This window comes from Heptranchias perlo, chromosome 2 (genome assembly GCF_035084215.1).
Source record: "Heptranchias perlo isolate sHepPer1 chromosome 2, sHepPer1.hap1, whole genome shotgun sequence".
Lineage (NCBI taxonomy): Eukaryota > Metazoa > Chordata > Chondrichthyes > Hexanchiformes > Hexanchidae > Heptranchias > Heptranchias perlo.
The window spans coordinates 151,013,540-151,157,718 of NC_090326.1; the positions used below are offsets into that span (position 1 = coordinate 151,013,540).

The 144,179-nt window shown below is 43.5% G+C and overlaps 1 protein-coding gene across 1 annotated transcript; it reads left to right on the forward strand.

Moving 5' to 3' along the window:
• Positions 1 to 1,457: 1,457 nt before the first annotated feature.
• On the forward strand, positions 1,458 to 109,935 carry paxip1 (PAX interacting (with transcription-activation domain) protein 1). Its single transcript, XM_068008282.1, has 21 exons — positions 1,458 to 1,664; positions 13,999 to 14,133; positions 18,677 to 18,720; positions 19,681 to 19,744; positions 21,104 to 21,217; positions 24,627 to 25,277; positions 33,349 to 33,886; positions 37,265 to 37,359; positions 42,777 to 42,872; positions 59,352 to 59,489; positions 70,383 to 70,504; positions 75,816 to 76,000; positions 76,889 to 76,932; positions 84,728 to 84,795; positions 86,324 to 86,426; positions 88,631 to 88,799; positions 97,328 to 97,428; positions 98,659 to 98,793; positions 104,296 to 104,371; positions 104,479 to 104,538; positions 109,368 to 109,935. Exons 1-21 carry the CDS (start codon positions 1,572 to 1,574, stop codon positions 109,382 to 109,384), a joined length of 3,048 nt encoding a protein of 1,015 aa, XP_067864383.1. The 5' UTR covers positions 1,458 to 1,571; the 3' UTR covers positions 109,385 to 109,935.
• Positions 109,936 to 144,179: the final 34,244 nt, after the last annotated feature.

Here is a 144,179-nt window from a genome sequence, read left to right on the forward strand (position 1 = left end):
GGATGGAAGCTTCGGATTGCCCTGGTCTGCATGGCCCAGTACCACTCCAGGCAGGGCAACTAGTCTCTCAACTGCCATTTTAATAACAACGGAATGATCTGGTTCCGTACCTATTATGGTGGGATGGGTTGAGGTGATCTCCAGTAGGAAGATGCTGTTCTTGGCTCTGAAACCAAAGATGTCTCACTGGCTACTGCCGCAGCACCAGGTTCAATACCAGTTGGGTGGAGGGAGTTAGCATTTTCCCTGGCATCTTGCAACAGCTGCTGGTGATGGCGGGTTATTCCTTCCTGGTCTTCCTTGAGCTGAGCCAAGCTGATGTCCCTCACTTGGGACTGTTAGTGCCTCCCAGTCCAAGGCACTGTGTGTGTGTTAGAGGCCTCCCTGCTCAAGCTCCATGTCTCTTTATTTCAGTCTGGGTATCCCTCCAGTTCTTGTGTTGCTCTTGGATCCTTGTCCTTTTCTGTCTGGACTTCGATATCCCTGATGCCAATTCCACTCTGCCCCATCCTAGTCTCTCTCCCCCTCTGTTGTGATCTCGTTCTTTACATCAGGCTTCACACTGCCCTTTCCATGAACTCTCTCTGTCCCTCTGCCTATCTCTAGCACTCTCCAATCCTCGTAAAAAGAAAAAATACTGCAGATGTTGGAATTCTGAAACAAAAGCACCTAGAAAAAAAACAGCTCATTCAGCTCTATAGAGTGGACAAGTCAATGTTTTGGTTGTGGATCTTAAAAAAAAATCTAGCAATAATAAAGTGACAAAAATGTTTTGACATTAACACAATTTTAATGAAACATTAAACATTTTCCAGAGGAGCATGCAACCAGATACTCCCACCTCTAAGGAATTTGCATATAGGTGGGCACAAGAGACTTGGCAACAGCATTGGGAAAGTAATGTATCTAATCCTAAATGTGTTGCCTCGGATTTGAATGTATTTGAATTCAGTCTTTTAAAACAATACACGATGTTTTGTGATCTGATGCCAGATAATTTATTGTGTCATTAGGTCTTAAGCATCTCTTAAACTTAAAATATAGAAAATAAAATGCACACTTTTTGACTTTTAAAAAAATAAATAAAAGTGATGCAGAGCCCGCACTACAGCCGCTTTCCCGCGTAATTTGTAACGAGCCCGTCATCGAACTTCCAGCACCGCCGTGGCCCCGCCCTTTGGAACGCGGGCCCGACCATCTCCTGAGGTCGGAGAGGAGGGGGGGGGGGAGAGATAGGAAGCAGAAGTGAAAACTACCTCTCCCAGCAAACACAGGCAATATTATAAGGAACCAAATTATAAAACAAAACGGAGAAAGAGTTTTTGAAAAAAAGCGGATTTTTTTTGTTTTGTTGTTGAGCTGAGTGTTTTATGATTTCTCCACTCCCCCCCTCCCCCCCGACACACACTGATCGCTCAGCTCCATTATTCCCCCGGGGGTGGTGAGCGGGAGTGGGTTCACGGAGGGAGAATGTATCGGGAGTGAGGGAGTGAGGGAGTGGGAGTGAGGAGTGAGTGAGGGACATATATTCATATCTTTCCCCCGTCCCCGCCTTCCTCTCAGCCGCGGCGATGTCGGATGCGGCGCGCAGCGAGGATCTGGCGGTGCCCGAGGACCTGTTTAAGGAGGTGAAATTCTTCGCGGTGGGAGACATTGAGCAGCAGGTAAATGGAGAGAGGAGGAGAGGGAGGGAGGGAAGAGAGGAGGAGAGGGAGGGAGGGAAGAGAGGAGGAGAGGGAGGGAGGGAAGAGAGGAGGAGAGGGAGGGAGGGAAGAGAGGAGGAGGAGAGGGAGGGAGGGAGGAGAGGGAGGGAGGGAGGGACGGTGAGGAGGAGGAGGAGAGGGAGGAGGGGGGGTGTGAGGGGTGAAGATTAGGAGGGGGAGAGGAGAGGGTGAGGGAGAATGAGAGAGGGGGAGAGGGGTGAAGATTGGAGGGGGAGAGGAGAGGGTGAGGGAGAATGAGAGAGGGGGAGAGGGGTGAAGATTGGAGGGGGAGAGGAGAGGGTGAGGGAGAATGAGAGAGGGGTGAAGATTGGAGGGGGAGAGGAGAGGGTGAGGGAGAATGAGAGAGGGGGAGAGGGGTGAAGATTGGAGGGGGAGAGGAGAGGGTGAGGGAGAATGAGAGAGGGGGAGAGGGGTGAAGATTGGAGGGGGAGAGGAGAGGGTGAGGGAGAATGAGAGAGGGGTGAAGATTGGAGGGGGAGAGGAGAGGGTGAGGGAGAATGAGAGAGGGGGAGAGGGGTGAAGATTGGAGGGGGAGAGGAGAGGGTGAGGGAGAATGAGAGAGGGGGAGAGGGGTGAAGATTGGAGGGGGAGAGGAGAGGGTGAGGGAGAATGAGAGAGGGGGAGAGGGGTGAAGATTGGAGGGGGAGAGGAGAGGGTGAGGGAGAATGAGAGAGGGGGAGAGGGGTGAAGATTGGAGGGGGAGGGGTGAGGGAGAATGAGAGAGGGGGAGAGGGGTGAAGATTGGAGGGGGAGAGGAGAGGGTGAGGGAGAATGAGAGAGGGGGAGAGGGGTGAAGATTGGAGGGGGAGAGGAGAGGGTGAGGGAGAATGAGAGAGGGGGAGAGGGGTGAAGATTGGAGGGGGAGAGGAGAGGGGTGAAGATTGGAGGGGGAGAGGGGTGAAGATTGGAGGGGGAGAGGGGTGAAGATTGGAGGGGGAGAGGAGAGGGGGGAGAGGGGTGAAGATTGGAGGGGGGTGTGTGTGTTTTTTGGAGCTGGCGTCAGTCGGCTGCACGTCCATCACAGGCGGGCGGGCGGAGGGAGGGGGGAGGGAGGCTCCATGTGTTTTATTTGTGTGTTTTTCTGTTCAGGGGTAAATAACATCTCCGCCTCAGCCTGGGCCTGCGAGCGGTGCAAACCAAGAGTCCGCCTCGGCTGCTGGAACTTCAGTCCGGATTAGAAGCCCGCTGGGTTGTGTGTTTGTTACTCGGGACCTGTCGAGGTCCCTGGGCGGGCGGGCGGGCGGGCAATGTGTACAAAAAAAAAAAATTTTTTGCTATCACTTCCTTTCCTTTCCCTCCTCTCTCTCTCTCTCACCCCCTCCCCCCCGGCCTCCTTGTTGCTAAAAAGTGAGCTCTGTGCTTTGAGAGTGTACGGAGGATGTTCTGGGTTTGCACTTCCTGCGATATAGTGAGACCCCCCTCTCGATTGGAGTCCTGGGTAGACACCAGGCTCTGTTGTGGCCAGTACTTGTGTGAGGAGGGGGAGGGGGAAATAAAAGAAACAAGATTGGAGTGCAATAATGCAAATAGACTGTCTGTAGAATTTTGCCTTTTTAAGTGAACTCATTTTGTTCCTTGCACTTTTTGTGTTCAGAGTAGTGGAAACAGTACTTTGACACATGCTTTTTGGGTGTGATTTTTTTCCTCACATTTATGCTTTAATCGGTTGTGAAAACACTGTGTCTTCTGATTAGTTTGTTCCCATGTTATAGGTAAAGACTGAAGCAGTTAGCAGCCTCTTTGTTATGAGGGAATGAGACATGGTCTGTGGCAGTGTGATTAGGAATCAGGCTAGTAATAATACCTGACATGCATTGATTTGTGTGAGAGCACAACACTTTGTTGATAGCCCTATTAAATAGGTCTCTCCGTATCTATCCCTGCACTATTATAGAGGTCTCTTCTATGTAAGTAAAGGCTTTAATCAGTTATGAAAACACTGCATAAATGTAAACTTGTATTTAAACTGTCTATTTAAATCTGATTTTATTTTTGTCATGTGCATATAGCAACCCAAAACCTGACCTGCCCTTGAGAGTATGATTAGTTGATGTAACTACTGCAGGTGCAGAGTCGTCTCCGGTGATATTTTTGGTACCAGCAATTTCATTTCTGCACTCTTTAGTTTGATCTTTCTAATTTTAGATTTAATTACCTTCACAGGTAGTGCATGAAATGAATCAGCTGGATTGACATGGTAGTTTTCTAGACTTTTTTTGCTAGCTTTTAAATAGAATTAGTAAACTCCACATGACTTTGTGTGATCACCTAGCTGTGGCTGGCCATAATATATTTTTAACAGAACAAATTCATTTGTTGATCAACCCACTTTACCCTCAGCACAGTCCCCAGTCTTGCTTGGTAGCTTGTATACATTACAGTTTAAAAAAAAATTGCCAAATCCGGGGATTCTGCAAAGTTTATCCCCCACTAAGGTGCTAACACCATAGTAGATTACAAACATCAATCATTGCATCAGTTGCTGTGGATTTATGTGAGTGTGCAACGTTGTGTGAAAGTTGGCATTATTATGCTTCACCAATGATTTTGTGCTTTGCTAGTAAAATACAAAAGCTAATAAATTAGGGAAGGAGGAAGTTTGGTGTTTTTGTATAAAATCAGAATAAAACACTTTGTAGGTTTGTAGTTTGGTGAGAAAAATGTGTGCTAGTTTGAAGAGTTTTGGTAATCCTAGGTTTTTCTTCAAAAGCACTGATTTGACAGCATGAAATGATGTTTTCAGCTGAGAGTCAGAGCTAGGTGTTTGGCAGTGTTGGAAAGATGAAGAATCCTGTCACCCAGTTGCCATAAACCTGCTGTGTTCAAGGTAGAATTTTACTACTGTGCTGATTGAAATGATAAATATTTGACCTGTGGGCACAGGTACTTACCATCATAAAGTATCCACATTTCCTTTGCACAAAACGTGGAACTTGGTTTAATGGCCCTTTTATTTAACTTGTTTGATGCTGTTGGTGTGAAGTCACATCTTTGTTGCAGTTTTGACAGGTTACTGTTAAATTAGTGTAATTGAATATGCTTTTTAAGTGTTACCAACTTTTTAAGTTATATACAGTCTACAAAGTATATCTCTTGCAATGTTTCCTTGTTCTATTTATTTCTTTTGCCATTGCTTTGCCTTTTTTTTTACTTTGGGGTCAGGTATTAAAACCTGTTCCTATAATGACAGCAAACGGTACTACTTGTGACTGGGGAACGCCGAGTTAAGTAACCCAGACACCTCCATTAAGTGCCAATAGCTTTGGGCAGTTAAGTGCCTGGAGGAGGGTAGCCTGACCCTTGATGGAGGAAATGCTGTCAAGAGGCAGATGAGCTACCCCTTGAATTAGCCAATGCCATCTGCAACCTGCAAGTCGTGACAGCCACAGTACGTAACAAGTGAATGAAAACAACCGTGGACAGACCGAAATGCACCTGATGCGGACGATAGTGGCAGGAGCTCCGACAATAGTCGACTGATGATGATCTGTGGCTTGCTTTTAATTAAATTTTTGTTTTCTGATTTTGTTTTCCATTGCTTGAGATATTAAGGCTGTACGATGCATGGCTGATTAGTCACTGGTCTTCCGGCTTAATATAATTGTACGTCACAGACATGCACGCAAGCATGCACATACAACAACAGCTTGTATTTATATAGTGCCTCAAAGCACTTCAGGGGCATGATCAAAAACATGGGCATGCACATTAGATGTAGTTTGCTTATAGCCTGTACAAATTGCTCCCAAAATGGAAGCACTGTATAATTTGTATTTAGAGTAATCAAACTGTAACACTGCAGAATGTGCAGAGTTTGGCTGAATGGACCACTGTTTTTCATGAATTTATAGTTTCTTGCTTTGTACTGTGCTGTATGTAATGCTGTCCATAACCTCTCTGCCTCTCCATCAATCTTCTGCCTTTAAACACTTTCTCAAAGCCCATCTCTTCAGACATACTTTTGGTCACCCCTCCGAATGTGTCCCGGCTTGGCTTGTTGTCTTTATTTCCCCTCACCCATCTGAAATGCCTTGTGACATTCTTTATATTAAAGGCTTTAATATCATCATCGTAGTAGATAGAGTACAGGAGGCTGCCATTGGGCCCATTGTGTCTGTGCTGGCTCTTTGAAAGAGCTTTCCAAATTAGTCCCATTCCCCTGCTCTTTCCCCATAGCCCTGTAAATTATTTGCCATCAGTTCCCTTTTGAAAGTTACTATTGAATCTGCTTCCACCACCCTTTCAGGGAATCCGTTCCAGATCATTACAAGTCGCTGTGTTTTTTTTTTAAAAAAGTGTTTCCTCATGTCACCTCCTGACTCCTTCGCTGATCACCTTAAATCTGTATCCTCTGGTTACCGACCCATCTGCCACTGGAAACAGTTTCTCCTTTTTTTACTCCTTATCAAAACTGTTCATGATTTTGAACACCCCCATCAAATCTCCCCATAACTTTCTTTGTTCTAAGGAGAACAACCCCAGCTTCTCCAATCTCTCCACATAACTGAAGTCCCTCATCCCTGATACCATTCTAGTAAATCTCTTCTGCACCCTTTCTAAGGCCTTCACATTCTTCCTAAAATGTGGTGCCCAGAACTGAACACAATACTCCAGCTGAGGCCTAATCAGTGTTTTATAAAGATTTAGTATAACTTCCTTTCTTTTGTTCTCTATGCTTCTATTAATAAAGCCCAGGATCCCTTATACTTTTTTAAACAACCTTCAAAGATTTGTGCATGTGCAACCCAGTTCTCCCTGTTCCTTCACCCCCTTTAAAATTGTGCCATTTAGTGCTGAAGACCTATGCTCCAGAACTAGCCAAACATGGACACGAGCTGATTTCCAAAGGTGAGGTGAGAGTGACTGCCCTTGATGTCAAGGCAGCAATTGACAGAATGTGGCACCAAGGAGTCCTCGTAAAACTGAAGTTAATGGAGCTTGGAGAAAACTCTCCAGTGGCTGAAGTCATACCTAGCACAAAGGAAGATGGTAGAGGTATTGGGGGCCAATCATCTCAGCCCCAGGACTTTGCTGCAGGTGTTTCTCAGGGCAGTGTCCTAGGCCACACCATCTTCAGCTGCTTCATCAATGACCTTCCCTCCATCATAAGGTCAGAAATGGGGATGTTCGCTGATGATTGCACAGTGTTCAGTTCCATTTGCAATTCCTCAGATAATGAAGCAGTCCGTGCCCGCAAGCAGCAAGACGTGGACAACATCCAGGCTTGGGCTAATAAGTGGCAAGTAACATTTGCTCTGGACATGTGCCAGGCAATGACCATCTCCACCAGAGAGAGTCCAACCACTAACCCATGACATTCAATGGCATTGCCATTGCCAAATCCCCCACCATCAACATCCTGGTAGTTACCATTGACCAGAAACTTAACTGGCCCAACCACGTCAATGCTGTGGCAACTAGAGCAGGTCAGAGGCTGGGTATTCTGCGGCGAGTGACTCACCTCCTGACTCCCCAAAGCCTCCCCATCATCTACAAGGCACAAGTCAGGAGTGTGATGAAATATTCTCCACTTGCCTGGATGAGTGCAGCTCCAACAACACTCAAGAAGCTCGCTTGATTGACAGCTCATCCACCACCTTAAACATTCACTCCCTCCACCACTGGCACTGCAATGTACTATCTACGAGATGCACTGCAATAACTCGCCAACGCTTCTTCAACAGCACCTCCCAAACCAATGATCACCACCTAGAAGGACATGGGCAGCAGGTGCGTGGGAACACCATCCTTTCCAAGTTCCCCTCCAAGTCAACACCTTCCCGACCTGGACGTATATCACCATTCCTTCATTGTCCCTGGGTCTAAATTCTGGAAGTCTGTACCTAACAGCATTGTGGGAGTACCTTCACCACATGGACTTCCATTGGTTCATGTTGAAGGCTCACTATCACCTTCTCAAGGGCAAGTAGGGATGGGCAATAAATGCTGGCTTTGCCAACGACTCCCACATCCTGAGAATGACTATCATAGAATGGATACAGCACTGAAGGAGGTCATTTAGCCCATCGAACCTGTGCCGGCTCTTTGTAAGAGCAATCCAATTAGTCCCATTCCCCTGCTCTTTCCCTGTAGCCCTGCAAATTTTTCCCTTCAAGTATTTATCCAATTCCTTTCTGAAAGCCACGATTGAATCTACTTCCACCTCCCTTTCAGGCAGTGCATTCCGAATCATAACTACTCGCTGCTTTTCCTCTTGTTGCCTTTGGTTCTGTTGCCAGTCACCATAAATCTGTGTCCTCTGGTTCTTGACCCTTCCACCAATGGGAACAGTTTCTCTTTATTTACTTTCTCTAAACCCGTCATGATTTTGAACACTTCTATCAAATCTCCCCTCAAACTTCTCTGCTCTCAGGAGAACAAAAACATTAAGAAAAATCTTGACTTTTTCCATGTGAGGTGCATATATGAATTTTTATCTGATCTTTTTACAAAATATACACTGGTGCAGAAGCTTAACAAACATATTGTAATGCCATTAGCCAGTTTGTGCCTTGTGTATCTGTTACTAAGCATTGTTATAGCTATTCCAGTTGTACAGGAGCCTGATTACGGGGTAGCTCTTGTATCTTGACTTGGGCTTTGCTGCTTTTGTGGCTGTGCAATTCCCAAGTAATCTGGCATTTTCACCCATTCAGCTGAGAAATTACTGACCGTGCTGCCATGGTATTCGGGCACATTTTGGGGATTCTAACTTTCACTTGCATGTCTAACAATTAGTCACTATCCTGAGCAGACTCTCTTAATGTCAATGCGTATGTAAAGGCTTAGTGTTGAGGTGTGCTGACTGACTTCATAACGGGACTGCATTGTTTTTAATGTAAAGCCTGCCTCTCTGACCAAATTCAACACACTCATTTAGCTCGTTAGTGATTGCAAATTTGTGATTAGCGAGGCAGAAAATACTTTTGTTTACTGTGTCTAATGGTGATGGACATATTCTATAGGTTGAGTTTGCCACACGCACATGCCCTTGAATGGCCAGCTCTTTATCACTTCCCCCAAGTCTTGTGCAGGTCATGTGGCCGAGCCTCAACGCCAAACTGATTCTGCCCATTTGTTGTAGCTTATCAATGACTGAAGCCGTAATATTTTCAACTGCATAAATATAGTGAAGTGTCTGACCATTGTGGTGCTTGTTGAATTTCTCACCACTCACCCGCGTCTCTAACCAAAACAATGGCCCAGAGTTTGCTGCCAAAATAACGGTGAGTTTCATGGCACTCGCCGTTATTAATGTGTAAATTGTCCAGCAACCTGTGGTGAGGAAGAGAGACCTTGTGAATCGCAACAAGTTGCTGGACGATTTACGCCGCTCCGCAGTTAGCCTCACGATAACGACGGCTCGCCTTCAACCTCCCCGTTTTTGTTTTAAAGAACTTGCTGGATTTGCACATTAAACTCTCTGCAGAAAGTTAGAGCTGGTACTTAACGGTGTGATCATTGTTAATGCAATGCCAATCAACCTCTCCGGCCCAGAAAGGGAACTATTTAAAATGTTCAGCCTCATTCTTGCAGGTAGTAAATTCTTCTTAGAGATGTTATATTTTAAATATATTTTTCTCGCTTTTCCTTTGTTTTTTTTTCCTCTCTTGCCTAATCCAACCTTACTTTCCTTTTCTTTCTTTATTTCTCTTTCTGTACCTGATTTGACTCTAATTCACTCACTCCCCTCCTTCTCCGTCATTCCTCTGTTTCTTTCTCAATCTTTAAACCTCATTGGTTAAGGAGATAGACTGTTGGTCCCAGATGCCCTGTTGCCCTCACCATCCCGTTAACCAGCTCGTGCTTCCAGCAAGTTACAGGGCAAAAATTTTCAAGCTGAAGGGTGCATGAAAAAGTCTTAACTAACTGGGCACATTGCGAGATCCCCTGCTCAATCATATTCTGGGCCAATATTTCTTTCTGTGGTGTATTGTAGACAAAACCTGAATACTTGTGTGTACACAGAGTAGATTTGTAATCAGTTCCTTTTTCTTTAATGGGGGAAGCTTTGGGTGCCTTTGTGTTGGAACTCGTCAACTACGGAGTGCATTGTGGAACAATAATCTCCGTTAACAAAATGAGAATTAGAGCTGGTCAGAGATCTTCAAACCTCACATCCAGACATCAGATCTACATTCAGCAATAGAAGCTTTATTACTGTGCCTACTTTTCCTGGTCCTGGCTATTTACAGCATTCATAATCAATATTACAAAACTTATTAATAACCCCATGCTATGTGGCCAGGTGACTAATGTATGGCAGATGGGCTTTAATGTGAACCAATATGAAATGACGCACATTGTCCAGGAAAGCTGAACCATACGAATACATTGAAGAGTCTGTTAGCAAAAGTAGTCAAGCAAAAGTTTGTGTGTGACAATTGACCCTTCACTGAAGGCATCTAGTCGTCATAAAGCCAATGTCAGTAAGTCTAATAAACTAACATTTATTTTTAATTGAGTTATCTTTGCATAACTCATTGTTAAAGCCACACTTTGAATACAGTGCAATTTTGGGCACCATTTCTTCAATAGAACAGTGATGGATTAAAGAAAGTTCAGTGAAGACGTTATAACTTATTATTTATTATAATAATGAGTCTTAATATTTTCTTGGCAATTTTTCACTGCCAATTCTCTCCCCCCCCCCCCCCCCCCCCCCGCCCCCCCCCCGGAATTGATTCCTTGCTGCAGTCTGGTTTCACGGGCACTGTGGGCGCTCTGGTACTTTACCATTATTCATGTGAGCTTCGACTGTGGGGCATTACAGCTGAGCCTGGACCTTTCTCTATCCCGTGTCTGCATGCCCTCATTTCCAGCAGGGAATGACTGAGCATTATCAGGGGTGCAAAGTTTAGCCAATTTCCTATTCCCTAAATGAAGGGCATAGAGGGCAAGTATAGCTTTGGTACTGCTGCTCCGATAAGATTAGCCAACTCATCACAAACTGGGGATGGAGCCTAGGACCTTCTTGGCCTATAGAAACATAGAAAATAGGAACAGGTGTAGGCCATTCGGCCCTTTGAGCCTGCTCCACCATTCAGTATGATCATGGCTGATCCTCTATCTCAATACCATATACCCGCTCTCTCCCCATACTCCTTGATGTCTTTTTGTGTCTAGAAATCTATCTAACTCCTTAAATATATTCAGTGACTTGGCCTCCACAGCCTTCTGTGGTAGAGAATTCCACAGGTTCACCACCCTCTGAGTGAAGAAATTTCTCCTCATCTCAGTCCTAAATGTCCTACTCCATATTCTGAGACTGTGACCCCTCGGTCCGGACCCCCTAGCCAGGGGAAACATCCTCCCTGCATCCAGTCTGTCTAGTCCTGTCAGAATTTTATGTTTCAATGAGATCCCCTCTCATTCTTCTAAACTCGAGTGAATACAGGCCGAGTCGACCCAATCTCTCCTCATACGACAGTCCTGCCATCCCAGGAACCATCTGGTGAACCTTCGCTGCACTCCCTCTATGGCAAGTATATCCTTCCTTAGGTAAGGAGACCAAAACTGCACACACTACTCCAGGTGTGGTCTCACCAAGGCCCTGTATAACTGCAGTAAGACATCCTTGCTCCTGTACTCAAATCCTCTTGCAGTGAATGGCACTGTACACCATATGGTAGAGTTACTGGTTAAATTTGCTAAATCACTGGGGGAATGTTGGACTCCAAGATATGAAGAGACAGCATTTATTTTCATTAAAGAAAAGGTTGAGGGGGGACTGAGCCAGGTCTTTGACAATCTTTTGCATAAATTCTGTTTGAGGCCACTGTTTTTATGCAGTTGTTGCTGTGGTTTGGTACTAGAGCCTGGTTGTGTTTCTGGGACATATTTTGAAAAATGATGATACTGGCCTGTTCATAGTGTTGGTTATAGTTAGTGAAAACTAGCATGGCTAGAATATAGCCCAAATAACAAGTTTTCTAACCAGGGTGTAGTGCAACTTCTAGCTTTGAGCTAAAATAACTCATCAGCTTGCCCACTGTTGTCACAAGGATGTCAGTGAATTATAAGGGTGGATATGTGGACGTTTCATCTGTCTGCTTGAATTATGAAAAATGCCCAGCAGTAGAATTCTAGATTCTTGTCTTTCCAAAAGTGGGTTGTGTTGACTCACCCAGATGCATTTTGAACACATCTCGTGTCATTGACTCTAGTAGCTTGCCTGGTAGATTGGTTCAAATGGTTATTGTCCTTTCTTTGAGGAATTTTTAAAAAATGTTTCAAGTTACAATTTTCACTATACTGTACCTACTCGTGTGTAAGCAGATTCCCAAAATCGAAACGTTCCACGATCATGGTATAAGACGAGACTTCATAAAAACTTTCTTCATAACTGAGCTTTCTGTCCACAAATTCTCCCCCCATCATGTTTGAGCGTGTCCACAAATACACTTGCTCTCTGTTCCTTTAAAATTCAGCTAATACATTCCTATCAGCTGTCGCTCTGCTTCTCCAGTGCCATGATATTTAAATGTTAATTCTCTGTCCTGATTTCAGTCCAGACTCCTGGACTGCAGTTGGGAGGAAAAAAACTATTGTAGAGCTGATAGGAATACTTTTTGTACGATGCTTCTTCAGAGAAAATGCTCCACAAGGAAGGAAATCTGAGTGATATGATCCACATTTCAGATGCTCCGTTTTCTTTTTAGCCCCAGGCTGAATATATTTTCTAGCTTTATACATGAGTATATACGATGGATTTTAAATTTATGCCCACTGGTCCCACTAGCCTGACTTAGTTTGAAGTGATTATTGGGTTCACCTTATCTATACCATTTAATACTTCATATACCTTGATGAAGTCCCACTTTAATCGTGCCTCTAATCTTAAACTTCTGTAGTCTTTGGTCACAGTTCGTCCCATTTACACTGGGATCATTCTTGGTCTGCCCAATTGTGCAACCTCGTTCACTGTTTCCTCTTTTTGGACCTTTGCTTCTCTTTGGCTTCATTTTTAAAAATTATTTCTTCCATTTACTGGGCCAAATCTTCCTGGAAAAATAATGGGGTGTTAACGACGCACCCCTTCTTAATGTGCCAATCGGCCAGCAAGTTCAGGTGATTAAGAGATACGCCGTGAGGTACTAATCTCCAGAACTTGCTGGTCGATTTACCCCGCTCCGCCCTTTGCTTCGCAGAAACGGCATCTCTCTCTTAGCCTCCCTGTTATATATAACAACTTGCTGGATTTGCACATTAATTGCCCATTAAACTAGCCGCAGAAAGTTAGGGCTCATAATTAAGAGTAAGTACCTTTTTCGCAATGTGATAATTGTTAATGCAGTTGAGTCTCATTTCTGCATGTAGTAAATTGTTAGTGATTTAAAAAATGTGACACTTAAAGGATAAGTAATTTTTTTTATGTCTTTCTTTTCTCTCTTTATTTCTCTTTCTGTACCTGATTTGACTCTAATTCACCCTCCTCCTTTGTCGTTCCTCTGTTTCTTTTTCAATCCTTAAATCTCATTGGTTAAGGAGATGGACTATTGGTCCTGTCATTCCCTAAGGTCCCAGATGTTAATTGTATCCATATGATTTATATCAATTAGTGTTAATTGCATTCAGGTGGTGTGTATCAGTTGGGGACTCTCTTGTATCCATTTATATGAGAGCTTATCTAGGGGGTGCACAGTGGGCAATGTTGATCTCTGTGAATAAAGGCTTGGAAGCAACTGAAGACCAGGCTCTAGTAATTCTGTCCTTCACTGCCTGGCTATCCAATTTATTACATCAGATGCCCTGTTGCCCTTGCCCTAGCAAATCGCACTTCCAGTAAGTTATAGTGCAAAGATTTTTCAAGCCAAAGGTTGCAGGAAAAAGTCTAATTGACAGCGCAGGCTCCAGCAAGATTTGGTCCACTGCCTTTAGATGCGTATAGTCTACGTTTTTAAAGACAAGAGTCAGTTTGAATTGGGGTGTACCCTTTTTCCCTGAATGGAGGGCTCAAGTTTGGGATGTGGCTTATATGTATATTAATATGGTAAAGTACCAGTTTGGGCAAGTGATTCATTATGTGTGAGTTGAAATCTTTTTCCATTGTAGATGTGTCCTAAGTCCTCTGGTGAGCATTGATGTCTTAATGTTCATTATCACATTAAATAATACACTCTCTGCCTAACAGAAAACATAGAGTTGCCTCACTTTGTCTGTATAATTTAAAGTTTCACTCTGGGCACATGCAGCTCTGAACTTGGTTGGAATTCTTTAGCAGTTCATCCTATATCTAGTGTATGTTTCACCGCTCCTGTTTTTTTAAAATTAGGTGATCCAGCTTCTGAAGGCTGGAAAGGCAAAAGAAGTTTCCTATAATGCATTGGCAACGCACATCATTGCAGAAGATGGGGACAACCCAGAAGTTGGAGAAGCCCGGGAAGTGTTTGATCTGCCAGTAGTTAAGGTGAACTTTATATTGTCCCTCTGTATCGCACAGTAAAATTGCCTTCTCAATAAGAAGGGCTTCTTGCTAAAATGGCTTAAAGCACCAATATAAATGTGTCTTGTTTGTTTTTTTTCTGAATGAGTGTTAACTAGTTGGAGTGCTACCCTTCCCTGCAGCAAAATCAAAAGAAATGCTAATTCTGGATTTAATTGTAAAGCATTGCAAATGAGGATATATGCGACATGGCTCGATATTGATCATGACCCCAATTTATTTTCCATGAGCCTCTGAAACATGTTATGTTAAAAAAAATCCTAACGTGTATCATCGACAAGCATTTAATTAGGCAGAGGGGGATGGGTTTATTCAAAATTGGGTTGATTCTTTTTCAAATACAAGTACAAGAGAGACATCAGAATGGACTCTAGATTGTTTGAAAAAGGAGAATTGTAAAAGTAATAAGATAAAAGATACTCTTTTGGGACTTGTTCCTCTTCAAATATTCAGTCAACAGTAGTGTTAATAGTTTTCGATGTCTCGAACAGTAAAAAAACCCCACTAGGAAGCTTTTTTATGGACGATGCTTAAAATGATGTTTTAACTTGCTATGTTTTATTCAAACTATTGGAAGGTTTTGAAGTTTTCAAATGAATTATTCATGCAGCAATTAGACATTGTTGGGGTCTCGGGAGGAAGGCTGTTATATCCTGGGAAAGGATGAGTGAGATGGACTACCTCATCTGCACTTGTCTTTGTGCATGGTAAATCCTACTTATGTGGTGATGATGCCATCAATTACAGGCACGTGGTGCATATATATCCTACTTGTACAGCTTATTATGTGCATTTTTGCTATCTGTTGTAATGCATTTAGAAGTGCAGTACAAAATAAAATCTCTAATATCTATTTGTTTGCTGTGAAGTGGTAATGCTTCACCTTGCTAGCATACAGCAGGTGGCAAACCATTGGCTCCCTACTTCAGTGGATTCTGTGCTCATCCAGGTGAAGGATGTTGGTGCTGGTGAATGGGGCACTTCATTTCGGGAACCCAGTTTCAGCATCAAGCGCTCTTTGGTCAGGCATTGCACAGCTAGACGCAGAGTCAATCTCTTTTATAATGGTTATGTACTCGAAGTCATTAATAAATATAGTGAATAGTTGTGGTCTCAGCACAGACCCTTTTGGGACATCACTAGCCATTTCCTTCCAATTCGAGTACATGTATGTAATCTTAGCTGTGCAGCAGTACCTACTTCACGGTAAATGCTCTTCACGGATAGAAAGTAGCTTTAGAGCACAACGCCGTACTGATTTATTTTTTTCTTTCAATTGCATTTTGTTTTTTTTCATTATTTTTCATTTGCATTCTACATATCTTTATTGCTTCTCTTTTTTTCATTTTCTTTTATTTTGCTTTTCTGTCTTTCATCTGGAGATATTTTACTGTATGTCCTGTCATTTTCATACAGCTTGAATGTTTCTTTCATTTTTTTAATGTCTCGTGTCTCTCTGATTCTTCACGCTCTGCCTTTAAAACTGTTCCCATCTAAAGACTATGGGCTAACTTTTGGTGTGGGACTAAATGTGTAGCTCTTTCAAAGAGCCAGCACAGGCACAATGGGCGGAATGGCCTGTGTGTACCATTCTATGAACTGAATCTGTTGCTGCACAGTGTTTCCCAAACAAATGGACCGGGGCTGCTTTTGAGCCATTTGGTGATAGAAGGCAAGATTAATCGGCCAGTATCATAACAATTAACTTGGTTGCATTTGCAACTATTTTAGTTGCAGTTACTTGTGGGACTGTTAGCTTCATTGATCGACCAATTTATTGGACTCCAACAGTGTTTGTTTAGATTCAGTCCCCTGCTTCCCTCATCAATCAATGGAACAAGATTGTGGTTAGGAGTGAAAGAAAGGGCCGGGAATGCCAAGCTTATATTTAACGCTCCCAATAAAAGCAATTTCACAATTAACACATTCCTGCATACCACTGGAACTTAACCCTGAAATGTACTTCTCTGAAGGCTAGTGGAAAGATTTTTTAAAAAAAAACACTCCTGACTAACTAACATTGTTGTCACTTGGATTTCGGTAGAGTGTAGTGGTTGGTATGTTTAAATTTCTTACTGTGTCCACCTAAACTGTGAAAAGCATCCAGCCGTCCAATCCTGGAATTGTCCATCGAGATTTGCCTTGTGTCTTGAGGAGCTGCGTAATAGGAGGGTGAAGTACTGGTGGTTGCAGGGCAGGTCTGTCACTGTTGGTGGAGAAATTTGAGGTGGTGAATTAAGAATATTACATACACAATAAGATTATTACGCAAATAACAGACTTTGCTTGGTTGGTAGCACTGTGACTTCTGAGTCAGAAGGACATGGGTTCAATTCCCACTCCAGAGACTGGAGCACGTAATCTAGGGTAAGCAGCTTCAGTGCAGCGCTGAAGGAGTCCTGCATTCTCCGGCGTCTTACAAATGGAATGTTAGACGGAGACCCCGTCTGTCCTTGGGTGGATGCAAAAGATCCCATGGCACTGTATCAGAAGAAGAGCAGAGGAGTTCTCCCGATCGGGAAAGGGCAGGGAATTGGGTTTGGCGTGGATGGCTCCAGGTGAGGAGCTGTCACCAGCACAGTGGCTCTCCCCGCTGTCATTTCTGTGTTTTGTATTATTGAATTGTGCAACCAAATAAATCTCTCCCAGAGCACATTTAGGAGTCGAGTTTAATTAGAATCATAGAAAGTTTACGGCACAGGAGGAGGCCATTCGGCCCATCGTGTCCGCGCCCCACGAACGTGAGCCACCCAGCCTTATTCCACTTTCTAGCACTTGGTCTGTAGCTCTGTAGGTTGCGGCACTTCAGTTGCATATCCAAGTACTTTTTAAACGTGATGAGGGTTTCTGCCTCTACCGCCCTTTCAGGCAGTGAGTTCCAGACTTCTGCCACCCTCTGGGTGAAAAAATATTTCCTCAGCTTCCCTCTAATCCTTCTACCAATCACTTCAAATCTATGCCCCCTGGTTATTGACCCCTTTGTAAAGGGAAATAGGTCCTTCCTATCCACTCTATCGAGGCCCCTCATAATTTTGTACATCCCAATTAAATCTCCCCTCAGCCTCCTCTGTTCCAAGGAAAACAACCCCAGCCTATCCAATCTTTCCTTATAGCTAAAATTCTCCAGTCCTGGCAATATCCTCGTAAATCTCCTCTGGACTCTCTCTAGCGCAATTACATCCTTCCTGTAATGTGGTGACCAGAACTGTACACAGTACTCGAGCTGTGGCCTAACTAGTGTTTTATACAGTTCTAGCATAACCTTTTTTTTTATTCGTTCACGGGATGTGGCCGTCGCTGGCAAGGCCGGCATTTATTGCCCATCCCTAATTGCCCTCGAGAAGGTGGTGGTGAGCTGCCTTCTTGAACCGCTGCAGTCCGTGTGGTGGCAGTTCTCCCACAGTGCTTTTAGGAAGGGAGTTCCAGGATTTTGACCCAGCGACAATGAAGGAACGGCGATATATTTCCAAGTCGGGATGGTGTGTGACTTGGAGGGGAACGTGCAGGTGGTGTTGTTCCCATGCGCCTGCTGCCCTTGTCCTTCGAGGTGGTAGAGGTCGCGGGTTTGGGAGGTGCTGTCGAAGAAGCCTTGGCGAGTTGCTGCAGTGCATCCTGTGGATGGTACACACTGCAGCCACAGTGCGCCGGTGGTGAAGGGAGTGTATGTTTAGGGTGGTGGATGGGGTGCCAATCAAGCGGGCTGCTTTATCTTGGATGATGTCGAGCTTCTTGAGTGTTGTTGGAGCTGCACTCATCCAGGCAAGTGGAGAGTATTCCATCACACTCCTGACTTGTGCCTTGTAGATGGTGGAAAGGCTTTGGGGAGTCAGGAGGTGACTCACTCGCCGCAGAATACCTCCCTGCTCTTATATTCTATGCCCCTGCTAATAAAGGAAAGTATCCTGTATGCCTTCTTAACCACCTTATCTACCTGTCCTGCTACCTTCAGGGCTCTGTGGACATGCACTGCAAGGTCCCTCACTTCCTCTACACCTCTCAGTGTCCTCCCATTTATTGTGTACTCCCCTGCCTTGTTTGCCCTCCACCATTGCATTACCTCACACTTCTCCGGATTGAATTCCATTTGCCACTTTTCTGTCCACCTGACCAGTCCATTGATATCTTCCTGCAGTCTACAGCTTTCCTCCTCACTATCAACCAAACGGCCAATTTTTGTATCATCTGCAAACTTCTTAATCATCCCCCTACGTTTGAGTCCAAATCATTAATATATACCACAAATTCTGAGCAAAAAAAAACTATCTCTGGGTTATCATAGTAAGAAAGTGTAACTTATTCTTAATGTGGTAAATGTATAGTTGAAGTAAACTCCAGAGATGATGTCTTCACTATGGCGTAAGGTTATATGTAAATTTAAATAATTTAATCCTCTGCCAAACTAGGCTGATGCTTACCCTGTGAGAAGTGGAAAACTTACAATCTCAAGTAATTGTGACTTTTAAGAATGCTGAACTGATATTTATTTACTGTTTATTCTCTTTTACAGCCTTCCTGGGTATTTTTATCAGTCCGATGTGGCCAGCTCCTTCCGTATCCTTTCTGTATTCAGTGGGACGTTTCAGCTGTGCGGGAGATGCGTTGAATTTTTTGGTGCTTGATGAAAATGAGGCATTTCTAGAGAGAAAGTACAATTCAGGGAGAAAGTATTGTACAGAATCATAGAATGATTACAGCATGGAAGGAGGCCATTTGGCCCATCGAGTCCATGCCAGCTCTCTGCAAGAGCAATCCAACTAGTTCTACTCCCCCCACCCTATTTCCTGTAGCCCTGCAAAATTTTCCCTTCAAGTATTTATCCAATTCCCTTTTGAAAGCCACGATTAAATTTGCCTCCAACACCCCCTTGGGCAGTGCATTCCAGATCAGCCACTCGCTGTGTTTTTTTAAAAAAAGTTTTTCCTCGTGTCACCTTTGGCTCTTTTGCCAATCACCTTAAATCTATGTCCTCTGGTTCTTGACCCTTCTGCCAATGGGAACAGTTTCTCTCTATCAACTCTGTCTAGACCCTTCATGATTTTGAATACCTCTATCAAATCTCCTCTCCACCTTCTCTGCTCTAAGAAGAACAACCCCAGCTTCTCCAATCTATCCACGTAACTGAAGTCCCTCATCCCTGGAATCATTCTAGTAAATCTCTTCTGCACTCTACAGCTGGTGGAATTGTAGTCTTTTGCTAGAAAAATTGTTGCAATGCAATCAGCCAAGTATATACTTAGTGCCTGAAAATGCACTGCCCTAGAAATCTCCAATGGCTCAGTCGCCCTGTTCCTCTCCTGCATACTAATGTGTGCTCACACAGGTGGATTTAAATCCTGCAACTTCTAAAGCCCCCCAGTAATTCCTCACTGCTGTATGCCAACGACATCATGTGTTGGCATTCTCTGCTACAAACCTGCGTCTCATCACAGTGAGTTGGTCCACCAATGTCCTGTTGTCAATTTTTAACCATTAATGACTCTGCAGCTCATTTTCTTAACTTAAAGCACACAGAGTAACTGGCTTCTCTCCAGAAGGAGGACAAGTATTTTCGGGTGTCGCAGCTTGCCTTTCACGGGTATGTCTTGGTTTACTCCAATCTGCACTTATTCCTTAAGGCTAAGAGAATAATTTTAATTGTAGCTGCTTGTTAAACGATTCACATATTTTACCTTTCCATTGCATGTTGCAAAACCTGAATTATTTTAAACCTGTTGATGTGCGACAGGCAAATTATATTGAAACCGTTGACATAGGGAAAGGCCAAATACATTTCCAAGTGTGCAAAAGAAGCTTACTAGTACTTGAGTCAAATTGTTTGCAAACAATTCACTTAAATCAACTTTTGCTGTTTAATTCATTTTTTCAGATACAGTTCTTCATATGGCTTTTTCTGACCGAGTTATCGTGATTTTGCAGCTGAATGTAGTTTTTTTTTGTTACATGAACATATGAAAATAAAGTGTTTCCCTTTCCCCCATCCCCCGCTGGGCCTTCGGATCTACTTTCCTTGTGCATTCCCTCCACATCTTGGGGGTGATTGAAAGACTCCGGGGCTGATATTTCAGTGAGCGTGCGCAGTTCTTCCAACCCCTCCCCCACCATCACCGAACGAGATGCTGGTACTTTGGGAGAGCACTTTGGATAATAAAACAAAGGCATGGGAAACATGTTCATCATTAAGTTTTTTTATTCCTTTTTTTAAAAAAAATCAGTAGGAATTTCTTGCATGAGAAAACAATATTGGAAGGGATTTTTTTTTAAATTCCCATTTTGTTTTAAAAAACCTAATTTACCCACATTTAAGAATCGTAGAATGTATTGCTCAGAACTTATAAGCCAGATGGGTTGCACTCTAGAGGAGTGAATCATTTTTTTTTTCTTCAACCACATAAGCTCTGTACAAAATATCACAAACTTTACAGATTCAAGTGCCAAAGTAGGGATTTCATCAAAATTCAACTGTGGGTAAGTATTTGTATGAAATCCCTACTTTGGTTTAGAATCATTAAAAATTCAACTGTGGGTAATTATGTGTGGTTTTATTAGCTATGTATTTTTTTCTTAAATTGTTGTGAGCCTAAGTTGAAATGTGTTTAAATGAGTGGATACTCTGCGCATGGAGTGCGTTAGCTTGGAATTGGGCCAAAAATGTGCCTAAAATCTGTCAGAGTTGAAGCATTGAAGAGTTTGCTACTTGCTGAATTGTTCAGAATACACTGGGTTCTTCAGTGGCATAGAATTTCAATATACCACAGTTACTCAGTCACATTCTAGGTAAACACGTCTCATTTAATTAGGGTGCAGGGTTGTGGTGAGACTTCACGGTTTTTTTTGAGCCGGACGGGAATAGCGTAATAAGTGAATTAGTTAAAAACAGGATCGATGAGCACAAAACTGAAGTGTGTGTGTGTATATTTACATTTCTCTGTTTCAGGTTTCTGCTGAAGACCGCAGTACGTTATGGGCCTTAATTACTTTCTATGGAGGGGGCTGCCAGCTCAAACTCAATAAGACTTGCACCCATTTAATAGTACCTGAACCTCAGGGGGTAAGCACATTTACTGTTGGCACTGTAGCCTGGAATTGCATTCTGTTAACATCCGGACATTGTGTTTTTGCTGTGCAATTGATGGGTCTATGCATTTACCATGCTGACCTTCACTGAGTTGAAATAGTCTATACTCCAAAACAATAGTGGTTTTTAATCACAAGTTTTACTGTAACAGTCTGCTCACTTGCAGAATGTCCTGGACACGCAAGCACCTTTTGGCAGCTTTGTGGTGGGCTCCGGCTGGCCAACTTCAAAGCGTTGAGTGTGACTCAAAGGGATGTAAAATTAGGCGAAGGGGTGAGTGTTTCCTTTCAGTTTAAATATGGTGGTGGGGGGGGGGGGGGCACCAGTCTGCTGGAGATCCTGCATGTTGGGGGTCTCCCTGGAGAGGGGCTGCTCCCCTGACTTACGTAGATGGCCTTTCAGTGGGCACTGATGTTGACCTTTTGCAACCCTGATATTTCCTCTTGTGTCGATGGACGTTCAGACTTGGGAAGGGTTCTAATCCCATCTCAGCATGCTCTCGGCTGCAGGCTGACTTGCTTCTTGCATATCATTGCGGTGGCTGTCTTGCGGCTAGGCAATACTTCGAGTTTTCAATTTACATGGTGGATGTTTGAAATTTTGCGAGTTAATAGTGCCTAACTTTCAGTGCACATCACCCCTGTATATTGGCTTTACTGTTGAGTTCTATTTCCTGCTAGCCAAAAGAAATAGAACGAGATTGATTTGGCTAAAGTTAATCGAATACTAAACTAATAGGCTTCAGCGGAGAAACGGTGACCTAACCAGGGACGAACCGCAGACCCTGCTCAGACCTCCGTTCCTGCTTTTTTTTTGGTTCGCCATCAGTAGTGCCTAATTATTAATGTGCGTACTTGCTGAGCCTTTTACACTCTAGTTCTATTTTATACCTGTTGGATCTCGCAGTTCAAAACAAAATTGAGCAAGCGTGCTTAAAGTAAGGTTTTTGGAAAAATTGAGTTAAGTTTGAATCTTTTAAAACATTTTATTGTGCATGTTTTAGTTCATGCAGGAAAGTGTCATTTCACGTGAGGTAGATGGATAATTTTTTTTTAGTGCTGTGTATTGAGGGCTCCCGGGCGTGTTGTGTCAGCGTTCTCAACGCTTGAGTTTTCCAGTTTTCAAAATGTGCACCATTTATAATCTCCGTATCTGTAGATTTTGTTTGTAAATTTTTAATATAAATTGGAATTTGAGATGTATGCCAGATTTTTTTTTTGAAAAGTAAGCTTAACTGCATAGTCATAGAATCATACAACACAGAATGAGGCCATTTGGCCCATCGTGCCTATGCCGGCTCTTTGAAAGAACTGTCCAATTAGTCCCGCTCCCCTGCTCTTGCATAGAATTACCTACAATGTACAGCACAGAAACAGGCCATTCGGCCCAACTGGTCCATGCCGGTGTTTATGCTCCCACCCATCTTCATCTTACCCCTCTTTCCCCATAGCCCTGCAAATTCCTCCTTTTCAAGTATTTATCCAATTCCTTTTTGAAAGTTCCTATTGAATCTGCTTCCACCATCTTTTCAGGTAGCGCATTCCAGATCGTAACAACTGGCTGCATTAAAAAAATCTCTTAACCCCCCCCCCCCCCAGATTTCTTGCCAGTTATCTTAAATCCGTGTCCTCTGGTTACCAACCCTCCTGCCACTGGAAATAGTTTCTCCCTATTTACTGTATCAAAATCTCTCATAATTTTGAAATATTTACTCTCGAATGTTGGTGCTGAAGTTATCTGGAGAAAAACAGTACTTTTTATTTAGCCTGAGTAGTTTGTGTGGTGGAGAGAAAAAAGGATATTGCCAGTTAAAGGGATATCGCTTTTATTGATCTTTGCTGTAACATAAAAGAATGGATTGCTGTTATTGAAGTCTAGATCTTTTAATGGCTTGTTCTTCAGATCCATCGAACTTGCCTTTCAGGCAGACTTCAATGGCCTGTCTGTGTCAGACCATAAAATCTTTTCTTTTACAGCCAGTTGTTAAAAGCAAATGTGCAAGGGGCAGTCTACGCTGTTCTGCTGTGTCGTAGTCGTAAACATCTATTTAATGACTGTTTGCCGCAGAGGGGGGTGTCTGACTCCACTGCGGAACAATGCCAACATCTGGGATTGATGCTTGTGACCTGCGTCCAGTGATGATGATCCTGTGGAGCGTCTGCAGTTTAAAAAGTTTTATTAGCTATAGCTGATGGTTTGTTCATTCCAGCAGGAAGTAGCTTAATGTTTATTATGGTGCCATCGTTAATTCTAGGTAGGGTCTGACTAACAGTAAAGCTTTACAGTTGACTGTCTGACAGTCTTTTGGTTCCTCCCTCCCCTGAGTAGTTTAGATCCACAAGGTATGTGTTGCCATATCTCAACTTATGAAGTTTGTTTTAAGCTGCAACTGTATCTAAATCTAAAATAACTGCTGAAAGTACAGTACGCTGGGGTTCACTTTACCTCACTAGTTAAACCTAAAGCGTCAGAGTCTGAAGATGTCGAAGATTAGTTGAACAAGCTGGGGGGAAAAAAAATTGGAAATCTTTTTTGAAATCTTTCACGCCACGGAGATTGACAGGACCTATCAGGAAAGACTGAACCGGCTGGGGACTCTTTTCTCTAGAAAAAAAGAGTGAGGGGTGAACCTGATCGAGGCCTTTTTAAGATTATGAAAGGGTTTGATGGGGTAGCTGTAGAGAAAATGTTTCCACTTGTGGAGGAGTCCGAAACTAGTGGCCATAAATATAAGATGCTGTAAAATTCTATGTAAATCTAAGTAAATGTTCACTGTTTTATGTACTACTGCAACATATTTTACTCATTTTAATACATTCGTAACTTAATGGCATTGGTCAAGGAGCTAAACCAGTTCTGATGAAGGTTCTGCACCAGAAACATTAGCCTGTCCTTTCGCATTGCAGATGCTGACAGACCTGCCGTGCATGTCCATCATTTTATGCCTCTTTTTATGTACGATTTTCACAATTTTTTTAAAAAGAGCGCACTGTATTTTTTGCTCTTTTAAAATGCTGCAGACTGGTAAGATGGGTATAGAGGGATATGGGCCAAGTGCGGGCAATTGGGACTAGCTTAGTGGTATAAACTGGGCGACATGGACATGTTGGGCCGAAGGGCCTGTTTCCATGTTGTAAACTTCTATGATTCTATGACTTGATCCGTTCAAAGAAAGAAGAAATCAAAAGATTTCTAATTTTTCCCAGAAAGTTCCATATCCCACCCAACATCTCCAGATAAGGAGTAACTTTTAGTATTGGGAAGGGAGACCCAAGAGTTTATTTTTTTTAAAAAAGAAAAAGAAAATCAAAGGAGGCACTGAATTTTCTACAAATCTCATTTCTTTTGTCACCGATTTTATCTTTTCATTCTGTTCCGACAGGAAAAATACAACTGTGCTCTGAAGCGAAGCGCCATTAAAATAGTGACGCCAGACTGGGTGGAGGACAGCGTCGCAGAAAAATCAAGGAAAGACGAGTCCACGTATCATCCGCGCCTTATTATTCAGGAGGAGGAGGAGGAGGAGGATGAAGAGGAAGAGCCGGCTGAAAATGAAGACGAGGCTGAGCTGGACGACAGCGTGGACGAGAAGCGCTCGGCCAAGAGCAGTCCCATGTCGTCGCGGGAGTGCTCTCCGCTGAGCTTGCAGGGGTTCTCGCCGAAGCGGGAGAGCAAGTCCGAGAAAACCACGGGCGAAATAATGTTCGACGACTCCTCGGACTCTTCCCCCGAGAAGCAAGAAAGGAACTTGAACTGGACCCCGGCGGAGATCCCGCCGTCGGCCGCTGCAAAGCGCAGGCTTGCCCACGGGAAGGACTCTGCTCTGATTAACTTGTGTACCAATGTCCCGCCGGTCCCCGGAACCGTCGTCGCCCCCGAGGTGAGGAGCAGCTTGATGACCCCAGGGCAAGGGGCGCCAGGCCCCGAGAGGCAAGAGATGGTCACTGCCTGGAGCCCTGCAGTCAGGACGCTGCGGAACATAACGAATAATGCTGATATTCAGCAGATCTCCAGGCCCTCAAACGTAGCGCAAGTAAGTCGTTTGTTACATTTGGTTCAAACTGTAAAACATGCTAACTGGATCAGAAGAGGTTTATCTGGAGCACTGCTTTTTAAGCCATGACTTTAGGGCAAGGGGGGAAAGTAGAATCGTAGAACGTTACAGCGTAGAAGTGGGCCAGTCAACCCATCAAGTCTGCATTGGTGTTTTCCTCCACACGAGCCATCTAGTTTAACCCCACTCCTCACTCCCCATACCCTTTAATGTTCCTCTTTTTGTTTAAGTGATGCTCTTTTTTTAAAAAAAAGTTTGTGGACTCTGCTTCAGTTTGTGGCAGAAAATTCTGCATTCTCGTTCTCCTCTGCTAAAGATTTTTTTTTTCGAACCGCCCCGTTAATTTTCTCTGTGATTATCTTAAATGTTTGCTCCTTCTCGTTACCATCCCACCCACCAGTGGAAATAACCTGTCACTGTTTACCTCATCATAACCCTTCATGATCTCAGAAGACCTCGATTAGGTCACTCCTTAATCATAGCTGCAGTGAAAAAAGTTCTAATTTCTCAAGTCTGTCTTAATAACTGTAACCCATTAACCCTGGTAACATCCTAGTCAGTCTACACTGCATCTTTTCCATTGCTCTTATACCCTTCTTGATAGCTTCAGTCTAGTTAAAGGCAAGCTGAACATTGAAATTGGGATCTCCTTTTCACACAGAGTGATGAGAGCTGGAATGGTCTTCCGGGTGGTGTAGTGGAGGGGGGAAATTGTTCAGGAGGCAGCAGGATGCTGTGATTGTGGGGGGGGGGGCTATAGATTTGCATGGAAGGGTAAGTTGGATGGCCTGAATGGCCTCTCTTGTCTGTATTTATTACTGTGATCTTTGTCAAACAGTGTCTGATTAATCAGAACTGCATGTTTAAAATGAATACTGTTTCTGATTGGGGTAAGCAGGTGCTTAGCTCGGTAATAATGTTTAGTAGTGCATTTACCGTTCTTGCTGTTGCTTAAGTGTAGTGGGAGGTGACTGAAGTAAGACACCCAAAGAGTCTTTCTGTGCTTCAGCTTGCATACAATGATAGTTGTATCACAGGATGAGTCAACTCAATCAAACATACAAAAACCTGATGTGAAACAGCAATAATTCTGATATATGTACGTAATTGTGTTTATTCAGTATTAGGTGAATCGCTTTGCTTCTCAGATTTTCCACTATGACTATATAATCAAATTTTTTTGTTCTATGTTACAAGCGTCAATCCAAATGGTGCCATGGACAATGGGGGGGCAGGGAGGAAAGAGAGAGAAATCAGTGGCATAGTGAGACCGCACCTGGAATACTGCATACAGTTTTGGTCTCCATACTTAAGAAAAGACATACTTGCTCTCGAGGCAGTACAAAGAAGGTTCACTCGGTTAATCCCGGGGATGAGGGGGCGGACATATGAGGAGAGGTTCAGTAGATTGGGACTCTACTCATTGGAGTTCAGAAGAATGAGAGGTGATCTTATTGAAACATATAAGATTGTGAAGGGGCTTGATCGGGTGGATGTGGTGAGGATGTTCCCAAGGATGGGTGAAACTAGAACGAGGGGCCATAATCTTAGAATAAGAGGCTGCTCTTTCAAAACTGAGATGAGGAGAAACTTCTTCAGTCAGAGGGTGGTAGGTCTGTGGAATTTGCTGCCCCAGGAAGCTGTGGAAGCTACATCATTAAATAAATTTAAAACAGAAATAGACAGTTTCCTAGAAGTAAAGGGAATTAGGGGTTACGGGGGAGCGGGCAGGAAATTGGACATGAATTTAGATTTGAGGTTAGGATCAGATCAGCTATGATCTTATTGAATGGCGGAGCAGGCTCGAGGGGCCGATTGGCCTACTCCTGCTCCTATTTCTTATGTTCTTATAGGGTGTCACAGTTGAGGGAAGCAGGCACGTACCTGTGCAGATATGCTAAGCATTTGTGTTTTCTTTTTTTTCCCCCCATAGAATTACATAGAGATTACAACACAGAAACAAGCTGTTCGACCCAACCAGTCCATGTTGGTGTTCATTCTCCACATGAAGAGTAGTTCTAATCCCATGAATTCATTCTGTATCCCTTTACACCCCTTTCCTTCAATCATCTATCGAACCCATTGTTCAATGTTAACGTGGTCCCTGTTTCAATCATTAACTCCAGTGGTACATTCCACAGCCTAACAACCCTCTATTTTTAAAAAAAAAGTTTCTCCTGCTCACTCTCCTAAATCTCTTAAATTTAGTCTTGTATCTATGTCCCTTCATTTTAGATCCCTCAATCACTGGAAACAGTCATTCTATTTACTCTGTCCCACCCTTTTTGTAATTTTAAACATCTCTAGCAAATCACCCTGTGATCTCCTCTGTTCTAATGAAAACAGCCCCAATTTTTCAAGTCTTTCATTGTATTTCTATTTCCTCATAATCAGCAGCATCCTAGCGAACCTGCTGTGTCCCCACTCTATTGCGTCAACGTCCTTCCTATTGTGTGTAGCCCAAAGTTACACACAGTACTCCAACTGTGGTATTACTAAGGTTTATATAGATTAACCAACTTTTATATTCTATACCTCTTGCTATGAAACACAGTATTCCATTAGCTTTTTTTAATGCACTTATCCACTTGAGGTGCTACTTTTAATGTCTTGTAAACATCAACCCTCAAATCCCTCTGCTCTTGCACATCACCTAGCTTTCCCCCATTCAAAGTATAATTATTACTATTATTTTTGTCACCAAAATGCACCACCTCGCATTTACTGACATTGAATTCCACTTGTAAATTTTTGCCCATTCCACCATCTTTTCAATATCCCCTTGCGGCTTCTTTTGATCCTCAATTATTTACTACGCTTCCTTCTTGAGTATCGTCTACAGATTTGGACACCACTCCCTCCATCCAAATCATTTCCTGTTCCAAAACGCAGTGGCTTTGAAACCGGGTACTAAAATGGTTTGGTTAGTGTTTTAAAATACATTAAGGGAAATGGTAATTCATACGGTAAATATTAAGAATGGAAAAACAGCCCAAAAAACCATAACTTTGGCATTTTCTCATTGCACCGTAACCAGATGAGCCATAACCTGAGTCATAGAGAGCAAGAAGGTTCCAGGTTCCACCTCTGGCCTGTACTGCGTTAGCTGACTTCAGTTTTAGGCAGGGCAAAATCCAGGGTTTCTCCTCCAGATCGTTATCTGGTGATCCCTGCTGGAAAGTGCTTGTGTGTCGACATTTGGTAAGGAACAGAATCTGACGTGCCTGTGGTATTCTCGCAGTTCAGTACACTGCTAAATTAATTATCAGTAGAGAAAAAGTACTTGAGAAACTAATGGGATTAAAAGTCGATAAATCCTTGGACCTGATGGCCTACATCCTAGGGTTCTAAAAGAGGGGGATGCATTGGTTGTGATCTTCCAAAATTCCCAAGATTTCTAGAACGGCCCCAGCGGATTGGAAGGTAGCAAATGTAACCCTGCTATTCAAGAAAGGAGGGAGAGAGAAAACGGGGAACTTACAGGCCAGTTAGCCTGACATCAGTCGTCGGGGAAAATGCTGGAATCCATTATTAAGGAAGTGGTAACAGGGCATTTAGAAAATCATAATATGATTAGGCAGAGTCAACATGGTTTTATCAAAGGGAAATCGTGTTTGACAAATCTGAGTTTTTTTGAGGCTGTAACGCAGGGTAGATAAAGGGGAACCAATGGATGTAGTATATTTCTGTTTTCAAAAGGCATTCGATAAGTTGACATATAAAAGGTTGTTACACAAGGTAAGGGTTCATGGGGTTGGGGGTAACAGATTAGCATGGATGGAAGATTGGTTAACAGACAGAAAACAGAGAACAGGGATAAATGGGTCATTTTCAGGTTGGCAGGCTGTAACTAGTGGGGTGCCGCAAGGATCGGTGCTTGGGACTCAGCTATTTACAATCTATATTAATGACTTGGATGAAGGGACCGAATGTAATGTATCCAAGTTTGCTGATGATACAAAGCTAAGTGGGAAAGTAAGCTGTGAGGAGGACACAAAGAGTCTGCAAAGGGATATAGACAGATTAAGTGAGTGGGCAAGAAGGTGGCAGATGGAATATAATGTGGGGAAATGTGAGGTTATTCACTTTGGTAGGAAGAATAAAAAAAAAAGAATATTTTTTAAATGGTGAGAAATGATTAAATGTTGGTGTTCAGAGAGATTTGGGTGTCCTCGTACAAGAAATACAAAAAGTTAGTATGCAGGTACAGCAAGCAATTAGGAAGGTAAACGACATGTTGGCTTTTATTGCAAGGGGTTGGAGTATAAGAGTAAGGATGTCTTAACTACAACTGTACCAGGTTTAGTGAGTCCTCACCTGGAATACTGCATACAGTTTTGGTCTCCTTATCTAAGGAAGGATATACTTGCCTTAGAAGGGGGTACATCGAAGGTTCACTAGATTAATTCCTGGGATGAGAGGGTTGTCCTATGAGAAGAGATTGAGTAGAGTATAGAGAATATAATTTCAAAGTTTGCAGATGACACAAAACTCAGATGTAGTAAACAATGTGGAGGATAGTAACAGACTTCAGGGGGACATAGACAGACTGGTGAAATGGGCAGATACGTGGCAGATGAAATTTAATGCAGAGAAGTGTGAAGTGATACATTTTGGTAGGAAGAATGAGGAGAGACAATATAAACTAAATGGTACAATTTTAAAGGGGGTACAGGAACAGAGAGACCTGGGGTGCACATATACACACATATTTTGAAGGTGGTAGGATAAATTGGGACGGCTTTTTTTTTGGGACCCTGGGCCTTATTAACAGAGGCATAGAGTACAAAAGCAACACTGGTTAGGCCTCAGCTGGAGTACTGTGTTCAATTCCGGGCACCACACTTTAGGAAGGATGTGAAGGCCTTAGAGAGGGTGCAGAAGAGATTTACTAGAATGGTGCCAGGGATGAGGGACTTCAGTTATAGAGTCATAGAGTTATACAGCACGGATAGAGGCCCTTCGGCCCATCGTGTCCGCGCCGGCCATCAAGCCCTGTCTACTCTAATCCCATATTCCAGCATTTGGTCCGTAGCCTTGTATGCTATGGCATTTCAAGTGCTCATCCAAATGCTTCTTGAATGTTGTGAGGGTTCCTGCCTCCTCAACCCTTTCAGGCAGTGAGTTCCAGACTCCAACCACCCTCTGGGTGAAAAAGTTCTTTCTCAAATCCCCTCTCAACCTCCCGCCTTTTACCTTGAATCTATGTCCCCTTGTTATAGAACCCTCAACGAAGGGAAAAAGCTCCTTAGTATCCATCCTATCTGTGCCCCTCATAATTTTGTACACCTCAATCATGTCCCCTCTCAGCCTCCTCTGCTCCAAGGAAAACAAACCCAATCTTCCCAGTCTCTCTTCATAGCTGAAGCGCTCCAGCCCTGGTAACATCCTGGTGAATCTCCTCTGCACCCTCTCCAAAGCGATCACATCCTTCCTGTAGTGTGGTGACCAGAACTGCACACAGTACTCCAGCTGTGGCCTAACCAGTGTTTTATACAGCTCCATCATAACCTCCTTGCTCTTATATTCTATGCCTCGGCTAATAAAGGCAAGTATCCCATATGCCTTCTTTACCACCTTATCTACCTGTTCCGCTGCCTTCAAGGATCTGTGAACTTGCACACCAAGATCCCTCTGACCCTCTGTCTTGCCTAGGGTCCTCCCATTCATTGTGTATTCCCTTGCCTTGTTAGTCCCTCCAAAGTGCATCACCTCGCACTTTTCCGGGTTAATTCCATTTTCCACTGTTCCGCCCATCTGACCAACCCATCTATATCGTCCTGCAGACTGAGGCTATCCTCCTCGCTATTTACCACACTACCAATTTTTGTATCATCAGCGAACTTACTGATCATACCTTTTACATTCATGTGAAGAGATTGGAAAAGCTGGGGTTGTTCTCCTTAGAACAGAGAAGGTTAAGGGGAGATTTGATGGAGGTGTTCAAAATCATCAACAGTTATGATAGATTAAATAAGGAGAAACTTTTTCCAGTAGCAGAAGGGTCAGTAACCAGAGGATACAGATTTAAGGATCTGCAAAAGAGCCAGAGGCGACATGAGAGAAAAATCATTGTGTAGCGAGTTGTAATGATCTGGACACTGCCTGAAAGGGTGGTGGAAACGGATTCAGTAGTAACTTTCAAAAGGGATTTGGCTAAGTACTTGAAGGAAAAAAATTTTACAGGGCTATGGGGAAAGAGCAAGGGAATGGGACTAATTGGATAGCTCTTTCAGAAGCCGGCACAGGCGCAATGGGCTGAATGGTCTCCTCCTGTGCTGTACCTACTATGATGCTATGAAGTCAAATGTGTGAGTGGCCCTATAGGCCAGTAAATTCATTCCAGTGGGAATAAAGAAGCAGCAAAAGGCTTGTATTTAAATGGCACCCTATCTAGTTTTTCAAAGCACTTTTTAAAACAATGAATTGCTTTGAAGTACAGTCACTGTTACGTAAGCAAATACCTGTGTGATGGCAAATGTCTGTTCCAATCACCATGTGAAAAGCATGCTGTAATAAGAACATAAGAAATAGGAGCAGGAGTAGGCCAATCGGCCCCTCGAGCCTGCTCTGCCATTCAATAAGATCATGGCTGATCGTTCATATAAAAACAGGGGGAGGGCTGTACAGGGACTCCCTCTCTGTGTTTGATATAACAAAGTTCTTTGCACATGAGTTAATGATTTTACTGCACTTTGTGCAGAGAGGAAACCTTCCCCTGTGTAATTTGCGATACACTTTCTGTCACCGCAAGGCATCTTGTTTTCGACTCTTTCAGAACCCTCCTCCTGCATGCCTACCTGCCTGCCTGCCCGCCCCCCTCCCTCGCCCTGGCAAGTGAAACCAGACATTTATACTGCCAGGTGTTGGCACCAGCAGGAAGGGGAAGCCAATGCCCTGCGGCAGTGCCTGCTTATTGCATTTTTAAGCTGTTTATGGGCGGCTTCCTGTGCTGGTTTTATTGCACACTGGCTCTGCTTATGTGTTCAATGCAGAAAGTACATGTTTTACTCTCTTTTTGTCAGTGGATTGCCGACTTGTCAGATATCTTGTCCGATGTTTCTGTGGTTGTGTGAAGAGGTCTTACACATGTAATAATAGAACTGCCCTCTCGGATTTTTTTTAAGCAGGCTGATGTTTATACAAATACACAAAAGTCACAGGGCTAATAAGTCTCCTGAAGTGCTTTGGTTGTGGTGGAGGAAGAGGGACAGCAGCCCCAATTCTTGACTGGGGTGGTATCTTTTTCTCCCTCCTGTTGGTGAAATTGCGCAGCACCGTTTAATGGCGTGGCGTCACTGGCGGGAAGAGAAATCTCTCAATCCATTGTAAACCAGATACACGAAGAAAAGCCCATCTTATTAACTGTAGTGCTTAAAACTGACCAATTACAGGTTTTTAAAAAGTGCTGTGACTGGTGCAGACATTTTCCATTCAATCATAGAATCATATGGCGGACGAGACCGTTCGGCCCATCGTGAAAGAGCTATCCAATTAGTCCCACTCCCCTGCTTTTTCCCCATAGCCCTGCAAATGTTTCCTCTTCGTGTATTTATCCAATTCTCTTTTGAAAGTTACTATTGAATCTGCTTCCACCGCAGGCAATGCATTTCAGATCAATGATGTTAATTAGCCACTTGGGCTCCTGACATTTAAAACCTAGCACACCTAATATTTTGGTAGCATGAGGCTCTTTAGAGTATTGCTCCTACTGTTGTATTTATCATGACTACCTTCAATTGATGGAATCTGAAAGGAGCATCTAAACTGAAAGGTCTGTTGGATTGCTGAGTGTTGGATCTCTGGGGGAGCCCGTCCGAATTTCTGTCCATTTAAATGAACGACACAGAAAATCAGCCAGGAGTGTGAGCGCTCCCTTTTGCTCGATTTTCCTGTAGTCACTGTGCCTACATGATCCAATAGCCCCAGGACTGGAAAAATCTACCCCCCCCGATGGTTTTTAAACTGCATTTCGTCGCCTTCATTTGGTGAGCACCGCACTTTGTAAACCCACCGTTATCATTTTGTTGCTCCGACTTTTTTTTTTCAGATCTTGCAGTCCCTTTCAGCTCCGACCAAAAACCTGGAAGCGGCCAATCAGAATCAGCAAGGACCGGAACCCCGGCATCCCAGCGCCATTCTCTTCACACAGGTCAAGCAGTTAACCCCCGAAGCGCAGCAGCTGTTGCAGCAGCAATCGCAGCAGCAACAGCACCAGCTGCTGCAGCTCCAACAACAGCATCTAATGCAACTGCAGCAGCAGCAGCAGCAGCAGCAGCACCATCAGCAACTTCACCAGCATCCGTTCCAACAGCAGCAACAGCAGCAGCAGCAACATACATTTTCTCAACAGCAACAGCAGCACCTCCAGCAGCACCATCAGCTGCACCATCAGTTGCAACAGCAGCAGTTGCAACAGCAGCAGCATCTTCAGCGTTTGCAGCAGCAGCACCTCCAACAGCAGCAGCAGCATCACCTCCAGCAGCTGCAACAGCAGCACCAGCAACATCACCATCACCAACAGCAGCAGCAGCATGCAGTTCCGCAACAGCAGCTGCAAATCTTCGGACATGATCCGGGACTAGAAAGTAAGTGGTTGGAGAAGAAACGCTTCATTGACGCTTAGTGTTATAAGGTGAATACGCTTTTCCCCGTACGTATTTAATAATACATCTATGCACATTATTAAAATGTTATATGGAGCACGCACTTCCTGTCCGTGAACGTTACTTCCTGTTGCCACAAATTTTTGGTTTTGTTTTTCTCTCTCAGCTTTTACCATTGTAAATTGCTATGTCAACATTTCCTATTTGGTTTTGCTATGTCAGCGGTCACAATGAAGTTGCAGGCTCTAGCCACGAGGTAGCAATGTGGGATGAGTTTCTGAAGTCTCCCAACTCCATTACCATCTTGCCTATTTTAAAAAAAATAACTTGTATTCATTAACCCTCTGGGCAGATGAAGGTTACTAGTAAGAAATGATTTTTTTTTGTAAATGAAGCCTCACTTATTCCTCCACCCCCAGGTCCTTGAAGATCCCCCAACACATTGATTTTTAAATCCTCCATGGCTTTGCTCCATACTGCCTTTCCCTCCAGCCTAAATTCCAGCTCTCGCACACTCTGCTTTTCTGACCGTGTGCCTCTTAGTTCTCAATCCCCACCCCCCCCCCTACTTTATCTCTACTATCTACAGCCAAAATCTTACATCTCTGGAATTATTTTCCTAAACCCCTCAGTCTTGCTACATCTCTCCTGACCTTCAAAAGTCTCCTCAAAACTTGTCTCTTAAAACTCACCTTTGGTCACCTCCCCTGATGAAGTTGTTGAAGTTGTACAAGACATTAGTTAGGCCACACTTGGAATACTGTGTACAGTTCTGGTCACCCTATTATAGAAAGGATATTATTAAACTAGAAAGAGTGCAGAAAAGATTTACTAGGATGCTGCCGGGACTTGATGGTTTGACTTATAGGGAGAGGTTAGATAGACTGGGACTTTTTTCCCTGGAGAGTAGGAGGTTAAGGGGTGATCTTATAGAAGTCTATAAAATAATGAGGGGCATAGATAAGGTAGATAGTCAAAATCTTTTCCCAAAGGTAGGGGAGTCTATAACGAGGGGACATAGATTTAAGGTGAGAGGGGAGAGATACAAAAGGGTCCAGAGGGGCAATTTTTTCACTCAAAGGGTGGTGAGTGTCTGGAACGAGCTGCCAGAGGCAGTAGTAGAGGCGGGTACAATTTTGTCTTTCAAAAAGCATTTGGACAGTTACATGGGTAAGATGGGTATAGAGGGATATGGGCCAAGTGCAGGCAATTTGGACTAGCTTAGTGGTATAAACTGGGCGACATGGACATGTTGGGCCGAAGGGCCTGTTTCCATGTTGTAAACTTCTATGATGTTTCTCTTCATTCCTAATCAGTGTCTCAATATCGTCCCTTTTTATTCCACTGCTCCGGTGAAGTGCTTTGGAACACTTGGCTATATTAAAGATGTTGTGCAAGTGTAATACGTTCAGAACTCACCTGATACAAGTCTGTTGTGAAGATGTCCTATGTGGATAAAGTACATCACATACTTGGCATCAGAAAATTTGGTTGATTTATGTAGCTCCTGATTTAGCAATAAAGCATTTATTGCATTTTCCAATAAAATATTGGTAGTTGACTTGTGCAAATGTACTTAATCATTACTTGTGTGGTGGCTAAGTGATGATGCACTTGTTTATTTTTTTACTTCAATAAATTATTTTTTTTTTCTGCTGGCAAGTTGAATATTTCTTTGAGTTCAGTATTTGTAGCTGGGGTGATCTTGAATAAAATGAGTGTAAAGTTAATAATCTACTACAGTAGCTCTAGTCACTGCATGTCATGACTTCTAAACATACTGAGCATTACTTACAGCTCCCTGGTTAATTGAGAAATCTAATTAAGCACTTAGTATAGCGCACCTTGTACAACTCTTCAATTAATTTACAGACTTATATTAATCTGAGTGGAAGAAAGGTGCTTCCCGCTGAAGGTCTTCAAGGGGCACGTCAGGTGGAAACTTATTTTAACATGTGGACAAATGCAAATTAATCTGCTGCCCACTTTTTCCTGCTAAACTCTAGCTTCCTATATTCATCCTTTGGAAAATTTAAACTTCATTATTGTTCTTTTTGTGATTTGTGAGAAATGTGCAAGGCTGAATCCTTTCTTTCCCATTATTAGTTTACAGAGTGCTGACAGGTATGATATTTAAAATTGCAGTAACAGATGGGACAATATGGGGAGTGATTGAATCTGGTTTCATGAGGTGCTCCACGCAATGATTTCTTCATCCCGATATGTAGTATTTTTTACAAATATATATTGAACATGTTCTTAATTAAAATAACTTTTTTAAAAAAAAACTTTTGAGATATTAAGAGGCTAAATTTTTATCTTTGTTCTGTAATTTGGAAATCTGTTGCTGTTTTCAGAAACAAGGTAATGTTAGGTCCTGGGCAGCTTTTGCAAGGATATTGGTGGTGTTCTTATGTTGAGCAGTAAGCTCATTACAGCAACCAGTACAAACTGACCAATTTGCATTCATTGTGACGTTGCGGGTCGGTGGGACATGTTAATGCATTAGAAGGTCACTCACGCACACACCACTTTACTGTAATGTAAATAGCAATGTTTAATTGTTGATTTTGTTCTATTAATTTGTTTCAAGTGAGCAGGGTTCTTGTGAATGAACAATAGACTCCTGTAAGAGCTGAGTGAAGAAGGCAGGAATTTGTAAGCAGTGGGAATGATGGCGCCATTGTGGAGTCAGGCATACACCGAGGCAGTAACAATTTAAACATTTGTTTACAAAATGGACTCTATGGTTTATTCATGCAACATTGTGGGTTTTAGCTCAGTGAGGACTACTGTGGTCATCGCCTTAGGCCAAATGTGTGAAAATCTGGCTAAGGAAGTTTCCTGGTCTATTACTGGCATTAGATTGCAAGTATATTATGGGATATTTGATCAATAAAAAATTCAGTTGTTTTGTGACACCAGCAGTATGGAACAGATTAAAGACAACTGTCTTTTGAGTGAGTTTACACTAGTTCTCTACCTATGCTCTAACTTTTATGTACCTAACATGACCCAAAGACCTGATAACGCAGTGCTGAGTGATTCGGGTCTTGCTTGCATTGTAACAGTGAATTTGATTTATTATTGCTTTGTCCTGAAGCCCCATCCAGTGTATATTTAAAAAATTGTATAACTTCTGCAAAAGGGTGTTGCAGAACTTTTTGATTGAGATAATTATAAATCAGATTAAGAGAATAAATTAGCAAAAGCTTATTCATGGGTGAATAAACTGTAAAATTCTACTAGAATATTTTTAGGAACTCTATTCAATAATTATTTCAATGCATCTGTATAATTGAGAATTGTGCTATAATTGAAATTTTCACTTGGTCCATTTCCCTTATGTTTTTCTTTCAGTCCCGGAAGAATCATTCTTATTGGGCTGTGTTTTTGCAATTGCTGACTACCCTGAACAAATGTCTGACAAACAGCTGCTGGCAACCTGGAAAAAGGTAATCTTGAATATGTTGCAAGGTTGCAGAATTTATTGACCATTAGCCACTCCACATCCTAATCTGGACAACTTGGACAAGGAAATTAGTTTTATGTTTCTACTTGTGGGGGAGTCCAAAACCAGGGGCCATAAATATAAGATTATGATTTTATATGCTAGAGGAGCTCAAGCTCCGGATTTCAGAGCTTGAGCAGCAGCTGGTGTCGCTGCAGTGTATCCGCGAGGCTGAGAGTTTCGTGGATGGCACGTTTCAGGAGGTGGTCACCCCGCAGCTTAAGAGAGTGCAGGCAGAGAGAGACTGGGTGACCGCCGGACAGACAAGGAGGACCAGGCAGGTAGCGCAGGAGCCCCCTGAGGGCATCTCTCTCTCTAACCAGTATTTAGTTCTGAATATTGGTGAGGGAGAGGATTCCTCTGCGGAGTGCAGCCAGAGCCAAGTCCACAGCACCGTGGATAGCTCAGCTGTACAGGAGGGGAGGAGAAAGGTCAGGAGAGCAATAGTGATAGGGGATTCAATAGTTAGGGGAGCAGACAGGCGTTTCTGCTCCCCTCTGTCCCCTGTTCCCTCCCTGATGTCACTGAGCGGCTGCAGAACATTCTGGGGGAGGAGGGCAAACAACCAGTGGTCTATATTGGTACCAACGACATGGGTAGAAAGAGAGATGAGGCCCTGCAGGCAGATTTTAAGGAGTTAGGAAAGAGATTAAGAAGCAGAACCCCAAAGGCAGTAATCTCCAGATTACTCCCGGTGCCACGTGCTAGCGAGTATAGAAATAGGAGGATAGAGCAGATGAATGCGTGGCTGGAGAGAGTGTGCAGGGGGAGGGCTTTAGATTCCTGGGGCATTGGGACCAGTTCTGGGGAAGGTGGGACCTGTACAGGCCGGGCGGATTGCGCCTCAATGGAGTTGGGACCAATGTCCTCGTGGGGAGGTTCACTAGTGCTGAGGGGGAGGGTTTAAACTAATTTGGTTGGGGGATGAGCACCAGGATGTTACATTGGAAAGGAGAAAAAAGAGACACAAAGAATCGGGAGAGAAAGATAGCACTAGACCAAGTAATAGTACAGTATTGGGTGGGATCAGACCAAGAGAGAGTACAAGAAAGTCTGAGACTGGTTTGCAGTGCATGTGTGTAAACGCACAAAGTGTTGGAAACAAGGTTGGCGAGCTGCAGGCCCAAATAGCCACATGGGAATATGATGTTGTGGCGATAATGGAGACCTGGCTCAAAACCAGTCCGTTTCTGGCCCAACGGGGAAGATAGGCATTGCTGGACTTGGTTCTAGGGAATGAGGCGGGCCAAGCGGACCAAGTGTCAGAGGGGGACCATGTAGGGAGCAGCGAGCATAGTATCATAAGATTTAGAATAGCTATGGAAAAGTACGGACCACTCTAAAGTAAAATACTCAATTGGAGGAGGGCCAATTTCAATGGGATGAGAACAGATCTGGCCCGGGTAAATTAGAATCAAAGATTGGCAGGCAAAACTGTAATTGAACAGTGGGCGGCCTTTAAGGAGGAGATGGTTCGGGTACAGTCTGGATACATAGGGAGAAAGGTAGGACAACTAAAGCCAGAGCTCCCTGTATGACAAAAGAGATAGTGAGTAAGATGAAACGGGAAAAAGGGGCGTTATGACAGATGTCAGGTTGATAACACAAGTGAGAATCAGGCAGAATCTAGAAAGTTCAGAGGGGAAGTGAAAAAGGAAATGAGAGGCAAAGAGAGAATATGAGAACAATGTAAAAGGGAATCCAAAAGTCTTTTATTGGCATGTAAATAGTAAATGGATAGTAAGAGGAGGTGTGGAGCCGATTAGGGACCATGAAGGATATCTACTCATGGAGGCAGAGGGGATGACCGAGGTACTAAATGAGTACTTTGCATCTGTCTTTACCAAGGAAGAAGATGCTGCGAGAGTCTCAGTAAAGGAAGATATCGTTGAGATACTGGATGGGCTAAAAACTGATAGAGGTGGCACTGGAAAGGCTAGCTGTACTTAGAGTAGATAATCACCCGGTCCAGATAGGATGCATCCTCGGTTGCTGAGGGAAGTAATGGTGGAAATTGCAGAGGTACTGGCCATAATCTTCCAAACATCCGTAGATACGGGGATGGTGCTACAGAACTGGAGAATTGCAAATGTTACACCCTTGTTCAAAAAAGGGTGTAAGGATAAATCCAGCAACTATAGGCCAGTCAGTTTAACCTTAGTGGTGGGATAACTTTTAGAAATGATAATCCGGAAAGAATTAAGTCACTTGGATGAGTGTCGGTTGATTAGGGAAAGCCAGCACGGATTTGTTGAAGGCAAATCATGTTTAACTAACCTAGAATCATAGGTTACAGCACACAAGGAGGCCATTTGGCCCATCAAGTCCGTTCCGGCTCTATGCAAGAGCAACCCAGCCTTTCCCCGTAGCAAATTTTTTCCTTTCATGTACTTATCCAGTTCCCTTTTGAAGGCCATGATTGATCTGCCTCCACCACTCCCTAGGACAATGCATTCCAGATCCTAACCACTTGCTGTATAAAAAAGTTTTTCCTCATGTTCCCTTGGTTCTTTTGCCAATCACCTTAAAGCTAATCGTTTTTTGATGGGGTAAGAGAGGGTGGATGAGGGCAATGCAGTTGATGGGGTGTATATTGACTTTCAAAAGGCGTTTGATAAAGTGCCGCATGGTAGGCTTATCAAGATTGCGGCCCATGGAATAAAGGGGGCAGTAGCAACATGGATTCAGAATTGGCTAAGCGACAGGAAATAGTAGTGGTGAACGGTTGTTTTTCGGACTGGAGGGAGGGGTACAGTGGTGTTCCCCAGGGGTCGGTGCCGGGACCACTGCTTTTCTTGATCTATATTAATGACTTGGACTTGTGTACCGGGCAAAATTTCAAATTTTGCAGATAACACAAAACTTGGAAGGGTAGTAAACAGTGAAGAGGATAGTGATAGACTTCAAGAGGATATAGACAGGCTGATGGCATGGGCAGACACGTGGCAGATGAAATTTAACGCAGAAAAATGCGAGGTGATATATTTGGGTAGGAAGAATGAGGAGAGGCAATATAAACTAGAGGGCACAACTGTAAAAGGGGTACAGGAACAGAGAGATCTGGGAGTATATGTGCACAAATCGTTGAAGGTGGTGGGGCAGGTTGAGAAAGTGGTTAAAGAGCATACGGGATCCTGGGCTTCATAAATAAAGGCATAGATTATAAAGGTATGGAAGTCATGATGAACCTTTATAAAACACTGGTGCGGCCATAACTGGAGTATTGTGTCCGGTTATGGGCACCTCACTTTAAGAATGATGTGAAGGCCTGAGAGGGTGCAGAAGAGAATTACTGGAATGATTCCAGGGATAAGGGACTTTAGTTACGTGGATAAACTGGAGAAGCTGTGGATGTTCTCCTTGGAACAGAGACGGTTGTGAGGAGATTTGATAGAGGTATTCAAAATCATGAAGGGTCTAGACAGAGTAGATAGAGAGAAAGTGTTCCCAACGGCAGAAGGGTCAAGAACCAGAGGGCGCAGATTTAAGGTGAATGGCAAAAGAACCAAAGGTGACATGAGGAAAAACTTTTTTACACAGCGAATGGTTAGGATCTGGAATGCACTGCCCGAGGGGGTGGTGGAGGCAGATTCAATCATGGCCTTCAAAAGGGAACTGGATAAGCACATGAAAGGAAAAAAATTGCAGGGCCACAGGGATAAGGCAGGGGAGTGGGACTAGCTGGATTGGTCTTGCATAGAGCCAGCGCAGACTTGATGGGCCGAATGGCTGCCTTCCATGCTGTAACCTTTCTATGATTCTAAGATAGTCATTAATAAATTCAATAAAGAATTCAGGAGAAACTTCTTTATCCAGAGAGTGGTTTGAATGTGGAACTTGCTACCACAAGGAATAGTTGAGGTGAATAACATAGGTGCCTTTTAAGGGGAAGCTAGATAAGTACATGAGGGAGAAAGGAATAGGAGGATATGCTGACAGGGTTAGATAAGGAGGCTCATGTGAAGCATAAACACCAGCACAGACCAGTTGGGCAAAATGGCCTGATTCTGCGCTGTAAATTCTGTGTAATTTACTGTAATATCTTAACATTAAATCGAAGTAAACTCAAGGTTCCCTATGGTTCAGAGGAAAGACTGAAGAAACTGGTCTCCAGCCTTGAAAGCAGATGACTGATAGGGGACCTTATAAATTAATACAAAATAATTTAGCATAGATGGAGTTAATCTGAAATACTAATTCAGGGTCTGCTGCGATACTACGAGAAGGGGATATCGTTTAAGTCCAGTGAAACAGGGAATTTAAGACAGGAGACAGGAAATACTTCACACAAATAGAGTAATTGACACTTGGAATGGTCTTTCAGGCAGGGTAGTGGAGGCAAAAACGTCAGACTCATTTGAGAGACTGCTCAATGGCATGATGGGGGAAAATGTAAGTTTTCAAAACAAAGTTCTGAATAAATCTGCTAAGGTGGACCAAATGGCCTCCCTTCCTCATCTCTTATCTTCAGAGTGCAGGATTGAAGGCATACTTTGCACAATTCTGGTCTCCATATTATAGAAAGGATTTCATAGAAAGGAGAGATGGTGCAAAAAAGATTCACAAGGATGATACCAGAGGATATCCTTATTAGGAAAGGCTGAACAGGATGGGGCTCTTCTCCAGTAAAGAGAAGGCTGAGGGGTGACCTGATAGAGGTGTTTAAGATAATGAAAGGGTTTGATAGGGTAGATGTAGAGAAGATGTTTCCATTTGTGGGGGAGCCCAAAACTAGAGACCATAAATATAATATAGTCGCTAATAAATCCAATAGGGAATTCAGGAGAAACATCTTTACCAAAAGAGTGGTAAGAATGTGGAACTCGCTACCACAAGGAGTAGATGAGGTGAATAGCGTAAATGCATTTAAGGGGAAACTAGTTAAGCAAGTGAGGGAGAAAGGAATAGAAATAAAGGAATGGGGTTAGATCAAATAGGGAGGAGGGAGGCTCGTGTGGAGCATAAATGCCGGTATAGACCAAGTGGGCTGAACATCCTGTTTCTGTGCTGTAGTTTCAATGTAATATGAACAGGAAGGTATTGTATTCAATTTGTGGCCTGTGCTGAACGAGCTGATCTCGGCCAGGATCACAGGATGGGCGCTACAACTGATCTCTCTGCTCTTGAACAGGGATGGGGTGGGTAGTCAAACCATTGAGTCCATTAAATCTATGGCGCAGATCAGTTTGATGTATTTCTTTTAAAAGAGAAATCGTATGGGAGGTGATGCAGTTTCAATATAGGCCTGTAAAAGACCCGAGGAGATGGATAGTTTAACTGTAAGAAGATCTTGTGTTTATAGACCTAGTAAAAATTCAGGTAGTGTGAAAATGTTTCTAAGTGTCTTTGTATGTTATCCAGATTATCCAAGCCCATGGTGGAATTGTAGATCCCACCCTGACTAATCGATGCACACACCTTCTGTGTGAAAGTCAAGTCAGCAATATGTATGCCCAGGTAAGCATTTAAATTTATTTGGCCTTTTCTTTCTCCCACATGCATGAATGTTTCAAAGATTTGTTAATAGTTTTATTTAACTAATTGTGTACCTTGTTCTCTCTCTCATTCCGAGTGGCAATAATGTAATGCTCTTTGATATCATATTACTGCCCATCATTTAATTTTGAGACTTTTTGTGTTAGCTACAATCCATAATCCCTTGGGGATATAGCTTGAGATATAAAGAAGCACCAATTATTTTTTTCTTGCAAGTAACAAGCAGTTCTTCACCCTGTACAATTAAATTTTGCCTTGCAGGTTCCTATTTGCATATCTATACATGTGGTCTATAGGTTTTTCCCTTCGTTCTCCTCACCATTATCAGCAGATTGATGGTGTAAGAGAATTCGCATCTGACACCAAATGGTTGCCAGAAGTTTGTTTATTGTGTGACAAGAAGTCTTAACATTGATCTATTCCAATAATAATATAACATAGAAAGAAACAGTTTTATCCTGTTCTCCTTTATGGATTCACGTCTGGAGCCTCTACAAGAATTTGAGTTTTAAAACATTGTCTTGTAATAAGCCTGTCACGTACACGAGTGGGTTGTCCACAGCTGCCTGTCTTTTATCTCACTTGTTCCAGACTATGGAATGCGTGGGCCTCCCTTATCACTGTCCAAACCCTCGCTTCTCGTCCTTGGAACAGACTGCTGTCAAAACAAGTTTTCAAAGCATCCTTTGTTGGCTATATCCCTCTGCCTTATGGGTAGTTTAATTTGACCATTTCTGCCTTTTTAGCTGTTTGTGTGTTAATGCTAAGAATCATAGAATCATAGAAGTTTACAACATGGAAACAGGCCCTTCGGCCCAACATGTCCATGTCGCCCAGTTTATACCACTAAGCTAGTCCCAATTGCCTGCACTTGGCCCATATCCCTCTATACCCATCTTACCCATGTAACTGTCCAAATGCTTTTTAAAAGACAAAATTGTACCCGCCTCTGCTACTGCCTGTGGCAGCTCGTTCCAGACACTCACCACCCTTTGAGTGAAAAAATTGCCCCTCTGGACCCTTTTGTATCTCTCCCCTCTCACCTTAAATCTATGCCCCCTCGTTATAGACTCCCCTACCTTTGGGAAAAGATTTTGACTATCCACCTTATCTATGCCCCTCATTATTTTATAGACTTCTATAAGATCACCCCTAAACCTCCTACTCTCCAGGGAAAAAAGTCTCAGTCTATCCAACCTCTCCCTATAAGTCAAACCATCAAGTCCCGGTAGCATCCTAGTAAATCTTTTCTGCACTCTTTCTAGTTTAATAATATCCTTTCTATAATAGGGTGACCAGAACTGTACACAGTACTCCAAGTGTGGCCTCACCAATGCCCTGTACAACTTCAACAAGACATCCCAACTCCTGCATTCAATGTTCTGACCAATGAAACCAAGCATGCCGAATGCCTTCTTCACCACCCTATCCACCTGTGACTCCACTTTCAAGGAGCTATGAACCTGTACTCCTAGATCTCTTTGTTCTATAACTCTCCCCAACGCCCTACCATTAACGGAGTAGGTCCTGGCCCGATTCGATCTACCAAAATGCATCACCTCACACTTATCTAAATTAAACTCGATCTGCCATTCATCGGCCCACTGGCCCAATTTATCAAGATCCCGTTGCAATCCCAGATAACCTTCTTCACTGTCCACAATGCCACCAATCTTGGTGTCATCTGCAAACTTACTAACCATGCCTCCTAAATTCTCATCCAAATCATTAATATAAATAACAAATAACAGCGTACCCAGCACCGATCCCTGAGGCACACCGCTGGTCACAGGCCTCCAGTTTGAAAAACAACCCTCTACAACCACCCTCTGTCTTCTGTCGTCAAGCCAATTTTGTATCCAATTGGCTACCTCACCTTGGATCCCGTGAGATTTAACCTTATGTAACAACCTATCATGCGGTACCTTGTCAAAGGCTTTGCTAAAGTCCATGTAGACCACGTCTACTGCACAGCCCTCATCTATCTTCTTGGTTACCCCTTCAAAAAACTCAATCAAATTCGTGAGACATGATTTTCCTCTCACAAAACCATGCTGACTGTTCCTAATCAGTCCCTGCCTCTCCAAATGCCCGTAGATCCTGTCTCTCAGAATACCCTCTAACAACTTACCCACTACAGATGTCAGGCTCACCGGTCTGTAGTTCCCAGGCTTTTCCCTGCCTCCCTTCTTAAACAAAGGCACAACATTTGCTACCCTCCAATCTTCAGGCACCTCACCTGTAGCTGTCGATGATTCAAATATCTCTGCTAGGAGACCCGCAATTTCCTCCCTAACCTCCCATAACGTCCTGGGATACATTTCATCAGGTCCCGGAGATTTATCTACCTTGATGCGCGTTAAGACTTCCAGCACCTCCCTCTCTGTAATATGTACACTCCTCAAGACATCACTATTTATTTCCCCAAGTTCCCTAACATCCATGCCTTTCTCAACTGTAAATACCGATGTGAAATATTCATTCAGGATCTCACCCATCTCTTGTGGTTCCGCACATAGATGACCTTGTTGATCCTTAAGAGGCCCTACTCTCTCCCTGGTTACTCTTTTGCCCTTTATGTATTTGTAGAAGCTCTTTGGATTCTCCTTTGCCTTATCTGAAAAGGCAATCTCATGTCCCCTTTTTGCCCTCCTGATTTCTCTCTTAACTCTACTCCGGCAATCTCTATACTCTTCAAGGGATCCACTTGATCCCAGATGCCTATGCATGTCATATGCCTCCTTCTTCTTTTTGACTTGGGCCTCAATCTCCCGAGTCATCCAAGGTTCCCTACTTCTACCAGCCTTGCCCTTCACTTTATAAGGAATGTGCTTACCCTGAACCCTGGTTAACACACTTTTGAAAGCCTCCCACTTACCAGACGTCCCTTTGCCTGCCAACAGACTCTCCCAATCAACTTCTGAAAGTTCCTGTCTAATACCATCAAAATTGGCCTTTCCCCAATTTAGAATTTTAACTTTTGGGCCAGACCTATCATTCTCCATAGCTGTCTTAAAACTAATGGAATTATGACCACTGGTCCCAAAGTGATCCCTCACTAACACTTCTGTCACCTGCCCTTCCTTATTTCCCAAGAGGAGGTCAAGTTTTGCCCCCTCTCTAGTCGGGCCATCCACATACTGAATGAGAGATTCCTCCTGAATACACTCAACAAATTTCTCTCCATCCAAGCCCCTAATGTTATGGCTGTCCCAGTCAATGTTGGGAAAGTTAAAGTCCCCTACTATTACCACCCTGTTTTTCTTGCAGCTGTCTAATTTCGATAAGCGTGAGCTGGTTTTATATTTTTTTACACTAACATAAGTTATATATACTAGAAAAATATGATGTAAAATGCTTAATCTTAATGTTTTGCCTTGGATCTGCCTGTTTTGGCTTGTGGCCTTGAATTGTCAGAACAGGCAATTTGCCAGTTTGAGGGGCTGAATGGCCTGCTCCCGTTCCCATGTTCCAGTTCATTTTTGGTTTGCTTTGGATTTGACGAAGTATCAACTTCTATCGTTCATAATTTAAAAATCAGCTGCAGGAAGACCTTGTTTCAGCAGATCGTGACCTGTAATTCAAGTTTTCATAGAATCTCAGAACCTTACAGCACAGAAGGAGGCCATTCGGCTCATTGGGACTGTGCCGGCTCTTTGAAAGAGCTATCCAATTAGTTTCACTCCCCTGCTCTTCCCCATAGCCCTACAAATTTTACCTTGTCAAGTGTATGTGTGTATATCCAATTCCCTTTTGAAAGTTGCTATTGAATCTGCTTCCAACACCCTTTCAGACGGTGTGTTCCGGATCATAACCATTCACTGCATGAAAAACATTTCTCCTTATCGCCCACCCTCCCTGTTCATTTGCCAATTATCTTAAATCTGTGTCCTCTGGTTCCTGGGCACTGCTACTTATAGCCACATCTCTCCTGCTTGCACATATCTAATGGCTTGTCATACTGCAATGGGGGATGCACTGACTTATTCCAAGTATGACTTTGGATGGTTCAAATACTGCCAAAAATCCAAAGGGAGGAGCTAAAAGAAGAGGCCTTTGGGACGAGGAGTTGATCAATTCTATAGGTGAAGTGGTCTGTCTCTGAAGGAGAATGCATAATTGAGCCACAAGTCCCCCTGTCCCCTTACTTGAGGGGAGAACCATAGAAGTTCACGACACAGGAGACTATTTGGCCTATTGTGTCTGTGCTGGCTCTTCAGTAGTGCAATTCAAAACTAATCCCACTGCCCTGCTCTCTCCCCATTGGTCCTGTATCTTTCTCATTTTTCAAATATTTACCCGCGTCTCTTTAATGAAGCAATGGTCTCTGCCTTAACCACGTCTTAAAGCAAAGCATTTCATGTTCAATTAATCCTCTTATGTAAAGAAATTTCTCCTAATCTCTCGCCTTACCCGGTGATAATTTTAAATTGATGACCTCTTGTCACCAACTTCTCAACCGGAGAAAATAGTCTTTTGTCCTTTTCATTCTCCCAAAACTCTTCTCGTAATTTTAAAAATCTCTATTAAATCTCCTCTTGGCCTTCTGTGCTTCAGTGAAAATAGTATCTCATCTCTCCTCATAACTATAGTTTCCCATCCCTGCCACTGTCCTGGTGAATCTAAGCTGAATGTTCACTGTGGCTTTAAAGACCTTTCCATAATGGGGTGCACAAACCTGCACACAGTATTGTAACTGTGGCCCAACCAATGTGTTGTATAAATTTATCATTACTTCTTTGCTCTTGAACTCTAAGCCCCTGTTTATAAAATCCAAAGAATATTAGCCTTTTTTGTGGCTTTATCTCCCTGCGTGTTCACTTTCAGGGTGTCATGTATATGAACCCCTAGGTGTCTGTTCATCCATACTCCTTCGGTGTCTTTTCATTAAGTGTATGAAAAGAAAGACTTGCATTTATATAGCGCCTTTCATGACCTCAAGACGTCCCAAAGCGCACTACAGCCAATGAAGTACTTTTGAAGTGTAGTCACTATTGTAATGTAGGAAACCCGGCAGCCAATTTGCGCACAGCAAGGTCCCCAAAAACAGCAATGAAATAATGACCGGATAATCTATTCTTGTGATGTTGGCTGAGGGATAAATATTGGCCAGGACACCTTGCTCCCATACCTTGACTTTGAAGGAACAAGTGTGGGCTGAAAAGACAATAATGCCTGTTGACGCTGTGCTCTCAGTACAGTCCTCTTCCAAAATCACGACCACATTTTCAGGTGTGTCGTGGTTTCAGATCAAAATAAATAAAACCGCAAATGCCGGCAATCTAAAATAAAAACACAATGCAGCAAATACGCAGCAGGTCGGCCAGTATCCGTAAAAGAGAAAAAGACTGGTTATGATGTTTAGGGTACTTACCCGTCCATCAATCTAATGACAAGTGTACATCTGAAATGTCGTGGCTAGCCCTTCTTCTTTACAGCTGCTGACTGACCTGTTATGTATTTCCAACATTTTCTGCTTTTGTGGTTTCATCATCAGTTTGAGGGGGGAAATTATTGGATCCTTGAGGAACAAACACCACCCAGATCTGTGTAAATCATTCAGTTTAGTGGCAGCAGTGACCACGGTGGCCACCAGGTGTATCTTTGACTGGTAGGCAAACAAATTTGGTGGCAGTGCCCTGTCAGTAATACGTTCAAGGATGGATAAGCAATAAACAATTCTCCACATCTGATTTCACTTGTAGTCCTGAGTTCATGGATTTATACCAGTGTTTTAAATGAGAATTCATTTATCTCTATAACCTCCTCCAGCCCTACAACCCTCTGAGATCTCTGCGCTCCTCCAATTCTGGCCTCTTGCACATCCCTGATTTTCTTCCCTCCACCATTGGCGGCCATGCCTTCGGCTGCCTAGGCCCTAAGCTTTGGAATTCCCTCCCCCCACCCCCCCCCAACCCCTCTCTCCTTTTAAGATGCTCCCTAAAACCAGCCTCTTTGACCAAGCTTTTGGTCACCTGTCCTAATACCATCTTACGTGGCTCGGTGTCTAATTTTGTTTGATAACGCTCTTGTGAAGTGCTTTGGGATGCTTTACTATGTTAAAGGCGCTATATAAATGCAAGTTGTTTTTGAGAATTGGGAGCTCCAAACAGTGAGTTCTGTCATCTGAACCTGCAATCCAGCTGAAAGGAAAGCTTGAAGGCACTGGCTGACACATTGTCCTTGGCATCCGAGAGCTGTGTTTGAATCCAGCCCCATCTATTGAAGCCAGAGCCTCCTGTCTTGGCTACAAGGGCCGCGTGTGAAATGAATTTGAGTAATCTCAACCAGTTCCTTGTGGGAATGGTTCCACAACATAGTGATCATTATTCAACACTAAATTAGCAGTCTCACTGAAAAATCAGAGGCTAGCTGGCGTTGCAACTTCTGCATTAAGAATGTTCAAATACAAACTTTGCTGCAATTCGTGACCTTGTAATCTCAAAAATTAACAGTGTGGATCAGTACTACAATTACTCTGAGGATATGTCCACTTTGGGACACAGGATCTGTAGAGTAAAGCTTTCGGTTTGACTGCCAAGCTCCTTTTTACTGTCATGTAACCTCGTACAGTTTTCTAACAACAGTAATTAAGTTGTGCTACCATGGTTGCTGGTGTCTAAGGAGCATGAATTAATAGCACTCTTGCTGCACTCCCATGGGACAAAGACCCTTGTGTTCAAGGGCATTTGAAACAGATTTGAAACAGCTTGAAGACTAAACCTTGAAATAGCTCTCTTTGAACTGTCGTGGTATCTTGAGATCCTTTGACGTGACTGCAGGTGACTCTTAAAGGCTTCCTAGTGGGACTTATAGTTCAAGAGACTTGTAGATTGACTGCAGAATTATTTTTTTTTAAAAGGGATAGGAGGAGAGTGGGGAGATGAAAAAATAACAAGGCAAAAACTTGATGTTTCTTCCTAATTGCAGCTGTCATCTTCAGAGTTGACGAAAACTTCACTAAACTGCGCTGTTAAATAGCAACAAACTGCAAAAAGTAGCAACAGATGTAATGAGTTCCAATTTGGAATAACTTGTTTTGCATTATAGTCAGTGAAGCATTGTCTTCGATCTCTGCCTTGTAACCAAACTAGGCAATAATCGGGGTCCTATGTGGAGAGGACTATTGATAAATTGCGCATATCAAAAAGCAAGCGAGAGCTGGACCTGTTTCAGGCTGGGGTGGAGATCACCTCTTACAAAAGGTAGATACTGCAAGGAATTGTCAGGGCCAGAGTGATCTACTGGACTAGTTCTGTTTGCCTTGGGGGGTGGGGTCGGGCGGGTGGTCGATTGGAGAGGAATTTTCCAGATTAGCCCCCCCCCCCCCCCAAAAATGGCCTGGATTTTTAATCTGGTTTTTCGCCTCTCCCAGGTGATCACATGGTTTCAGGTGGGTTGAGGAGTGTACATGTTGTGTTACATAAGGTACCCCAATTGTGTGGGACAGGTTGAATGGACCAGAGGGTCTTTTCCTGCCCGTCATTGTTCATATGTTCGTAAGGACTGTTTGACTTTTGTGGGGAAAAAAGGATACTCTCTTCTCTCATTTCCCTAGCGTACATTAAAAGACATAATGCTTTATTATCTTTTCCCCCATATGTCCAGATGTGGCTCAAGGCCAGCAGAAGAGCAAATTCTCTTGTACTTTTTTTTGTTTCTCATACACAGAAATAAACACAAGTTTCTGACCTACAGTCAGAGACTTGGTGCTCTGTGATTCCACAGCCATGGAAATCACTGCAGAATTTCTGCCCTGATTCTCTTTTCCTTGATTTCTTTCTCCAAACCATTTTCCCATTATGGAGGCAATAGCTGGTGTGTCAACACCAGGGCCAGGAATTTCTTCAGAGCTGCTCCTGCTTTGCCGCTGTAACTTGACCAGAAGTCTAGCCAAACTGTTCCAGTACAGCTACAACACTGGCATCTACCCGACAATGTGGAAAATTGCCCAGGTATGTCCTGTCCACAAAAAGCAGGACAAATCCAATCCGGCCAATTACCCCCCCATCAGTCTACTCTCAATCATCAGCAAAGTGATGGAAGGTGTCGTCGACAGTGCTATCAAGTGGCACTTACTCACCAATAACCTGCTCACCAATGCTCAGTTTGGGTTCCGCCAGGACCACTCTGCTCCAGACCTTATTACAGCCTTGGTCCAAACGTGGACAAAAGACCTGAATTCCAGAGGTGAGGTGAGAGTGACTGTACTTGACATCAAGGTAGCATTTGACCGAGTATAGCACCAAGGAGCCCTAGTAAAATTTAAGTCAATGGGAATCAGGGGGAAAACTCTCCAGTGGCTGGAGTCATACCTAGCACAAAGGAAGATGGTGGTGGTTGTTGGAGGCCAATCATCTCAGCCCCAGGACATTGCTGCAGGAATTCCTCAGGGCAGTGTCCTAGGCCCAACCATCTTCAGCTGCTTCATTAATGACCTTCCCTTCATCAGGTTACAAATGGGGATGTTTACTGATGATTGCACAGTGTTCAATTCCATTCGCAACCCCTCAGATAATGAAGCGGTCCGTGCCTGCATGCAGCAAGACCTGGACAACATCCAGGCTTGGGTTCATAAGTGGCAAGTAACATTTGCACCAGACAAATGTCAGGCAATGACCATTTCCAAGAAGAGAGAGTCTAACCACCTCCCCTTGACATTCAACGGCATTACCATCGCCGAATCCCCCACCATCAATGTCCTGGGGATCACCATTGACCAGAAATGTAACTGGACCAGCCACATAAATACTGTGGCTATAAGAGACTGGTCTGAGACTGGGTATTCCGTGGCGAGTGACTCACCTCCAGACTCCCCAAAGCCTTTCCACCATCTACAAGGCACAAGACAGAAGTGTGATGGAATACTCTCCACTTGCCTGGATGAGTGCAGCTCCAACAACACTCAAGAAGCTCGTTACCATCCAGGACAAAGCAGCCCGCTTGATTGGCACCCCATCCACCACCCTAAACATTCACTCCCTTCACCATCGGATCACTGTGGCTGCAGTGTGTACCATCCACAGGATGCACTGCAGCAATTCGCCAAGGCTTCTTCGACAGCACCTCCCAAACCCGAGACCTCTATCACCTAGAAGGACAAGGGCAGCAGGCACATGGGAGCAACACACCTTCACATTCCCCTCCAAGTCACACACCATCCTGACTTGGAAATATATCGCCGTTCCTTCATCGTCGCTGGGTCAAAATCCTGATACTCCCTACCTAACAGCACTGTGGGAGAACCTTCACCACACGGACTGCAGCAGTTGAAGAAGGCAGCTCACCACCACCTTAAGGGCAATTAGGGATGGGCAATAAATGCTGGCCTTGCCAGCGCCGCCCACATCCCATGAACAAATAAGAAAAAAAAGTGTGGTGGAAATCTTGTGTACACGCATACACTGTGGTGCACTGCACATCTGCCGTAGTTGCAGCAGCAGAGAGGGAACGACGCTGAGGAAATTCCTGGCCAACGTGCTAATGGTATCAGGTGATGCCAATCTTCTAATCCCCATGTAGTTCACACCTTGCACGTCTAATGTGCAGTAGCAACCAACTGTGTTTACGTAGCACCCTCATAATGCAGAAAAAGGTCCCAAGGCACTTTTGCAGCGGGAAAAAAGTAGAAATGAACCCACACCAGCTCAGTTAGCAAATGTGATGCTCGGTCAAACAGATGGGGTTCATGCGGGCTTTTAAAAGGAGGAAAGCGGTTTAGGGAGTGGGGCTGAGGTGGCAGTAGGCTCTGTCACCAATGGCGGGATGAAGTGGGCATGAAGTGCGTAGAAAGCCAGAGTCTGAGGGCCAAACGGTGCAGCAAGAACTGGTGGAGATCACAAAGACGAGGCGAGGTGAAATCATCGAGGGAGTGAAGAGGATGAGCAAGGGTTGGATGTTGGCTGAGCAGGACATAGTGCGGGATACTGTACAGGTGACTGAGTGATGAGCAATGGTTGGATGTTGGCTGAGCAGGACATAGTGCGGGATACTGTACAGGTGACTGAGTGATGAGCAAGGGTTGGATGTTGGCTGAGCAGGACATAGTGCAGGATACTGTACAGGTGACTGAGTGATGAGCAAGGGTTGGATGTTGGCTGAGCAGGACATAGTGCAGGATACTGTACAGGTGACTGAGTGATGAGCAAGGGTTGGATGTTGGCTGAGCAGGACATAGTGCGGGATACTGTACAGGTGACTGATAGATGAGCGAATCGCAGGTTGTAGCGGGGAGAGGATGGGAAGCTAAAAAGGAGGGCGCTGGAAAAATACAGTGGTGAAATTCAACTTCGGTGGGGGTGCAAACTAGGTGGTAGCGGATCGGCTGCCGGTTATTAAACCCCTCCCCCCCATTTTCTTTTCAATTGACTTGACTGTAAAGGGAAAAGCGGGCTGAACTGCTGCCCACTGAAGTTGAATTTCACCCCCATCAGAGTATAGAAGTATGGGGATTATGTTCCTGCATTGTCCTTGGCTCCTTAACCAGCTGGTGTTGATGAACATCAGCAGGTAAATGTGCAAGGTGTGAAATGCAGGGAGATTAATGAGCTGCGACTGCGTGGGGATTATAAGATTGCTATTGGGTGACGATTCAGATCAGCAGGTATTTGTTATTGCTATCGAAAGGTCATCGATCTGAAACGTTAAGCCAACTTTCCTCTCTCTAAAGATTCTGCCTCACCTGCTGAGCGTTTTCAGTATTTTCTGATTTTATTTCAGATTTCCAGCATCTGCAGTATTTGTCTTTTTATTTCACCCAATCCGGATGAGGTGCATCCTAGGTTGCTGAGGGAAGTAAGGGTGGAAATTGTGGAGGTACTGGCCATAATCTTCCAAACATCCTTGGATACAGGGGTGGTGCCAGAGGACTGGAGAATTGCAAATGTTACACCCTTGTTCAAAAAAGGGTGTAAGGATAAACCCAGCAACTATAGGCCAATCAGTTTAATCTCAGTGGTGCGGAAACTTTTAGAAATGACAATCAGAGGTAGAATTAACAGTCAGTTGGAAGAGTGTGGATTGTTTAGGGAAAGCCAGCACGGATTTGTTAAAGGCAAATCGTATTTAACTAACTTGATCGAGTTTTTTGATGAGGTAATAGAGAGGGTAGATGAGGGCAATGCAGTTGATGTGTATTTGGACTTTCAAAAGGTGTTTCAAACAATAGGCTCATCATCAAGATCGCTGCCCATGGAATAAAGATGGCAGTAGCAACATGGATACAGAATTGGCTAAGGGACAGGAAACAGAGTATTGGTGAACAGTTGTTTTTCGGACTGGAGGGAGGTGTACAGTGGTGTTCCCCAGGGGTTAGTGCTGGGACCACTGCTCTTGATATATATTAATGACTTGGACTTGGGTGTGCAGGGTACAATTTCAAAATTTGCAGACGGCACAAAACTTGGAAGGGTTGTAAAGAGTGAGAAGGATAGTGATAGACTTCAAGAGGATATAGACAGGCTGGTGTCATGGGCGGACACGTGGTAGATGAAATTTAACGCAGAAAAATGCGAGGTGATATGTTTGGGTAGGAAGAATGAGGAGAGGCAATATAAACTAGAGGGCACAACTGTAAAAGGGGTACAGGAACAGAGAGATCTGGGAGTATATGTGCACAAATCGTTGAAGGTGGTAGGGCAGGTTGAGAAAGTGGTTAAAGAGCATATAGGATCCTGGCTTTATAAATAGAGGCATAGAGTACAAAGGTATGGAAGTCATGATGAACCTTTATAAAATACTGGTTTGGCCACAACTGGTGTATTGTGTCCAGTTCTAGGCACTGCACTTTAAGAAAGATGTGAAGGCCTTAGAGAGGGTGCAGAAGAGATTTACTAGAATGATTCCAGGGATGAGTGACTTTAGTTACATGGATAGACTGGAGAAGTTGGGGTTGTTCTTCTTGGAACAGAGACGGTTGTGAGGAGATCTGATAGAGGTGTTCAAAATCATGAAGGGTCTAGACAGAGTCAGTAGAGAGAAACTGTTCCCATTGGTGGAAGTATCAAGAACCAGAGGACATAGATTTAAGGTGATTGGCAAAAGAATCAAAGGTGACATGAGGAAAATCTTTTTTACACAGCGAGTGCTTAGGATCTGGAATGCACTGCCCGAGGGGATGATGGAGGCAGATTCAATCATGGCCTTCAAAAGGGAACTGGATGAGTACTTGAAAGGAAAAGAATCGCAAGGCTGCGGGGGAATGGAACTAGCTGGATGCTTTTGCATAGAGCCAGCGCAGACTCGATGGGCCGAATGGCCGCCTTTCATGCTGTAACCTTTCTATGATTCTATGATTTATTATTACTGTTTAACACCTAGTTGTCTCAACTGGCAGGTATGTGCTGTTACTCTAAACAGCACATAGAATCGTTACAGAACAGAAGGAGGACATTCGTTCCGTCGAGCCTGTGCCGGCTCTTTGTAAGAGCAATCTAGTTAGCCCCATTCCCCCGCTCTTTCCCCGTAGCCCTGCAAATTTTTTCTCTTCAAATATTTAACCAATACCTTTTTGAAAGTCATGATTGAATCTGCATCCCTTTCAGGCAGTGCATTCTAAATCATAACTAGTCGCTGCGTAAAAAAGTTTTCCCTCAAGTCATTGGCAAAAGAACCAAAGGCAACCTTAAATCTGTGTCCTCTGGTTCTCGACCCTTCCGCCAATGGGAACAGTTTCTCTTTATTTACTTTCTCTAGCTTGTCATGATTTTGAACGCTTCTGTCAAATCTCCTCTCAACCTTCTCTGCTCTAAGGAGAACAATCCCAGCTTCTCTAGCCTACCCACGTAACTGAAGAGTCTCATCCCTGGAACCATTCCAGTAAATCTTTTCTGCACCCTATCTAAGGCTAGTTGTGGCCGAACCAGTGTTATATAAAGGTTCAACATAACTTCCTTGCTTTTGTACTCTATGCCTCTTATTTATAGCCGCAGAATCCCTTATGGCTTTTTTAACCGCTTTCTCAACCTGTCCTGCCTTCAACGATTTGTGCACATATACTGCCAGGTCTTTCTGTTCCTGCACCCCCTTCAGAATTGTACCAGTTAGTTTATATTGCCTCTCATTCTTCCTGCCAAAATGTATCACTTCACACTTCTCTGCATTAAATTTCATCTGCCATGTGTCTACCCATTCCACCAGCCTGTCTCTGTCCTCCTTGAAGTCTATCACTATCCTCCACTACTCTACTATCCTCTAGGAGTTGGTGTTTAGCGCTGTTTTTAAATGGTTTTTCAGAGTTTTTTTTTAAAAACAAAAACCATCAGTATACAATCATCAGTTACATCATTTAATACATTTAAAACAGAAATAGACAGTTTCCTAGAAGTAAAGGGAATTAGGGGTTACGGGGAGCGGGCAGGAAATTGGACATGAATTTAGATTTGTGGTTGGGATCAGATCAGCCATGATCTTATTGAATGGCGGAGCAGGCTCGAGGGGCCGATTGGCCTACTCCTGCTCCTATTTCTGATGTTCTTATTGTGCTGTATTTATCAAAGTGTTTATTTGCGAATGACACAAAATTTCGGAGGTGGGGGGGGGTTGCGGTTGGGTGGGGGTACAGTTAATACTGAGGAAAACTGACAAAATACAAGACGACATTAACACACTTGCAGAATAGGCATGTGAAGGGCAAATTAATTTCAATATAGATAAGTTTGTAATGGTGCATTTTGGTAGGAGGAATAAGGAAGCCACTATTCTTTGGAAAATAAGTGTTTAAATGGGGTAGAGGTGCAAAGAGACCATGAGGTGCTGATTCACAAATTATTAAAAGTAGCAACACAGGTTAACAAAGCTATCAAAAGTGCAAACAAAGCACGGATTTATTTTGAGAGGAATAGAATTCAAAAGCAGAGAAGTTATGTTAAACATATATAGCACCTTGATTAGACCACACTTGGAGTACTGTACACAGTTCTGGTTTCCATATTATAAAAAAGATATAGAATCACCTGGAGAAAGTGCAAAAAAGATTTACAAGGATGATACCAGAACTGAGAGGATATAAACTATCTGGAAGACTGAATAGGATGGGACTTTTTTTTTTCTCAAGAAAAGAGAAGACCGAGAGGTGAACTGATAGAGGCCTTTAAAATTATGAAAGGGTTCGATAGGGTAGACGTAGAGTAGAAGTTTCCACTTATGGAGGAGTCCGAAACTAGGGGCCATAAATACAAGATAGTCGCGAATAAATCCAATAAGGAATTCAGGAGAAACTTCTTTACCCAGAGAGTGGTGAGAATGTGGAGCTTGCTACCACAATGGAGTGGTTGAGGCAATTTGTGTAGATGCATTTAAGGGGAAGCTAGATAAGTACATGAGGGAGAAAGGAATAGAAAGATATGCTGCTAGGGTTAGATGAAGTAAGGTGGGAGCAGGCTCGTGTGGAGCATAAACACCAGCATCGAGGCCTGAATGGCCTGTTTCTGTGCTGTAAAGTTCGATGTAATCCTTTAACGTACTACGGTAGTGGGGATTGTGTGCACGAAGATGTAAAAGCTGAGCATGATTACTTATAAGTGCAATAATAAAAAGTATGAATCCCAAAGACAGGGCCATTTATTATCAGCTGTGCTTCATCTGATCTCATTATTTTGGGACACGGACAACCTTTTTGGGATATAATTAACCTTTTCTGGTTGCTCCCTTGTGGGTGACATTCAGTGCTATAATGGAAGCACCTGACCAAAGAACACATCCGAAGGTTGACTGCAACTCATTAGTTCTATGTTGTTGAGGGAATTGATCACGACAGCTCCGATGGCAGAAGACTTCTGTTCAGAATTCGAAGCAGCTGAGCCCAATCGTTCTGCACTGCGCGGGAATTTTTTTTTCTTTTTTCGTCACAGCCCCTCCGATTCCAGTCCTGTCTTTGGATCACTGCTGTTGCTTCCGCCTAGTGCGATTACAGCTATTTGTCCTTCAGTGGGCTGTCACGATTTTCTTTCTCGGATGAAACACGCAACCTGATGTATGTGCACTAGTCTGTCCGGTGGAAGACTGGACATCGTGTGATGAGTTTGTTCCGTCCCAAGCAAATGACTTGGAATTTGGCAAATTTGTCACTCGTGCCCGCACCCCAGTTGTGCTATCTTGTGCGTATGTCAGACAGTGATCATGCCAGTGCTCTGAGAAGTTTTAACTCAGTGTGAAATGTACTTTCCATTTTCAAAATAAAAATGGGCCTATTCTCTCGAGTTTAGAAGAATGAGAGGTGATCGCAATGAAATATACAAGATTATATTAGGGGGCTTGACATGGTAGACGCTGAGGTTTTCCCTGGCTAGAGAGTCTAGAACTAGGGGGCACAGTCACAGGATAAGGGGTCGGCCATTCGAGACTGAGGTGAGGAGGAATTTCTTCACTGAGGGTTGTGAATCTTTGGAATTCTCTACCCCAGAGGGCTGTGAATGCTGAGTCATTGAATATATTCAAGGCTGAGATGGATAGATTTTGGACTCTGGGGGAATCAAGGGATATGGGGATCGGGTGAGAAAGTGGAGTTGAGGTCGAAGATCAGCCATGGAGGAGCAGGCTCGAGGGGCTGTATGGCCTACTCCTGCTCCTATTTCTTAAGTTCTTTAAAAAAAAATTGAATACCAGTACAGTTTACTCCTGGTGATTCAAAGTTAATTTTGCACTTCAAAATAAAATTAATTATCCAGTAATTTGAATTGAACAACATCACCAGGAAATCGGAATTTAGTGCTGAAAAATAATTTAATTAGGTAATTTGAATTTAGCAATTAGAAGGAGTAGACTGTACAAAATTGTAATGGGGTTGTAAAGAGGGAAAAGTATACAGTGCAGCAGTTAACTATGTACAAACATAGATGGATCGCACAAGCTGTTTACTGCAGGATGCTAAATATAACGTTTTTCGTTTCTCTTGGCTTATTTTCCCTTATTTCCTCTTCCCCTTCCTCCAAAAATAATATGCTATGGGGTTGCTTATCACGAGGCACTTTCCTTCATCCAAGAGGGAATAATGAGGTGATTTGGAATGCGACATTCTCTACACTACCATCAAAGGTGAGTTTACAGGTAGGAGAGTGGGGACCGAGTTCCTCGTGCACGTGTACTAGCGACCTATCTTATCGTCCTGGCCACGGCAATCTGCCAGAGATTTATCAGCCTCTTCCTGAGAACTTTGGGACTAAGACCTATGTGTGTCTATCTCTGTGTTTTCAGCGCAGTGTCACTGAGCTCAGTTGGAGCACAAATGTTTTACACTTTTAATAGTCACAGAATTTTAATATTCCTTTTTTTTTGACTGTGTCCTTTAATAGTGTTATCCAGGACTATGTGCTACATGGGAAATTTGATGGTCTCCTAAGCCCTGTGTTGGAAATTTTCAATGTAATTATGTTTTTTAACCATTATTTTCTACCACCTCCCATTTTTTTCCAAGGGTTTCAAGTTGTCCTTTTTTGTTGCTAGGCCTTGAGGGAAGGAAAGCGATGTGTCACCGCTCATTGGCTGAACACCATTTTAAAGAAGAAGAAGATGATCCCGCCCCATAGAGGACTACATTTTCCAGTAGCCTTCCCACCGGGTGGCAAACCTTGCTCGCAGCACGTGAGTAACCAACCACTGGAAGACGGGCCTAGCTGGGTGACAGGAATTGTGCATAACCTTAAAGGAGGATGTTCATTAATTGATTATTTTTTTAACCTGTTGAGCGCTAACTAACTTACTAACCAGGAGAGCAATGCAGAAGGCAGTTGAGGCTGAGGGTGCCGTCGAAATATATATTAAATGGCACATCAGTGCACTGAGGAAGTGGAAGATATAAATGGAAATCTTGAGCATTGAATTATTTGAGGGCCATTCTACCAGATCAACCAGGAAGAAACTCCTGCTTATAACCTCTATATAATAATTAGAAGCTTTTGTAGGGTAATGTGTCCTTAGGGTGTGAGCAAGCTGATTTTAGTATTTATGAAATTTGACCCAATCCAAAGAACGCTGAGGTAGAACAAGGATGAACACTTAGTAGAACACTTGGATAGCGCCAACATCCCGCGACGCTCCAAGGATGGCTGAAAAACATCTGGCCCGGAATTGACTTGGGTCATTTTTTCGGGCGTTCCTGATGGCCGTCCAAATCAGACGTTAGGCCCCTCATTTACACATATATGGAGCCTAACGCCTGATTTTAGATCCCTTCACAGAAATTGGGCAGCGATGAGTGGGGCAGGCGTTGGGCCTGCCTGGTTCAGGATTCTTCAGAGGCCTGAGCAGCGGCTGCCGGCGATAGGTAATTATTTTCACGTAGAATTATAAGGAGAAACCTTCCTGCCGAGCCAGTAGTAGCAGGAGTGCTTTCCCGATGAAACAACTGCACCAAGGGCCTGTCAGTAGGACATAGAAGAGGGGCATTGTGTATAGGAGACTAGGATTTGGGCTGCATGACTCACTCCCTGACATCTGATTGGAATTTATAACTGAATCGACCTATGCCTCTAATATTAGCAAACTAACTGAGCTCTTATTATGAGAGAGGCTTTGCATTGGCTACAGACAGACGCTGCTAGACTGACATTTTCTGACAAAGGGAATCCGTCGTCCAAGGGAAGCTGCAGAGAAAAGCTGAATTGCACATTCCAAAAAAAATCTAATCAATCAGCCTTCTGAGTAACTTGATATAAGTTAAAAATTAAGGAGAAACTTCGAGAATGGAAGCAAAGGACTGAAAGCCATCTACACAGGTATGAAGTTAATGACAAAATCATACACATTATTTACAGGAATCAATTCATCCCTTCACCCTGCCCCCCACCCCCCCCTCCCCAATTTCAATTTACTCCCTTCCTGTTCTGAAGCCCCTGACTCGTGCACCCACAGACCTCCACACCCATATTTATATAACCACTACAAGTTACATGTGCAGATTTATTTATACGACTATGGTATGTGTGTGGGCTGGTAAATGTTTATCTACCTCTACAGTGGATGAGGAGGAACACTATTCATGTAAAATGGCATATTTTAAATTTCACCCGTGAGCAATGCCACATGAGATGAATTTACAAAAAAAAATCTAGTTGCATGTCCATCTCTTGTGCATGTTCACACGCACACCACACACAATAACTGGCAGATCCTGAAGTCAGACACACAAAATACAACGAACATTAGATATGTTGGAGAGAGGTTAGCCATTATGGCATAAAGAAAGAACTTGCATTTATATAGCACCTTTCATGATCTCAGGACGTCCCAAACCGCTTTACAGCCAATGAAGTACCTTTGGAGTGTAGTCACTGCTGTAATGTAAGAAACGTGGCAGCCAATTTGCACACAGCAAGGTCCCACAAACAGCAATGTGATATAACCAGATAATCTGTTTTAGTAATGTTGATTGAGGGATAACTTTTGGCCAGGACACCGGGGATACCTTCCCTGCTCTTCTTTGAAATAGTGCCATGGAATCTTTTACTTCCGCCTGAGGGGGCAGACAGGGCCTCGGTTTAACGTCTCGTCCGAAAGAAGGCACCTCAGACAGTGCAGCACTCCCTCAGTACTGCACTGAAATGTCAGCCTAGATTATGTGCTCAAGTCTCTGGTGTGGGACTTGACCCCACAACCATCTGACTCAAAGGCGTAGACTAGTTAAAGGGAATTATCGTGCTCTTTGGTTCCACTATTCCTGACTCCACTCGTCTTTTTTTTGCCTTTGGCTTAGTGGCAGGAAGCAAAAGGTAATGGTCCTCGGGTGTTTTTGCAACTGGAAGACTCTTTCCAGTGGGGTGCCGCAGGGCTCGGTACTAGGTCCTTTGCTTTTTGTGGTATACGTTACCGATTTGGACTTAAACATAGGGGGCATGATTGAGAAATTTGCAGATGACACAAAGATAGGCCATGTGGTTGATAGTGAGGAGGAAAGCTGTAGACTGCAGGAAGATATCAATAGACTGGTCAGATGGGTAGAAAAGTGGCAAATGGAATTCAGTCCAGAGAAGTGTGAGGCAATGCATTTGGGGAGAGCAAACAAGGCAAGGGAATACACAATAAATAGGAGGGTACTGAGAGGTATAGAGGAAGTGAGGGACCTTGGAGTGTATGTCTACAGATTCCTGAAGGTAGCAGGACAGGTAGATAAGGTGGTTCAGAAGGCATATGGAATGCTTTCCTTTATTATCCAAGGCATAAAATATAAAAGCAGGGATGTTATGCTGGAACTGTATAAAACACTACTTAGGACACAGCTTGAGTACTGCACACAGTTCTGGTCACCACATTACAGGAAGGATGTAATTGCACTAGAGAGGGTGATTTATCAGGATGTTGCCAGGACTGAGAATTTTGGCTATGATGACAGATTGGATAGGCTGCTGTTGTTTTTCTTGGAACAGAGGAGGCTGAGGGGTGATTTGATTGAGGTGTACAAAATTATGAGGGGCCTAGATAGAGTGGATAGGAAGGACCTATTTCCCTTAGTGGAGGGGTCAATAACCAGGGGGCATAGATTTAAAGTGATTGGTAGAAGGATTAGAGTGGAAATTAAGGAAATATTTTTTCACCCAGAGGGTGGTGGGGGTCTGGAACTCACTGCCTGAGAGGGTGGTAGAGGCAGAAACCCTCAACTCATTTAAAAAAAATACCTGGATGTGCACCTGAAGAGCCGTAACCTGCAGGGCTACAGACCAAATGTGGGAAAGTGGGATTAGGCTGGGTGACTCGTTTCTCAGCCGACGCGGACACGATGGGCTGAATGGCCTCCTTCTGTGCTGTAAATTTTCTATGATTCTTTGTACTTGTGAATAAATGTTGCCGACATAGCAACATGTGAAGTTCTTCAGGATTTGATGAAGTGCTATGTAAATTCCAATTCCTTCTTTCCTTCTATAAATGATCTTAACACATTGTCTCATTTATATGTTGTTGGGAGTGCAGCTCTGAGTATTCGGGGTATCCTCTCGTATTAGTGCAACAAGCCTTCAAATATTGTGGGGCGGTTTCACCAAGTGAGCTGCAAAATAAATAGTTTGGGGAGGGGTGTATCTGAGGGTTTCAAATTTCTTCACTGGCTTTGTAACATGGCCTCACTCATCCCTATCTCTGTCATCCCTATCACTCGTCCTCCAGCCCTACAACTCTCCGAGATCTCTGCGCTCCTCCAATTCTGGCCTCTTGCGCATTCCTGATTTTCATCACTCCAGCGTTGGCGGCCATGCCTTCAGCTACCCAGGCCCCAAGCTCCCAAATTCCCTCCCTAAGCCTCACTCGCTCGCTTGCTTGCTTCCTTCCTTCCTTTCTTTCTTCTCCTTTTTCTTTTTCTTCTTTCTTCTCCTTTTTCTTTTTCTCCTTTCTTTCTTTTTCTCCTTTCTTTCTTTCTTTTTCTCCTTTCTTTCTTTCTTTCTTTTTCTCCTTTCTTTCTTTCTTTCTTTTTCTCCTTTCTTTCTTTCTTTCCTTTTCTCCTTTCTTTTTCTCCTTTTAAGACGCTTCTTAAAACCTACCTCTTTGACCAAGCTTTTAGTCACCTGTCCTAATATTTCCTTATTAGCTCGGAGTCCAATTTTGTCGGATTACGCTCCTGTGAAGCGCCTTGGGACGTTTTACTATAAAGGCGCTAAATAAATGCAAGTTGTTTTGTTGGGAGTGCAGCCCTGGGTATTTGGGTATCTTCCCATATTACTGAAACTGGCCACATAATATTGTGGGGCAGTTTCACCAAGTGTCCCAAGTGTGCGACGTATAAAATAGATTGGGGCGTGGAGCGGGGATATCTTGAGGGTTTCAAATTTATAACTGGATTTGATGATGTTCCCATGATGTTGCTGAAAGTATGCTAAATAATTTAAAGTACCTTCACAGTAGAAGACACAAAAAGCCTATTGGAAATAGTGGGGAACCAAGGGGCAAATGAGTGAGGAACTTAAAGTAATTAATATCAGTAGAGAAAAAAGTACTGGAGAAACTTATCTAAGGAAGGATATACTTGCCTTAGAGGCGGTGCAACGAAGGTTCACCAGACTGATTCCTGGGATGAGAGGGTTGTCCTGAGGAGAGATTGTGTAGAATGGGCCTATACTGTCTGGAGTTTGGAAGAATGAGAGGTGATCTCATTGAACCATATAAAATTCTGAGGGGGCTTGACAAGGTAGATGCTGAGAGGTTGTTTCCCATGGCTGGAGAGTCTAGAACTAGAGGGCATAATTGCAAGATAAGGCGTCAGCCATTGAAGACTGAGATGAGGAGGAATTTTTTCACTGAGGGTTGTGAATCTTTGGACTTCTCTACCCCAAGAGCTGTGGATGCTGAGTTGTTGAGTATATTCAAGACAGAGATTTTTGGACACTAGGGGAATCAAGGGGTATGGGGATCGGGCAGGAAAGTGGAGTTGAGGTCGAAGATCAGCCATGACCTTATTGAATATCAGAGCAGGCTCGAGGGGCCGTATGGACTACTACTCCTCCTATTTCTTATGTTCCTAAAGTCACTACGTTTACTGGGGAATGGGAGCCAAATCTTTCAATTGGTTGAGATTCTCCATGCCAATATAAATAGAATATTAATCTCTGTAATAAAAACAGAAAATGCTGAAAAGGCTCACCATTTGAGGCAACATCTGTGGAGAAAGAAACAGTTAACGTTTCAGGTCGAAGACCTTTCGTCAGAACTGAAGTTTTTGAACTCTGTATTCCTTATCTAGAGTTCTCAAGTGATTGTGATCAATTCAAATCACCCTACTTATGACCATTCTGTTCACCTGCCGCCGAGCCCTTGGTGACGGCACTGTGACTGTGCAATGATGTGATTGCAGTTCACAACGATGCAGCAGCCTTCTGCCTTCCACTGCACTTTGACCTTGAAATGCCTCTTAATCAGTGGGCCTAAATCTATTTGAAGCACTTTGTACTTTTTTTGTTCTGGTCTCCATCCAATTTCCTTACCAGAAGAAAGTGTCTTAAAAGATAAATGTAAGGACTTGCACAACACCAGGTTATAGTCCAACAGTTTTATTTTAAATCACAAGCTTTCGGAGCTTACCTCCTTCGTCAGGTGAGTGAAGGGTACAGAGTGAACAGAACCCTTCACTCACCTGACGAAGGAAGTAAGCTCCGAAAGCTTGTGATTTGAAATAAAACTGTTGGACTATAACCTGGTGTTGTGCAAGTCCTTACATTTGTCCACCCCAGTCCATCACCAGCATCTCCACATCTTAAAAGATAAGCCTTTAGCCATTATCATGGGTCCCATCAGTGTTGCTCCTTAATTGAGAGGCTTGCTTGGGACATCTTTAGTAATTTAAACCCTGCACCCCATCACTCCTTCCTGTGGATAAAATGCTATTACAAATTGATTTGCTCCCCCTGGAAAAGCCTGAGGGTGGGATTCAATTAGGCTTTGCTCATTGGAAATGCAGCTCTGGCATTGTAAGCTACTGGGCTGCACTTGTAATCAAGAGGTTGTATTTTGTTACTAAATGCTCTTGTTAACATCTTCCCATCGACGTCCGGAACTGTGGTTTTACTGATAGGTTGGATGTTTCTGAGAACAGGTCTTTTGAAACAATTTTCACAGTGGATAATTGTTGGACATGTTGGAGAGCTGAGTGTTAATAATGAACCATAATGTACTATAGTAACTGTAACTGGTTGATGGCCCAGCAGGTTGTCTGGTAATACAAGGAGAAGATGCAACATAAACAAGGGGGATGTGGTTTCTTATCGAAGGGTGTGCTGGCGAGAACGGATATCGACCATGAGTGATTGATTAGTGTATAACTATAGTACTTACAATTAGTAAGAATACAGGATGCTTTGGAGTAAACATGGTGTCCTTAATAACTTGGAGACAACTAATCATAAGGGAGGATAAAAAGAATTGGACGTATGAAGGTCTGCCTATATGAAGTACAATCAATTTTGAGTAATCAGCCTGTGTGTGAAAGGGACACAGATGCAAGTCTCAGTCAGATAGCTGGAAAGCGAGGAACTCAATGCTGCCCGAGTACTGTATTGACTGATCACCTGTGCTGTACAATAAAGTCTGTTCTGTATACTCAACTGTCTAATGAATGTCTTACTCAAAGCATGTTGCTGAGAACCATAGAAGGAAGGGGGCTAACAATAAGATAATATAAGATGTGGTTTTCTTGTTCAATCACATAAAGCAACATCTAAGTACCTATTACAAGTTTTTTGTATATTTTAGTTTTTTTGAGTCTAATGAAAAGCAATATTTGAAAAGAAAATAAGATGTAGGACTGTACAAATAATTTTTTGTAATGCAGCTTTTGCACTTTGGGCTCAATAATTATTACTGCGGAATTGATTTTCACCTCTCACTTGAAACTATTTTGTTTTCCTTACATGTTAACATAATTATATAAAATAAGAACTGAATTAGGATCAACTGAAATTAATGTAAATGAGGCTCGAGCAACATTTCAGTAAAAACTTCACAATAATCATTACATCGGTGGTAACTTGAGGGGGTTAAGCTGAACGCTCCAAGGCGGTGAATTGGTTGATTTTGACTTTATTTAAACAGTGGTTATAAAGTGGTTTATTTCTTCCTCCTATCTGTCTGTGAAATTTATTAGTATTGACCCTGCTTCTTGAACCCTGATTTATATCTGGTTTCTCTGTAGATTGCTAGCATTAGGCTGTCCCTTTTAGAGGCTTAACCAGTTGGAACGACCATTATTCAAATCATGTGATGGCAATTTAATGTGAGATAAATGACCACTATTAAATTATAGAGTAGGAACACAATGGGAGCTATAGCCAGCATTGATTTAGTCATTTGAAATTTTTTTTTAATTCCCTCAGTCCATATTTTGTCTTAGGAAAGCTTGAAACAAAAGCCAAGGAAACTAGCAGGGCCTGGAATCTTGTTTAAACAGTGCAGCTGGAAAATTGAATTTGCTGAAGTAATGGCTGTTATGAGTTCAGAGGTTGTGTTTAAACCGAGGAGGGTTGTGCTTCACGTCCAGTTTTTATGATCTCTCAATTAATCAATCAATCAATTCGTTGACTATTAATGGCTTCTTTGGGAGTGTCAATGTTGCTCAGGTTTGGTTTAGGGGTGACCTTCGAGCACAAACTCTATTGTGAAGCTTCAATAATTAATACTCTAGCTGTAACCTTCTGTGCACCTTTTTTAATTAGATGAATCGTTGTCCCCGGAGGAAGGGTTTTAATCGGCAGGCTCCCACTGCAAATGCTCAGTAGGTCAAATAATCAGAATTGCACACCAGAATTGCTACTATAGTTAGGAAGGTAGCGGGCAGCGGCAGATTATGTTGGTTTAAAACAGATTACGTGATCGTTCACTTCATTCCTGCTTGAAGTTGACATTACGGGTGTTGATGTTTTGTCAAAGGGTTTTGATGAAGAGTCCACACCTGAAACTTCGATTGCACTGTTATTTCCACAGATGCTGCTGGATTTGCTAAGTGTTTCCTGCATTTTTTGATTTTCTTTGCATTTCCAGCATCTGCAGTTTCTTTTTGTTTTATACACATTAAAGGCCCTTTCTGATGTTCATAGAAAGTTACAGCACAGAAGGAGGCCATTCGACCCATCGTGTCCCTGCCGACCAAAAAAGAGCTCTCCAGCTTAATCCCACTTTTCAGCTCTTGGTCCGTAGCCCTGTAGGTTACGACACACCAAGTGCACATCCAAGTACTTTTTAAATGTGATGAGGGTTTCTGCCTCTACCACCCTTTCAGGCAGTGAGTTCCAGATCCCCACCATCCTCTGGGTAAAAAAATTTCTCCAACTCTCCTCTAATCCATCGACGATTACTTTAAATCTATGCTCCCTGGTCACTGACCCCTCTGCTAAGGGAAATCGGTCCTTCCTTTCCACTCTCTCTAGTCCTGTCATAATTTTATATACCTCAATTAAATCTCCCCTCAGCCTCCTCTGTTGCTTAAGCTTATTGATGTTATTGTCATGGTGTCTAGTTCTGCGCTCAATACTCTTAAAGCTGAATTTTTAGTTACAGCGCTACTTCTGATGGCAGCCCCAAGCCATTGGCAAGATGGGGGGTAATAACACCTCTGGCTAGTTGCCATTTTCCTGGGCCACAGGCAGGCTGACCCGTCGGAGTTCATCCATATAAGCCAATAGTGCAGCAAAACAACTTGCATTTATATAGCACCTTTAACACAGTAAAACGTCCCACGGCACTTCACAGGAGCGTTCACCGAGCCACATGAGATATTACTAGAGGCAACCAAAAACTTGATCAAAGAGGTAGGTTTTTAAAGAGTGTCTTAAAGGAGGGGAGAGATCCAGAGTTTAGGACCTAGACAGCTGAAGGCACGGCTGCCAATGGTGGGGCGAAAAAATTCGGTAATGCTCAAGAGGCCGGAAGTGGTCGAGCGCAGAGATCTCAATTGGGGGGCGGGGTGGTGATATAGGGTTGGAGGAGGTTACAGAGATGGGGAGGGATGAGGCTATGGAGGGATTTGAAAACAAGGATGAGAATTTTAGTTTTTGCATTGCTACATGCACAATCTTCCCACCCCGCACAACTCACTCTCCTTCCAGCCCAAGACTCAACACTTGCAAAGACCCACAGCCAGGAATTTTATAGTTGTAATCACGATACGTGTTTTACAAATTTATTAGAGTTTTTTGAGGATGTAACTAGCAGGTTAGATAAAGGGAGACCAGCGGATGTAGTATATTTGGATTATCAAAAGGCATTCGATAAGGTGCCACGTGAAAGGTTGTTACACAAAGTAAGGGCTCGTAGGGTTGGGGGTGTGGATAGAGAATTGGTTAACGGACAGAAAACAGAGAGTAGGGATAAACAGGTCATTTTCAGGTTGGCAGGTTGTAACTAGTGGGGTGCCTCAGCTGTTTACATTAATGACTTGGATGAAGGGACCGAGTGTAATGTATCCAAGTTTGCTGACTATACAAGGCTAGGTTGGAAAGTAAGCTGTGAGGAGGACACAAAGAATCTGCAAAGGGATATAGACAGGTTAAGTGAGTGGGCAAGAAGGTGGCAGATGGAGTATAATGTGGGGAAATGTGAGGTTATTCACTTTGGTAGGAAGAATGGGAAGAACAGAATATTTTTTTAAATGGTGAGAAACTCTTAAATGTTCAGAAAGATTTGGGTGTCCTCGTACAAGAAGCACACAGTTAGCGTGCAGGTACAGCAGGCAATTAGGAAAGCAAATGGTATGTTGGCCTTCATAAGGGGTTTGAAGTACAAGAGTAAGGAAGTCTTACTACACTTGTACAGGGCTTTGGTGAGACCTTACGTGGTGTACTGCGTACAGTTTTGTTCTCCTTATCTAAGGAAGGATATACTCGCCTTAGAGGCGGTACAGCAAAGGTTCACTAGATTAATTCCTGGGATGAGAGGGTTGTGCTATGAGAGGTTGAGTAGACCATACTCTCTGGAGTTTAGAAGATTGAGAGGTGATCTCATTGAAACATATAAAATTCTGAGGGGGCTTGTCAGGGTAGATGCTGAGAGGTTGTTTCCTATGGCTGGAGAGCCTAGAACTAGAGGGCATAATCGCAGGGTAAGGGGTAAGCCATTTAATACTGAGATGAAGAATTTCTTCACTCATTGGGTTGTGAATCTTTGGAATTCTCTACCCCAGAGGGCTGTCGTTGAGTATATTCAAGACTGAGATGGATAGATGTTGGTACTCTAGGGGAATCAACGGATATGGGGATCGGGCAGGAAAGTGGAGTTGAGGTTGAAGATCAGCCATGATCAATTGTGGCGGAGCAGGCTCGAGGGGCCATATGGCCTACTCCTGCTCCTATTTCTTATGTTCTTGTATTAAGAAATTTCACATTCACAGATAGCTCCCTGTTGCTCTCTGTGCTCCAAAATCTGCCATGCGGTGTGAAAACAGGAGGCTCTAGAGCACTAACAGCCTCCGCGTGTTGCAGAGCCACATCTAAAATGGGTCCACGACATACGTGAGCTGTAAGCGCTCTCTTCCTCTCAGCATTTTAAAGATCCGGAGCATGTTCCATTTTGATTGAGTGTTTCAGTTAAAAGCTTAAAGTCCCACGCCCCAAAATTGCTCTTCAAACCCGAAGATAGGGTGACTGAGTTGCATAAAGCTTTCAAACGTGGTCTCACCAGTGATCCGTGCAATAACTTTTTGATTTTTAAATATTTTTCCAGTTTGCAGATGGATAAATCTAACGTGCAACAACTTGTTCTGCAAAAAACGGGTCTAGTGAATAATATTGTAACACACAACTGGGAGCTGAGTTTGCCACTGTCTGGAACAGATAGGAGTTAATCCTCAATTGCCTTGCCTCTTCCATAATGCTGTTCTTAAATAACCAAGGAGAGATTATTGTCTCTGTTAATCCGAAGGATCCTGAGTCATAAACCTGCTGGATGTAAGCTAGGAGAAAAAATGGTTTCCTGAATATTTAACTTTTTTTTTCAATTCCCATCGATGATACCTGCTTTGTTGGAACTGTGTGGAAAAACAAACTGAATTTTTCTTCTGTGGCTTTGCAGATGATTTCCGTCACTGGATTTATGGACAGCGATCGAGATGACTTGAAACTGATGGGCTATTTAGCAGGGGCCAAGTACACAGGCTACCTCTGCCGAAGCAATACTGTCCTCATCTGCAAAGAGTAAGTTCTTGATTCCTGATTTAAAATGGCCAAGATTAATAGAGAGGGTAGTGTTTGTCACTTCAAAAAAAAATGAGATATTGGTATTGTCGAGATGAATTGCAATGTGCTATCCACCAAGCAGGTACAGTGGGAACTTTTTTTAGTCACAGCGTTTCATTGGCTTGTAATGTGTTTGGACAAGTACTCCATTCAAATGTAGGTGAGTAATTATATCCACGTGCACAATCCTTTTACTGAGAGTATGGAGGTCACCTAGAATGAATGTTTCAGTTGCTTACCTGAAGACCTGATAATCTTACGAGTGATGACAAAGTAGTTTGCGATAATTTCAAATATTCCTGTTGAAGTGGCATAATTGGTAGTCAAAGGTGCTGTTGGTATTATTATGGGTCTTCATCATTGCCTGTCTTTTTTTTCCAGAGACTGTCTGTCATGACTCTCAAGTGTTTGTAAGCTGCAAAAGTTTAGGGGTGGGTGAAGAGAGAGCAGGGAGCCAATAGATTTAAATGGCAGAGATCGAGCTAACGGAGCAGAGTGCATTTCAGTCAGAATGGTAGAATCAAAAACTCTTACTTACAGTTTTTGGAACTTGGTGAGAGCGATCGGCGGTGACGGTGTGTGTTTGATTTTGATCAGTTATAGAAACTGTGTATGCGAGAAGCTTGTTTTGGTAGTACAGTTCATAAGTTGCAGCATTTATTGGTGGTAAAAAGAATTGAATTTTGAGCATTATTTTGGTTGTACTGGATGGGGCTGTTCTAATGATGGGACTCATTCCTTAGTCACTGATCACCTGATTGTTTCTACCCAGTTCTGAAACAGAGTACTCTGCACCACTTGATTCTTAATGTACAGAATTTAAAAAAAAAACAGGATAGTAGAAGAGAACACAAGCTTTACAATTATACATTGATTTATTACTGTGCTTCTATATCATAGAATCATAGAAGTTACAACATGGAAACAGGCCCTTCGGCCCAACATGTCCATGTCGCCCAGTTTATACCACTAAGCTAGTCCCAATTGCCTGCACTTGGCCCATATCCCTCTATACCCATCTCACCCATGTAACTGTCCAAATGCTTTTTAAAAGACAAAATTGTACCCGCCTCTACTACTGCCTCTGGCAGCTCGTTCCAGACACTCACCACCCTTTGAGTGAAAAAATTGCCCCTCTGGACCCTTTTGTATCTCTCCCCTCTCACCTTAAATCTATGCCCCCTCGTTATAGACTCCCCTACCTTTGGGAAAAGATTTTGACTATCGACCTTATCTATGCCCCTCATTATTTTATAGACTTCTATAAGATCACCCCTTAACCTCCTACTCTCCAGGGAAAAAAGTCCCAGTCTGTCTAACCTCTCCCTGTAAGTCAAACCATCAAGTCCCGGTAGCATCCTAGTAAATCTTTTCTGCACTCTTTCTAGTTTAATAATATCCTTTCTATAATAGGGTGACCAGAACTGTACACAGTACTCCAAGTGTGGCCTCACCAATGCCCTGTACAACTTCAACAAGACATCCCAACTCCTGCATTCAATGTTCTGACCAATGAAACCAAGCATGCCGAATGCCTTCTTCACCACCCTATCCACCTGTGACTCCACTTTCAAGGAGCTATGAATCTGTACTCCTAGATCTCTTTGTTCTATAACTCTCCCCAACGCCCTACCATTAACGGAGTAGGTCCTGGCCCGATTCGATCTACCAAAATGCATCACCTCACATTTATCTAAATTAAACTCCATCTGCCATTCATCGGCCCACTGGCCCAATTGATCAAGATCCCGTTGCAATCCCAGATAACCTCCTTCACTGTCCACAATGCCACCAATCTTGGTGTCATCTGCAAACTTACTAACCATGCCTCCTAAATTCTCATCCAAATCATTAATATAAATAACAAATAACAGCGGACCCAGCACCGATCCCTGAGGCACACCGCTGGACACAGGCATCCAGTTTGAAAAACAACCCTCTACAACCACCCTCTGTCTTCTGTCGTCAAGCCAATTTTGTATCCAATTGGCTACCTCACCTTGGATCCCATGAGATTTAACCTTATGTAACAACCTACCATGTGGTACCTTGTCAAATGCTTTGCTGAAGTCCATGTAGACCACGTCTACTGCACAGCCCTCATCTATCTTCTTGGTTACCCCTTCAAAAAACTCAATCAAATTCGTGAGACATGATTTTCCTCTCACAAAACCATGCTGACTGTTCCTAATCAGTCCCTGCCTCTCCAAATGCCTGTAGATCCTGTCCCTCAGAATACCCTCTAACAACTTACCCACTACAGATGTCAGGCTCACTGGTCTGTAGTTCCCAGGCTTTTCCCTGCCGCCCTTCTTAAACAAAGGCACAACATTTGCTACCCTCCAATCTTCAGGCACCTCACCTGTAGCGGTGGATGATTCAAATATCTCTGCTAGGGGACCCGCAATTTCCTCCCTAACCTCCCATAACGTCCTGGGATACTGCCTTTTATAAGATATATCTCTTATAAAAGGCAGTTGGAGAACTATCCACCTTCTGTCCTTCCGTTCTTTCCGCTCATCCGTCCTTCCTTCCCATATCTGTCTGTTTATCTTTTTGTTTATGCATCTGAAGCCTCGTGCACAAGCTTTATGATCAACAGCAGCAACTTGTGTTTATGTAGAACCTTTAACGTAGTAAAATGTCCCAAGCCGCTTCACAGGAGTGTCATCAGGCCAAATTTGACACCGAGTCACACATGGTGATATTAGGTCAGGTGACCAAAAGCTTGGTCAAAGAAGTGGGTTTTAATGAGCGACTTAAAGGAGGTGAGAGAGGCGCAGAGGTTTAGGGAGGGAATTCCAGAACTTAGGGCCTAGACAGCTGTAAGCGCAGCTGCCGATGGTGGGGCGAAGGAAATCAGGGATGCCAGAATTGGAGGAACGCAGAGTTCTTAAAAAGGTTGTAGGGCTGGAGGAGCTTACAGCGATAGGGAAAGGATGAGGCCACGGAGGGATTTGAACACACTGATGAGAATTTTAAATTTGAGACATTGCCAGACCAGGAGCCAATGTAGGTCAGCGAGCACAGGGGTGATTGGTGAACGGTACTTGGTGCAGATTAGGATTCGGCTCATGAACATGAGCAGAGCGAGGCAGCCTGCTGCAATGGGTCTCGAGCCTTTTCCTTCCAGAGTCAGGTCGGGACCCAACCGCAGAGCTATGCTGCAACTTTACTGTCGCCTGGAAGTGGGACCTACTTCACAGTTAACATTAAACTTGTGGTATAAATACACCTAGAGTCCCTGGAGCCTTAGAAAGAAATTGCAGACTGTTTTAAAAACTGGGGTGTGCCAGGAAAAGGCAGATGCTTCAAGAATAACTGGCAATTGAAAACACTTCTCTTCAGCTACTACAGAGCTTAGAGCAGATGCTGACAAGAAACCATAGATCCTCAACACTGTTTGCGCTGAAGGTTACATATCTCGTGTTGGAGCAGCATGTGTTCACAGCTGTTGGTAACAGAGTGGGGGGAATATAAGGTGACACATGAATGACATATTCTGATAGGACACAGTAAGGGAAGGACATGTGGGCTGTACCTGAAAAGTGCCTCATCTGATTTTGTGTGGAGTTTTTTTTGTGTTCTACCTGTATTGCTTATATTACTCCAGGAGTACGCGCTCATTCAAAAAATGAAGATCTCTGTGCATAAAGGATCCCAATTGCTGTCTTCCGTGGGTTGCTCGCAAACAAAACCGCCAACTGTTCAAGACCATCTGCTGCTGTCTTGTTAATGTATAAACAGCCAAAAAACTACTGTTGTGAATGACTTTATAGCCAGCCGTTGTTCTGTAGCTGTGTGCCGACGACTCAGAATTCAATGGAAGGATTTAAACTTCATTAACTCTTGGCAGGGAATTTTGTTTTGAGTAGATTCTGGAAATAAACAATAGTTTAAAAATTGCTTAAGTAGATCTCCCCATCAAGAGATGTATACAAAGAAGGATGGAATGTTGTGAAGAACCTGACCCAAGGTTTTAGTGGTTGTTGATCTTTTGTCTTGTTACTGTTTTCATTTCATTTCAAAAATCCAATGTTCTGTAGTTTTGTGACTCTCACTCTATTGCATCAGAATTTCAGTTCCTGCTGTAGGTATTAATGTTAAAGAGGGGATGTGTGTGTGTGTGTGTATTTTGAAATCTGATATATATTTCTTTCTTTAAGAAGCTCCCACACAACGTCAGAGCTAAACTAGCTCAGTTGGCTGCGGGAAAATCACTGTGTTGCAGATAGGCAGTAATTTTCAAATCCCATGTCCTGTTTTTTTTTTAAAAAATAACCTGAGCCATTGAATTGTGCCAGTTTAGAATTATAGGATAATACAGCACAGAAGGAGGCCATTCAGCCTATCGGGCCTATGCTGGCTCTCTGAAAAAGCTACCAGTTAGTCCCACTCCCCTGCCCTTTCCCCATAGCCCTGCAAATTTTTTCTTTTCAAGTATATATCCTATTCTCTAAAAGTTACTATTGAATCTGCCTCTACCACCCTTTCAGGCAGTGCATTCCAGATCACAATAACTCGCTGAGTTTTTTAAAAAAAAATTCTCTTCATCCCCCCCCGGCTTTTTTTTGCCAACTATCTTAAATCTGTGTCCTCTGGTTACTGACCCTCCTGCCATTGGAAACAGTGCGTCACTATCTACTCTATCTAAACCCCTCATAATATTGAGCACCTCTATTAAATCTCCCCTTAACCTTCTCCAACTGAAATGGTTATGCTGTCCGTCCCTCAATTTGCACCTCTTGCTTTGGGACAAGATTTCAGCCTCTGCAGGTATAGGTTAGATTAGATAGTCCTTTTCCACAGCTTGTTTGAATTCTCCTTCCAAACCAGCCGGGCTGGATTTTAGCTAAATTCAAATTCTCAAAGTGTCATGGTGGTCTCTGGATAATTTGTACAGTGGTTATATTACTGGACTATCATACCCATTTTAAAAATATCCACTGGAAGGATGTGGGCAGCCCAACGTGACTTGCCTTCCCACTTTTTAACAAAAATAAAAAGTTAGAAAAATGCCTCACCCCAAAAAGTCATTAAGCAGCTGACATCTGATCAGAATCTCCGCGAACAGAGAATCCGTGCCCTGCCAGTCTGACGGAGCATGTTAGTAACCTGATGATAATGGTATTTAAAATTTTACATGAGCCTATCTTTAAAACAGCTGGAATAACCATTACTGAGAACTCGAGCGTTGGTGCTTTTTGTGCATTATTGTCTTTCGAAAGTGAACTGACTCTACTTTCCCGGTGGCTTGTTTTGAGAGCAGACCCTGTGGGTTGAAATACGAGAAGGCAAAAGAGTGGAGGATTCCGTGCGTGAATGCACAGTGGCTTTGTGACATTCTCCTCGGGAACTTTGACGCACTACGACAGATTCAGCACAGTCGCTACACGGTGTTCGGCCTCCAAGATCCTGTTGCCCCCAATCCGCAGCTGGTTTCAAATCTTTTAGGTAAGGTATACCGACCTGGCAAATTCATAGTGTTTTTTTTTAAATGCAGTTCTTTACTGATGGAAGTCTAAACAGACTGAAAATGCGAGGCATGGGCGGGTTCTTCAGAACTAAGTTGAAATCCAAACCAGTAGCTCATGCTGAAATTCCACAGTCACTCCTGGAATAACCTCCATGTACCTTTTTCATAACAAGAGTGGTAGAAATCCATGCCAGGTCCATCTATAAAAGTTGGGTTAACCTTTGGAGCAGAACCCTTCCTCGGACACTGACCAACATGCTATGCATTTCCAGCACTTTCTGCTTTTATTTCTGATTTTCAGCATTCGTGATTTTTTTTTAGCTCCTAAATTTGTGTTCCTGTTGATTGGAAATTTGCTTCTTAATCAAATTGTTAAATCAGCAATTCCTACTTTGAATATATTAATTCAAAACCCAAGTGTTTTGAATGCATCTCAAATACTCTAGCAGTGTTCAAATCTATGAATATTCTTTGCACCAAAGCTATCCCTAAATTAAAGTGCAGTCAAATATTTACAAGATGCTGTTCTTATTTTTGAAAAGGACATGAAATTATTTGTTGTTCTCTTTCCATCCTTTCTGTGGACAAACTGTGTAATAAAGAGAAAAATGTTCGATGTACATAGCAGGCCAGAAAGCTTGATGATAAACTCCCACCCAAAAATATCTTTCAGCTGATGACTGGGTCTACTGTGCATTTCCGACATTTTCTCATTTAACTTTAGTTGTGTCATCAAGTAGCATACAATAAGTTTTTATTTTCAGAAGGCTGAGATGTGGATATTAATTTCTACGACACTTGTATCGTTCCCTGTCGTGAAATTATTGATGATTATTTGGTGAAGTTCTTCTGAATTTTGTTTTCAGCTGCTTGGCGGATGCCATTGAAGATCTCACCAGAGCTCTTGATGGTGCGTAAGTGTTTTAATTACTCTGTATCTCAAGTATGGACTGCCGCTGTGTTTTTCTTTCTTTGCTCTGTCGTCCTTTTGGTCGCCTGATCCGGATTAAATCTATTAGCCCATACATGTATTCTGGTGGCGGATTAAGTGGCTTTTTCAGAACAAAGCGGGTGTTTTTCGCATGTACCTCCCAGCACTTGGCAAAAAAAATAATTGAAAGAAAGGACTTGCATTTACATAGCGCCTTTCACCACCTCAGGACATTCCAAAGAGCTTTCCAGCCATTCTTCATTGATGAACCAACGGTAGGTGACATTAGCTAGAAACCTTTAAGATTGTACACGTCACTGCAAATGGATGCACTTCACCCTTCAATATAAGAATTGAAAAGTGCAATGAAAAATTATTTTTTATTTCACACATAATTAAATATAAATTTAAGGGGCTAAAAGGGTTAAATTATGAGGACAGGTTGCATAGACTAGGCTTCTATTCCCTGGAGTATAGAAGATTAAGGGGTGATCGAATTGAGGTGTTTAAGATGATTTAAGGATTTGATAAGGTAGAGAGAAAGAAACTATTTTCTCTGGTGGAAGAGTCCAGAACAAGGAGGCATAACCTTAAAATTAGAGCTAGACCGTTCAGGGGTGATGTCAGGAAGCACTTTTTTTACACAAAGGGTAGTGGAAATCTAGGTCAGTTGAAAATTTCAAAACTGAAATTGATAGATTTTTGTTAAGTAAGTTTATCAAGGGATATGGAACCAAGGCAGCTAAATGGAGTTGAAATACAAAGTAGCCATGACCTGATTGAATGAATGGTGGAACAGGCACGAGAGGCTGAAGGGCCTACTCCTCTCCCTATGTTCTTGTGTATAAATAAACTGGTCTGAACATTGTACAATATTGAAGTTCAAATGTTCATTGTCTCTAACAAATATTTTGTACTTAATGCTTGAAAGTATGTTGCCAAATGCTATTGAGCTGAATTATCCTTGAGCTGGTAACAATGCCCGTTATTCTCATCTGCTCAAGAGGTGGTGCTGTGACCTTTCTGAACTACTTACAACAACAGCTAAAAGGCATAACATGTTCGACAACTAACTGTGAACACGGCCACTCACCCAACTTGTCTAAATCACATTGGAGCCTCTTTGCATCCTCCTCACAGCTCACATTCACCCGAGCTTTGTGTCGTCAGCAAACTTGGAAATGTTATATTTAGTTCCCTCATCCAAATTATTGATATATATTGTGAATAGCTAGGGCCCAAGCACTGATACCTGCGGTACCCCACTAATCACTGCCTGCCACCTGGAAAAAGACCCGTTTATTCCTACTCTCTGTTTCCTGTCTGTCAACCAATTCTCAATCCATGCCAGTTTCTCCCCCACAATCCCTTGTGTTTTAATTTTGCACGCTAACATCTTGTGTGGGACCTTATCAAAAGCCTTCTGAAAATCCAAGTACACCACATCCACTGGTTCTCCCCTATCCTACTAGTTACATCCTCAAAAAAAACTCCAGTAGATTTGTTAAGCATGATTTCCCTTTCATAAACCCACACTGACTTTGTCCGATCCCATTAATGCCCTCCAAGTGTTCTGTTATCACATCTTTTATAATAGACTAGCATTTTCCCCACTACTGATGTTAGGCTAACTGGTCTGTGATTCCCTGTTGTTTTTTTTTTGTCTCCCTCCTTTTTTTAAATAGTGGGGTTACATTTGTCACCCTCCAATCTGTAGGAACTGTTCCAGAGTCTATAGAATTTTGGAAGATGATCACCAATGCATCCATTATTTCCAGGGCCACTTCCTTTAGTACTCTGGGATGTAGATTATCAGGCCCTGGGGATTTGTCAGCCTTTAGCCCCATTAATTTCCCTAGCACTTTTTTTTTACTAATACTGGTTTCCTTCAGTTCCTCCCTCTCACTAGACCCTTAGTTCCCTAACATTTCTGGGAGGTTATTTGTGTCCTCCTTTGTGAAGACAGAACCAAAGTATGTGTTTAATTGTTCTGCCATTTCTTTGTCCCCCATTATAATTTCCCCCATTTCTGACTGTAAGGGAACTACATTTATCTTCACTAATCTTTTTCTCTTGACATATTTATAGAAGCTTTTACAGTCAGTTTTTATGTTCCCTGCTAGTTTACTCTCATACTCCATTTTCCCCCTCTTAATCAATCTCTTTGTCCTCCTTTGCTGAATTCTGAACTGCTCCCAATCCTCGGGCTTGCTGCTTTTTCTGGCAATTTTATATGTCTCCTCTTTGGATCTAATACTATCCCTAATTTCTTTTGTAAGTCACGGTTGAGCCACCTTTCCTGCTTTATTTTTTGCGCCAGACAGGAATGAATAATTGTGGTAATTCCTGCAAACGTCCTTAAAAATTAGCAATTGCCTATCCACCGTCATCCCTTTTAGTAAAGTTCCCCAATCTATCATAGCCAACTCGCACCTCATACTTTTGTAATTTCCTTTTTAGATTCAGGACCCTAGTTTTGGATTCAACTACTTCACTCTCCATCTTAATGAGGAATTCCATCATGTTATGGTCGCTCTTCCCTAAGGGACCCCGCACAACAAGATTGTTAATTAATCCTTTCTCAATGAACAATACCCAGTCTAGGATCGCCTGTTCTCTAGTTGCTTCCTCAACGTATTGGTCTAGAAAACCATCACGTACACACTCCAGGAATTCCTCCCCCACAGTATTATTGCTAATTTGGTTTGACCAATCTATATGTAGATTAAAGTCACCCATGATTATATAAGCACCAAGGGGCAGAAAACACTGTTGGGAGTTGTCTGTAGGCCTCCAAACAGTAGTGGTAATGTAGGGGATGGGATCAAACAGGAAATTAGAGATTCATGTAACAAGGATACTACAGTAATCATGGGTGACTTTAATCTGCATACAGACTGGCCAAACCAAATTAGCAATAATACTGTGGAGGATGAATTCCTGGAGTGTGTACGAGGTGGTCTTTTTTTTTAGACCAGTACATTGAGGAGCAAACCAGGGAATAGGCTATCCTAGATTGGGTATTGTGCAATGAGAAGGGGTTAATGAATAATCTTGTTGTGCGGAGTCCTTAGGGAAGAGTAACGGTAACATAATAGAATTCTTCATTTAAGATGGAAAGTGAAGTAGTCCAATCTGAAACTAGGTCCTAAATCTAAACAAAGGAAAGTACGAAGGTATGAGGAGTGAGTTGGCTATGATAGATTGGGAAGCTTCATTAAAAGGCATGACAGTGGATAGGCAATGGCTAACATTTAAGGAACGAATGCATGAATTGCAACAATTATACATTCCTTTCTGGTGCAAAAACACAAAAGGAAAAGCAGCCCAGCTATGGCTAACAAAAGAAATTAAGGATAGTATTAGATCTAAGGAGGAGCCATATAAAGTTGCCAGAAAAAGTAGCAAGCCTGAGGATTGGGAGCAGTTCAGAATTCAGCAAAAAAGGACCAAGAGATTGATTAAGAGGGGAAAAATGGAGTATGAGAGTAAACTTGCAAGGAACATAAAAGTGGACTGTAAAAGCTTCTAGAAGTATGTAAAAAGAAAAAGATTAGTGAAGACAAATGTAGGTCCCTTACAGTCAGAAACGGGAGAATTTATAATGGGGGAACAAGGAAATGGCAGAGCAATTAAACAAATACTTTGGTTCTGTCTTCACGGAAGAGGATACAAATAACTTCCCAGAAATGCTAGGGAACCAAGGGACGAGTGAGAAGGAGGAATTGAAGGAAATTAGTATTAGTTTAAAAAAAAATAGTGCTGGAGAAATTAATGGCACTGAAAGCCGATTAAATCCCCAGGACCTGATGATCTGCATCCCAGAGTACTAAAAGAAGTAGCCGTGGATGTATTAGTTGTCATCTTCCAAAATTCTATAGATTATGGAACAGTTCCTGCAGATTGGAGGGTGGCAAATGTAACCCCACTATTTAAAAAAGGACACATGTAAGAAACCTTACACCAGGTTATAGTCCAACAGTTTTATTTGAAAATCACAAGCTTTCGGAGATTATCTCATTCGTCAGGTGAGTGAGTGCTTTAAAAAAGGAGGGAGAGAAAACAGGGAACTACAGACTGGTTAGCCTAACATCAGCAGTAGTAGGGAAAATGCTAGAGTATTATAATGGATGTGATAACAAGACACTTAGAAAATATCAGCAGGATTAGACAAAGTCAACATGGATTTATGAAAGGGAAATCGTGTTTGACAAACCTACTGGAGTTTTTTGAGGCTGTAACTGGTCGAATAGATAAGGGAGAATCAGTGGATGTGGTTTATTTGGATTTTCAGAAGGTCTTTGATAAAGTCCTACATAAGAGGTTGGTGTGCAAAATTAAAGCACATGGGATTGGGGCTAATATACTGGCGTGGATTGAGAATTGGTTAACAGACAGGAAACAGAGAGTAGGACTAAATGGGTCTTTTTCGGGGTGGCAGGCGGTGACTAGTGGGGTACCGCAGGGATCAGTGCTTGGGCCCCAGCTATTCACATTATATGTCAATGATTTGGATGAGGGAGCCAAATATATTTCCAAGTTTGCTGATGACTCAAAACTATGGGATCGTGCGTTGTGAGGAGGATACAAACAGACTTCAAGGTGATTTAGACAAGTTGAGTGAGTGGGCAAATACATGGCAGATGTAGTATAATGTGGATAAATATGAAGTTATCCACTTTGGAAGGAAAAACATAAAGCAGAGTATTACTTAAATGGTGATAAATTGGGAAATGATGATGTACAAAGGGACCTGGGTGTCCTTGTATACCAGTCACTGAAAGCAAACATGCAGTAAGCAGTTCAGAAGGCAAATGGTATGTTGGCCTTCATTACAAGAGGATTTGATGTCTTGCTGCAGTTATACAGGGACTTGGTGAGACCACACCTGGAGTATTGTGTGCAGTTTTGGTCTCCTTACCTAGGAAAGGATATACTCGCCATGGAGGGAGTGCAGCGAAGGTTCACCAGACTGATTCCGGGGATGGCAGGACTGTCGTATGAGGAGAGATTGGGTCGACTCTGCCTGTATTCACTAGAGTTTAGAAGAATGAGAGAGGATCTCATTGAAACATATAAAATCTTGACAGGACTAGACAGACTGGATGCAGGGAGGATGTTTCCCCTGGCTGGGGGATCCACAAGGGGTCAGTCTCAGGATATGGGGTTGGACATTTAGGACTGAGATGGGGAGAAATTTCTTCACTCAGAGGGTGGTGAACCTGTGGAATTCTCTACCACAGAAGGCTGCGGAGGCCAAGTCACTGAATATATTTAAGAAGGAGCTAGATCGATTTCTAGATACAAAAGGCATCAAGGGGTATGGGGAGAGAGCAGGAATATGGTATTGAGATAGAGGATCAGCCATGATCATATTGAATGGCGGAGCTGGTTCGAAGGGCCGAATGGCCTACTCCTGCTCCTATTTTCTTGGTTTCTATGTACCTGACAGCATTAGTGGGCACAGGATCTAACGGTCTTGTAGTGGAGGAGAGCCCAGGAGAATAAGATCCAAACTGCAGTTGGTCCCTTTTCAAGCCATCAGGCCTCAATCTCCCCATATGCTTTGCCTATCAGTCGTCTACTCCCCAAGGCCTGTCAGCGTAGGTTTCCATTTAAAACCAAATACGACTCCACAGAATGCTCAAAAATTAATTTCTGCAATTTATATATATTTTTTAATCCTCAAAAATGGTTCAGTAGAGATTTTTTAAAAAAAAACTACTCATACACTCAGACCGGTCGTTGGAATTTGGGTTCTAGGCAGGCAGTAACTCGTTTAAACAAAAGCAAAATACTGCAGATGCTAGAAATCTGAAATAAAAACTGAAAATGTTGGAAACACTTAAGTCGGGAGCATTTGTGGAGAGAGAAAGAGAGTTAACGTTTCACGTCAATGACCTTTCATTAAAACTGGAAGATGTTAGAGACTAACGGTTTTTAAGCAAGTGCAGTGCCTGGGGGAGAAACAGCTGGGGTGGGAGGGAGGGAAGAATAAAGGGGAAGATCTGTGATAGAGTGGAGGGCAGGAATGTTTTAAGTGACCAGAAGGATGCTGGTGCAAAGTAAAAAGGGGGTGGTAATGGGACAAGTAAAGTAACTCATTTAGCCTACCTGACTAGAATTCCGATTCTCCTACTCTGGAGAAAGCTAAAAGTGTCCTGTTGAGCATAGTCTGCCACCACATTGGAGTTGCACTTCCTCCTTCTGGGGCACTTGCACCACATCTCTCCGGAGTTGGGTTTCAGGGGTTTCAGCAATAAGATGAGGTGCTGTATAAATTCAAGTTGATTTATTCTGGTGCAGATGATACCACGATGTATTTACTAGCATAGTGTGTTTCAAACCTTTTTATTTTACTGCGGGTATTTAAAAATTTGATTAGTAAACCTGCCTAGCGAGCATCCATCATGCTTCAGACTGTCAAGAAAAATAAATGGGGCAGGGGAGGGGGAGAGAGAAAAAAAAAGCAAGCTAGTCATTTCCTATGGTTTTTTCTGACCTTGACAACCTGGCTCTTCTCCATTGGCCGGAGCCAGTCTACAGCAGCTTCCCTTAGCAATTAGCCTTCAATTGACCTCCCATTTATTTGGGCCACTTCCCCACAGGGAGTACCTGAGCAGTTGCCTTAAAAGGACAGGCCAGGTTAAATACAGCTCCATCTTAGCAACTGAACATCGGAACAGTGCTCCAGAGCCCAAGCTAAGCACGAGCAATGTCATGAGACAGTGCCTAGTGTTTGCATAATATTCCTGAAGATAGGCGTTGGATGACCTCTTGTTTATTGTAGGAGCAATTAACATTCTCTCAGTACTCTAGCTCTGGCTATAAATCTCTAGCGTTTGGTTTACCAATAAAAAAAAATGAATTTCAATTTGTATCAATAAACTGTCCACACACTGATTTGTGTAATCACAATGAATGAGACTGTTTTGGGTTCAATTATTTGACTTCAAATGTAACGAGCAACAATGCAGGAAAAGGGAGCAATATGCTTTTCCCACACTTGCTTTCAAACGAAGCTGAACCTTTGTCGGAGAACTGTGGAAAGGCTGGAGAAATTTGAGGTCTTTAGCCTTGAAAGAAAGTGACTGAGAGGTGACATTGTGCAGCTATATACAGTTTACTATTTTATAGAAAACATGTAACTGGAACTCTACTTCATTGTAAAGCTTAACAGTGGAGACAGAAATCTTAATTTGGTTGCTGTGATGGGGTTTGTAGATTTTTCTTGATGGATGAGCTAAAATTGGATGAATGGCTATTCTTGTGAATTGAAAATATTTGTATAAACCAGCTTGAGAAATGTTTAAGCCAAGCTTAGATTAGTTGGTTCCTTGGGATAGAGATTGGGAGAAGTCTCTCTTTTTTTTTCTCTTTCCCACCCCGCCCCCCCCCCCCCCCCCCCCCCACCAAAAAGGATAGTGAACATGTAGAAGTAAGAAGATGGTTGATTTAGGGCCAGTTGACACCTTGAAAAGAGCTGGATCGATATTTGTTGAGAAGGGGGATTAAGCCTTATAGAGCCATTAACACCATTGAGTTTTTCGGGAAGGAACTCGTTGGTCCCTTTCTTTGAGGACACAGAGTGGTGTAGGAAAGCCCATGAAGGAATAATTGTACGTGGGCTTGATGGGCTTGATGACTGAATTTCATTAGAACTATTAATTGATTCCAAATGTGTAAAATTCCCAAATAACTCTAGTAGAGCTACACAAATGCACTGAAGGTTCCTTGGAGGTGTACGGTCTTCAGCTCTTCTTTTATCTTACAGAATGTACGTCTCCAGTCTAAACAGAAACCAAATGAATGTAACCATCCGCCTCCTGTAAAAAGACCAAGGTAAGAAGACTAATACCACAGTTTATTTTCTGAATTGTACACTGACATTACTTCAACCTGTGGAATAGAGTCTGTGTAATAAGAGAATTAAAGAAACTTAGCCAATGCGCCTAAGACCCAGGCATCCAGGTCTGTAAGTGACGGGCGGCTCCGAATTTCAAACTCACACCTTTCTGATTTGGAGTCGAAGCTACGCTATTGATTGTGCCCAAAAGTAGTATCTTTAACTCGTGGTTTAAACACCCTCTGAAATATATTGCTAATGTGCAACAACTTCATATTAACATAACATGAATCTCCTAATTCTCTCTGTTTGTCTTGCAAAATTCCTACTGTCCTCAATTAAATACTTTAGTGCCATTGTGTAATTCTGTAGAATGCACATACTTTAATTTAAAAGTAGTTGTAAGCTACCACCATGCAGTTGTACATATTGCACAATCACAGTTTTCTGAACTAATGTTAAACTGATGGACACAGGCAATGTCTTACAATGTTTCTTTCTTGATTGGGTGGATGTCAGGTATTTTTTTTTTTCCCTTTCTTGGGTTCTAGTACTACATGTCACCCCTCACCAAGAAGGTTGGACAGGCAACCTACTGCTCGGGACCTGCCTGTGTAGCTGCATAATTGGCCACTTGGAGGGGTGCACGAATGATGTGGGCCGACTGTCCTTCAGGTTTTGGCTTGTTCAGTCACCATAAATCTGCGGCCCTGCCTACGACTGATGTCGAGAGCAGGCTGGGAAATCAGGGGTGTGAGTCTTAAGTCCTACCGCTCCCTGGTACAATATACTGGAGCCCCAATTAGCTGTGACTGTAAAACAAAGACCCACCACAGCTGTTCAAGCGTACACTGTTACTATAGTCACTGTTGAAGAGCCATTTGTATGTTCTGTCGGTCTTAAAGAAAACCACACGAGGGCTTGTACAAATTTCATATTCAAAGCTATGGACCTTTCAATGGAACGTTAAATTTTGCAATTCTTTGATGTGGCAACCTTGGGCTGAATACTTACAAAATGCAGGGGGGAGCAGATGTGAAATGTCTCTGTAATTTCTGGATCCTCTTTGGAATTACTCAAGTGTTCCCCTCCCCCCAACCCCCAAAATGTTTTTCAATTTCCTAATGGCTCAGTTGATAAAGGAAATGAACCTCACAGGCCAGGAAGATCCCAGGTTTGATGCCCTGTCTGTGCTGCAGCCAGGGTGGTGGTATTTAGCATCAGGGCTAAGGAGGAGGAAAATCAGTCATGGTTTCCACCTTTTAATTGTCATCTAACCCCTGTTCAAAGTGTGCATGTCTGGGCATTGGATCAGAACAGTATCAAGCTGGGCTGTGATTCCCATTGTCCTGTAGTCTCCCCATGGAATGCTAGTCTAGCAGCATTCAATGCCTTCGAGAGGAAAAAGAAAAGAGATCCTAATACGACATGAGGGCGGGAGAGATAGATGAACTGGATGGTTTTGTATGTTTTCCCATCAATATGGTCACAATTTCTGACTAGGCAAGTCATCTGTTTAACCAGGATTGAGGATTTGCCACCCCCATCAAAAAAGCTTCCCCCAGAATCGACACCAGCAGTGCTGTTCACGGGATTTGAGCCGGCTCAGGTTCAGCAGTATATAAAGGTAATTTTTCTTTTGCCTTGTACTTCATTTATTGTTTTAAGTAATACTGAGGAGTCTTTAGCTAAGCCATAAAATAACTCAGCAGCTTCGACCTTAAATCTGTTCCAAACGCTTAAGGGGGTAATTTTAACTGTTTTGGCCTGGTGAAAGACGAGTGATTAGCGAATGGACAGACCAGTTTGCAATTCCCCCAATTTTCTTTTGACTTCAGTGGAAAAGAAAATCAGGCAGGTTGCAAATTAGGCTGCAGATTCGCTATCTCCTTTTTTTGTTAACCTGGTGATAAAAGTTAAAATTACCCCCTAAGGTGTTGTGGTGTGCTCAGTTTTCCTTCCTTTGTCACAAAGCCTGAACGTCCACCCAGAATTGGGAGGAGGGGGGGGATAAACACCAAAAGCATTGCTACTGTGTGTCGGCAGTGACTTTTATAGCACCTGTCGCGTAAAGCATCGTGGGACATTTAATTATGAGAAGCAGTGGGGTGAGAAGAGACTCGGAGAGGATTTGAAAGAGCTGGCCAAAGGTTTGGCCAGGGAGGTAGGTTCTGAGGAGGTAGCTAGGTGGACGGGCATTTGATAGAGATTTCTAGAATGTAGGGATGTGGTTCCTGGTAAGCTCTGCCGGGGGTGGAGGTTCAGAGTTGACTGGCGTTCATTAGAGAGAGTACATATTGGGACAAAGGGTTGGAGAAAACGACATAGGTAGGATGGAGGCATTTGAAAATGGAAGTAATAATTTTGAAGTTGATGTACTAGGGGGAGGCAAACGGGGGAGGTGAGTGAGGACAGAAATAATGGGTTGCGCGGTTTAGTATGGAGTAGGATACAAGTGCCAGAGTTCTGGGTGAGTTGGAGCTCAAGGCAGTGTTGGCGGAGCAGGCTCAAGGGGCCGTATGGCCTACTTTTCCTATTTCTTATGTTGACTCACTGCTAGAGACCCCCTGCCTAGCTTTCAAAAGATAGTTCATCTGCCCAAAGGAAACCAGTCCCATCATTGCAGGAAATGTCTTGTCAGTATACAGCAGCAAAAATAATGTGCTAGTACATCAATAAATACAGAAAGTATAAAAATGGTCAAACTCAATAATCGATGGGACCCCCTAGGATGCTGTTGTGGATCCTGGCTTGTAAACTTGCGGTTTAAGGTATTGTCTGGGGGCCAGTGACTAGACTTTTTTCATTTATTCTCTGGATGTGGGTGTCGTTGGCAAGGCTGGCATTTATTGCCCACCCCTAGTTGCCCTGAGAAGTTGAGCTGAATGGCCTCCTTCTGTGCTCTATGATTCAAAATGAGATCTCTGGCTAATGCATAACTTTGTCATAGAGCCATGAGTGATAGTGGAGAAGTAAAGCTGGCATAATACTTTTCAAATGTCACCAAGAGGCATTGTGTCAATAAGGAATAGGAAGGACATGGGATGAAGCTTCGGGGCAAGCTAAAGGCAAAGGAGGAGAACTCATTGGTGGTGGGTTGGTGGAAGTCAGAGTGGCACCGTGATGGGGCAGTGCTAAGGAGATGAACATCAGAGGAAAAGCAATAGAAGATGCTCGTGAGGTGCATAAACGCTGGCATAGGCCAGTTGGGCCGAATGGCCTGTTTCTGCGCAGTCATTTCAATGTAACTCGATGTAAGATGGAGCTATTGATCGTGTGGAAAGCCAAAGGGAGGGTTAATGCACCACAGTTGCAGTCACCTGGGTTGTCCTTGGTGACTTTAACTGGGCAGGAGGGGAACCATTCCTTACCACTTAAGGAATTTGAATAGTGTGTGGTTGGAGTGTTCCCGCAGAGCTGGGTGGAGATGATTTATTCAAGCATCTGAAAGAGGAAAGGGAGGTTAGCGATGAGGCAGCCATTCAAGCTGATGGAAGGGTTAAGGGTGGGATTTTTATGAAGGGGATGATAATGGCAATTTTATACACAAAAAAAAGTATTTTGTTTTTTTAATGCAGTTATAGACCAAATTTGGAAGCTTCTCGAGGGGAATATGCCCAAATTTTTACCAAAAGTTTTTTGAGCCGTTATATTTAGTTTCCCTGGCGTTGGCTTGAGCCCTGAACAGTGTTTCATACTGATCAGACCGTCTACATACATTAGTAATCAAAATTATGCCATTTTTCACGGATTGAGGAGGGAAAACCCCTTCAGAACTTGTGCAACTTGGTTTTGTTTTAATTAAAAGCTTTATTTTCTCTCTTTTCTCAGAAACTCTATGTTCTTGGTGGTGAAGTTGCTGAATCTGCTCAGAAATGCACTCATCTGGTAGCCAATAAGGTGACCCGTACGGTGAAGTTCCTGACTGCTATCTCTATTGTAAATCACATAGTCACGCCTGAGTGGTTAGAGGAGAGCTTTAAAAGTCAAAAATTTATAGGTAAGTCAGTCTGCTTGTGTTTGCAACAAGTAGTACTGATTTGAAAACTCTTTCTAATTTCCCCCCTCCCCTGCCCACTCTAGAGTTAGGGTAATCACTAAATTAATACACCCCTCCCCAAATAAAATCAGAGACCTGAGGGTAGAATTTCCGATCCGCATAGATCAGGTCTCAACGCGCCATCTTAGATTCCTGTACGTTTTGTTATTGTGCAAGTGTTGGCCCATTTTAAAATAAACCAATTCGTGCCTGCATATAAATAGTGGATGCAGGAATATAATATGAGCACGTTAAGCGTTTGTACAACTGCTTCGTTGATCAGAGCTTCCACCCTCTAATAATCTTGACAGTGCCAGAGGTAGAGCCTGGAACACATATTCAGAGTTGCCAAAGCTGTTCCAATTGGGTTTCATTGGGTCTTAGGCATTGTTCTCCTTGCAACACAGGGAATTGGTGCTTTGTTCTTTCCCATTGCTTTTTGACATGAGTAAACAAAGTAATTCTGTAACTTTAAATATACAAAACTGTACTGTAAACACGTGCCAAGCAACATCTTAATGCCTCATTAATATTGTGCATCATCTGTCTCTGTGACTAAGCTTTAGTTCAGTGAGAATGGTATTCGGCAGATTTCAACTTCCCATCGGGTTTGGAATTGCCCCCGAGACTTTGTGTAATTAAAAAATAATTAGGCAGCATTAATGTAACTCGATGTAAATACTGGTGGAAAGCTCATTTAAATAGCTGATATCCCATATTACACTTGTACAACAATATCTCCACTGGTTAAAGGAAGTGTGGTGTGGACGGTTACATTTACTAGTGTCTCGGGGTTTCAACTGCAGATCACTACAGTGCTTTTCCTCCAGACAGCAAAATGACTGTTCAGGTTTGAGAGGCTCGTCTTCAAGGTCAAGCAGGCTGTGCAGTTCTAGTCTCTCTTCAATCATCTGAAACTCCTCAGAGATTGGTGGTTCATTGAATGCATCCTGACAATTAATGCTAGGTTCAACGGCAGGGGCTTGATGGGTTATTGATGAATTCTGGTCCTAGATCCCGAATTGGACTGTACAAAAAATGTTGGTATGGGTGGGTGGAGAAGAAAAGGTTTAATTGATCACCAATAAAGTTGTTTGATTCATAAACAGTAGTTTAGAGAAATGAGGCAGAGCAGGCTCAAGGGGCCGTATGGCCTACTCCTGCACCTATTTCCTATTTCTTATTTCTTATTACTGACAGCTATTTCCCCCTTATAGAGTACCAAATATATATTAAATATTTATACAATTGTTTTCAAAGGCATCTTTTCTGAGAATTCAATGTAGTTATTTAAATGAATTGTTTTAATTTATTGACCGAAAAGTCCGATAAAATTGAGGACCTTTTGGTGTCAGCAGTCCTTACCTAATTTTTCTGATTTTGGCAAGGTAAATGTATTCCCCCTCTGATGAATGAAGAACCGTGTGCCCATCATCGTTAAGTTGTGTTTTTTTATTTACAAAGAACAGAACAAAGCAAAGAATGTTAAGCGATTCACATTCTTTGAAAGATTCCAATGAAATTAAGCTAGATAAGCACACGAGGGAGAAAGGAATAGAAGGGTATGCTGATAGGATTAGATGAAGAGGGGTGGAAGGAGACTTGTGTGGAGCATAAATGCTGGCATAGACCAGTTGGGCTGAATGGCCTGTTTCGCTGCTGTAGACTCTATGTAATGTGCTGTTATTAATGGACATATCTGTAAAGCACATGAGAGGCTACATTCTGAGACTAGTAACTGCAGAATGCAAAGTGCAGCCAGCAGTACCCAAGTTGTATTGCAAACTGTAAATCATTCTCTATATACCAGAAGAGATATCTACATGCATGGCCAGAGCTCCATCCTTCGAGTGGCAATTTTTTATTATTAGGGCAGAACACGTGGTATGTTCTCATAATGTGCAATAAGTTTATAAAGAGCCCAGCAGATCACCTTAAATTCAGTTTCGTACTGAATTGGGGTTGTATCCACACGGTGCCGGTGCTGTGTGACACTTCCAAAGGTTTGAGACAGCCTCCTAGGGACTCTTGCAAACTTTGTATTTTCCGGAGCCAGATTGGAACCTTAATAGTTATACTGCCACTTCTGCATCAGTGTGCACTCTAAACTGCTTTGCTTCAACAAGATAGTGACTATATAACTGCAGTGTTAGTATATCTCAGCACTGTTTGAACCTTTCTCGATCACTTGCAGAATTGTGTTCTTTTTTTGCTGTAGCAATAACCCATTGATTGGCACTACCAGTATCCATTGAGAAATTTGTAACTTCCCATCTTCCCCACTGATGGGGTGTGGAGGTAGAAACCAATGGTATCCAGAGGAGGAGAGAGTGCATTAAAAAGGAAAACTTAGAAATACTGATTTTCAAGAGTTTTGTTGCAATTCAATGCTGTACTTAAAACTAACTAATTGCACTAGCAGATCGCCTGCGCCATTGCTTAGGGTAAGTCGGAGAATGCGCTGTTTTATAGCGATGTGAGTGTGATTGGCAAAATCTAACGAAGGAAGTGCAACACCTGCAGGTTATTTTGTAATAGGAGACGAGTTCCTTCAATGCCTCCTTACTAAAACATTGCCTTCTTAAGCAGACTTCTTCTGTGCTCTGTAGACTGTAGTGGAACAGTAACTCATAGTTTGTCGTCTCCTTTTGTTGTAGCCTTATGCTGTGTGTCTTTCATTTTCTCTTCCTTCTGCTCCCGTTTTGATGTATATGGGAATGCCCATAGTGAACTCCATGGTAAGACCTCCATGACTGGAGCAAAAGATTTCACGCCTGAAGCTGCTGAAAGGCAGCTTGTAGAATCCTTCATTGCACAGCTAAAGAGAGGTTTTTCTCATTACTTCAGTCAAAGCTGATGTATCAGATAAGTTCATGGACATTCAGAGCCGTTGAGCTCAACCACTTACTGGTTTGACAAGTCATGCAGGGGTAAGCTTCTAGGGGTAAGCTTAAATCTGCTGCAATTCTGGTGTAAATTGCAGAATTTATGGTACAGTAACTACAGCTCCCATTATCCGTCTTTCGGATGAGATGTTAAACAGAGGCCCCGTCAGCCCTCTTAGGTGGATGTAAAAGATCCCATGGTGCTATTCGAAGAAGAGGAAGGGAGTTCTCCACAGTGTCCTGGCCAATATTTAATCCTTAACCAACACCTAAAAATAGATTATCTGGTCATTATCACATTGCTGTTTGTGGGAACTTGCTGCGCACATAATACATTACAACTGTGACCATTTCAAAAAGTACTTCATTGGCTTTAAAGCGCTTTGGGACATCCTGAGGTCATGAAAGGCGCTTTATACAAATGCAAGTTTGTTCTTTCCTATCCTTTGCATACATTGCACCACTGTGGGGGTGGGTACATCTTCTGTCAGCAGTCAATTCTACCAGAATTTAGTGTGCATTTTAATGTGTGTATAATCTGACTTCCATTCTAAATTCCAGTCCCCCATGGCAGAACAGCACTACTTTTACACCAAAACAAAAGTGACATTTCAGGTCTATTAAATCTACATTGTTCTGAAGGTGCCTAGTAATTAGACTTCATGAGTACAGGTGGAAGCTTTGTAGGAACATAGGAACAAGAGTAGGCCATTTAGCCCCTCGAGCCTGTTCCGCCATTCATTGAGATCATGGCTGATCTGTAGCCTGACTCAATATACCCGCCTTAGCCCCATATCCCTCAATACTTTTGGTTAACAAAAATCTATCAATCTCGGATTTAAAATTAACAATTGAGCTAGCATCAACTGCCGTTTGCGGGAGAGCATTCCAAACTTCTACCACCCTCTGCGTGTAGAAGTGTTTCCTAACTTCACTCCTGAAAGTCCTGGCTCTAATTTTTAGGCTATGTCCCCTAGTCCGAGACTCCCCAACCAGCGGAAATAGTTTTTCTTTATCCACCCTATCAGTTCCCCTTAATGTCTTAAAAAACTTAGATCAAACCACCCCGTAATCTTATAAATTCCAGGGAATAAAACCACTGTTCCCTCTAAGCTGCACGCGTGCGCGGCTGTGTAGCAGTCTGTTGTGGGCCGCGCGCGCACTTAAACATACTGTCCGTGCACTAAACCAGTGCTCTCGGCCACTCTCTCACACTGACCAGTCCCCAAGCCCTGCTCTCACACTGACCAGTGCCCGGACCCCAGGTCCTTCTCCAGCTCTGCTTCCCCGGTCCCCAGTGCTCTAGCCCCCGGCAGGCTGCTCTGCCTCTGATGTTCAGGAGTGTCCGATCCTGTGGTTCCAGCCTCAGCCATCGCATTGCTAGGAAATGCAGTCAGCAAGCAGCTGATTGGCTGTGCGGAAACCAGACCAGGAAGTAAAATGAAACCAATGGCCATTGACAAACATAATCAGAGACCAGGCCTCTCCACCCAATCACAGATGAAGGGGCCCTTACATAGAGCCAGCCAAAACTAATGAGACCTGCAAGATGTACAATTGGAATGCAATAATTTTTTAAACCCTGCTGATGAGTCAATGGAGGGGGGGGAGGGGGAGAGCTTTAATCAAACCGTTCCCTATCCCCAAATTCACGTCAACTGACTTGACAGCTGTTTTGTATTTCTGACTCAATTTTTAAAAAAAATTCTGATTGCACACAATTTATTTCTGTTTGAATCTGTCATTGAGCTGATTCAACAAAAAGCTGATTGGAATTGTTCCCATTAAATAATTTTTAATGAAATATAACGAGACTGGTCTGCTCAATCCTAGTGCAACTTAAGAAACCCATTTCATAAATTATATAAATTTATCAGCCAATATAACATTAAATCGTTACAATTATCCATTATTTTTGTGCATTTGTTTTTTTGTTATTTTTTACCCTGAATAATGTTTTATAAAAAGATGTTCTATTTAAAGTTGTGATTTTTTTTTTACGGTATATCTGTGCACAAACCCAAATTCATTCCGCACATGGCCGAAAAATAATTAGAGGGAACCTTGAATAGAACCCTAGTTCATGTAATCTCTCATCATAATTTAACCCTTGGAGTCCAGGTATGCTTCTAGTAAATCTACGCTGCACTACCTCCAAGGCCAGCATATCCTTTCTAAGGTGCGGTGCCCAGAACTGAACACAGTACTTCAGGTGTGATCTAACCAGGGCTTTGTATAACTGTAGCATAACTTCCACCACCTTGTATTCTAGTCCTCTAGATATAAAGGCCAGCATTCCATTAGCCTTTTTGATTATTTTCTGTACCTATCCATGACATTTTAATGATCTCTGTACATGGACCCCTAAGTCTCTTTGCACCTCCACTGTTTCGAGCTTTTCACCATTTAGAAAGTACTCTGATCTGTCCTTTTTAGGTCCAAAGTGGATGACCTCACACTTGGCTACATTGAAATCCAATTGCAACAGTTTTGCCCATTCACCTAATCTATTAATATCTCTCTAATTTTATGCTTCCATCTACACTGCTTACAATGCTGTCCACCTTTGTGTCATCGGCAAACTTTGATATGTGGCTCACTATCCCATCATCTAAATCATTAATAAATACAGTGAATAGTTGAGGCCCCAACATAGATCCCTGTGGGACACCACTGGTCACATCCTGCCAATTTGAGTACCTGCCCATTATCCCTGATCTCTGTCTTCTGCCGCTCAGCCAATTTCCTAACCAGGTCAATAATTTGCCCTCAATTCCATGAGCTGCAACTTTAGCGAACAGTCTCTTATGAGGGATTTTATCGAATGCCATCCGGAAGTCCATATAAACAACATCCATGGACATTCCCCTGCCCACAACTTTAGTCACCTCTTCAAAAAATTCAGTGAGGTTCGTCTGGTATGACCTACCCTTTACAAATCTATGCTGGCTCTCTCTGATCAGCTGAAAATTTTCAATGTGTTCAGTCACTCTATCCTTAATTATAGACTCTAGTAATTTCCTGACAACGGACAAGTCAAGCTCTTGCCCCTTAGGGGTATAAATTAGTTCTGTAGCAGGTTAAATTCTTTTTTGAACACCTCCCACTGATCTGTCGTTTTACCTGTTAACAGATGTGCCCAGTTTACTGTGGACAGTCTCTGTCTCATCCCATTGAAGTCAGCCTTGCCTAAATCTAGATTCTTAGTAGCTGAAATGGGTTCCCCCCCACCCAAATCACAACATTGAACTCGATCATTTAATGATCGCTCTAAGGTAAATGTTCATGCACTGTTGGGCTGTTAACTAAATCTGGCTCTTTACTCATTATTAAATTTAATGTGGCCTGTCCCCTTGTTGGTTCTAGGACATATTGTTGCCGAAAGCTGTCCTGAACACACTCAAGAAATTCGCTACCTTTCTGACGTGAGCTCATCTGCTTATCCCAATCCATATGAAAGTTAAAATCCCCCATTAAAACCACTCTGCCTTTGCTACATGCTTGTCTAATCTCTGCATTTATACATTGTCACTTCACAGCTGCTACCAGGGGGCCTATGAACAACATAGTCTTAAATCCTTTTCTTTTCTTAATTCTATCCATAAAGTCTCCACTGTTTGCTTACCTCTCGATATATCATCTCTTATCATTGAAGTAATTTTATCCTTGATCACTAAGGCTACTCCTTCTTCTCTAACAGTTTCCCTATCCTTCCTACTGATCTTAAACCTGGTCCCAGTCCTGACCGTCTTGCAGCCATGTCTCAATAATGTCTACCATGTCGTATCCACTAAGTTGAATTTGCGCCTGCAATTCATTCACTGTGGAAACTGGTATTCATCCTGCCAATCTCATTTTGTATAATTAGCCTGAATGTAAACTAGTGCCACCAGTTTGAGGAGCCTTTACCTACAGCTATTTTAGGGAGCAGCTTGGTGTAGTTTGCAGAGGGAAATACTTCAAATTAATTCCATATTATTATTGAGCTCCTCAAATATTTGGAAAAGTTAAAATATTCTTAAGAACTGGAAGAATATTGTTCAGTGGATGGAAAGACTCATTAGAAAATCTTTTTTTGCATTACATCATCCTCTTTTTTTTAAAAAAAGAAAGTTTTTCCTTTTTGTTTTACCTGGATTTGAAGTAAAAATTTCTTTGAGCTTTCTAAAATGCCTGTGGCTTCTCTTCCTGCCTTCGTTCCTATTGTTAAGTAGTCCTAGTATGATACTTGTGACTTTTATACAGACTTTTACACTTACAGAAAATACACTTGAAAATGAATACTGATCACATACATACAACCTTGTAAAATCATAATTTTTTCTCTGATTTCCATCAAACTTTTGACTTCTCCAAACTGACAATTTTTTTAAACCTTTTTCGTGGGGAAAGTCCAAAATAAAACCTGCATATTTTTTCCCAAAAGTAAAAACCATTTACATGGAGCTATAAATATAGTTCATTTTATTTCAGCAAGTTGTCTTCTGTAATTGTCATCTTTATTTTCCCCACACAAACCTGATTTTAAAAAGTAAACTGTGTGCCAAAACTACTTTTGGGGGGGGGGGGGGGAATTTGCATAACTTCAGCACAATAATGTTGTGAAATACTTTTAGAATCTGAGATATCAGCTCATTTTGCTAGTTTCACATTGGAACAGCCTACTATAGTTCCAAATATTTACTGAACCCTTTCAGAAAATCAAATCAAAACTTCACTTTAAAACACTTTGTCGCTGTAGTTGAGGTGTGGTTAGCTCCATTTGCAGTGCCTGTTTGAGGTTTTAATTTCATTGAGCAACTGTACCTAATTTAAAAAAGCAAGTATGAAACATAATCTTTTATTTTCAGTTACAGTTACTACTTTTAATGAAGAAATGGTAGGCTTTCTTGCCTGATTTTTTTTTAAAGTTGAGTTTCTTAATTTATGCAGTCTCTCATTATCTGTAGTGTATTTAAAAATAAAGATTAAAAAATGTTTTTTTTTAAAAAAAATGACTGCATTAAGTTGCTTTGAAAACGGGGCTGGCAGAGGGACCTCCCCTGTATTCAGGGAATCAGTTAATTGTGCGTTGTTCTGAAATAATTGACTGCAGTATTTTTTTTTTAAGTAATTTTTTTAATGGAAAATGTATTCTATGCTGAAATTATATTTCCACTAACTCTGCCCCTTCCCCTTCCAGTTATTCTTTCCAGAAAATGCATTTCCTGCACCTAACGGGCTGATGGATGATGACCCTCCTAATGCTAACTCAACAACCAATTGACTTTTCCCCCCCACCTGTACTACCTTTCTTTCTCCCGCCCCATCCACCAGTAGGGAGATACCCGCCCCTGTTTAGTGCCTCAGCACGACTGAGATCAGCTAGGAGTGGGTAATCAAATTCATACCCCTCATGATGATATTCTAATCTGATGTTCTAACCCCCTAAAATGTCTTGCTTTAAAACTAACCTCCAGTGAACTATTGTGAAAGATGCTTGGGTTAAGTGTGATTTCCATAATTTAGGATTCACGCTCTCTTCGGTTGTAACTTTCTCGTGTGTACCTCCGTTCAGTTTGAAAACGGTGATCTTTCTAATGGATGGTCTTTGTTTTTCTGCAGATGAACAGAACTTTGTACTAAGAGACGCAGAAGCAGAAGTGCTGTTCTGCTTTAGTTTAGAGGAGTCACTTAAGAGGGCACAGGGCGCCCCCTTATTCAAGGCAAGGTTCATATACTTCCCCATGTGTTATGTCTATGCGTTTTATGTTTCAGTGTGTGTTAATAAGCGTAGCTGGCAGATCTGATTGTATAGCAGACATGCAGAGCTTTTCAGAATCTCAGTCCAATATGAAAAAGGAATATAGTTGTACAGTTGATCTTTTGCTTGTATCTGTTCATAGTAAAAATGACGAAAATAGTTAAAATACCCTAAGATTTTATGAGCAAGGTCCCTAATGGGTAAACTTCCTTTTCAAAGTTGGGGTGGATCAGATTTAGCTGCCTTTGATAAGGGGCAAGACAGGCCATGGGAATTGGACATATACATGCAAAGGAAAATTTTGCTGGGCTATGAGGAAAGAACAAGGGAGTGGGACTAAATGGATAGATCTTTCAAAGAGCCAGTACAGGCACTGATGGGCCGAATGGCCTCCTTCTAGTCTGTAAGAGTCTATGAAAACTTGAATTACAGGTCTTTTCTACATTAATGACACAAAAGCTTGAATGTTATCCTGTTGGAACTACTGTTACACTTTTTTTTATTTTTAATAAATAATGGGAAACTGTTGAGTCCAGGTAAGTGTTCAGGGTTTTGGAATTTGTAAATTCAGATATTCGAAAGATGAAGATTCAATCTGGTCAGCATTGAGTGTTCCCAAACACCAGGGGACACTAGCTTATTCCACCCCCTTCTCAAATATCTCAACAGCACCCTGAAATTGTGTCTCTTGTATCCTGTCGTGCGTGTAGGCTGCCATCTTATTAAAGGGACAAGCTGATAAGAGAGTTGAGGTTTTCACAAGCTACATTGAAATGGACCAATTTGGTTCACTTCGGGTTCCAAGCTTGGTTTTTTGCTTGTTTGCAATATTTAGTGTGTCAAATTAGAAAATTGGGCTCGGTGATGTTATTTCGAGGATTGGGAGGAGAATAGAATGGGTTAGCTACGACTAGGAGCTGTATAACCAGCACAAGGTAATGAGTTTACTCCACAACTAGGGCACATTTGAAATTTGACTACAGATAACTTAAGGATGATGATTCCAGTTGAGATTTAGAGATTGCTTAAATACGTTGTATATAACTTCAATTCTGCTGTTTGCAGTCTCATCTGCGATCCTTTCTTTGTTCATCTGGAGCATATGAGTTTGATCACTCGGAACAGGATTTCTTGTTGAGAGTGAGTACCGTTGTATGTGTTCAATTTTCTATGTACTTATCTGTTTTTATAGGGGAAATATTTCTACATCACTCCTGGAATTTGCCCCAGTCTTGCGACGATGAAAGCCATCATAGATTGTGCAGGTGGCAAACTGCTTTCTAAGCAGCCATCTTATCGCAAAATCATGGAGCATAAACAAAATAAGGTTGGTCATTCATTCACACTTTGTTTGAAAAGTATTGTAGATGCTCAAACTCCAAGTGAAAATTCTACCATTGAGCAAAGGGACTTAGATGAAGGGACCGAGTGTAATGTATCCAAGTTTGCTGACGATATAAAGCTAGGTTGGAAAGTAAGCTATGAGGAGGACACAGAGTTGCAAAGGGATATAGACAGGTTAAGTGAGTAGACAAGAAGGTGGCAAGTGAAGTATGATGTGGGGAAATGTGAAATTATCCACTTTGGTAGGAAGAATAGAAAAGCAGAATATTTTTTAAAAGGTGAGAGACTAAGAAATGTTGGTAGTCAGAGGGTGTCCTTGTACATGAATCAAAGAAAGTTAACATGCAGGTACAGCAAGCAGTTAGGAAGGCAGATTGTTTGATAGCCTTTATTGCAAGAGGGTTGGAGTATAAAAGTAAGGAGGTCTTACTGCAAATACATAGGGCCCTGGTGAGACTGTACCTGGAGTACTGTGATAAAAACAGAAAATGCTGGAAAAACTCAGCAAGTGAGGCAGCATCTGTGGAGAAAGAAACCGAGCTAACGTTTCAGGTCAAAGACCTTTCATCAGAACTAGAAGATGCTTAAAAACTTTAACTCTTTAACAAGTACAGAGCCAGGGAAAGGGGGGGTGAGGGGAGGAAAGGACAAAAGGGAAGGTCTGTGATAGGATGGAGGGCAGGAGTGATTCAATGACAAAAGGGATGATGGTGCAAGGTAAGGTGGGTGGTAATGGGACAGGTTAAGAAACAAAAGATGGGTCTAGTGTAGCTGTAAATGACAACAGCAGAACCATAACCAGTACTTGCTGTCCGAAAAAATGGATCGTTCACCTGAGGAAGGAGGTAGCCTCCGAAAGCTTGTGAATTTAAAATAAAATTGCTGGACTATAACTTGGTGTTGTAAAATTGTTTACAATCGAAAAAATGGAAGCAGTGGTTATAATCTGAAGTTATTGAAATCAATGTTGAGTCCGGAAGATTGTAAAGTGCCTAAACGAAAGATGAGGTGCTGTTCCTCAAGCTTCCGTGAGCTTCATTAGAACAGTGCAAGAGGCAGAGGGCGGAGTGGGACAGGGAATTAAAATGGCAAATGACCAGTAGGTCAGGGTCACGCTTGCGGACTGAGGGGAGGTGTTCAGAAAAGCGATCACCCAATCTGCGTTTGGTCTCCCCAGTGTAGAGGAGGCCACATTGTGTGCAGCGGATACAATATACTAAACTGAAAGGAGTACAAGTAAACCGCTTTTTCACCTGGAAGGAGTGTTTGGGGCCGTGGACGGTGGGAAGGGAGGAGGTGAAAGGGCAGGTGCTGCATCTTCTGCGCTCGCACGGGAAGGTGCCATGGGGAGGAGAGCGGGTGATGGAAGAGTGGACCAGGGTGTCGTGGAGGGAGCGGTCCCTTCGGAATACTGAAAGGGGAGGGGAAGGTGTGTTTGGTGGTGGGATTGCGCTGGAGGTGGCAGAAGTGGTGGAGGATGATCCATTGAATGTGGAGGCTGGTGGGGTGGAAGGTGAGGACAAGGGGGACCCTATCATGGTTCTGGGAGGGAAGGGGTGACGGCAGAAGTGCGGAAGATAGGACGGACACAGTCGAGGGCCCTGTCAACTATAGTGGAGGGGAATCCTCGGTTGAGGAAAAAGGAAGACATCTGAAGCATTGGAGTGGAAGATGGTATCACCTTATTAACTAATCTTTCAAAGTTCTCTCGATTCAGGAACTGTCCCTCTAGATTGGAAAATTGCACATGTCACTCCGCTTTTTAAGAAAGGAGAGAGAGGGAAACCGGGGAATTATAGACCAGTTAGCCTAACATCTGTTGTGGGGAAAATGCTGGAGTCTATAATTAAGGATAGGGTGACTGAACACCTCGAGAATTTTCAGTTAATCAGAGAGAGCCAGCATGGATTTGTGAAAGGTAGGTCGTGCCTGACAAACCTGATTGAATTTTTTGAAGAGATGACTAAAGTAGTGGACAGGGGAATGTCAATGGATGTTATTTATATGGACTTCCAGAAGGCATTTGATAAGGTCCCACATAAGAGACTGTTAGCTAAGATAGAAGCCCATGAAATCGAGGGAAAAGTACGGACTTGGTTAGGAAGTTGGCTGAGCGAAAGGTGACAGAGAGTAGGGGTAATGTGTAGGTACTCACATTGGCAGGATGTGACTAGTGGAGTCCTGCAGGGATCTGTCTTGGGGCCTCAATTATTCACAATATTTATTAACGACTTAGATGAAGGCATAGAAAGTCTCATATCTAAGTTTGCCGATGACACAAAGATTGGTGGCATTGTAAGCAGTGGAGATGAAAACATAAAATTACAAAGAGATATTGATAGATTAGGTGAATGGGCAAAACTGTGACAAATGGAATTCAATGTAGACAAATGTGAGGTCATCCACTTTGGATCAAAAAATGATAGAACAGGGTACTTTCTAAATGGTAAAAAGTTAAAAACTGTGGATGTCCAAAGGGACTTAGGGGTTTAGGTACATAGATCATTGAAGTGTCATGAACAGGTGCAGAAAATAATCAAGAAGGCAAATGGAATGCTGGCCTTTATATCTAGAGGACTAGAGTACAAGGGGGCAGAAGTTATGCTGCAGCTATACAAAACCCTGGTTAGACCGCACCTGGAGTACTGTGAGCAGTTCTGGGCACCGCACCTTCGGAAGGACATATTGGCCTTGGAGGGAGTGCAGCGTAGGTTTACTGGAATGATACCCGGACTTCAAGGGTTAAATTACGAGGAGAGATTACACAAATTGGGGTTGTATTCTCTAGAGTTTAGAAGGTTAAGAGGTGATCTGATCGAAGTTTATAAGATATGAAGGGGAACAGATAGGGTGGATAGAGAGAAACTATTTCTGCTGGTTGGGGATTTTAGTAGTAGGGGGCACAGTCTAAAAATTAGAGCCAGACCTTTCAGGAGTGAGATTAGAAAACATTTCTACACACAAAGGGTGGTAGAAGTTTGGAACTCTCTTCCGCAAACGGCAATTGATACCAGCTCAATTGCTAAATTTAAATCTGAGATAGATAGCTTTTTGGCGATCAAAGGTATTAAGGGATATGGGCCAAAGGCAGGTATATGGAATTAGATCACAGATCAGCCATGATCTTATCAAATGGCGGAGCAGGCACGAGGGGCTGAATGGCCTACTCCTGTTCCTATGTTCCTATCATCGGAGATGGAGAAACTGGGAGAAGGAAATAGAATCCTTACAGGAAGCGGGGTGGGAGGAAGTGTAATCAAGATAGCTGTGGGAGTCAGTGGGCTTATAATAGATATTGGTTGACAGGCTATCCCCAGAAATGGAGATGGAGAAGTCTAGGAAGGGAAGAGTTGGAGATGGACCATGTGAAGGAGAGGGAAGGGTGGAAATTGGAAGCAAAGTTGATTGAAATTTTCCAGTTCAGGGTGAGAGCAGGAAACTGCACCGATACAGTCATCAATGTACCGGAAAAAGAGGTGAGGGAGGGAACCTGAGCAGGACTGGATCAAGGAATGTTCCACATATCCCACAAAAAGGCAGGCATAGTGACACCTTCTATTTGGAGGAAGTGAATGGAGTGAAAGGAGAAGTTGTTCAACGTAAGAACAAGTTCATCCAGGCGGAGGAGGGTGGTAGTGGATGGGGACTGGTTGGGCCTCCATTCAGGGGAGAAGCAGAGGGCTGGCGGGCCATCCTGGTGGAGGATGGAGGTGTAGAGGGACTGGACGTCCATGGTGAAAAGGAGACGGTTAGGGCCGGGAAACTGGAAACTGTTAAAGTGCCGGAGGGCGTCGGAAGGGTCACTGATGTCGCTCGGAAGAGATTGGACAAGGGGAGAAAAATTAAGAGTCGAGCTGGGAAGAAATAAGTTCTGTGGGGCAAGAACAGGCTAAAGCAATGGACAGTCCTTTTTGTGGGTCTTGAGAAGGACGTAGAAGTGGGCTGTGGGGGACTCTTGAGGCTGAGGCCATGGGGATAAGATCTCCAGAGGAGATGAGGTCAGTGACGGTCTGGGACACTATGTCTTAATGTTCGGCGGTGGGGTCGTGGTCCGGGGGTCGGGTGGGGGGGTGGGGAAAGGTAGGAGGAGGTGTCGGAGAGTTGGCGTTCAGCCTCCGCAACGTAGAGATCTGTTCGTCACACCCGAGAGGCTGTTTCTCCTGGCTGGAGAGTCTAGAACTAGAGGTCATAGACTCAAGATAAGGGGTCGGCCATTTAGGACCAAGCTAAGGAAACATTTCTTCACTCGGGGTTGTGAATCTTTGAGCATCCACAGCTCTCTGGGGTACAGAATTCCAGTCATTGAGTATATTCAAGACTGAGCTCGATGGATATTTGGATACTAAGGTATATGGGGATAGGGTGGGAAAGTGGAGTTGAGGTCGAAGATCAGCCATGATCTTACTGAATATCAGAGCAGGCTCGAGGGGCCATATGGTTTCCTCCTGCTCCTATTTCTTATGTTCTTATATGAACCCTGCTTAAAACCGATTCAGCACTGTCTGTTTCCACTGATTAAGTGGGCTGCTCAACTTTGATCAGTATCAAGAAAGCAATGGTAGCTGTAAATGAAAAGTGTCAAGCAGTTGGAAAAATAATTGGAAGTCCTCCTTTCCACTCATTTGTAAAGGAGATTGGGTGGTGAGGTGAGTTGGCGCTCTGTTCTTTTCACCTCCCAGATTTGTCAGACAAGTGCCAGGCAAAGACCATCTCCAACAAGAGACAGTCTAACCACCTCCCTTTGACATTCAACGGCATTACCATTGCCGAATCCCCCACCATTAATATCCTCAGTGTCACCATTGACCAGAAACTTAACTGGACCAGCCACATAAATGCTATGGCTACAAGAGCAGGTCAGAGGCTGGGTATTCTGTGGCGAATGACTCACCTCCTGACTCCCCAAAGCCTTTCCACCATCTACAAGGCACAAGTCAGGATTGTGATGGAATACTCTCCACTTGCCTGGATGAGTGCAGCTCCAACAAGAAGCTCGACACCATCCAGGACAAAGCAGCCCGCTTGATTGGCACCCCATCCCCCACCCTAAACATCCACTCTCTTCACCACGGGCGCAGTGTGTACCATCCACGAATGAGGTTCATCATTCTAACCTAGCTCCCAGCGAGTGCAGGTCCGTAAAACGAAACTGCCTCGAAATTTATACTAATTGGACCTGAAGTGCTCTAAGAGAAGTAGATGTTTTTCTGAGATTGGGAGAAGAGTAGAAGATATTTATACTGTAGCTCGGTGTGTTAAGCCTGACCTTGGAGTGTTTTCTGCCCCTAGTGGGTGCCAGAAATGAGTGCATTCTGTTTCCCTGTGCGAACATCCCCTCGCTTAGACAAGCAAAGCGAAAGAAAATGAATTAACGAAAGTATTAAACGGTGGAATTGAACCCAGCGACATCTACAGGGATCCTCAGTTGCTGTAAATCAACCTTCTCAATCCCTGCTCACCTGTTTCTTTTACTTTTCTCTGTTAGAGTTTGTCTGAGATAATCCTCATCTCATGTGAAAACGACCTCCACTTATGTCGAGAATATTTTACCCGAAATATAGGTAAGTAAATATCTATCCCTGTGCTTTTTCTTTTACACTTCCACGTGACATGGAATTCTAACTTTTGTCATTGATTTGTAACTTTTTTTTCCCCCTGATATTTCCAGATGTTCACAATGCAGAGTTCATTTTGACAGGTGTCCTGACACAGACACTCGATTATGAATCATATCCTTTCATGTGTGAAAATTTGATGTTCAGATCCTCATAAAATGTACTATGCAGCTTACCTGTTAACTCCATACAGCAGACTTTAATGCCTTTTTTTGACATCTTTAGAGGTCACATCGTTCAATACAGTGACGAACCGGTTTATTTATTTTTAGGATCTGCTAGACAGACTTTGAGTATCCCAGTCAATCATTTCCAATCTGATCTGCTGTGCCGAATTTGTCTCGGTTGAATTATCTTTTTATTGAATTATATAATCTCTGTCTGCACTTGTGTTTATACCTGGTGAAGTATCCTGGTCAAGTAGCCAATGAATGACCCACCATTTCAGCATCGACGACTTCTCAACTTGTTGGGGGGGGGGGGGTTGTCAGGGTGGGGGTGGTGGGATGGGGGAAGGGTGGGGGGGGGAATGGAATTGCCCCATTTGTCATAAATTATCCTGTTATTGAGAAGCCAAAACCAGTTTTAGGTTTTTGTACTAAAACATGTCTCACAGCCACCCGTTCTCAGTGAACAAATATGCTGAGTGCTAGTCTCCCATCTTTAAACCGAGTTGGCATCAGAAAAACTTTTTAAAAAAAAAAGAAATTACTTCTTACTGGGGCGTAAAGAAAGTTTTACTTTCTGTTTCAGTTTGTCGTCTTTTTAAAAAAAAGTCGAGACTTGAATAGGTCTAAAAGGCATAACAAGCCATAAGTGAATGATCTTGCATTCATATACACGTTTGAGGTGAGCTGTTTGAAAAGAGCATGGAACGCCCCCGTGTACCTGTTCATTACCTTTGAAATGTCTGGATGATTTCAGAGACCTGCTTAATTTCACAGGCAGATAAAGAAATATTGAAGCTCAGTTTCACTATTACATAGGCGAAATATCGCTTACTGGAAATGGGGATCGAAACCTTAAGGATACCAAAACCAGGCACTGGATCCCCTATTTACCATTAAGGGATTTGAAAGAAAATAGATTCTATTTTTGTTTTATTTTAAAACTACTTCTTTTGAGAGTAACTTTTGAAAGAGGCATGTGTGTATTTGTATTGTAAGTATCATAGAACTTGTCTAATTTTTGTCTCCACTCTATCATTGTACTGACTTTTGAGCAATTCATTAGCCCGGACGGACAGTTAACTATTTCACCATTGTTTGATAATTAAGATCATCCTTATTTTTTCCACCATCTACCTCCACCAGCCCATCTCTTGTCCAAAATAATCAGCACATCAACACAACCCAACAGTGGAATGGGTTTTCAGCAACAGCATTGGCCACTCGTAGTCACACTGCTACAATTTACTGCACATTTTTGATTTTAAGAAAATAATCTTTTTAGCCTCTGAAAAACGATGTCCAAAAGTAATTCGTCTAGTTATCTGATGTACTTTATTAATAATGGCTACTGTCACCTGACATATTTGATTAATAAAGGGTCCTGTTACTTGACGTACTTGATTAATAAAGTGTCTTGTCACATGACGTTCTTGGTTCCTGTCATCTCTTTATAATTTACTAATACTGGATCCTATTACCTGATTTACTTTATTAATACTGGGTCCTGTTACCTCATGTACTTTATTAAGAGGAGCCTGTCAATATGTAAATCCATAGTTGGTGGCTTTTACTGTGCTGTTAGCAGTATTTAATACTATCTGAATGCAGCAGATTTAGCTAAAGGGGAACCAGTAGTTCAAAAGGCATTCGATAAGGTGCCACATAAAAGGTTGTTACACAAGGTAAGGGCTCATGGGGTTGGGGAGAATATATTAACATGGATAGAGGATTGGTTAACGGATAAAAAGAGAGAGTAGGGATAAATTGGTCATTTTTGGGTTGGCAGGCTGTAACTGGTAGTGCTGCAAGGATCGGTGCTTGAGCCTCAACTATTTACAATCTATATTAATGACTTAGATGAAGGGACCGAGGGTAATGTATCCAAGTTTGCTGACGATAAAAAGCTAGGTGGGAAAGTAAGCTGTGAGGAGGACACAGTCTGCAAAGGGATATAGACAGATTAAGTGAGTGGGCAAGAAGATGGCAAATGGAGTATAACGTGGGGAAATCTGAGGTTATTCACTTTGGTAGGAAGAATAGAAAAACAGAATAGTTTTTAAAATGGTGAGGAACTATTAAATGTTGGTGTTCAGAGAGATTTGGGTGTCCCTGTACAAGAAACAAAGTTAGCATGCAGGTACAGCAAGCAATTAGGAAGGCAAATGGCATGTTGGCCTTTATTGCAAGGGGGTTGGAGTACAAGACTTAGGAAGTCTTACTACAATTGTACAGGCTTTGGGGAGACCTCACCTTGTGTACTGTGTGCAGTTTTGTTCTTCTTATCTAAGGAAGGATATACTTGGCTTAGAGGCGGAGCAACAAAGGTTCAGTAGATTGATTCCTGGGATGAGAGGGTTGTCCTATGAGGAGCGATTCATAGAATCATAGACAATTACAAGCCAGAAGGAGGCCATTTGGCCCATCGTGTCCATGCTGGCTGAAAAAGAGCTATCCAGCTTAATCCCACTTTCCAGCACTTGGTCTGTAGCCCTGTAGGTCACGGCGCTTCAACTGCACATCCAAGTATTTTTTAAATGAGTTGTGGGTTTCTGCCGCTACCACCCTTTCAGGCAGTTCCAGATCCCCACCACCCTCTGGTTGAAAAATGTTCTCCTCAGCTCCCCTCTAATCCTTCTACCAGTTACTTTAAATCTATGCCCCCTGGTCACTGACCCCTCTGCTAAGGGGAATAAGTCCTCCCTATCCACTATCTAGTCCCATCATAATTTTATATATCTCAATTAAATCTCCCCTCAGCCTCCTTTGTTCTCAAGAAAACAACCCCAGCCTATCCAATCTTTTCTCATAGCTAAAATTCTCCAGCCCTGGCATCATCCTCGTAAATCTCCTCTGCACCCTCTCTAGAAATCATATCTTTCCTGTATTGTGGTGGCCAGAACTGTACACAGTACTCAAGCTGTGGCCTAACCAATGTTTTATACAGTTCTAGCACAACCTCCCTGTTCTTGTATTCTGTGCCTCAGCTAATAAAGGAAAGTATCCCGTATGCCTTTTTAACCACCTTATCTACCTGTCCTGTTACCTTATGGGATCTGTGGACATGCGCTCCAAGGTCCCTTTGTTCCACTACACCTCTCAGTATCCTCCCATTTATTGTGTACTCCCTTGCCTTGTTTGCCCTCCCCAAATGCATTACCTCACACTTCTCTGGATTGAATTCCATTTGCCACTTTTCTGCCCACCTGACCAGTCCATTGATATCTTCCTGCAGTCTACAGCTTTCCTCCTCACTATCAATCACACGGCCAACTTTTGTATCATCTGCAAACTTCTTGATCAATCCCCCCACATTCAAATCCAAATCATCAATATATACCACAAAAAGCAAGGGACCAAGTACTGAGCCCCGTAGAACCCCACTGGAAACAGCCTTCCAGTTGCAAAAACACCTGTCAACCATTGCTTCCTGCCACTGAGCCAGTTTTGGATCCAACTAGCCACTTTCCCATGGATGCCATTGGCTTTTACTTTTTTGACCAGTCTGCCACGTGGGACCTTGCTAAAATCCATGTACACTACATCAAATGTATTACCCTCCCTAAAAAATTCAATCAAGTTAGTCAGACTCGAACTTCCCTTAATAAATCCATGCTGACTGCTTGATTAACCCGTGCCTTTCTAAATGACGATTTATGATGTCCCTCAGAATTTATTCCAATAATTTGCCCACCACCCAGGTTAGACTGACTGGCCTATAATTACTCGGTCTATCCCTTTCTGCCTTTTTAAAAATGTTAGTAGTCCTCCAATCCTCCGGCACCATGCCTGTAGCCAGGGAGGATTGGAAAATGATGGTCATAGCCTCTGCTATTTCTTCTCTTAGCAGCCTGGGATACATTTCATCCGGGCCTGGCGATTTATCTCCTTTCAAAGATGCTAAACCCTTTAATACTTCCTCTCAAACTATGTTTATCCCATCCAATATTTCACACTCCTCCTCTTCCTCCTTAACTACAATCTTTGCATCATCCCCCTCTTTTGTGAAGACAGACGCAAAGTATTCATTAAGAACCATATCCATTTCTTCCGCCTCCACCTTTTTGGTCTCTAAGATTGAGTAGAATGGGGCCTATATATTCTCTGGAGTTTATAAGAATGAGAGGTGATCTCATTGAAACATACAAGATTCTGAGGGGGCTTGACAGGGTAGATGCTGAGAGGTTGTTTCCCCTGGCTGGAGAGTCTAGAACTCGGGGGCATAGTCTCAGGATAAGGGGTCGGCCATTGAAGGCTGAGATGAGGAGGAATTTCTTCACTCATAGGGTTGTGAATCTTTGGAATTCTCTACCCCAGAGGGCTGTGGATGCTCAGTCATTGAGTATATTCGAGGCTGAAAGAGAGATTTTTGGACTGTAAGGAAATCAAGGGATATGGGGATAGGGCAGGAAATTGGAGTTGAGGTTGAAGATCAGCCATGATCTTATTGAATGGCGGAGCAGGCTCAAGGGGCCGGATGGCCTACTCCTGCTCTTATTATGTTAACTGCCGTTCATTCATCTGCTGTTCCTTTGGGTAGGCCTTTGATGAGCCGTTATTCCCATTTGCTGTTAGCTATCGCAAAAAAAAAAAGAGGTACACAATAAGAACAAAAGGCTGAAAATATCCCAGAAAAGGGGATGGAAAGTTTGAAAAGTACATTATTGATACTACAGGGACAGATTCATCCCTTTCCGATGCAGTAGTTTATTGTGCCATTTTGAGCCATGATTGTGAAATTCCTGTACATTTATCTGTTTTCCTTAATAATCTCACATATAAATTCACCTGAAGTAATACTGTGTGTGTGTGGCATTACACAGTCAGACTGCCAGTACAGTGTTGAGAGGAGCTACTGAGGAGCTGGGACAAACGGCTACCCTTTCCTGCTTACAGTGATGCTGCTGTTCAGCTTGAAGAGACTTCAGTGAAACCGACAGATTTAGACAGGGAAAGGAATAAGAAAATTACATCTCTTTTAAGATGTGTTATTTCAAAACATATTTTATGATGTTTTATTCCAGTGCTGGCTTGTTTTTCTTACTGTAGAATATTGTACTGATTATTTTAGCCAGTTCAAATAGTAATTAATTATTTTTAATCTGTTTTTAACTATGATAAAATGATTGTGGTACTTGGAAAACTTTGGTTGATGGGGCCCATAAATGAAAATCTAGCTCTAACTCTTGTTTATTATGGAAATATATAAAGGGCTGTTGTCTGATAAATTATGGATGTTTTGAAATTCTGGACTTTATGCAAATTTTGTTTTGTATTTCTAATTTGTGAATTACTTTTATTACACAAACTTGCACGAGTTGAATAAAATGGCTTTAAAAATAATAGGAGCCACTTGGAATTCTTCACATTTTGGGAGGAGGAGATTTCAAAAGGTAAATTTGTTCAGAGTTTGTGCTGTTGTTGTGTATTCTTTTCAATGTGTACAATCAATTATGGAGATTATAATCAATTGCTTTTTTTGGCAACTAGGCTGTAGCAATGGATATTTCAAAAGTGCTATTGTTGAATTCAAATGACAGTACTAAAATGTCAAAGACATTCCATCCCTTCCACTGAGTTTCAGACCCACAACCTATCAAAGGCACCTATTTCCACCTCTAATATAGCCTGCTTCTGTCCTTAGCTCATCCTCTCTAGCACTGAAACTCTCATACACAACTTTACATAGAGTTACTATATGGAAACATGCTGTTTGGTCCAACAAGTCCATTTTGGAGTTTATACACCACACGAGCAGTAGTCCTAACCCCATGTGCCTGCCCTGTTCACATATCTCTTTATCTGTCTCTCTCTCTCCTTCAACCATCTATCTAACCTATTCTTAAATGCTGGCATGGTATCTGCTTCAATCACTAATTCCAGTAGTACATTCCACAGCCTTAAAACGCTATCACCATCTCCAGACTCTACATCTCCAACACTTCCTTCCTGACTTCCTCCCTATCCAGGGTCAAAGACACAATCTACTTGATTAGAATTAAGGAACAGTAAAGGAGCTATTGTGCTACTGGGTCTATACTATAGGCCTCCAAATAATGGGAAGGAGATAGGAGAACATTTTGGAGGCAAATTACTGAAAGATGCAAGAGTTATAGAGTAGAGATAATGGGAGTCTTCAATTATTGCAACATAGACTGGGACAGTAACAGGGCAAAGGGCAAAGAGGGGGAGGAATTCCTGAAATGTGTTCAAGGAACAGTGTTTCCAGCCCGACCAGGAAGGAAACAGTGCTGGATCTAGTTTAGGGGAATGAAGTGGAGCAGGGGAGCAGTTAGGGAACAGTGATCATATTAGGTTTAGACTAGTTACGGAAAAGATCAAGGAACAATCAAATGTGAAAATGCTTAACTGGAGGAAGGCAAATTTCAGTGAGTTAGAAAGGGATCTTGCCCAGGTGGATTGGAATCAAAAATTGGTTGGCAAAACAGTAATTGAACAATGGGAGTCGGTTAAGGAGGAGTTGGTCTGGGTACAGAGTAGACACATACCTATTAGGTGGAAAAGAAGGGCATCCAAAGCTAGAGCTCCCTGGATGACTAAAGATATAGAGATTAAACTGAAATAGAAAAAGGAGGCTTATGACGAATGTAAGGTTCAGAATACTGTAAGAGAACCAGGCTGAATACAGAAAATACAGAAGAGATCTAAAAAATAGGAAGTAAGAGGGACAAAGAGAGACTGAGAATAGATTAGCGTCTAACATAAAAGGAAACCCAAAGGACTTTTATAAACATATAAATATTAAAAGGGTAGTTAAAGGAAGCATGGGACCGATTAGGGACAAAAAAAAGAGATGATCTTGTGGAGGCTGAGGTACAAAACGAATACTTCGTATCCGTCGTCGCTGGAGAAGAGGATGCTGCCTTTGTCGCACTAAAGGAGGAGGAAGTAGCGATAATGGATAGGATAAAAATAAAGAGGAGGTACTTAAAAGATTGGCAGTACTCAGTGATTTGTTAAAGGAAAAATCATGTTTTACTAACTTGAGTTCTTTGATGAAGGAGGTTAGGGAGGAAATTGCGGGTCCCCTAGCAGAGATATTTGAATCATCGACAGCTACAAGTGAGGTGCCTGAAGATTGGAGGGTAGCAAATGTTGTGCCTTTGTTTAAGAAGGGCGGCAGGGAAAAGCCTGGGAATTACAGACCGGTGAGCCTGACATCTGTAGTGGGTAAGTTGTTAGAGGGTATTCTGAGGGACAGGATCGACAGGCATTTGGAGAGGCAGGGACTGATCAGGAACAGTCAGCATGGTTTTGTGAGAGGAAAATCATGTCTCACGAATTTGATTGAGTTTTTTGAAGGGGTAACCAAGAAGATAGATGAGGGCTGTGCAGTAGACGTGGTCTACATGGACTTCAGCAAAGCATTTGACAAGGTACCGCATGGTAGGTTGTTACATAAGGTTAAATCTCACGGGATCCAAGGTGAGGTAGCTAATTGGATACAAAATTGGATTGATGACAGAAGACAGAGGGTGGTTGTAGAGGGTGGTTTTTCAAACTGGAGGCCTGTGACCAGCGGTGTGCCTCAGGGATCGGTGCTGGGCCTGCTGTTATTTGTTATTTATATTAATGATTTGGATGAGAATTTAGGAGGCATGGTTAGTAAGTTTGCAGATGACACCAAGATTGGTGGCATTGTGGACAGTGAAGAAGGTTATCTAGGATTGCAACGGGATCTTGATAAATTGGGCCAGTGGGCCGATGAATGGCAGATGGAGTTTAATTTAGATAAATGTGAGGTGATGCATTTTGGTGGATCGAATCGGGCCAGGACCTACTCCGTTAATGGTAGGGCGTTGGGGAGAGTTATAGAACAAAGAGATCTAGGAGTACAGGTTCATAGCTCCTTGAAAGTGGAGTCACAGGTGGATAGGGTGGTGAAGAAGGCATTCAGCATGCTTGGTTTCATTGGTCAGAACATTGAATACAGGAGTTGGGATGTCTTGTTGAAGTTGTACAAGACATTAGTAAGGCCACACTTGGAATACTGTGTACAGTTCTGGTCACCCTATTATAGAAAGGATATTATTAAACTAGAAAGAGTGCAGAAAGGATTTACTAGGATGCTACCGGGACTTGATGGTTTGACTTATAGGGAGAGGTTGGATAGACTGAGACTTTTTTCCCTGGAGAGTAGGAGGTTAAGGGGTGATCTTATAGAAGTCTATAAAATAATGAGGGGCATAGATAAGGTAGATAGTCAAAATCTTTTCCCAAAGGTAGGGGAGTCTATAACAAGGGGGCATAGATTTAAGGTGAGAGGGGAGAGATACAAAAGGCTCCAGAGGGGCAATTTTTTCACTCAAAGGGTGGTGAGTGTCTGGAACGAGCTGCCAGAGGCAGTAGTAGAGGCGGGTACAATTTTGTCTTTTAAAAAGCATTTGGACAGTTACATGGGTAAGATGGGTATAGAGGGATATGGGCCAAGTGCAGGCAATTGGGACTAGCTTAGTGTTATAAACTGGGCGACATGGACGTGTTGGGCCGAAGGGCCTGTTTCCATGTTGTAAACTTCTATGATTCTCTGAAGTAACAGAGAAGGTTGATGAGTGTACTGCGGTTGATGTTTATCAAATGTCTTTTGAAAGTCCATATAAAGTACCGCATAATAGACCTGTTGGCAAAATTAAAGCTCACTGGATTAAAGGGACATAAGAAATAGGAGTAGGCCATACGGCCCCACGAGCCTGCTCCGCTGTTCAGTAACATCACGGCTGATCTTCGACCTCAACTCCACTTTTACGCCCAATCCCCATATCCCTTGATTCCCTTAGAGTCCAAAAATCTATTGATCTCAGCCTTGAATATACTCAACGACTGAGCAGTCACAGCCCTCTGGGGTAGAGAATTCCAAAGATTCACCACCCTCTGAGTGAAGAAATTCCTCCTCAATGGCCGACTCCTTATCCTGAGACTATGCCCCCTAGTTCTAGACTCTCCAGCCAGGGGAAACATCCTTTCAATATTTGCCCTGTCAAGCTCTCTATGTATTTTATACGTTTTAATGAGATCACCTCTCATTCTTGAAGTAATGAAGGTCCAAAGAGACTTTGGGGTCCATGTACAGAGATCATTAAAATGTCATGGACAGGTACAGAAAATAATCAAAAAGGCTAATGGAATGCTGGCTTTTATATCTATAGGACTAGAATGCAAGGGGGTCGAAGTTGTGCTACAGCTATACAAAACCCTGGTTAGACCACAGCTGGAGTACTGTTCAGTTCTGGGCACTGCACCTTAGGAAGGATATATTGGCCTTGGAGGGATTACAGCTTAGATTTACTAGAATAATACCTGGACTCCAAGGGTTAAATTATGAGAAGAGATTACACACACTAGGGTTATATTCCCTGGAATTTAGAAGATTAAGGGTTGATTTGATCGAAGTTTTCAAGATGTTATGGGTAACTGAAAGGGTAGATAGAGAACAACTATTTCCACTGGTTGGGGAGTCTCGGACTAGGGGATACAGCATAAAAATTATAGCTAGGACCTTCAGGAGTGAAGTTAGGAAACGCTTCTGCATGCAAAGGGTGGTAGAAGTTTGGAACTCTCTTCCTCAAATGGCAGTTGATGCTAGCTCAATTGTTAATTTTAAATCTGAGATTGATAGATATTTGTTAACCAAAGGTATTAAGGGATATGGGGCTACAGTGGGCATATGGAGGTAGGTCACAGATCAGCCATGATCTCATTGAATGGCGGAACAGGTTCGAGGGGCTAAATGGCCTACTCCTGTTGCAATGTTCCTATATTCCACCATTCAATGAGATCATGGCTGATCTGTATCTTAACTCCATCTACCCGCCTTGGTTCCGTAACCCTTAATAACCTTACCTAACAAAAATCTATCTCAGTTTTGAAATTTTCAGTTGACACCCAGCCTCATTAGCTTTTTGGGGGAAGAGTGTTCCAGATTTCCACAACCTTTAATGTGAAGGAGTGCTTCCTGACATCACTCCTGAATGACCTGGCTCTAATTTTAAGGTTATGCCCCCTTGTTCTGGACTCCCCCACAAGAGGAAATAGTTTCTCTCTATCTACCCTATCAATTCATTTAATCATCTTAAACACCTCAATTAGATCACCCCATAATCTTCTATACTCAAGGGAATATGAGCCTAGTCAATTTACTATTATTTACTAACCTTTGTCTCACATAGTATTCTTCAAATTTGTGAACAAAGCTGCAAAACCCTACAGATGTATTGTTAGTAGATTCATGAAAATAAGATAAGATAAAATGTAATTCCATCCCCTTACTTGTCTCTTTATTGCCTCATAGTATCATTGTAGGTACAGCACAGATAGACAAGTGGAAGTACGAAACAATTATGGCTGTGAGGAGGGATGATATGTTGGAAGGATCATCAAATGAGGCCATATGGGTTGAGCTAAAGAACAAAAAAGGGGTAGTCACACTGCTGGGAATGTACTATAAACCCCCAAACAGTCAGAGGGAGATAGAGGAGCAAATATGTAGGCAAAAATATGAGAAGTGCAAAAACAATAGGGCAGTAATAGTAGGGGATTTCAACTACCCTAATATTAACTGGGATACAATCAGTGCAAAAGGTATAGAGGGTGTAGAATTCATAAATTGCATTTAGGAGAACTTTTTTAGCCAGAACGTAGTAAGCCCAACAAGAAGGGGGGCAATTTTGGATTTAGTTTTAGGGAATGAAGCTGAGCAGGTGGAAGGAGCGTCAGTGGGAGAGCATTTTGGTGGTCGTGATCATAATTCAGTTAGATTTAGACTAGTTGTGGAAAAGGTCAGAGCTAGAACAGGAGTAAAAGTTCTAAATTGGGGAAAGGCCAATTTTACTAAGCTGAGAAGTGATTTAGCAAAAGTGGACTGGAAACAGCTACTTGAAGGTAAATCAGTGTCAGAGCAGTGCGAGGCATTCAAGGGGTTCAGAGTAAACATGTTCCCACAAAGAGAAAGGGTGGGGCTGCCAAATCTCGAGCCCCCTGGATGTCGAGCAGCATACAGAGTAAGATGAGGCAAAAAAGGAAAGCTTATGTCAGATACCGAGAGCTCAATACTGCAGAAAGCCTAGAGGAGTATAGAAAGTGCTGGGGTGAAATTAAAAAAGAAATTAGGAAAGCAAAGAGAGGGCATGAAAAAATACTGGCAAGAAAAATTCAGGAAAACCCAAAAATGCTTTATAAATACATAAAGTGCAAGACGATAACTAAGGAAAGAGTAGGGCCTATTGGAGATCAAAAAGATAATCTATGTGTGGAGGTGGAAGATGAAGGTGTGGTTCTTAATGAATACTTTGCGTCTGTCTTCATAAAAGAGGGGGACGATGCAGAGATTGTAGTTGAGGAGGAGTGTGAAATATTGGATGGGATAAACATAGTGAGAGAGGAAGTATTAAGAGGTTTAGCATCTTTGAAAGTAGATAAATCGCCAGGCCCGGTTGAAATGTATCCCTGACTGTTAAGAGAAGCAAGGGAGGAAATAACGGAGGCTCTGACCATCATTTTCCAATCCTCCCTGGCTACAGGCGTGGTGCCTAAGGACTGGAGGACTGCTGAAGTTGTACCTTTGTTTAAAATGGGAGAAAGGGATAGACCGAGTAATTATAGGCCAGTCAGTCTAACCTCGGTGGTGGGCAAATTATTGGAATCAATTCTGAGAGACAGCATAAATCGTCATTTGGAAAGGCATGGGTTAATCAAGGACAGTCAGCATGGATTTGTTAAGGGAAGGTTGTGTCTGACTAAATTGACTGAATTTTTTAAGGCGGTAACAGGGAGAGTCTATGAGGGTAACATGTTTGATGTAGTCTACATGGATTCTAGCAAGGCTTTTGACAAGGTCCCACATGACAAAAAAGTAAAAGCCCATGGCATCCAAGGGAAAATGGCTAGTTGGATCCAAAATTGGCTCAGTGGCAGGAAGAAAAGGGTAATGGTTGACTGGTGTTTTTGGAACTGGAAGGCTGTTTCCTGTCTGGTTTCACGGCTCAATACTCGGTCCCTTTTTGTGGTTTAATTCCTAAACCCCTCTGTGTCTCCATTGATGCCCGCCTTCAAAAGCCTCCTCAAAACCTACTTTGATCTTTCCTTTGGTGTCAACAACAACATGCATTTATATAACACCTTTAACGTAGTAAAACATCCCAAGACGCTTCACAGGAGCATTATGAGGAGAGATTGGGTCGACTAGGCCTATATTCGCTAGAGTTTAGAAGAATGAGAGGTGATCTCATCGAAACATGTTAATGATTTGGACATGAATGTGGGGGGCTTAATCAAGAATTTTACAGATGATACAAAAATTGGCCATGTGGTTGATAGTGAAGAGGAAAGCTGTAGACTGCAGGAAGATATCAATGAAGTGGTCAGGTGAGCAGAAAAATAGCAAATGGAATTCAATCCAGAGAAGTGTGAGGTAATGCATTTGGGGAGGGCGAACAAGGCAAGGGAGTACACAATAAATGGGAGGATACTGATAGGTGTAGACAGATAGATAAGGTGGTTAAGAAGGCAAACAGGATATTTTCCTTTATTAGCCGAGGCAGAGAATATAAGAGCAGGGAGGTTATGCTAGAACTGTATAAAACACTGGTTCGGCCACAGTTTGAATATTGCCTACAGTTCTGCTCACCATATTACAGGAAAGATGTGATTGCACTAGAGAGAATACAGAGGAGATTTACGAGGATGTTGCCAGGACAGGAGAATTTCAGCTATGATAAAAGATTGGATAGGCTGGGGTTGTTTTCTTTGGAACAAAGGAGGCTGAGGGGAGATGTAATTGAGGTGTATAAAATTATGATGGGACTAGATAGATAGAGTGGATAGGGAGGACCTTTTTCCCTTAGCAGAGGAGTCAGTGACCCGGGGGCATAGTATCATAGAAAATCATTTTTTTTATTCATTCGTAGCATCATATAAATTTATTTATTCATATATGATTCATTTTTTCATAGAATCATATAAAGGTTACAGCACAGAAGGAGGCCATTCGGCCCATCGAGTCCACGTTGGCTCGATCAAGAGCAATCCAGCTAGTCCCACTCCCCCGCCCTTTCCTCCTGGCCCTGCAAGTTTTTTCCTTTCAAGGTTGCTGAGGGAAGTAACGGTGGAAATTGCGGAGGTACCGGCCATAATCTTCCAAACATCCGTAAATACGGGGGTGGTGCCAGAGGACTGGAGAATTGCAAATGTTACACCCTTGTTCAAAAAAGGGTGTAAGGATAAACCCAGCAACTATAGGCCAGTCAGTTTAACCTTGGTGGTGGGGAAACTTTTAGAAATGATAATCCAGGACAGAATTAACAGTCACTTGGACGAGGATTGATTAGGGAAAGGAAAATCGTGTTTATCTACCTGATAGAGTATTTTTTTATTATTCATTCATGGGATGTGAGCATCACTGGTGAGGCCAGCATTTATTGCCCATCCCTAATTGCCCTTGAGAAGGTGGAGGTGAGCCGCCTTCTTGAACCGCTGCAGTCCGTGTGGTGACGGTTCTCCCACAGTGCTGTTGGGAAGGGAGTTCCAGGATTTTGACCCAGCGACAATGAAGGAACGGCGATATATTTCCAAGTCGGGATGGTGTGTGACTTGGAGGTGTAGGTGGTGTTGTTCCCATGCGCCTGCTGCCCTTGTCCTTCTAGGTGGTAGAGGTCGCGGGTTTGGGAGGTGCTGTCGAAGAAGCCTTGGTGAGTTGCAGCAGTGCATCCTGTGGATGGTGCACACTGCAGCCACGGTGCGCTGGTGGTGAAGGGAGTGAATGTTTAGGGTGGTGGATGGGGTGCCAATCAAGCAGGCTGCTTTGTCCTGAATGGTGTCGAGCTTCTCGAGTGTTGTTGGAGCTGCACTCATCCAAGCAAGTGGAAAGTATTCCATCACACTCCTGACTTGTATCTTTGTAGATGGTGGAAAGGCCCTTTGGGGAGTCAGGAGGTGAGTCACTCCCTGCAGAATACCCAGCCTCTGACCTGCTGTTGTAGCCACAGTATTTATGTGGCAGGTCCAGTTAAGTTTAAGTCTTGCCACCGACACAGCATTTATCGTGTCTTCGACATGCTCCCATGCTTAACTGCTTTGCTTCCAATCTGACAGACACCCTCATCCACCAGGAACGGTCTCCATTAAACAGTCCACAATTGCATGGTTGCCGAAATGAGACTGTCTTGTCATTGAGACACTCTTGATAACTGCAAGACTTTGATTTGCTGCCAAGCCCCACCCCACCCACCGTTGAGCTCCCGGTCTCAGTCCCTGCTGCCCAGCTATGATGCCTCCCCATGATTAAGCAGCCTGCCGACACTGATGCCTAGATTTTTCTGATCGGCATTATTATAAAACCAGCGGTAACTAATGGGTTACCGTCAGTGTCAAAACGACATCAATCGGGAAATATAGCCTTCCATAGCGAGGCTCAGACATGAAGAAAGGCCTCAGGACGAAAGAAGCAGAGGGCCGCCAGCACCTGTGGAACGAGACTCACTGCCTTCAGAGGTGGAAGGGATAATATGTTGTGAAGATAGTAGTGCTGATGGGGAGCCCAGTCCCCACGCAAAAGGGGATGGTGTAAGGTTGGTGATATTGAATTGGCCGCCCATTCTGTACCTTCCATTGGGGTGTGTAATGGGCGGCTAACTCGATATCGTCCATTTTACACTATCGCCCAAAGTTAGAAAATTATCCCCAGAGAGTTTTTCAAAATGTTACCTAGATTTTGTCAGATGTTATTTCTTCCTTTTGATAAGCTGCCAACGTTTCTTTTATGGAAAAAAAATGATACTTTGAAAGATGACAAAGTTTTGATTTTTCACTTGGCCTTTGATACCGCTGGAATGAAATGTTATTTTTCCAATCTGATTGTTCCCATTCAGCTTTTGGCCAGTTGGAGGAAATGGCAAGGCAGTCTCCTACCGAGGCTGACAGGCTCTGATTTGCACTGTCCTGCCACTTCTCTAATGATGCTCGAAAAGGGCCAAAGATTACAATGCTGGGCTCAAAGTCTCCATTAGTACCACAGGCAGATGGAAAGCCTCTTAGTAACAAAACAAACAGCACTTGCAGGTGAAAATCTGACCCCTGATGTACCACTTAGAATTCATAAGCTCACTTGCTGTGTATAGTAGAAGAAAAATCGATTTAAAAAAAAACATTTTGAGGGATGAGTAACCACATATAAAAAGGAGAAATATAGTAATCCCATAAACATGGCAGCTGAATAAATAATCTGAAAATACCTAACAGTTTTCATGTACACTTTTAAAGATATTTCTGTTAGATTTTAGGTTATGAAAAGAAAGACTTGCATTTATATAGCGCCTTTCACAACCTCAGGACGCCCCAAAGCGCATTACAGCCAAAGAAGTACTTATGAAGTGTAGTCACTGTTGGAATGTAAGAATGTAGGCAGCCAATTAGCACACAGCAAGTCCCACAAACAACAATGTGATAATGACCAAATAACCCACTTCTAGTGATATTGGGAGAGGGATAAATATTGGCCAGGACACCGGGGAGAACTCCCTTGCTCATCCTCGAGGTGGACATGTGTAGTAATATAATCAGTAAAAGGGAAGGTGAAATTATATATATATATATATATATATAATGTGTGTGTGTGTTTAAAAAAACACTGACAAGAAAAAGAGGGAATCAAGCGTGGAATGGGGAAACAGATCATATAAGTCAAGTCATGGTCAAAAGTATTAAAAGATTAAAGAAACAAAGAGGATATTACAGATGAACACATTGGGGCAATTTTAACCTAACCCGCCTGTCAGGAAATTGACGGGATTGGGTGCAAAGCTGGTTTTACACCCTGTGCGATTTTATTCCCAATTCAAGTCAGTGAAGAGTAATATTGGGGCGGGGTCTCTAAAACCGGCGTCCCATCCAATCCCGTGGGTTTCCCGCCCGGTGAGTTAGGTTAAAATGACCTCCGTTTCTGATTCTCTCTCCACAGATGGTGCCTGACCTGCTGAGTGTCTCCAGCATTTTCTGTTCTTATTTCAGATTTCCAGCATCGATAGACTGCTTTTGTTTTGAAGTTTATTAATTTTGTTTTTATTTTTTCTCACAAGGATATATTTTCTTCATCATTCTCAAAACAATGCGAAAAATTCAATCCTCTTCTGCTTTCTAGTTCTGCAACCACTAAGTCCTGCCTGGAGCCTGTTGTTATATCTCCAAAAATTATGCCCCTCTCTGCAGTTACCAAACCTTATCATAGATCATGCTGCCTAGGGTTCTGACTTGTTTGGCTTTCTCCTGAAAGGATTTGAGACGTTTAAAAGTTTGAAACTATCACACCTGAAGGAACAATATTGTGCCCCATGATCTACACTGGGTCTGCGTAGGGACAATATATTTGATAATATATTACAAGGTGTTTATGCGCCATGTAGAGATGTAAGGAATCTTACAACACCAGGTTCAAGAAGGCGGCTCACCACCACCTTCTCGTGGGCAATTAGGGATGGGCAATAAATGCCGGCCTTGCCAGCGACGCCCACATCCCGTGAACGAATTTTTTAAAAAGTCAGAAAAATCACAGGTAGCTTTTGCTATTCTTTGTGAGATCACGAGAATGAACAGAAGCAAGTCCCACGTGTGATCAGCACATAGCCATCACTGGACAGAGAATTGCAGCAGCTCAGCAGATTTGTTTTGCGAATAGAAAACTCGGTGTAAGTGCTTCTCAGCAATCATTTTGTAATTAAAAATCTCGCATGTAGCCTAAAGGCAACAAATGGAAAAGAATCCCTGTGCGGGTCTCACATTAACGGCCCCTTAACATCTCTACATGGTGTGGAGATGCCGGTGATGGACTGGGGTTGACAAATGTAAGGAATCTTGCAACGCCAGGTTATAGTCCAACAGTGATTTTCAAATAAAACTGCTGGACTATAACCTGGTGTTGTAAGATTCCTTACATCTCTACATGGCGCATAAACACCTTGTAATATTAACGATTCCTGACCTTATAACTCAATTACACTGTGACTGTGGGGATAGAATTGTTAGCTTTGATCATTTTCAGGAGCTCAATATCATGCGGAGTATTCAATAGGGGGAGGGAGGAAAAGACGAATCCTTGCATCAGTATGATCCTTGAGATGCCTGAGGTCTTCCATCTCCAGACGGATTACTCAGAACAATCCAAGTGTCATTAACACCTTCTTTGTGCTACCCCAAGGAATTCCTCTTTTAGTCGCAAAACCTTCTATGTAAAATAAAATTCGAGTAAATCCTCTAGCAGCTTGCAGGTATAGGGTCATGAAATAAAATCACGTATATCCTGCTGTCCCATTATTGAATCTTGGCTTGCAAACTTTCAAATTGCAAAATGAATTTGATGTGTTTCCGACTACTCCATCACCAAGACCGCCTACTTCCACCTCTGTAACATCGCCCGTCTCCGCCCCTGCCTCAGCTCATCTGCTGCTGAAACTCTCATCCATGCATTTGTTACCTCTACACTTGACTATTCCAATGCTCTCCTGACCGGCCTCCCGTCTTCCACCCTCCATAAACTTGAGCTCGTACAAAACTGTGCAGCCTGTATTCTAACTCGCACCAAGTCCTGTTGCTCGCTGACCTACATTGACTCCCAGTCCGGGAACGCCTCAATTTTAAAATTCTCCTCCTTGCTTTCAAATCCCTCCACGGCTTCACCCCTCCCTATCTCTGTAACCTCCTCCAGCCCTACAACCCTCCGAGATCTCTGCGCTCCTCCAATTCTGGCCTCTTGTGCAGCTCTGATTTTAATTGCTCCACAATTAGCGGCCGTGCCTTCAGCTGACTAGACCCTAAGCTCTGGAATTCCCTCCCTAAACCTTTCCACCTCTCTACCTCTCCTCCTTTAAAAAGCTCCTTAAAACCTACGTCTTCGACCAAGATTTTGGTCACCTGTCCTAATATCTCCTCATGTAGCTCAGTGACAAATTTTGTTTGAAAATCGCTTCTGTGAAGCGCCGTGGGATGTTTTTACTACGTTAAAGGTGCTAGATAAATGCAAGTTGTTGTTGTTGTGATTCAATCTCTTACCTTACCATTGTTATGTAGTGTTCAACCAAAATTGCTTCTACATTCTCTACCATCCCAGTCTAACATGTTTTCAAATCTGCGGTAGGTGTGGATAAATTCAATTGCAAGGTGCTGCTACAAATTTTGGGTCTGTAGTGGATATTCTCTTGGGTTCAGCGTCACCGGCCTCTCCCGTAAGCGGATCCTGCATCCCTTACAATCAGGAGTTTACCATAACTGCCCAATATCGAGTCATACGGTAGTGTGACTCGGGACCGTAACAATGGAAACCCTTGTTAGATGATCTAGATGCTGTAATCTCACATGTGCCTCCACTTGCACCTCTCCAATCTTCCAAAAGGTGGACTCTCTCTTGGTCAATGTGTAACGCTCGATCGTTGTGTAGCTCTCTCACGGTCAGTGCATAATCTCTCTCTCGGTCAGTGTGTAGCTCTCTCCCTGGCCCCCAACCCCATTTCATGTGCCAAACCTGGAGAAAGAAGAGACGAGGTAATGTTATACGATGTTGCTTTGAGCGCAATTTGGTCACACTTTGTGTTCTGCAAAAGGAGTGACAAGAAATTTATCTTCACTGTCTTCTTTGTGAATGGATAGGATAAGATAGAAGGAGGAGATAAAGTTGGGCACAAACTCTGAGCTCGGACCAGATCTCCTGCTTCCTTCATATTCTCTATGCTATGAATGACTTGCGCCGCCCCCTCAGAAGGTGTAAGAGGATGAAGGTTGTGGGGGTTGTCCACCTGTGCAGCTTCTCCCAGTCTGGTTGCATGTAGTCTTCTGCAAAAAGAGTAGAGGGGAGTTGAATTATTGACATTGGCAGGAGGGCATATCGTGATGCCCATGTATCAGCCTGCTGCCCACAGTGGATATGATTACAGGAATAGCCTCATGCTGTTACACTAGATGGAAGGTGTTGCCGGGGGCAACGGCAATTCAGGAGGTCAAGAAAGGATCTCTTAATGGGAAAGATAGGTGCTGTGAAGTCTTCCCTGCTGTATAATGAGCAAACGAGGGAAGATCTCACAGTAATATAAGACTGAGCGGGTGTGGGGATAATGGTCATGCCTTTCATAGTTGATACATTACACTATTGTGAGGTTTAAGTGGGTTTCTTACCTTGGCACACCTGGAGAGATCATGAAAGTTTTTTCCGTACTACAGCCGGGTCCTTGGAGCAATGCACTCAGCATTGACGTAGCTTGCCACCTCCTGCCTGGCATCCTGACCCATTTGGCCATAAGACAAAGTGACCATCCAGAGGGAAGAGGACCATCCTCCTCAGCCACACTTGCTCCAATTTAAAAGCGAGAGGACCTGCCACTCCCAGGACTGCTCATAGACATGGCTACAGTCACAATTCTTCTCGAACCAGGAGCATCAGATCATCGAATTACTCCTACAGAGAAAAAGTGGAAAATTTGCATTAGATAAACCAAACAGCCACCATGACTAAGAAAGGGGCAGGTCCGGCTCAATGGGCCGAATGGCCTAGTCCTGCTCTGATGTAAAAGAACAAATCAAAATGGCACTTACACTTGTACTACTTTGAAAACTCTGCCTTGCTATGTGAAAGTAAAGACAGAGATTAGTAAAAAAAAATCTTACAATGGTAGTACTGGTCACCAGTATCTTATAGGGTTTATAAAGGTTTTCTTTGGCTGCAGTTGTTCTGCTCATACTGAGCATGCAGTGTTGCATAGACTGGGGTTGTACTGCCATCAGGGACAGTGTTTGCATTGTGGAGGCCCCAATCAAAGGTTCGGTTTGACGCCCCTCTATTTTACTAGACAATGATACCGAATACTATCAACTCAATCTGGTGTCAAATCGGTAATATAAAAATAGTTGACAAAATGATCAGGGATCAGCTATTAACATTAGTTAGGTGTATTTTCATTGGATCCTAACTCAGTCTCTGACTGACTCGGGACCCCCTGTGATTGAACGATCCTAACTCAGTCCCTGACTGTCTCGGGGACCCCCTGTGATTGAACGATCCTAACTCAGTCCCTGACTGACTCGGGGACCCCCTGTGATTGAACGATCCTAACTCAGTCCCTGACTGTCTCAGGGACCCCCTGTGATTGAATGATCCTAACTCAGTCCCTGACTCAGGGACCCCCTGTGATTGAATGATCCTAACTCAGTCCCTGACTCAGGGACCCCCTGTGATTGAACGATCCTAACTCAGTCCCTGACTCAGGGACCCCCTGTGATTGAACGATCCTAACTCAGTCCCTGACTGTCTCAGGGACCCCCTGTGATTGAATGATCCTAACTCAGTCCCTGACTCAGGGACCCCCTGTGATTGAATGATCCTAACTCAGTCCCTGACTCAGGGACCCCCTGTGATTGAACGATCCTAACTCAGTCCCTGACTCAGGGACCCCCTGTGATTGAACGATCCTAACTCAGTCCCTGACTCAGGGACCCCCTGTGATTGAACGATCCTAACTCAGTCCCTGACTCAGGGACCCCCTGTGATTGAACGATCCTAACTCAGTCCCTGACTGTCTCGGGGACCCTCTGTGATTGAATGATCCTAACTCAGTCCCTGACTGTCTCGGGGACCCCCTGTGATTGAACGATCCTAACTCAGTCCCTGACTCAGGGACCCCCTGTGATTGAACGATCCTAACTCAGTCCCTGACTCAGGGACCCCCTGTGATTGAACGATCCTAACTCAGTCCCTGACTCAGGGACCCTCAGCAATTGTACGGTTCAAACTGTGCCCCTGACGCCCACGAGGCTTCTCGAATTTTACAACGATTCAGATATCAGTTCTGAGTCTCAGGATGTGCACACGCTATGGACATAGTGTGATGACTCAAGCACATTCATACTCACCACCACCTTCTCAAGGGCAATTAGGGATGGGCAATAAATGTGACCTGCCAGCGACGCCCACATCCCATGAACGAATAAAAAAAAATTGTTCCCAGCTCCGTTGAGGTGCAACCCTTCCGGCCTGGACAGGTCCCACCTCCCCCAAATTGGTCCCAATGCCCCAGGAATCTGAAGCCGTCCCTCCTGCACCATCTCTCCAGCCACGCAGTCATCTGCTCTATCCTCCTATTTCTATACTCACTAGCACGTGGCACCGGGAGTAATCCAGAGATTACTACCTTTGAGGTCCTGCTTCTTAATCTCTTTCCTAACTCCTTAAGCTCTGCCTGCAGGACCTCATCCCTCTTTCTACCTATGTCGTTGGTACTGATATGGACCACGACCTCTGGTTGTTCATCCTCCCCCTCCAGAATGTTCTGCAGCTGCTCTGTGACATCCTTGACCCTGGCACCAGGGAGGCAACATACCATCCTGGAATCACGTCTGCGACCGCAGAAAAACACTGGTCTGCTCCCCTAACTATGGAATCCCCTATCACTATTGCCCTCCTGACCTTCCTCCTACCCCTCTGAACAGCTGAACCATCCATGGTGCTGTGGACTTGGCTCTGGCTGCACTCCACAGAGGAACCCTCTCCCTCACCAGTATTCAGAACTGAATACCGGTAAGAGAGTGAGATGCACTCAGGGGATTCCTGCACTACCTGCCTGGTCCTCCTTGTCTGTCTGGCAGTCACCCAGTCTCTCTCTGCCTGCACTCTCTTAAGCTGTGGGGTGACCACCTCCTGAAACGTGCCATCCACGTAGCTCTCAGTCTCGCGGATACACTGCAGTGACACCAGCTGCTGCTCAAGCTCTGAAACCCGGAGCTCGAGCTCCTCCAGCTGACGACATTTCCTGCACCTGTGGTGTCCAGGACACGGGAAGCATCTTGGAGTTCCCACATGGCACAGGGAGCGCATTCCATTGGTGTGAGCTGCCCTGCCATACCTCCATTTATTAGATTAACTAAACTTATCTGGAAATAAACTAAAGACTTAAAAAAAAAAGACGGTAAAAGAAACCCTCACTCGCTAGCAGCCAATCAGCTCCTCTTCTTGTGCTGACGTCACTTTTGATTGTCTTACCTCGCTCCTTGAAGCCCCGAACTCTTTATCGCTGATCCGGCGCTCCGACTCACGGCCCCCGACTCCGACTCACGGCCCCCGACACACCGCCCCCGACTCCGACTCACCGCCCCCGACTCACCGCCCCCGACTCCGACACACCGCACCCGACTCCGACTCACGGCCCCCGACTCACCGCCCCCGACTCCGACTCACCGCCCCCGACTCACCGCCCCCGACTCCGACTCACCGCCCCCGACTCCGACTCACGGCCCCCGACTCACCGCCCCCGACTCCGACTCACGGCCCCCGACTCCGACTCACCGCCCCCGACTCACCGCCCCCGACTCCGACTCACCGCCCCCGACTCCGACTCACCGCCCCCGACTCCGACTCACCGCCCCCGACTCCGACTCACCGCCCCCGACTCCGACTCACCGCCCCCGACTCACCGCCCCCGACTCCGACTCACCGCCCCCGACTCCGACTCACGGCCCCCGACTCCGACTCACGGCCCCCGACTCACCGCCCCGACTCCGACTCACCGCCCCCGACTCCGACTCACCGCCCCCGACTCCGACTCACCGCCCCCGACTCACCGCCCCCGACTCCGACTCACCGCCCCCGACTCCGACTCACCGCCCCCGACTCCGACTCACCGCCCCCGACTCCGACTCACCGCCCCCGACTCCGACTCACCGCCCCCGACTCCGACTCACCGCCCCCGACTCACTGCCCCCGACTCCGACACACTGCCCCCGACTCCGACTCACCGCCCCCGACTCCGACTCACCGCCCCCGACTCCGACACACTGCCCCCGACTCCGACTCACTGCCCCCGACTCCGAACAGGCCCGCTCCTTACCTCAGGCGCTCTGATTCATGAAAGTGAAGTGAAAGGAAAAATGAGGGACGTTAACCTTTGCTGAACATAGAGTGCTGTTGGTACAAAGAAAGGACAGTGTTTTCCGTATACCTTTATTGCCTTTCTGACATTTCGCTGAACACCTGAACTGCAGCTCCTGGTAACCTTTAACTGCTGCAGGTTTCGTTCCTCCTACTTTAATGTTCAAAGGAACCAGATTGGCAATCTGACCCTGGAGTTGCTGCCACTTTTCCCTCACTGTAAAGAACAAACCACTTTGTACTGATGTAAAAATGACCCAATAACCTTAAAGACTTATTACTTTGACATAGAAGCCTCGTCAAGAGCGGGCTGTAATCATCTCACCAGTCTCGTTAGACTGTCACTCTTTAATTCCACTGTAAAAGAAATTTGTGTTCTACAGCAAGAGTTGTGCATTATTTACTTATTGTTTCTCTCCTGAAATCTCCTTGAGACACACACAGTTGCCAACTAGCAACAAGCTCCAGGCCTACGACCAGACCTCTGCTCAATGGTGCAGAGAGACCGAGGCCTAGAAATTCGATGGTATATGAAAAAAAGTGGCCGTATGCCGGTTTGAGGCCCCCTGTGCAAAATTGGGTTTCCAGGCTGGCTGCGTTCAGGAAAACTAGGTCGACATGCGGCCTAACCAGAAGTCATGTGATGACCTGATGTAGGGTCGCCAAATCTGGTTGGATGTATTCCTGGAGGTTTAATCATGTGACGTGATTAATCAGTACAAAGGGATCTGGGGGTCCTAGTGCAAGAAAATCAAAAAGTTGGTATGCAGGTGCAGCAGGTGATCAAGAAAGCCAACGGAATGTTGGCTTTTATTGCTAGGGGGATAGAATATAAAAACAAGGAGGTATTGCTGCAGTTATATAAGGTATTGGTGAGACCGCAGCTGGAATACTGCATACAGTTTTGGTCTCCATACTTAAGAAAAGACATACTTGCTCTCGAGGCAGTACAAAGAAGGTTCACTCGGTTAATCCTGGGGATGAGGGGGCGGACATATGAGGAGAGGTTGAGTAGATTGGGACTCTACTCATTGGAGTTCAGAAGAATGAGAGGCGATCTTATTGAAACATATAAGATTGTGAAGGGTCTTGATCGGGTGGATGCGGTAAGGATGTTCCCAAAGATGGGTGAAACTAGAACTAGGGGGCATAATCTTAGAATAAGGGGCTGCTCTTTCAAAACTGAGATGAGGAGAAACTTCTTCACTCAGAGGGTGGTAGGTCTGTGGAATTTGCTGCCCCAGGAAGCTGTGGAAGCTACATCATTAGATAAATTTAAAACAGAAATAGACAGTTTCCTAGAAGTAAAGGGAATTAGGGGTTATGGGGAGCGGGCAGGAAATTGGACATGAAGCTGAGTTCGGATCGGTCAATGCCCTGTGGGTGGCGGAGAGGGCCCAGGGGCTATGTGGCCGGGTCCTGCTCCGACTTCTTGTGTTCTTTAGATTTGTGGTTGGGATCAGATCAGCCATGATCTTATTGAATGGCGGAGCAGGCTCGAGGGGCCGATTGGCCTACTCCTGCTCCAATTTCTTATGTTCTTATGTTCTTATGACATTTGATCACATGACATTCAATCACGTGATGTTGTCCGGGCTCACATCTGAAGAATGGACACTTCGGGGTAGCTGGCGCCTGTGGAATCTGAGAGTCAGTGCCAGGTAAACCGTATCCCAGTGAGAGTCAGTGCCAGGGGAACCGTATCCCAGTGAGAGTCAGTGCCAGGGGAATCGTATCCCAGTGAGAGTCAGTGCCAGGTAAACCATATCCCAGTGAGAGTCAGTGCCAGGTAAACCGTATCCCAGTGAGAGTCAGTGCCAGGGGAACTGTATACCAGTGAGATGCAGTGCCAGGGGAACCGTATCCCAGTGAGAGTCAGTGCCAGGGGAACTGTATACCAGTGAGAGTCAGTGCCAGGGGAACCGTATCCCAGTGAGAGTCAGTGCCAGGGGAACCGTATCCCAGTGAGAGTCAGTGCCAGGGGAACCGTATCCCAGTGAGAGTCAGTGCCAGGGGAACCGTATACCAGTGAGAGTCAGTGCCAGGGGAATCGTATCCCAGTGAGAGTCAGTGCCAGGGGAACCGTATCCCAGTGAGAGTCAGTGCCAGGGGAACCGTATCCCAGTGAGAGTCAGTGCCAGGTAAACCGTATCCCAGTGAGAGTCAGTGCCAGGGGAACCGTATCCCAGTGAGAGTCAGTGCCAGGTAAACCGTATCCCAGTGAGAGTCAGTGCCAGGGGAATCGTATCCCAGTGAGAGTCAGTGCCAGGGGAACCGTATCCCAGTGAGAGTCAGTGCCAGGGGAACCGTATCCCAGTGAGAGTCAGTGCCAGGGGAACCGTATCCCAGTGAGAGTCAGTGCCAGGGGAACCGTATCCCAGTGAGAGTCAGTGCCAGGGGAACCGTATCCCAGTGAGAGTCAGTGCCAGGGGAATCGTATCCCAGTGAGAGTCAGTGCCAGGGGAATCGTATCCCAGTGAGAGTCAGTGCCAGGGGAATCGTATCCCAGTGAGAGTCAGTGCCAGGGGAACCGTATCCCAGTGAGAGTCAGTGCCAGGGGAACCGTATCCCAGTGAGAGTCAGTGCCAGGGGAACCGTATACCAGTGAGAGTCAGTGCCAGGGGAACCGTATCCCAGTGAGAGTCAGTGCCAGGGGAATCGTATCCCAGTGAGAGTCAGTGCCAGGGGAATCGTATCCCAGTGAGAGTCAGTGCCAGGGGAACCGTATCCCAGTGAGAGTCAGTGCCAGGGGAACCGTATCCCAGTGAGAGTCAGTGCCAGGGGAACCGTATACCAGTGAGAGTTAGTGCCAGGGGAACCATATCCCAGTGAGAGTCAGTGCCAGGTAAACCGTATCCCAGTGAGAGTCAGTGCCAGGGGAACTGTATACCAGTGAGAGTCAGTGCCAGGGGAACCGTATCCCAGTGAGAGTCAGTGCCAGGTAAACCGTATCCCAGTGAGAGTCAGTGCCAGGGGAACCGTATCCCAGTGAGAGTCAGTGCCAGGGGAATCGTATCCCAGTGAGAGTCAGTGCCAGGGGAACCGTATCCCAGTGAGAGTCAGTGCCAGGGGAATCGTATCCCAGTGAGAGTCAGTGCCAGGGGAACCGTATCCCAGTGAGAGTCAGTGCCAGGGGAATCGTATCCCAGTGAGAGTCAGTGCCAGGGGAACCGTATCCCAGTGAGAGTCAGTGCCAGGGGAACCGTATCCCAGTGAGAGTCAGTGCCAGGGGAATCGTATCCCAGTGAGAGTCAGTGCCAGGGGAATCGTATCCCAGTGAGAGTCAGTGCCAGGGGAATCGTATCCCAGTGAGAGTCAGTGCCAGGGGAATCGTATCCCAGTGAGAGTCAGTGCCATGGGAACCGTATCCCAGTGAGAGTCAGTGCCAGGGGAACCGTATCCCAGTGAGAGTCAGTGCCAGGGGAATCGTATCCCAGTGAGAGTCAGTGCCAGGGGAACCGTATCCCAGTGAGAGTCAGTGCCAGGGGAACCGTATCCCAGTGAGAGTCAGTGCCAGGGGAACCGTATCCCAGTGAGAGTCAGTGCCAGGGGAACCGTATCCCAGTGAGAGTCAGTGCCAGGGGAACCGTATCCCAGTGAGAGTCAGTGCCAGGGGAACCGTATCCCATGGGCTGATTTTTCACCTCCCTCACCCAAGAGGACTTAGATCAAATGTAGCATCAAAACAGGAGCGAGGCCACTCGGGGGGGGGGGGTTTGAACTTGAGGATGTTATATTTGAGATGTCGCTGGATCAGGAGCCAATGTAGGTCAGCGAGCACAGGGGTGATGGGTGAACGGGACTCGGTACAAGTTACGATACGGGCAGCAGAGTTTTGGATGAGCTCAAGATTATGGAGGGTAGGAGATGGGAGGCCGGCCGGGAGAGCATTGGAATAGTCGAGCCTGGAGGTAACAAAGACGTGGATGAGGGTTTCAGCTGCAGATCGGCTGAGGCAGAGGCTTAGACGGGCGATATTACGGAGGTGGTTTCCTACTAAGTATGCTGTGAGTCACGCACTTTGTGAGGGATTCGATGCTTTCCATTAGTGGGGTTGTGGTGAAGGGAAATGAAAATTGTGATAACACTTGTATAAAATCTATGAGGATTTTTTTTTTAAAAACCTGTCTCGAATCTGTAAAACATTATAAATGTATAACAAAAAAAGCACCAGAAATGTTTTCTGTTAATAATGCAGACAACTGAGCCTTAAGTATCAATACTTCTAGCAGGCCCCAAGTTGACCTTTGTTTAAATCTTATGTATAAGATGATTAGTATTTCCATTGGTGCACACTGGGCTGTTGATCGATAGCTCAAACCAGCAGGCTGACATCAACAGAAGTACGAGTGCTAAAGACAGCAGTGTGTTGTCATGTGGTAAACAAAGTGATTGGGTTTTTTTTCCACTGGTGATTTGTCGGAATTCCAAAAGGCTATTTTGAAAGGAATAACTCGGGGTGGGGGGGTTACCTGTTTCCAGTGAATTGATTTTCTTTCTGGCAGCATTTGATTTAAAGAGGCATTGCTGCCCTTTTTGGCAAGGGTGTGGGCTATGTTCGTCGATGGGTGCAGCTAGGAACAGTATGTATCAACTTTGATAGTGGGGCATTGGCTGGGGATAAGACATGTGTTGCAGCAGACATGGTGTAAAACTGTAAAATCTTCCCTCAGAGTGTCACAGCATCTTGGCTGCCATTTGAATAATTAACTGATGCACAAAACCCTTCTTTAAGAACATAAAAAAGCTTGAAATGAGATAACGGAGGGACCTTGGAGTGCATGTCCACAGATCCCTGAAGGTAGAAGGACCAGTAGATAAGGCTACAAGAGCAAGTCAGAGGCTGGGTATTCTGTGGCGAGTGACTCATCTCCTGACTCCCCAAAGCCTTTCCACCATCTACAAGGCACAAGTCAGTACTGTGATGGAATACTCTCCACTTGCCTGGATGAGTGCAGCTCCAACAACACTCAAGAAGCTCAACACCATCCAGGACAAAGCAGCCCGCTTGATTGGTACCCCATCCACCACCTTAAACATTCACTCCCTTCACCACCGGCGCACTGTGGCTGCAGTGTGTACCATCCACAGGATGCACTGCAGCAACTCGCCAAGGCTTCTTCGACAGCACCTCCCAAACCTCCGACCTCTACTGCCAGAAGGACAAGGGCAGCAGGCACATGGGAACAAAAAACACCCTCCAAGTCACACACCATCCCGACTTGGAAATATATCAACGTTCCTCCATCTTTGCTGGGTCAAAATCCTGGAACTCCCTTCCTAACAGCACTGTGGGAGAACCTTCACCACACGGACTGCAGCAGTTCAAGAAGGTGGCTCACCACCACCTACTCAAGGGCAATTAGGGATGGGCAATAAATGCTGGCCTCGCCAGCGACGCCCACATCCCATGAATGAATAATAAAAAAAACTTAATTGGCTGTGAAGTGTTTTGGGACGTCCTGAAGACAGGAAAAATGCTCTATAAATGGAAGTTCTTTCTTCTTTCCTCTGATAGCTTAGTGTTAACAATGATGTTACCATAGCGAGAAGATTTCCAGGAGAATTGTAAACACATTTTAACAGACAATATCATCCTGCCAGGTTCACAATGTGGTTCGCATGGAGGAATTCTTATCCCTCTTATTCTATCCCTGCTAAAGTGGAGTCCATGCTGGGGCCAGTTGTACATGGTCTGTGGACCAAATCTACTTGTTCTGTGCTTCCTAATGGACGTTTGTCTACATAGGAAAGAATGGTGGTGGGAAATAAGGAAGGGCAGGTGACAGAAGTGTTGGTGAGGGATCACTTTGGGACAAGTGATCATAATTCCATTAGTTTTAAGATAGCTATGGAGAAGGATAGGTCTGGCCCAAAAGTTAAAATTCTAAATTGGGGAAAGGCCAATTTCGATGGTATTAGACAGGAACTTTCAGAAGTTGATTGGGAGAGTCTGTTGGCAGGCAAAGGGACGTCTGGTAAGTGGGAGGCTTTCAAAAGTGTGTTAACCAGGGTTCAGGGTAAGCACATTCCTTATAAAGTGAAGGGCAAGGCTGGTAGAAGTAGGGAACCTTGGATGACTCGGGAGATTGAGGCACTAGTCAAAAAGAAGAAGGAGGCATATGACATGCATAGGCAGCTGGGATCAAGTGGATCCCTTGAAGAGTATAGAGATTGCCGGAGTAGAGTTAAGAGAGAAATCAGGAGGGCAAAAAGGGGACATGAGATTGCTTTGGCAGATCAGGCAAAGGTGAATCCAAAGAGCTTCTACAAATACATAAAGGGCAAAAGGGTAACTAGGGAGAGAGTAGGGCCTCTTAAGGATCAACAAGGTCATCTATGTGCGGAACCACAAGAAATGGGCGAGATCCTGAATGAATATTTCACATCGGTATTTACGGTTGAGAAAGGCATGGATGTTAGGGAACTTGGGGAAATAAATAGTGATGTCTTGAGGAGTGTACATATTACAGAGAGGGAGGTGCTGGAAGTCTTAACGCGCATCAAGGTAGATAAATCTCCGGGACCTGATTAAATGTATCCCAGGACGTTATGGGAGGTTAGGGAGGAAATTGCGGGTCCCCTAGCAGAGATATTTGAATCATCCACCGCGACAGGTGAGGTGCCTGAAGATTGGAGGGTAGCAAATGTTGTGCCTTTGTTTAAGAAGGGCAGCAGGGAAAAGCCTGGGAACTACAGACCAGTGAGCCTGACATCTGTAGTGGGTAAGTTGTTAGAGGGTATTCTGAGGGACAGGATCTACAGGCATTTGGAGAGGCAGGGACTAATTAGGAACAGTCAGCATGATTTTGTGAGAGGAAAATCATGTCTCACGAATTTGATTGAGTTTTTTGAAGGGGTAACCAAGAAGATAGATGAGGGCTGTGCAGTAGACGTGGTCTACATGGACTTCAGCAAAGCATTTGACAAGGTACCGCATGGTAGGTTGTTACATAAGGTTAAATCTCATGGGATCCAAGGTGAGGTAGCCAATTGGATACAAAATTGGCTTGACGACAGAAGACAGAGGGTGGTTGTAGAGGGTTGTTTTTCAAACTGGATGCCTGTGTCCAGCGGTGTGCCTCAGGGATCGGTGCTGGGTCCGCTGTTATTTGTTATTTATATTAATGATTTGGATGAGAATTTAGGAGGCATGGTTAGTAAGTTTGCAGATGACACCAAGATTGGTGGCATTGTGGACAGTGAAGAAGGTTATCTGGGATTGCAACGGGATCTTGATCAATTGGGCCAGTGGGCCGATGAATGGCAGATGGAGTTTAATTTAGATAAATGTGAGGTGATGCATTTTGGTAGATCGAATCGGGCCAGGACCTACTCCGTTAATGGTAGGGCGTTGGGGAGAGTTATAGAACAAAGAGATCTAGGAGTACAGATTCATAGCTCCTTGAAAGTGGAGTCACAGGTGGATAGGGTAGTGAAGAAGGCATTCGGCATGCTTGGTTTCATTGGTCAGAACATTGAATGCAGGAGTTGGGATGTCTTGTTGAAGTTGTACAGGGCATTGGTGAGGCCACACTTGGAGTACTGTGTACAGTTCTGGTCACCCTATTATAGAAAGGATATTATTAAACTAGAAAGAGTGCAGAAAAGATTTACTAGGATGCTACCGGGACTTGATGGTTTGACTTCCAGGGAGAGGTTAGACAGACTGAGACTTTTTTCCCTGGAGAGTAGGAGGTTTAGGGGTGATCTTATAGAAGTCTATAAAATAATGAGGGGCATAGATAAGGTCGATACTCAAAATCTTTTCCCAAAGGTAGGGGAGTCTATAACGAGGGGGCATAGATTTAAGGTGAGAGGGGAGAGATACAAAAGGGTCCAGAGGGGCAATTTTTTCACTCAAAGGGTGGTGAGTGTCTGGAACGAGCTGCCAGAGGCAGTAGTAGAGGCGGGTACAATTTTGTCTTTTAAAAAGCATTTGGACAGTTACATGGGTAAGATGGGTATAGAGGGATATGGGCCAAGTGCAGGCAATTGGGACTAGCTTAGTGGTATAAACTGGGCGACATGGACATGTTGGGCCGAAGGGCCTGTTTCCATGTTGTAACTTCTATGATTCTATGATTCTATGATTTCACCCTCCCGAGCAGACTTTGAGCGGCTGGCCGGAGAAATGCGCTGAGCCGGCCTACTGCCCGATAGTTCCTGTGGAAGACCCAGTCTATTTTGAAGGCCAGGCCTGATCAGTGGGATGATGAGTTGCGACCTTTTTTTTATATTCGTTCATGGGATGTGGGCGTCGCTGACAAGGCCGGCATTTATTGCCCATCCCAAATTGCCCTTGAGAAGGTGGTGGTGAGCTGCCTTCTTGAACCGCTGCAGTCCGTGTGGTGAAGGTTCTCCCACAGTGCTGTTCGGAAGGGGACACAGATTTGCTGCCGCAGTATCAGGCTGCCCAGCTGGCCACCGGGCCAGGAGAAGATGGGACCTTGGAGGAGGGCGGGGGTTGGGGGGAGCAGTCGGAGCAGTAGAAGTCCGAGCTAGTTTTTGTGGAGCCTGGAGGAACGCTCCCCACAAAAATAAAGAAGTTATCACCCTTGGGATCTGCATGGGCTGGGCCGCCAGCAGATACAGGCATAAAATGACATCAGGGTCCTATTGACATTATAGGGCCCTGATTTAAATATCTAAATGAGCTGTTTGCCCTCTTCAGATCCTGGAAAAATGGAGGCGGCCACGGTGGTGATTTTTGTTAGACAAGGGCATTAAGAGCTGTGGAACTAAGGTAGATGGGGTTAAGATACAGTTCAACCATGATCTAATTGGTGGAACAGGCTCGAGGGGCTGAATGGCCTACTCCTGTTCCTTTGGTCCTATGACGGCGTTAACAGGGCCGTAAGTTCTTTCCCGACATTTTCAGGACGTTACTGCTCCGTTTCCGTCAGGCGCGAGGTCTAGAAATTCAGCCCATGATTTTTACTCAGGTATCCAATGTTCGCAAGGAAATCAAGGGATATGGGGATCGGGCGGGAAAGTGGAGTTGAGGTCAAAGATCAGCCTTGATCTTATTGAATGGCGGAGCAGGCTCGAGGGGCCACATGGCCTACCCCTGCTCCTATTTCTTATGTTCTTATGAAAGCTCAGTCCAACAAGAGCTCACCGATTGGATTTGGGGAGGGGAATTCATTCTTGTAGCAGAGAAACAGTTTATTTTATTATATCTTTTAAAAGGACCTGGCCGCACTTGTCACCATGTTGATCCGCTCAAGAGCACACTCTGCCGTTATCTTTAGATTTGTCTAACAGTTTTTTTTTGTTGCCCTGGAAACACATTAGATTGCAATAACTTATCTCGGCTTTTCGAAATGAAGGGCTGTTTCTATCATAATATTTGTGACAGTAAATAAGAGTGATCTTCTTTCATGGGCCATCTCTTATTCCTCATTATCTTTACTTTGAAGATTTTTTAAAAATGTTTTTCCAGAAATATCTACGAATATTCCTATTTCAAAGATTCATTCAAATAATTGGTTCTTTGATTTCCAACTTTGCCTCCAGTAACAGCCCCTCTATCACACATGCCCAGTTGCTGTTCTGATTCTGATATTGACTTTATCTATCTTTAAACAAAAGGCTTTATTTTTATTAGATTAGCACTCAATATATTGGAGCTGGGATTTTTCTATCTGCAGTAAGTGTTAGTTGGATTTGTCACCCGTGGAAGTATTGGAATTTAGTTAGTGATTCTGCTTGCATGCATTTTGCACAGATATTGACACTGAGAGTCATTAGTTCCTGTCAAGGTTATTAAGAAGCAAGTCAGAAAGGGTAGGAGTCCTGAAAATCATCTCGCAATTACTTTCCATCACTCTGTTTTTTTTTATCACTAATTACGATGTTAATCACTGGAGGCATTAAGGCATTTTAATATCAACACATAAAGTGCAAACTGCTCAAGGAAATGATGATGGGGGCAATTTTAAACTGTTCTGTTGTCTGATTTCTCTGATCATTATTTCATGCAAAAATTGCAAGTAAGTTCAAAAAGAATGGGTTTATGATTTTGCTACAAGTAGTGACCAGATGAAATCTTTATGAACACATCCTACAGAATCTACTTGATGTACCTCACAGGTGTCCCTGATGTATCGGGCTACACCACTTCCTGTTCTGTCCATGCTGTCTTTTCTGAACAATCTACATCTTTTAAAAAGGATAAAAGAAAAGGCACAGGCTCGATGGGGCGAATGGCCTCTTTCTGTGTTGTAACGATTCTATGATTCCAGAAGCACTGGAGAAAGTGCAAAAAATATTTACAAGGATGATACCAGAACTGAGAGGTTATACCTATCAGGAAAGACCGAACAGGCTGGGGCTCCTTTCTCTAGAAAAGAGAAGGTCTTTAAAATTATTACATAGAATTACAGCACAGAAACAGGCCATTTGGCCCAACAGGCCAATTTATGGCCCCTAGTTCTGGTCTCCCCGGCAAGTAGAAACATCTTTTCTATGTCTACCCTATCAAACCCTTTGATAATCTTAAAGTCCTCTATCAGGTCACCCCTAAGTCTTTTTTCTAGAGAAATGAGCCCCAGCCTGCTCAATCTTTCCAAATAGGTATAACCTCTCAGTTCCGGTATCATCCTAGTAAATCTTTTTTGCACCTTCTCCAGTGCCTCTATATCCTTTTTATAAAAAAAACTGTTAGACAAATCTAAAGATAACGGCAGAGTGTGCTCTTGAGCGGATCAACCTTAAATCTCTGTCCTCTGGTTCTCGGCTCTTCTGCCAATGGGAACAGTTTCTCTCTATCTACTGTCTGGACCCCTCATGATTTTGAACACTTCTATCAAATCTCCTCTTAACTTTCTCTGCTCTAAGGAGAACAACCCCAGCTTCTCCAGTCTATCCACGTAACTGAAGTCCCTCATCCCTGGAATCATTCTAGTGAATCTTTTCTGCACCCTCTCTAAGGTCTTCACATCTTTCCTAAAGTGCGGTGCCCACAATTGGACACAATACGCCAGTTGTGGCCGAACCAGTGTTTTATAAAGGTTCATCATAACTTCCTGGCTTTTGTACTCTATGCCTCTATTTATAAAGCCCAGGATCCCGTATGCTTTTTTTAACCGCTTTCTTAACCTGTCCTGCCACCTTCAAAGATTTGTGCACATATACTCCCAGGTCTCTCTGAACCTGCACCCCCTTTAGAATTGTACCATTTAGTTTATATTGCTTCTCCTCATTCTTCCTACCAAAATATATCACTTTGTACTTCTCTGCATTAAATTTCATTTGCCATGTGTCCGCCCGTTCCACTAGCCTGTCTATATCCTCTTGAAGTCTATCACTATCCTCCTCACTGTTCACTACACTTGCAAGATTTGTGTCATCTGCAAATTTTGAAATTATGCCCTGTACACCCAAGTCCAAGTCATTAATATATATCAAGAAAAGCAGTGGTCCCAGCACCGACCCCTGGGGAACACCACTGTACACCTCCCTCCAGTCCAAAAAACAACCGTTCACCACTACTCTCTGTTTCCTGTTGCTTAACTAATTTCCTATCCATGCTGCCACTGCCCCTTTTATTCCATGGGCTTCAATTTTGCTGACAAGCCTATTATGTGGCTCTTTATCAAATGCCTTTTGAAAGTCCATATAGATAACGTCAACCAAAGTGCCCTCATCGACCCTCTCTGTTACTTCTTCAAAAAACTCCATCAAGTTAGTTAAACACTATTTGCCTTTAACAAATCCGTGCTGGTTTTCCCTAATTAATCCACACTTGTCAAAGTGACTGTTAATTTTGTCCTGGATTATTGTTTCTAAAAGTTTCCCCAACACCATGGTGGTCATAGAGACCTTGACACTTCTCGCCAGCAGGGGTAGCCCAAACCTCCGGTGAATTGCTTGCATCTGCATCTCTTAAAGGCAGGCTGAATCTCTTAATGGCAGGCTCCATCTCTTATTGGAAAAAATAAGATACGGGTCTGCACAGTCTGAACGGAGATCAGACATCGCACACGTAAAACACAGATGCAGGTCCCGTTCCTATGTTTACAAACTGTTGAGTTATGGGAAAACATTGAATAAAGGTTGCGCACTACTAAATCTCACATCCTCCAATCTGCATGCCAGACCTCACCAATCTGCCAATCTGAGTTTGTACCAGTCTTACGAGAGTGCGTGCACCAAGGTTCTCTGCTGATGCACTAGAGGCCTTCGTGCAAGAGGTGGACAGAAGGAGGGACATCCTATATCCACAGTGGGGTGGGGGGGGGCGGCTAAGAGGCCCTCCAGACATATGCTCCCGAGGCAGTAGGGGGCAAAGTCAATGCCAGGTGCATAGCACCATAAACATTGATGCAGTGCAGGAAGAAGTTCAATGCTTTGACACGAGCGGTCAAGGTGAGTGAGGCCAACTGTCAAGTGGCGTCTCCTACCAACTGCACCTTGCACTACACCCCCCATCACCCACGTACCAACAAACTCTTCCAATCAGATACTTCCTCTCACCCTCACAGATTACCACTGTTGCAAGCCACACACCCATAACTCACAGGCCACACACACTGGCGGCTATTCAACTATGACAGGCACATCACTCAGACATTCTGCAGGACACTCACTGACACACTTCTCGCTTTCTTGCAGAAGAAGGTGGCGCATATCAAGAAGGAGCAAGTGGCAGTGCCGTTTAGGCCCTCGAGCCTATTCCGCCATTCAATGCAATCACGGTTGATCTGTGACCTAACTCCATATACCCGCCTTAGCCCCATATTCCTTAAAACCCTTGGTTCACAGAAATCGATCAATCTCAGATTTAAAATTAACAACTGAGCTAGCATCAACTGCCATTTGCAGAAGAGCGTTCCAAACTTCTCCCACCCTTTGCGTGTAGAAGCGTTTCCTAACTTCACTCCTACACATTCTGGCTCTAAATGTTAGGCTATGTCCCCGCGTCCTAGTATTCAAGAATAGGAGACCGCCAAAAATAGTTACAAATGCATTAGCAGCCAAAAGCAATAATCCATCAACTAACCTGTAAATCCTGCATGGTCCCCTTAAATAGCGCAGGTGGGGGCTCCTCCAGGCATTCTAAGACATGTTTAGCTGGTCAAGGTTAAGACAGTGCGTTGAGTGGAGTGTTAAGTGCCAAAATGGTGTCTATCTCTTTAAATCAGCATTGCACACCGATCGAATACATATTCTCCTTACTTAATATGTTGCCGGCGTTCGATATCTGCGCATGCGCTAAACCTTTTACCATTTTGGCGTCCGGCTCACGTCACGCTAGAAGCGTTCGCGCGCATCCCAGGCGCCATCTTGGACATTTGGGAGGCTGCGTAGTGCCGAAACAACGGGTGCAACACGGCTGAATTTCTAGTTTTCGGAGTGGGACCGCATCTTAATGCTAAAGGGATCAAGGGATATGGGGAGAAAGCGGGAATAGGGTACTGAGTTAGACGATCAGCCATGATCATTTTGAATGGCTGAGCAAGCCCGAAGGGCCGAATGGCCTACTCTTGCTCCTATTTTCTATGTTTCTATGCATCCCAACTTAAAGCCGGTGGGCAGATATTTAATGGGTCAATTTAGGCATTTAAACCACTTAAGGTGATTAACTTTTTATGCTTTGACCTACACAAACCATTTTAACTTCTCCCGAACATATCTCCCTTGGCCTCTGAAACACGCCATGGAAACGGAGGCGAATCACAGCCAACCCCCATTTGGACTTTTAAACCAGTGGTTGACATGTGTGAAGAAAAAGTGAGCTTTTGTAGAAGGGCAATCAGTTCTCTCAGACAAACCTTTGGCCGGGAGTTCTTTGTGTTTAGACTGAGATTTCTTTGTCCACACTCAGAATTCTTGTGTTCAGACATATTTACCAACATTTTGGACCCCCTCAAACTGACAATAGCAGGATGGGGTGGGGGGCACAATGGATTTATTCTACAGTACATCTGAGGAGGAGGCACATCACCATCCACGGCAGGCACGGCGTGCAGTTCTGGGAGTTGCAGCTCTACAAGATAGAGGTGCGCCACAGGACCTGCAGCAGAACAGCGAGGGGACCAACGGAGAGGCCGAGATCACAGGGGTCACCATCCATATGAGAAGGTCTACAGGCAGAGACTGAGCTTTCTGGACCTCTCTGAGGAGCAGTGGCTACCCAGGCTCAGATTGAGTCACCGGGTGGTCGCAGACATCTGCATGCTCCTTCATGCAGAACTGCTCCCGGATGGGCTTGGTGGCCAGACTGAGAGGGCAGTAGGTTTCCAATCTCTGGCTGGTTTCCCACGGGTACAGGACGCAATTGATTGCACACACGTAGCAATCCAAGGACCTCGACATGAGCCAGGACTGTTCATCAACCGAAAGGGATATCACCCCATCAATGCGCAGCTGGTTTGTGACCACCAGAGGAGGTTTCTGCAGGTGTGTGCCAGATTCCCTGGCAGCTGCCATGATTCCTTCATTTTGCACGAATCCAACATCCCGGCCCTCTTCCACGCACAAGACAAACTTAAGGGCTGGCTCCTTGGAGACTAGGGATACCCCCTGCAGACATGGCTCATGACACCTGTGAGGAACCCCACCAACGAGGCACAGCAGCGGACCGACAGTTACATCACCACCAGATCTGTCATTGAACAAGCCATTGGAATGCTGAAGATGCGCTTCAGGTGCCTGGATAGATCAGTACTCACCAGCGAAGGCATGCAGAATAATAGTGGTGTGTTGTGTCCCACACAACATTGCTCAGCAGAGAGGGTTACAGGTGGAGCAGCTCGAATGTGCTCATGAAGCATCCTCTTCTGCGGGCAACATTGAAGAAGATGATGAGGAGGAGGAGGAGAAGGAGGATAAAGATGGGCAACCCATTTCCAGTACGTATGCAGCTTTTCCATGCCTGCTCTTTTATCCTGATTTTACTTGCGTGAGAAATATTTTGCCTAGTACAGTTCTTTGCAAAGTTTGGCTTGTTGGATTGCGAGCTTTTATTTTAATGCCTACACACATTTAAGAATTGAATACATTTAATTTCTATGAAGCATGTGGACTGATATGATTCAAATGCCAAGAATAAGCAACTCGGACAGGGAATCATGTATTCCTTCAGATGGACTTCTGTTATCAGTAGTTCGTAGAGCTTTATTTTTATACACATGTCCAGCAATAATTTGTCATACCATAATAGATATTGAATCACTCCTGCACACATTATATGGCCATTGAGTGTGGTGGAATATTCTTAATAATACCAGAATATATTCTACAACCATGTCTGTACTGTTAGCAGGCTGGAAAAAGCAAGAATTGAAGTAAACATCAGATAAACGAACATTTTTTCAAATTATTTTACAGTCAATCCCTATTAAGTACTGGCAGTATTGATCAAAGAAACTATTACAGCACTGGAAAGGGATGATGTAGTTAACGAGTCAAAGACAGAATCTATTTGATTAGAATTATGGAACAATGGAGGAGCTATTATGTGACTGGGTGTATAATGTAGGCCACCAAATAGTGGGAAGGAGCAAGAAAAGCAAATTTGTAGGCAAATTACAGAAAGATGCAAGAACTATAGAGTAGTGATAATGAGGGACTTCAATTATCCCAATATAGATTGGGATAGTAACAGTGTAAAGGGCAAAGAGGGAGAGGAGTTCCTGAAATGTGTTCAGGAGAACTTTCTGGAACAGTGTGTTTCCAGCCTAAACCAGGAAAGAAACAGTGCTGGATCTAGTTCTGGGGAATGAAGTGGGGCAGGTGGAGCATGTTTCAGTGGGGGGAGGCACTTGGGGAACAGTGATCATAATATCATTAGGTTTAGAATGGTTATGGAAAAGGACAAGGAACAATCAAATGTGAAAATGCTTAACTGGAGGAGGGCTAATATCAGTGAGTTAAAAAGGGATCTTGCCCAAGTAGATTGGAATCAAAAATTGGCAGACAAAACAGTAATTGAACAATGGGAGGCCTTCAAGGAGGAGTTGGTTCGGGTACAGAGTAGACACATTCCTATGGGGAGGGGAAGGAAGGCCATCCAAAACTAGAGCTCCCTGAATGGCTAAAGATATAGAGATTAAAATGAAACAGAAAAGGGAGGCTTATGATGAACATAATGTTCATGATACAGTAGAGAACCAGGCTCAATACATAAAGTACAGAGGAGATCTACAAAAGGGAATAAGAGGAGCAAAGAGAGAGTATGAGAATAGATTAGTGGCTAACATAAAAGGGAACCAAAAGTCTTACATAAACATTTAAATAGTAAAAGGATAGTTAAAGGAAGGGTGGGACCGATTAGGGACAAAAAAGGAGATCTTCTTGTGGAGGCAGAGGGCATGACTGAGGTACTTCACAACCATCTTCACCAGAGAAGAGGATGCTGCCATTGTAGCAGTAAAGCTGGAGGTAGTAGCGATAATGGATATGATTAAAATAGATAAAGAGGAGGTACTTAAAAGATTGGCAGTACTCAAAGTAGAAAAGTCACCCGGTCCAGATGGGATGTATTCTAGGTTAGTGAGGGAAGTAAGGGTGGAAATTGCAGAAGCTCTGGCCACAATCTTCCAATCCTCCTTAGATATGGGGACAGTGCCAGAGGACTGGAGGTTTGCAAACATTACACGCCTATTCAAAAAAGGGGAGAGGGATAAACCCGGCAATTACAAGCCAGTCAGCCTAATGTCAGTGATGG

Bases quoted from the DNA above. Each gene is read 5' to 3' on its own strand.
- paxip1 (XM_068008282.1), top strand. From the start codon at position 1,572: ATGTCGGATGCGGCGCGCAGCGAGGATCTGGCGGTGCCCGAGGACCTG. The intron at 37,360-42,776 runs GTAATCTTGAAT...TATGTTATCCAG, and splicing joins TGCTGGCAACCTGGAAAAAG to ATTATCCAAGCCCATGGTGG. The intron at 98,794-104,295 runs GTTGGTCATTCA...TTTCTCTGTTAG, and splicing joins TGGAGCATAAACAAAATAAG to AGTTTGTCTGAGATAATCCT.